Source organism: Trachypithecus francoisi, unplaced genomic scaffold (genome assembly GCF_009764315.1).
Source record: "Trachypithecus francoisi isolate TF-2019V2 unplaced genomic scaffold, Tfra_2.0 Contig01585, whole genome shotgun sequence".
In the NCBI taxonomy this organism is placed as follows: Eukaryota; Metazoa; Chordata; class Mammalia; order Primates; family Cercopithecidae; genus Trachypithecus; species Trachypithecus francoisi.
In genome coordinates, this window is record NW_022681444.1 from 5,223,200 (window position 1) to 5,345,095 (window position 121,896).

Consider the following 121,896-nt stretch of genomic DNA (forward strand, 5'->3'; position numbering starts at 1 on the left):
CGGTGAAACCCTGTCTCTACTTAAAAATACAAAAAACTAGCCGGGCGACGAGGCGGGTGCCTGTAGTCCCAGCTACTCGGGAGGCTGAGGCAGGAGAATGGCGTAAACCCGGGAGGCGGAGCTTGCAGTGAGCTGAGATCCGGCCACTGCACTCCAGCCTGGGTGGCAGAGCAAGACTCCGTCTCAAAAAAAAAAAAAAAAAAAAAAAATCAAAATTAATGCAAAAAAAATTCCATGATGGATAAAATGTCAAAATTTTAACCCAAACCAAGATTAGTAACAGTGCTGTGCTGAGCCATGTTGGAGCCTGATGCGGGAAAAAAAAAAAAAAACGATTCCATCACCCGAGTCCTGGCCCTCAGGCTCCTGCTGTTTCTCCTGACAATCTGCAGGTGGCGCCTGATTCTGGGAAATAGTCTCCCGCTGGGTTCGTTTTCCAGGTCTGTGGAATTAAAGTAGAGATTCTCTTCTGACGGGACGGTCGTTCTGTGACAGACGGTCATTCTGAGATCTCGGATAAGATTCTTTCCCTCTCTGGGTCTCCGTTTTTCTGTCTGCAAATTTCATTTCTAGCTGGAACATCCCAGCCCTGAATCCTCATTCATCCTTATTATTCATGCGACATCATTGGGCATGTGATGGTTCTTGTAGGGGTGAAAGTTAGCTGAAGTGAACTTGTGATAGAAAGATGAATGGGAGAGAAAAACATACAATTGTATTTAATGTGCAAAGCACAGGGGAATTGCAGAAGGCCCACCTAATAGCCCATGAGGTACAGACACTTAAATATCCTTCTTCATAGGGGAAGGGGGAGATGGGGGAATCTATGCAATCCTTTTTTTTTTTTTTCTGAGATGGAGTTTCACTCTGTCACCCAGGTTGGAGTGTAGTGGCACTATCTTGGCTCATTGCAACTTCCGTCTCCCGGATTCAAGTGATTCTCCTGCCTCAGCCTCCCTAGAAGCTTGATTACAGGCACCAGTCACCACACCCAATTAATTTTTGAATTTTTAGGAGAGTCAGAGGTTTCATCATGTTGGTCAGGCTGGTCTTGAACTCCTGACCTGGAGTGATCTGCCTGCCTTGGCCTCCCAAAGTTCTGGGATTACAGGCGTGAGCCACCACACCTGACCTTTTTCCTTTTTCTGAGACAGAGTCCCACTCTGTCACCCAGACTAGAGTGCAGTGGCACAATCATGGCTAACTGCAACCTCTGCCTCCCGGGTTCAAGTGATTCTCCTGCCTCAGCCTCCCGAGTAGCTGGGATTACAGGTGTAGGCATCATCATGCCTGGCTAATTTCGTATTTTTAGTAGAGATGGGGTTTTGCCATGTTGGCCAGGCTGGTCTTGAACTCTGACCTCAAGTGATCCACCCACCTCGGCCTCCCAAAATGCTGGGATTACAGGCATGAGCCACCACACCTGGCCCATTTATTTATTCTTTTAGTATCTTTTTTCTATTTCATTAATGTCAGGCTTCATTTTATTTTTTCCTCTTCTTTTATTTTATTGCTGTTTTTCTAATTTCATAGGCTGAATATTTGGTTCATTTATTTTTTATTTATTTATTTATTTATTTTTATTTATTTATTTTGAGACGGAGCCTCGCTCTGTCACCCAGGCTGGAGTGCAGTGGTGCGATCTTGGCTCACTGCAAGCTCCGCCTCCCGGGTTCATGCTGTTCTCTTGCTTCAGCCTCCCGAGCAGCTGGTACCATAGGCACATGCCATCACACCTGGCTAATTTTTTGTATTTTTAGTAGAGTCGGGGTTTCACCGTGGTCTCGATCTCCTGACCCCATAATCCGCCCGCCTTGGCCTCCCAAAGTGCTGGGATTATAGGCATGAGCCGCTGTGCCTGGCAGGTTCATTTATTTTTGGTCTTTTATTAAAAATGAAAGTATTTAAGGCTGTCAATTTTCATCTGAGTACTGCTTTAACTGTGTCCCACAAGTTTTAGTATGAAGAATTCTTTTCATTTCCTTTTTGAGATTTTTTTTTCTTTTTTTTTTTTGAGACAGAATCTTGCTTTTGTTGCCCAGGCTGGAGTGTAGTGGTGTAATCTCGGCTCACTGCAACCTCTACCTCCTGGGTTCAAGTGATTCTCCTGCCTCAGCCTCCTGAGTAGCTGGGACTACAGGCACGCATCACCACACCCGGCTAATTTTTGTATCTTTAGTACAAATGGGGTTTAACCATGTTGGTCAGGCTGGTCTTGAACACCTGACCTCATGATCCGCCCACCTCGGCCTCCCAAAGTGCTGGGATTACAGGCATGAGCCACCATGCCCAGCCTCCTTTTTGAGATTTTTTAAAACACAGGCATACTGTTATTACTTGTGTATTAAAATGTGAGGGAAAAAACTGCGTAGAACCCGACACCACTGTGGTCCAATTATATCATTGCAGGATTTCTCCTGCAGTCGGGCGGAAAACCCAGGAATTAGGAATGCTGATGGACATAGTACTATCAGAGAACTTGATCCTGTTTCTCAGAGAGGAAGACAGACACTCAGCATAATGACGGTCAAAAGTTGGGCGAGGCCGGGCTCGGTGGTTCACGCATGCAATCCCAGCACTTTGAGAGGCTGAGGCAGGCAGATCACTTGAGGTCAGGAGTTTGAGACCAGCCTGGCCAACATGGTGAAACCTCATCTCCACTAAAAATACAAAAATTAGCTGGGTGTGGTGGTGCATACCTGTAGTCCCAGCTACTCGGGAGGCTGAGGCAGGAGAATCGCTAGAACCCAGGAGGCAGAGGCCACAGTGAGCTGACATCATACCACTGCACTCTAGCCTGGCTGACAGAGTGAGATTCTGTCTCAAAAAAAAGAAATTGGGGCCAGCAGTACTGATAATAGGGGATCTCATACCAAGAGAGCAAATGGCCCAAGACTCATCTTCAGGGTAAAGAGGTTAAAAAAATAATAATATATGTAGTGTATATATATATATATACACATATATACATATACGTGTGTACATATATACATGTATACACACACACTACTGAAGAAAACGCCAGGGGAAAAAAATGTAAGCTATAACCCCAGAACACAAAACACAATGCCCTTCACCCCTCCTTCTCCATGGGACCTGCCAGCAGAAAGACTGGGGGTGTGTCAGGGCGGTGGGGGTGGGGGGTAGGGTATGTTTGTAGCCTTTCAGTGAAACAGGGCAGAGAGCTGCTTCTTTTTCTTTTCTCTCTCTTTTTTTCTTTTTGAGACCGGGTCTCACTGTGCCACGCAGGCTAGAGTGCAGTGGCTCCATCATAGCTCACTGCAGCTACGACATACCCAGGCTGAAATGACCCGCCCACCTCAGCCTCCTGAGTAGCTGGGACTCTAGCACTGCCATGCCTGGCTAGTTTTCATTTTGTCTTGTTTTTGTAGAGCCAGGGTTTCATCATGTTGCCCAGGCTGGTCTCAAACTCCTGGACTCAAGCAATCCGCCTGCCTTGGCCTCCCAGTGTAATCCCAGTGTGTTGAGATTACAGGCGTGAGCCACTGTGTCTGGCTGGAGAACTGCTTCTAAATATGCCAAAACAACTCTTAGGTTCCTGCACTTGTTGCCTTGGAAGGAAGCAGTGTCCTTAGGCTCCAGGGTGGGATGTTACAAACAGATGTCTTCATTTTTATTTTGTTTAGCTTAAGTTGTGTAATTGTGACTTAAAGCTGGTTTGTTTGTTTGTTTTAAGGTGGAGTTTTGCTTTTGTTGCCCAGGCTGAAGTGCAATGGCGCAATCTCGGCTCACTGCAACCTCCGCCTCCCAGGTTCAAGCGATTCTCCTACCTCAGCCTCCCAAGTAGCTGGGATTACAGGTTTGTGCCACCACGCCTGGATACTTTTTGTATTTTTAGTAGAGACGGGGTTTCACCATGTTGACCAGGCTGGATGGTCTTGAACTCCTGACCTCGGGTGATCCACCTGCCTCGACCTCCCAAAGTGCTGGGATTACAGGTGTGAGCCACTGTGCCTGGCCTTTTTTTTTTTTTTTTTAAAGATAGCATCTCACTCTGTACCTGGACTGGAGTGCAGTGGCATCATAGCTCACTGCAGCCTTGAGCCCCCAAACTCCCGGGCTCAAGCAACCCTCCTGCCTCAGCCTCCCAAGTAGCTGCGACTACAGGCTCACACCACTATGCCCCATCAATTTTTTATTTTTATTATGTAGAGACATGGTCTCTATATCATTATATTGTGCAGGCTGGTCTCCAACTCCTGGCCTCAAGTAATCCTCCTGCCTTGACCTCCCAAAGTGCTGGGACTACAGATGTGAACCAACATGCCCTGCCCAGATCTTTTCAGATGGTTGGGGATCCATTCAGCAAAATAGCTACTATTTTTGTTTGGTTTGGTTTTCCTTTTTTTTCCCCTGCCCTTATTTTTGTTTTGTGTATTAAACACCTGCCTAAACATCTCCTCCATGTACCTAGGGCTTGGCTAGGATGTATTCATAGGGGATGTATTAACAGGTGGGGGAAGGGTTATAGCCTGGAAGGAAATGAGGGAAGAATTTGAGGGTTAAGGAGATAGAGCATCGGCCCAGCATGGTGGCTCATGCCTGTAATCCCAGCACTTTGGGAGGTGGTGGCAGGTGGATCACTTGAGGTCAGGAGTTCAAAACCATCCAGCTTGATCAACATGGTGAAACCCCATCTCTACTAAAAATACAAAGTTAGCAGCTGGGCACCATGGCTCAAGCCTGTAATCCCAGCACTTTGGGAGGCCGAGACGGGCGGATCACGAGGTCAGGAGATCGAGACCATCCTGGCTAACCCGGTGAAACCCTGTCTCTACTAAAAAATACAAAAAATTAGCCGGGCGAGGTGGCGGGCGCCTGTAGTCCCAGCTACTCGGGAGGCTGAGGCAGGAGAATGGCGTAAACCCGGGAGGCGGAGCTTGCAGTGAGCTGAGATCCAGCCACTGCACTCCAGCCTGGGCGATAGAGCAAGACTCCGTCTCAAAAAAAAAAAAAAGAATGAAAAAAAAAAAAAAACAAAGTTAGCTGGGTGTGGTGGCGCATGCCTGTAACCCAGCTACTCAGGAGGCTGAGACAGGAGAATTGCTTAAACCTGGGAGGCGGAGGTTGCAGTAAGCTGGGATCACGCCATTGCACTCCAGCCTGGGCAACAAGAGAGAAACTCCATCTCAAAAAAAATTAAAAAATAAAAAAGGAGACAGAGCATCAGAGGGGGGAGTCCCTGTGAAGTGGGGAGGGAGGCCCACGCGAGACCCTGCATGGGAATGCCCCAAAGGTCTGGGCAGTAAGTCCCAAGCTTATGGAAAATCAGACCAGAGACCCCAAGCCTGCCTCCCCTGCTCACCCAATGACAGGCACCTGAGATACTGCCAGGGCTGCCGTGGATGGTGAGGAGGGGAGCCAGGGCCCCAGCATGAGCCCCCTTGTCTACCTTCTCCCTGACTTAGGCGAGAGCTAGAGACACCCGCTGTGCTTCAGGACAAGGAGCCCAGGGCCCAGGTTATGTGTGCACGGGAAATGGGGAAACTGAGGTCCAGAGAGAAGTGACTGCCCTGGTCACCAACAGGGCAGGGCCAGACTCGGAGCTCAAACTGCTGGCTCCCCTGAAACTAGGAGTCCTGCTCAGACTGTGGGGACGGCTCTGGGCCCTGATTCTGTAGGTGGAGGCGGGGAAGCACTGCTGTCGGGGAGAGGGGTGAGTGGGGAAAAGCGGGGGTGGGGAGACAAAAGGAGAGGGAGGGAGGGAGGAGGCTGGCAGGGCAGACAACCTGTGTTTAATGTTGAGTTAGCGGGAGGCACCTCTGCTTTTCACAGCAAAATATAGGCAGGTCGTAGCAGCTCAGTGATCCTCTCGCCTTGACCTTTCAAAGCTTTGGAATTACAGGTGTGAGCCATCCAAATTGTTGAAGCTTCAGGCCCCAGAAAACTGGGATCCTCCCTAGCTCCGTGGGTGGCTGGGAAGACGGGCGGCCCATCATTAGACACAGGAAGCATCATGGCAGGGTAAGATCCTGACTTAGGAGTACTTTGCCTTCTCCATTTCATGACAGGGCACCCTGAGTGTCCTCATCACCCGCCCCCAGCACCAGTGTCTTGTAAAGAAGACCTAGAAAAACTTTCAATAGCCCAAGGCTCTCTTTAAGAAAAACAAGGCCAGATATGGTAGCTCATGCCTGTAATCCCAGCACTTTGGGAGGCTGAGATGGATGGATCACTTGAGGTCAGGAGTTAGAGACCAGCCTGGGCAACATGGTAAAAACCCATCTCTACTAAGAATACAACAATTAGCGGGGCGTGGTGGTGCACCTGTAATCCTGGCTACTCAGGAGGCCAAGGCAGGAGGATCGTTTGAACCCAGGAGGCGGAGGTTGCAGTGAGCAGAGATTGCAGCACTGCACTCCAGTCTGGGTGACAGAGCGAGAGTCCATCTCAAACAAAACAAACAAAACTCCAAATACAGAATTAGGTACAGGGCCTTGGAAGGGGACACGCCCTTGGAAGGAGTACATCTGTCTCCACTCAGAGCCAGCTCTGGTTTCTACTTCCTCATCCTCTGTAACCCAAGTCCTACAGTTTCCTGATGGGAAGGTGGGAGCAGCAGTAGCAAGGGCATGGATGTAGGGTCAGATGAACCTCAGCTAGAAATCTGGCCAAGCCACCTCCTGTGTGACCCAGACAAGTCTCTGAATTATTTAAAAATTATCAGCTGGGCGTGGTGGCTCACGCCTGTAATCCAGCACTTTGGGAGGCTGAGGCGGGTGGATCACCTGAGGCTAGGAGTTCGAGACCAGCCTGGCCAACATGGTGAAACCTCATCTCTACTAAAAATACAAAAATTAGTTGGGCATGGTGGCGCGTGCCTGTAATCGTAGCTACTGGGGAGGCTGAGGTATTTATTTATTTATTTTTTGGAGACAGAGTCTCGCTCTGTCACCTAGGCTGGAGTGCAATGGCACGATCTCAACTCGCCACAACCTCTACCTCCCGGTTCAAGCGATTCTCCTGCCTCAGCCTCCCGAGTAACTAGGATTACAGGCATGCACCACCACACCTTGCCAATTTTTGTATTTTTCATAGAGACGGGGTTTCACCATGTTGGCAGGGCTGGTCTCGAACTCCTGACTTCAAGTGATCCACCCGCCTCGGCCTCCCAAAGTGTTGGGATTACAGGCGTGAGCCACCACACATGGCCATTATGATTATTTTAAATTTTATTTATTTATTTTTTTTTTTGAGACAGGGTCTCACTCTGCCACCCAGGTTGGAGTGCAGTGTCACAATCACAATCTATCGCACAGGCTGGAGTGCAGTGGCACGATCTCCGCTCATTGCAACTTCCACCTCCCAGGTTCAGGCGATTCTCCTGCCTCAGCCTCTGGCCAAGAGGTGTTATTCTTATGCGTCTCAATTACATTCAGCCCTTGCCATTCCTGCCCCCAGGGTAGGACTCCACAGTCTCTAGCCTGAACTCTTGCACCAGCCTCCCAGGGGCCTCCCACCCTCGTCCCTCCACCTCTGTTCCAGCCTTCACTCCGCTGCCAAGCGGGCTGTGCCAACGTGAACATGCCAGATCACAGGTCACTGGGCCTTCACTCATGCTGTTGCCTCTGCTCAGAATATTCTCTGCTTCCCACGCCCCTCCTCAACCTGCAAATACCAAGTCAGCCTTTAGGTTTCAACTTTGACTTTCCCCAAGAGTCCTTTCGAGGTCCCAGGCTGGGCTGCATGTCCCCATCTGTCCTCCTAGATCCCCTATTGCACCCCTGGCAGAGTGCTCAGCCCTGCCTTACTGGAAGTCCCCGAGGGCGCGATTATGTCTGTAAGTTCAACCTGGAGTGCTTGGCACAGGCAGAGTGCCTGACACACAGCGGGTGTAAGCAGGCAGCAGGACCCCAGGGATCCTAGGAATTTAATCAACTTGAGCAATCAGCCTGCTTTACAGCCTTCTGCCCTGCAGCCTGTTCCTCCCCAAACCCTGTAGAATTTGGCCACCTTGTTGGTTTTTATTTTTTATTTTTTATTTTATTTTTTTTTTTGAGACGGAGTCTCGCTCTGTCACCCACGCTGGAGTGCAGTGGCTGGATCTCAGCTCACTGCAAGCTCCGCCTCCCGGGTTCACGCCATTCTCCTGCCTCAGCCTCCCCAGTAGCTGGGACTACAGGCGCCCGCCACCTCACCCGGCTAGATTTTTTGTATTTTTTAGTAGAGACGGGGTTTCACCGTGTTAGCCAGGATGGTCTTGATCTCCTGACCTCGTGATCCGCCCGTCTAGGCCTCCCAAAGTGCTGGGATTACAGGCTTGAGCCACCGCGCCCGGCCACCTTGTTGGTTTAAACCAGTTCTTGACAGACCCTGGCAACTTATAGATGAACTCAAGTGAACTTTCCTCATTAGAACACTGAAGTCTCCACCCAGAGGAGCTATAGCTTCATTACCCTAATGCCAGCCTCATGTGCTGGCGTGATGACACACTGACTCTGCGCAACTGGGACCCCTCCTCTATCTGCCATAACGCACCCTCTCCTCTCTCTTGTCACCCCCTAAAACCCTCCTGTCACTTTCCTTCAGGGAGACACTGCTTTGGAGAATACTTCCAGCGCCCTCCTTACTTGCGCCAAGTAATAAAACTCCTATTAATCAAAACCTGAGTCCTTGTGGCTACTTGCCAGGTGAACAAACACAGGCATATGATAACTATTTATTGAATGTTAAACAGATGAATAAATGTCACTTTTTTTTTTTTTTTGAGACAGAGTCTCCCTCTGTCACCAGGCTAGATGGAGTGTAGTGGTGTGATCTCGGCTCACTGAAACCTCCGCCTCCCAGGTTCAAGTGATTCTCTTGCCTCAGCCTCCCAAGTGGCTGGGACTACAGGCACGTGCCACCACGTCCAACTAATTTTTGTATTTTTAGTTAGAGATGGGGGTTTCACTATGTTGGCCAGGATGGTCTCGATCTCTTGACCTTGTGATCCGCCTGCCTCGACCTCCTAATGTGCTGAGATTACAGGCGTGAACCACTGCACCAGAACTTTTTTTTTTTTTTTTGAGATGGAGTCTCGCTCTGTTACCCGGGCTGGAGTGCAGTGGCACAATCTCGGCTCACTGCAAGCTCCGCCTCCCAGGTTCACGTCATTCTCCTGCCTCAGCCTCCCGAGTAGCTGGGACTACAGGCGCCTGCCACCACGCCCGGCTAATTTTTTTTGTATTTTTTAGTAGAGACAGGGTTTCACCATGGTAGCCAGGATGGACTCGATCTCCTGACTTCATGATCCGCCCGCCTCAGCCTCCCAAAGTGCTGGGATTACAGGCGTGAGCCACCATGCCAGGCTTTTTTTTTTTTTCATGGAGTCTCGCTCTGTCACCCAGGCTGGAGTATAGTGGCACAATCTCGGCTCACTGCAACCTCTGCCTCCTGAGTTCAAGTAATTCTCCTGTCTCAGCATCCCAAGTAGTTGGGCACTTGACACCATGCCCAGCTACTTTTTGTATTTTTAGTAGAGATGGGGTTTCACCATGTTGGTCAAGCTGGTCTTGAACTCCTGGCTTCAGGTGATCTGCCCGTCTCAGCGGGCAGAGTGGGCCAAGTAAGCCGAGTTTGTGCCATTGCATTCTAGCCTGGCGACAGACTGAGACTCCATCTCAAAAACAAAACAAAACAAAACAAAAAAAGCAATAACACCTACCACTTCCAGAGCACTCTTATGTGCTGAGTGCTTCGTGCACAGTATCTAATTTTTTTTTTAGATCAGGGTCTCACTATGTTGCCCAGGCTGGAGTGCAGTAGCTATTCACAAGCATCCCAAAGTGCTGGGATTACAGGTATGAACCACCATGCCCAGGCTAAATGTCACTTCTATATTTGAAAGCCTTCCATGGTTTCTCATGGAGAGAGGAATGAAGTCCAAACCACAGAGTACTGCATTCCACTTCCATCCTTATCTCCCACACACCAGGGTCGAAATCCCTGCCCTATCATTTATTGGCTGTGTGACCCTGGACAAATGGCTGTTTCCTCATTCCTCAGGATATACATATATACCCATTTGAGTATATATATATATTGAGAGAGAGAGAGACAGTCTTGTTCTGTCACCCAGGCTGGAGTGCAATGGTACCATCATGGCTTACTGCAGCCTTGATCTAAGTGATCCTCCCACCTCAGCCTCCCAAGTAGCTGGGACTACAGGCATGTGCCACCATGCCTGGCTAATTTTTACATTTTTTGTTGAGACAGGGTTTTGCCATGTTGCCATGTTGCCCAGGCTGGTCTCTAACTCCTGGGCTCAAGCACTCTTCCCACCTTGGCATCCTGAAGTGCTGGGATTATAGGCGTGAGCCATCACACTCAGCCCATGCCCTGACTAATGAATAAGTCAGTTTATTATTGACTTTTTATTGTTTTTATTTTTACTCATTTTTTACATCCTAACCCATCACTGAGATATTTATTGTTTTTCCCTCTAGAACATCAGCTTCTTGTCCATAGGGATTTTTCTCTTTTGTTCCTTGCTGTATCACCAGTGCCTAGATTGATGACTGGCACACAGTAAGTGCTCAGTAAATATTGCTAAATGCCACCACACCACACTTTCTTTGCCTATGCCAGAGGTACCCAAACATAGCAGCTTTTATGTCTCAGTGATTTTTTTCATAGCAGTCCTAGGTCAAAAGAAATAGCTAATCAGGGCTGGGTATGATGGCTCATGCCTGTAATTCCAGCCCTTTGGGAGGCCAAAGTGGGAGGATTGCTTGAGGCCAGGAGTTTGAGACTAGCCTGGGCTACACAGCAAGACCCTTTCTCTACAAAGAAAAAAAAAAGACCTAACTTCTGTTTCCTCCCCCTCTCCTTCTCCTTTTCTCTCTCTCCCCTTTTCTTTGCCCTTTCTTTGCCCTTCTACATGGGACGATGCAGCAAGAAGGCCCTCACCAGATGCCAGTATCTTGATTTTGGACTTCCCAGCCTCCAGAACTATGAGAAATTTCTGTTCTTTATAAATTACCCAGTCTATGGGATTCTGTTTAGCAGCACAAAATGGAGTAAGACACCATGATTACTTACTTAATGGGATATGTGTACTTTCTTGGAATCTTGGAATCACATCAGATACCAGTTCTTTCTTTCCCTTTCTTCCCTCCCTCCCTTCCTTCTCTCTTTCTTTTTCTTTCTTTCTCTCCCTCCCTCCTTTCTTTCTTTGCTTCCTTTCTTCCTTCTTTCCTTCCTTCCTTCCTTCCTTTCTTTTTGAGACAAGGTCTTGCTCTGTCACCCAGGCTGGAGTGCAGTGGCGAGATCGTGACTGATTGCAGCCTGAAACTCCCAGCTCAAGTGATTCTCCCACCTCAGCCTTACTAGTAGCTGGGACCACAGGCACACACCACCACGCTCAGCTAGTTTTTATTATTATTTATTATTATTATTATTAGTTTTTCAAGATGGAGCCTTGTTCTGTCACCCAGGCTACAGTGCAGTGGCATGATCTCGGCTCACTGTAACCTCCGCCTCCCGGGTTCAAGCAATTCTCCTGCCTCAGCCTCCTGAGTAGCTGGGACTACAGGTGCACGTCACCACACCCGGCTAATTTTGTATTTTTAGTAGAGACGGGGTTTCACCATGTTGGCCAGGCTGGTCTTGAACTCCTGACTGAGCCCGGCCTATTATTATTATTTCTTTAATTATTATTATTTTTCTTTACGTCCAAGTGGTCAGTGAATAGCTAGTTTTTGTATTTTTACCAGAGACAGGATTTTGCCATGTTGCCCAGTCTGGTCTCAAACTCCTAGGCTCAAGTGATCCTCCTACCTTGGCCTCAGAAAGTGCTGGGATTACAAGTGTGAGCCACCACACCTGGCCAACACTCTCATTTTGTGTTCCACATTGATCTTCATGAGTAGTTTGTTGTTTTCTTGTTCTTGTTCTTCTTCCTTTTTTTCCTTTTTTTTTTTGAGACAGAGTCTCACTCTGTTGCTTAGGCTGGAGTATAGTGATGCGGTCTCAACTCACTGAAGCCGCAACCTCCCTGGCTCACGCTATCATCCCACCTTAGCAGACTCCCAAGTAGCTGGGACTACAGGCATGTGCCACCACACCTGGCTAATTTTGTATTTTTTTTTTGTATTTTTTTTTTTTTTTTTTTTTTTTTGAGGCGGAGTCTCGCTCTGTCGCCCGGACTGGAGTGCAGTGGCCAGATCTCAGCTCACTGCAAGCTCCGCCTCCCAGGTTTACGCCATTCTCCTGCCTCAGCCTCCTGAGTAGCTGGGACTACAGGCGCCTGCCACCTCGCCCGGCTAGTTTTTTGTATTTTTAGTAGAGACGGGGTTTCACCGTGTTAGCCAGGATGGTCTCGATCTCCTGACCTCGTGATCCGCCCGTCTCGGCCTCCCAAAGTGCTGGGATTACAGGCTTGAGCCACCGCGCCCGGCCAAATGTTTGTATTTTTTGTAAAGATGAGGTTTCGCCATTTTGCCCAGGCTGGTCTCGAACTCCTGAGCTCAAGTGATTCTCACACCTCGGCCTCTCAAAGTGCTGTGCTGGGATTACAGGTCTGAGCCAGTTGAGTTATTTGCTTCTCATTGTTAGGGAAGTGAAAGCCTAGGAGAGCCAGAGTGACGCCATTTTAAATTCAGCTCCATCCTGAAACTAACAAAGCACATTTCTTGCTGGTCATGACCCATAGTCATGGGATGTTTATAGTTTAGATGTACCAATACTCATAACAATATATGCTTTCAAGATAATTATAGTTATGCTTTGATGTACTCACACGCTAAAATGTTAAGGATAGTTTAAATCAATAGAGTAATAAATTTTGTCATGCTGTCTGCTCACCCGCACATAGACACAGACTTGGCTTAGCTTTTACATAGACAAGATCCCTTATGAGAAATAACTTAAACAAAGACAGGGCATTCTTCCTCCTACTTTCTCGGGACACCCTCCTGACTGTAACAGAGTAGCTTTCTTTTTTCTTTTTTCTTTTTTCTTTTTTTTTGAGATGGAGTCTCGCTCTTGCTGCCCAGGCTGGAGTACAATGGCGCTATCTTGACTCACTGCAACCTCTATCTCCTGGGTTCGAGCAATTCTCCTGCCTCAGCCTCTCAAGTACCTGGGATTACAGGCATGTGCCATCATGCCCAGCTAATTTTTGTATTTTTATTAGAGACAGGGTTTTACCATGTTGGCCAGGCTGGTCTCAAACTCCAGACGTTAAGTGATCCGCCCACCTTGGTCTCCCTAAGTGCTGGGATTACAGGTGTGAGCCACCACGCCCAGCCCAGAGTAGCTTTTAATAAACTATCTCTTCTCATTGCACTCTGCAACATGTCTTGGATTCCTTCCTTGGTGAGATGCAAGAACCCTCTCTTAGGGTCCAGGTTGAGACTCCTTTTCCAGTAACATTATCACATCAATTGCTGAAAACCCAGTATTGCAAAGATACAGTACCACAGAAGGCAAGGTTGTAGAACTTAAGGCTGAAATTGTGTACTGTTCCAGCTATTTGTTTTCACACTGTTCACCCAAAGATGAGTATAATTATGTTTCCCTCCAAAGTCTGAAATATTTGGCTGGGCTGGGCATGGTGGCTCACGCCTATAATCCTAGCACTTTGGGAGGCTGAAGCAGGTGGATCACCTGAGGTCAAGAGTTCGAGACCAGCCTGGCCAACATGGTGAAACCCTGTCTCTAGTTAAAATACAAAAATTAGCCAGGTGTGGTGGCACGCACCTGTAATCCCAGCTACGCAAGAGGCTGAGGCAGGAGAATTGCTTGAACCTCGGGGGCAGAGGTTGCAGTGAGCCGAGATCATACCACTTCACTCCAGCCTGGGCGAAAGAGAAAAACAATGGCTCACACCCATAAGCTCAACACTTTGGGAGGCTAAGACTGGAGGATTGCTTAAGGCCAGGAGTCCAAGACCAGCCTGGGCAACATAGCCAGACCCTGTCTGTATAACAAATACAAAAAAATGGCCGGGTGTGGTAGCTCATGCCTGTAATCCTAGCACTTTGGGAGGCCAAGGTGGGTGGATCACAAGGTCAGGAGTTCGAAACCAAAACCCCGTCTTTACTAAAAATATAAAAATTAGCTGGGCGTGGTGGTGTGCACCTATAATTCCAGCTACTCAGGAGGCTGAGGCAGGAGAATCGCTTGAACACAGGAGGTAGAGGTTGCAGTGAGCCGAGATCGTGCCATTGCACTCCAGCCTGTGTGACAGAGTGAGACTCCATCTCAAAAAAAAAAAAAAAAAATTAACTGGGTGTGATGGCATGCACCTGTAGTCCCAGTTACCCAGGAGGCTGAGGTAAGAGGATCACTTGACCCCAGGAGTTTGAGGTTGCAGTCAGCTATGATCATGTCATTGCACTCAAGCCTGAGTGACAGAGTGAGATCCTGTCTCAAAAAAAAAGATAAAGTAAAAATTTAAAATATTCTATAATGCTCCTGTAAATGTAGTGTGATATACAAGGGTGCGTCTATGCATAGTTTAGGAAGCATGGGTCTATTCTTTTTAAAAAATGTTTTATTTATTTATTTATTATTTTTAATTGATAAATAATATATATATATTTTAGACTGAGTCTCGCTTTGTTGCCCAGGCTGGAGTGCAGTGGCACAATCTCAGCTCACTGCAACCTCTGCTGTCCAGGTTCAAGTGATTCCTCAGCCTCAGTCTCCCAAGTAGCTGGGATTACACGCATGTGTCACCAAGCCAGGCTAATTGTTGTATTTTTTTTTTTTTTTTTTTTTGAGATGGAGTCTCACTCTGTTGCCTAGGCTGGAGTGCAGTGGCACAATCTCGGCTCACTGCAATGTTTGCCACCAGGGTTCAAGCGAGTCTCCTGCCTCAGCCTTCCAAGCAACTGGGACTACAGGCATGTACCACCACGCCCAGGAAATTTTTGTATTTTTAGTAGAGATGGGGTTTCACCATATTGGTCAAGCTGGTCTCGAACTCCTGATCTGGTGATCCACCCGCCTCGGCCTCCCAAAGTGCTGGGATTACAGGCGTGAGCCACCTCACCTGGCCTATTTATGCTGTTTTAAAAAAAAAAATTGGATTTGGGCCAGATGTGGTGGCTCACACCTTTAATTACAGCACTTTGGGAGGCCAAAGTGGGTGGATCACTTGAGGTCAGGAGTTCGAGACCAGCCTGGCCAACATAGTGAAACCCCCATCTCTACTAAAAATACAAAAATTAGCCAGGCGTCATGGCGCACGCCTATAATGCCAGCTACTCGGGTATCTGAGGCATGAGAATTGCTTGAGTCTAGAAGGCAGAGGTTGCAGTGAGCTGAGATCACACCACTGCTCTCCAACCTGGACTGCAGAGCAAGACTCCATTTCAAAAGATAAATAAATAAATAAATAAATAAATAAATAAAAATTGGATTTGAACCCCTCTCTCTTCTCGGCCTCCAGGCTCAGCTGAAATGCGAAAATGGCCAGAAACAAAACATATATGAACAAAACAGTTTCCCCAGTTGGAATGAAAACTCTTTGCTCTGGGATTTGACAATTATTTATTTATTTATTTTTTAGACAGGGTCTCATTCTGTCTCCCAGGCTGGAGTACCACGGTGCAACCTTGGCTCATTGGAGCCTCGATCTCCAGTGCTCAAGCAATCCTCACACCTTAGCCACCAATTAGCTGGGATTACATGCATGCACCACCATGCCCAGCTAATTTTTGTATTTTTAGTGAAGATGGGATTTCTTTTTTTTTTTTTTTTTGAGGCGGAGTCTCGCTCTGTCGCCCGGACTGGAGTGCAGTGGCCAGATCTCAGCTCACTGCAAGCTCCGCCTCCCGGGTTTACGCCATTCTCCTGCCTCAGCCTCCTGAGTAGCTGGACTACAGGCGCCCGCCACCTCACCCGGCTAGTTTTTGTATTTTTAGTAGAGACGGGGTTTCACCGTGTTAGCCAGGATGGTCTCTATCTCCTGACCTCGTGATCCGCCCGTCTCGGCCTCCCAAGTGCTGGGATTACAGGCTTGAGCCACCGCGCCCGGCCTTTTTTTTTTTTTTTTGAGACGGAGTCTCGCTCTGTTGCCCAGGCTGGAGTGCAGTGGCCGAATCTCAGCTCACTGCAAGCTCCGCCTCCCAGGTTTATGCCATTCTCCTGCCTCAGCCTCCCAAGTAGCTGGGACTACAGGCGCCCGCCACCTCGCCCGGCTAGTTTTTTGTATTTTTTTAGTAGAGACGGGGTTTCACCGTGTTAGCCAGGATGGTCTCGATCTCCTGACCTCGTGATCCGCCCGTCTTGGCCTCCCAAAGTGCTGGGATTACAGGCTTGAGCCACCGCGCCTGGCGAAGATGGGATTTCAACATATTGCCCAGGCTGATCTCGAACCGCCAGCTCAAGCAACTCATCTGCCTCAGCCTCCCAAAGTGCTGGGATTACAGGCATGAGCCACCATGCCCAGGCTTTATAATGATTTAATCTGTTAAAAGGTAGGAATTTTTCTCTGATACCCAAGATGTAAAAAATTCCGTATTTCTTTCTTTTTTAATTGGATAAAACCCGCTTTAAGCCCCCACTGGCTAAGGTCACTGAGACTTCTAAAGTCTGGCTTTTTTTTTTTTTTTTTTTTTCCCCCAGTGGCTCCTCTTTGTTCCTGGGTTTGTACCAGGACTCAAGGGCTTACACAGTCCGGGCAAAATTGAGCTGCCCATATCAGCTGCTCTCAGAAGCTTCAACTACAGAGCTTACCAGTCCAAGAAAAAGGGGCTGGCCCTACTGGCTATATGTGCTGCCCCAGAGCCTGGCTAAGCAGAAGGATCCCCTCTGTGGCCTAGAGACTGAAGTCCTAGTGCTTGATGCCCAGGCATTTACACCATCCCCACCCATAGTCCAAAGCCCTGCTCACCAGGGAACTTTATATGAGTGGGGGAGCAGCATTGCCTCTCTGGGCATCTGCTGCTCCTTCTTCTTGCCCTTGGGGGAATCCGACCTCTCACTTTGGGAGGAAGTATTCCAGTTCCTTTTTTTTTTTTTTTTTTGAGACGGAGTCTCGCTCTGTTGCCCAGGCTGGAGTGCAGTGGTGCCATCTTGGCTCACTGCAAGCTCCGCCTCCTGGGTTCACGCCATTCTCCTGCCTCAGCCTCCTGAGTAGCTGGGACTACAGGCACCCGCCACCATGCCCGGCTAGTTTTTTGTATTTTTAGTAGAGACGGGGTTTCACCGTGTTAGCCAGGATGGACTCGATCTCCTGACTTCATGATCCGCCCGCCTCAGCCTCCCAAAGTGCTGGGATTACAGGCGTGAGCCACTGCACCCAGCCTAGAAGTATTCCAGTTCCTTAGAGTTTGCATGCAGGTAGTGTGGGGATGAATGTGGTCCTCATATGTGCTTTGTTTGGGCAGTGTGGTGTTAACATCTTTTAAAATGCAGGGCATATGTCCTCAGGATTTCCTGGGGCTGAGTTACAGGTTTAAAAACAAAATCCATTGTTGGCCTGGTGCAGTGGCTCATGCCTGAAATCCCAGCACATTGGGAAGCTGAGGGGGGAGGATCACTTGAGGTCAGGAGTTTGAGACCAGCCTAGCCAACATGGTGAAACCCTGACTCTACTGAAAATACAAAAATTAGCCAGGTGGCACACACCTGTAATCCTAGCTACTCCGTAGGCTGAGGCAGGAGAATCACTTGAACCTGAGAGGCAGAGGTCAGGTTCAGTGAGCCGAGATCGCGCCACTGCACTCCAGCCTGGGCGACAGAGTAAGACTCTGACTCAAAAAAAAAAAAAAAAAATCCATTGCAACACCTAAGCATTGGGAGATGTTGCATAATTTCTACATTCTAGACCCTCAGTTGCTGCAGGGAAACCACTGACTGGAGCTGAGCAAGCACTATTCCTCTGGGCAAGTCATGTGCTCTGCAGCTGGCTACATCTGTGCTATTACATTACCCTGGCCTCTGCAGTCCCTTGAAGTTGAGGCCCTCGCCTGGGCTTTTGAAAACAAAGTCTTTTTGATACTGCAGTGTGGCCTCAAACTCAAAAACTGTTAGTTCACTCGAGGGCAAGGATGTCTCATACTTAAGTAGTCCAGGCCCAGCCACTCTTTGTAGGTGTATGCATGGTAGTGGGGGTGGAGGCGACGGTGACAGAAACAATTACTTTTCATTCTTGCCAATGAATCTAGCAGCAAATAAGCAGGACACAGACTGAACTCTCCATAACCCATACCTATCTATTTAGCAGTGATTTAATTCAGCCTAATGAGGTGTCATTTTTAAGAAGGATATTAATAACTAACATTCATTTGAGCCTTACCAGGTTCCCAGTCCTTGATAAAGTACCTTATAAATATTATCTTGTTGAATTCTTTAGAAACTGCTTCTAAAGGAATGTCGCGGAATCAAACGGCCCAGAGGCCAAGAGGAGGGGATGTCGGTGAACACAGAACACTGCAGCTGATGATGCAGCTTAAAAGCAGAAGGGAGGGAGGTGCAGCCCGAGGCTGTCAAGCTCCCAGACTGGCCCCAGGGCTCTGCAACAGGCTCCAGGTGTGTAGAGGGGGGCCACGCCTGTGATACCGCGTGAAGGACTCAGTAGGTCCGGTAGAGGGGTGGCCTCTCCCCCGCTGGTTGGCTCCATTGCTATTTCTGTCTCCTCGTTCTCCGTCCCTCCAGGCCGCTCCCTCTCCATCTGTCCTGATCGCCAGCCTCTCCCCCGCTCCTCTCTGCTGCGGTCGGCCCACCTGGGGCACTCCCCGCCGTCATGTGACCCATGCGTAAATCACAGGACTCTTACCACCCCAGCGCCGGGCCCGCACCAGGCTCTGCAGAGGCTGCAGGCCGCGCATGCGCAGCTGCGGGCGCACCTGCAAGCCCGCTGGCTGGTGCCGCCGACCATCCCTGTGCATCCTGCGGCTGCTACCCCAGCTGGCCCTGGCGCTGGGCCCGGGCCGCGGGGGCGGACCTGCCTGGGTCCAAACTCCCGAGGGTGCTGATTCTCTTTGCCGATACTCTCCAACGAGCTGTCCACACAGCCAAACCTCACCTTAGGTCTGGGCACTGGGGCTGCACCCTGAGCGCTGGACGTTCTCCCCTGGTCATTAGGAAGTCAGAGCGCGAGTCCTGGCTTAGCGATAAGAGCTGTGTGACCTTGGACAAGTGACTTGATCTCTCTGCGCCCCAGGAACGTGGAGATAATAATAGCACAGACCTCATAGGGCAGTAGTAAGAATCCAGTGAAAATTCATGAGAGCTTTTTGCACAATGCCTGGCATGTATCAAACTCCCAGTAAATGCAAATAAAGAATACAGAGCAAAGAGTAGTATTGTGTGATAGCTGAGGGAGTATTTTACTCTTTCTTTCTTTTTTTTGAGACGGAGTCTCACTCTGTCGCCCAGGTTGGAGTGCAGTGGCGCCATCTCGGCTCACTGCAAGCTCCGCCTCCCGGGTTCACGCCATTCTCCTGCCTCAGCCTCCCTAGTAGCTGGGACTATAGGCGCCCACCACCACGCCCGGCTAATTTTTTGTAGTTTTAGTAGAGACGGGGTTTCACTGTGTTAGCCAGGATGGTCTCAATCTCCTGACTTCGTGATCTGCCCGCCTCAGCCTCCCAAAGTGCTGGGATTACAGGCGTGAGCCACCGCGGCCAGCCGTATTTTGCCCTTTCAAGTGGATCATTTTGCTGGCTGGGAGTCACCCTGGGAGACAGGCCTGGAAGTTTTCTTTGTCCCCGTTTCACAGATGGGGAAACCAAGGCTCAAAGATGTCAAGAGGTCTCCAACCAGGTCTTGGGTGCCAAATCAGCGCTCCCAACCTGAATTCCTGGGTGAATTCACAGTCTGTCACCCCGCTCTGTCTTTCAATCATGCTACTTTAAAAAAACATCCGTTCTGATTTTTGTCATCCCCAGTGAACATCTCAGATACACATCTGCAGGAAAGGCTTTTTTTTTTTTTTTTTTTTTTTTTGGTCCTTCCTTCTACAGAAAATAAGAAGCTACTATATTGTATTTGCTGTGACCTTTGAGAAGGTCCCAGCACACGGATCCCAGGCCACTAAGAAGTCCTGGATCCCTGCATCCAGGCCTACCCCTGGGGGGTCTTCCTCCCACCCTACCCCTCAGGCTTTCTCCTCTCTAGTCCCGATGCCCCTTCTCTGTTCCTGGAAGAGCCAAACTCCTTTCTGCCACTGGGTCTTTGCATCTACTGTATATCTGCCTAGACACTCTCCCAGACCCCTTTTACCACCGTTTTCCCATCTCAAGAAGCCAGCTCTGATTTTACCCCAGCCAGTCCACTGGGCAAGGTGCCCTGCTATCCACTCTCACAGTCCCTTCTCCATCTGCTTCAGCACTTGTCAGAACAGTTACTCAATGCTGTAACACCTTGTTTCCTGTCTGTCACCTCAGCTAGAATACCAGCTTCTCGAGGGCAGAAGTTGTCTCCTTCTTACCCACACCACATGGCCCAGACCTTGGCCGCACTCAATAAATGCTGCTTGACCCACCAACTGGATGAGTGACAAGAGGAGCCCTTGGCCGTTCCTACTCCTTAGCTGCTAAGGAATTTTCCAGCTTCGAATTTATATTTTCATGGCAGATGCAGAAACCGTAGAGTCTCTGCTGATACATGCCAGCTGGTGAAGGAGGAAGCATGTGGCATTACCAGTGCATCCTAGGTCCCCCCACATTTACACACTGTCTCCTCCTCCAAATGTGCCCAGGGGCTATCAATATGTTTCCTGGGCAAAAGGCAAGGCCCAGACATAGAGAGTTGACACACTAACACCTTCTCTCTCTCTGAACCCATCAGAAGGTTCTGTTGGGGGTAGTTTGGGGTGGTAGTGAGAAGATGGTCAGATCTGCTTGTCCTGGGGCTGGTGACTGAAGTAGGACATGTGACCTCTTGTCCTGGTTCAGCTTCTGTGACTTTGGAAAATTCCTCCTTAGTCCTCAGCAGTTTTTTTTTTTTTTTCTCAGTTTAAAATAATGGTTCAGAATTCAGATTCTAGAATTGGATCTTTCCTTTGTCATTTACTAATAAAGCACTTATCCAGTCTGAATCTCAACTCCTCATCTGTAAAATATTATTACACGTCTTAATAATGTGAAGATTAAAAACCTAGCTCAAATGTATTCCAAATATTTAATGAATATTCACTGGTTTTTACTAGCTCTCTTTTTTAAAATTTTTTAATTGGCTCAATTTGTGTTACTTTGAAGCCAAAAGCAAGCCCTGCCTATATTTCAAAAGCAGTATCTGAGACCAGCCTGGCTAACATAGTGAAATCCCATCTCTACTAAAAATACAAAAAATTGGCCGGGCTGTGGCGGCGGGCGCCTGTAATCAATCGGAGGCTGAGGCAGGAGAATCGCTTGAACTTGGGAGGCGGAGGTTGCAGTAAGCCAAGATCACGCCACTGTACTCCAGCCTGGGCGATAGTGCGAGACTCTGTCTCAAAAAAAGAAAAAAGAAAAAGAAAAGAAAAGAAAAGTAGTATCTCCTATTAACAAAGAAAGTCGAGCAAAAACTGACCTGGGACCGCTTTAGTAAATACGGACTCCAGGAAGGAGATACTGAGACCAGAGTCGGTCCCACAGTATATTCGTATCAGATTTGGGGCTTAGAAACTTCTAAACTCTGAGCGCCCTATAAGCAGGATGAGATTCTGTCTTGTACTTGGTTGTGGCTCCAGGGAACAGAATAACGGCTTACACGTAAAGGAGACAGAATACTGAACATTAGCTATCGGATGCTATGCTGCCTGAAGGTAAGTCTAGCGCTATTTCCAGTATCTCGGCGCCTTGGTTTTTACATCGGAAAATAGAGATTAAAAATAATGCCCATAGGTATGAGCTAAGAGGAATGTAAACAAAACAAAATAAAAAGCAATGCCCAATGATTGGAGGATTTGATGAGATGATGCCTGTGAGGTGCTTGGCACGGAGTTTGACACAAGAACTCAGTGTTGGTGGATGCACGGATGCTGGTGCCCAGCAAGAAGGAGGTACTGTGGGTGGATTCACCCTGGCTTCGCTGCGGCTGGGAGTGGGCGCTGCTAGTAAGAGATCTCGCCTCCAAGCTCCTTTCGTGGGCAGGAAAAAAACGGAAGCTCCAAGAAAGAGGAAAGACAGTACCCGAGCGGGGTTTCAGGCAGATGGAGCGCGTCGGTAGCCTGTGGCCAGGGATCCCAGCCAGGAGGGGAAAGAGGCGGCCTGGGTACCCCGCGCCCCGGGCGCGCGCGGCGCGTGAGGTGAGGGGGAGGGCGCGGCTCCGCACCAGCCAGCTGCCGCCTCGCGCCCAGCCGCATCTCGGGGGGCGGGGCTGAGTCCCCGGGCAGCAGTGCGATTGGCGGAGGCGAGTGGGTGACGCCGGCGGCCGGAGCGAGGCCCCGCCCCCGGCTTGCCCCGCCCCCGCGCGCGCCGGGGGCCGGGCAGCCTCGCTCTGGCTCGCGCCGCGCCCCCGCGCCCAGTCCGCGCGTCAGTCGGTCCCTAGCGCGGCTGCGGGGTGGAGAGCTGCGACCGGCCCAGCGCGCCCACCTGAGGAGGCGGCGGGGTCCGCAGGCATCGAAGGAGGAGGACATCGGAGCCAGGAGACTCGCGCAGCGCCATGGCCCCCATTGGCCTCAAAGCTGTGGTTGGAGAGAGTAAGTGGAGCCGGGGTCCTTCCAGCAGGCGGGGACTGCGGCTCTCCAGGAGCCCCGCGCGGCCCCTGCCCGCAGCGCCAAGGCCTCCAAGCGGGCTGCCCGCCCTACGCCCCCGACCGGAGGCTCCTGGCCCGCGGGGTCCCGTTATTCAGGCGCCGCCCGCGCGAGAGGAAGGCTTCCCCCGCTCTCCCCTCCCTCACTTCACGTTTCACCCCAACCCTCCCCCTGCAGCCCGCCCTCCTCCCTCCCCATCCTCCTTCCTCGCTGTCCCTGTCTTCCCTTTTCCCTGCATCCTCCTTCCCCTCCATCCCTCCCTCCCGCTCTTCCCTTCACCCCCATTTCTCTACCCTTGCCCCATCCTTCCCCCTTCCCCCACCCCTACCCTACCTAACCCCACCTCTCTCCATCCCGCCTCTCCCCATCCTACCCCCTTCCCCTTCCCCCTCTTTCACCCCCAATACCCGTCCCTCTCCTTCATCTCGCCTCTACCCCCTGCAGCCCGTCATCCTCCCCCGCACCCCCATCCTCACCCCCTTACCTTCCCCTCAGTCCCCTCTCCCCTTCCTCGTCTTTATTCCCTGAGCGTCCAGACTCCGCTCCGGTTTCCTGCAGTCCCTCCTCCTCCCCACCCTCCTGGGTGAGTCGTGACGGGCGAGATCCCGGCCTGCGTCCTCCTCCCCCGCCCCGGGCCGCGCCGCGGTCCCTGGCTGCGGGACCCACCTGGGAGACTGGGCCGTCCCCGGCCTGGGGAGGAGACGCCTGTTTTCCGGAGGCTGAGCTCTGCTGGGCCGGGGCCACCTCACTCCTCCCTTTCCCGGGGCTTGGCTTCCAGGGCGGGGACTTATCAGGGTCCTGAACCCCTGAAATCACTCGGGAGATGAGGAGAGCTTCGGTGTCCGCCGCCCAGCGCCGCAGTCTGCAATCTCCCTGCTTGCGGGGCTCGGCCCTGCAGTAGCCGAACGTTTCAGGAGCTCAGACCACGGTGGCAGGGAGGAAATGGTTGTTTATGGGTTTGGATGAAAGGCACCACATGAATGGATTTTTAAAAATGGGTGGCGGCGAGTGGTGGCCGCAGCGGAGCGAGGGCTGATGGTGGGTGACATTTGCAAAACGGCGTCCTCAGTAGTAAATAAGATTGGTGATATGTGTGGAAAAACAGTCCCTTGTCAATAATTTGTCCATTTCTTTGTAGCAAAAACATGTGTAAGGATTGCTGTGGCTTTTGCTGTCTCTTTGGGGATTAAGTGAAGATTAAAACTGGGCTTTTCTCTGTAGGAGAGGATAAGAAAGGAAAAAGAATAAAATGGTGGAAATTTAGTTTCCTTTCCAATGATTCTCTCCCATCATAGCGCTCGCTGTCTGTGGAATGCTTTTGGCCATGTAGTGTTCTTGTTGAGCACCATAGCTGTTTTATCTCCCCTCCCCATTCTTTTCATTGATATATAGGAAATACTCCTACTGAGAAATCTTGTTGTAAAACCTTACCTCACCTATTACATCAGAAGAAAATTGTTATAAAAACTGAGCCCCAAATAAAACGAAATTTTTAAAGGTGCTCATCATAACACCTGCGTTGTACCCATGCAGTACAGGTTCTGATACTTGTTCTCAGGTGTTTAGGGCAAGGAGGACCCATAGGGATCCTCTAATGTCAACATCTCCCTTTACCCGTGAGTAAGAAATGGAGACTTGGAGCAGTTAAGTGACTTCACACAATCAGTGTTAATTTTGTAAAACTTGGTGGGCATTTCCTTGTAACATTAGTAAAAAATAACTTTCTTAATTATTCTGTATATATATTTTCTTTCCAATATCCTTTTAAAGGGTAGTGAAATATGGAATAGAATCTTACAGGTTGTATTCTTTAAAATGTTATATTTGTACTTTGGGAGGCTGAAATGAGAGGATTGCTTAAGCCCAGGAATTCAAGATCAGCCTGGGTAACATAGTGAGACCCCATCTCTGTAAATATAAAAGTAAAATAAAATGATATATTTGAATACTACACATTGAAGATAAAATCCCCAAGTGTTATAGAAATAAAGTTTTTGCATCATTTTGCTGGAACCCTTGTTTATGCAAGTGGCTCCATAATCCCCCTCCGCCACCTTTAATTAGAAGCAAGCATAAAAGTAAAAAAAAATCAATACGCAACATGGTCAGAATTTACTTTCCCAAATAAAGCAAACCCATTGTACACAAAGATAACAAAGCAATTTTACATAAAATTGGTGAATATGGCTAGGCGCAGTGGCTCATGCCTGAATCTCAGGACTTTGGGAGGCTGAGGCGGGCAGGTCACCTGAGGTCAGGAGTTCGAGACCAGCCTGACCAACACAGTGAAACTCTGTCTCTACTAAAAATAAAAAATTAGCTGGGTGTGGTGGCAGGTGCCCGTAATTCCAGCTACTCTGGAGGCTGAACCCTCACTTGAACCTGGGAGGCAGAGGTTGCAGTGAGCCGAGATCGTGCCATTGCATGCCAGCATGGCGACAGAGCAAGACTCCATCTCAAAAAAAAAAATAAAAATAAAAATAAAAATAAAAAATCGGTGATTATGTGAATAGAATTCTATTCCTATAACAGGTATAAATTTTGGGGAAAAAAAAGTTGAAATCCTTTGTCAGTGATGCAGGTTAATTCTGGCTTCTAATTTTGGATGGGGTTTCTAGATTTGCCCTTTTCTCTAAAAGAGGCTGAGGCAGGAGAATTGCTTGAACCAGGAGGCAGAGGTTGCAGTGAGCTGAGATTGCGCCACTGCACTCCAGTCTGGGCTACAAGAGCCAAACTCTGTGTCAAAAAAAAAGAACCTATTATACATTAAAAAAAAAAAATTGACGATCAAGTAGAGCTTGTTTCAGAAACACAATAGTTCAATATTAGAATGACATTAAGAAATGAAAATTTTAAAACTATATAATCTTTTCAGTAGCAACTGAAAAACAAGTTAATCTGCTTTTAAAAACAAAGCAAAAACGCTTAGTAATCCAGAAGTAAAAGTAGTAGTTTAAATGTCCCTATAGAGAAACCTCTAACCTCCCCAATCCCATCAGGCCTCCCTGTACTCACCGTTTTCTGGACCATTCATTTGTAATTCTTATCACAATTGAAATTAATAAATGATTTGTACTAATTGTAAGACCATAAGTTCGCTGGGGCAAGAACTAGTATCTGGCACAGTGCTGTCACAACAAACTCTAGCAATAAGTCTGATAGGAAATTAGTAAGACCTTCATAAATGGAGAAGAATGCTATGTTGCTTTATGGAAGAGTATTAAAAAAATCAGTTCTTGCTAAATTAACCTATACATTTAATAAAATTCCTATAGAAGTCCCAACATTCATCTGGAATGGTAAAAGCTAAGCTAAGAGGAGCTAAGAAATTTTTGAAAAAAAAGAAAATGGGAATTTTCACCCACCAGATTCAAAACATACTGTAAAGCTACGGTTACCAAAACATTGTAGCACTTCCAAATGAAGGGGGAAAATGAAAAGATCAATGACATAGAACAAGAAGTCTAGAGTAGGTCTGGACGAGAATCCCGTATGTGGCAAAGGTGGCATTTTAATTCAGTAAGCAAAGGAAAGAAAACTCAACACACGATATTCAGGCAGTTGGCTACATTTTGGTGGGGAAAATAAATTTACTTCTGTACTTCACATGTTCACAAAAATAAGTCCCATAGGGATTAAATAAATAAAATGATAAAGGTAGTAGACCATAACAGATGTACGTTTCCTTATATTATTGTGCAGTAGCTTTCTAAACATTATTAGAAAACATTAAGGAAAAGACTGACAGATATGACTACACTTCTATTGAGTAAAAACACCAAAAAGCAATTTGATTTTGTTTTCTTTTTCTTTTTTTTTTTTTTTTTGAGACGGAGTCTCGCTCTGTCACCCAGGCTGGAGTGCAGTGGCTGGATCTCAGCTCACTGCAAGCTTCGCCTCCCAGGTTTACGCCATTCTCCTGCCTCAGCCTCCCAAGTAGCTGGGACTACAGGCGCCCGCCACCTTGCCCGGCTAGTTTTTTGTATTTTTTTTTTAGTAGAGATGGGGTTTCACAGTGTTAGTCAGGGTGGTCTCGATCTCCTGACCTCCTGACCTCGTGATCCGCCCGTCTAGGCCTCCCAAAGTGCTGGGATTACAGGATTGAGCCACTGCGCCCAGCCAGCCAAAAAGCAATTTGAAAGACCAATAAGCTTGAAAAGTATCTACAGCATATAACAAAGGACCAATATCTATTTATCTATCTATCTGTAAAGAGCTTTCTTAAATGTTAAAAAACAAAAAACAACTAAATAAAAATAGACAAGACATCAGTTAGTTATCTATTGCTGCATAACAAATTAAACCAAAATTTAGCAGCTTAAAACAATGAACGTTTATTGTCTCAGACATCCTGAGGGTCAGGATCTGGGAGGGGAGCAGCCTGGCTGGGAGGTTGTGGCTTAGGGCCCTCAGGAGGTTACATCAATGGGCTGCAGCTATCTCAAGACCAGACCAGAACTGAAGAATCCACCTCCAATGGCACTCCTGTTGTTGGCAGGCCTCAGTTATCCAGCAGGCTGTTGGCCGGATACCTCAGTTCTTTGCCACAGGGGCTTCGCCTGGGGCAGCTCACAGCATGGCCAGCTGGCTTCTTCCAGAGCCAGCCACCCAAAAGAGGTGGAGACCTGGAGACCGCAGTCTCTATAACCTAATTTAGAAGGACTGTCATCACTTTTACCATATCCTATCCATCACACAGACCAACCCTGGCACAAGGTGGGAGGGGACTATACAAGCACATGAATACCAGGAACCAGGGACCACTGGAGGCCATCCTGGGGGCTCTCTTACCCCAGAATGAAAACTAGCTTCAGAACTGGGCTAGGACACAGTAGGAAAGTGGGAGGAGAGCAAGACCAGCAACCAGATGCCTTCACTTTACACACTTCTGTATTATTTGATTTTCTTCTCTAAAATTTATAGTGTGTTCTAGTTTTATAATGTAAAAAATAAAGGTTTTAAAAATATTTTTTATTAACAGGAAAGCAGAGAATGCATCTCTGGTTCTGGCTCAGTACCACCAAGTTCCCCAGGTTGTGCCAGGCTCTAGTCATAACAAGAATGACTACCTACTGAGAACCTATGATGTGCCAGGCACTGTCCTAGTCACTTAAGTATACTATTCCTCTTTTTTTTTTTTTTTGAGTCTCACTCTGTTGCCCAGGCTGGAGTGCAGTGGTGCGATCTTGGCTCATTGCAACCTCTGCCTACCGAGTTCAAGCAATTCTCCTGCCTCAGTCTTATGAGTAGCTGAGACTGTAGGCGTACACTGCCACGCTCGGCTAATTTTTTGTATTTTAGTAGAGGCGGGGTTTCACCTTGTTGCCCAGACTGGGCTCGAACTCCTGAGCTCAGTCAGTCCGCCCGCCTCAGCCTCCCAAAGTGCTGGGATTATAGGCGTGAGCCACCGCGCCCAGCCAAATGTACTATTCTTAATGCTAAATGTCCTAAGTAGATATAAACTATCCCCATTTTAGAGATGAGGAAATTGAGGTACAGATAAAGTCACTTAACAGTACACACAAGTGGTAAGGCTGGAATTCAAACTCAGGCTTCTCTGGCTCCAAAAGGCTGAGCTCTTCATTAGACCAGTCCACCTTGCCCCTTGATGCCCGGTGTAACCCACTAGAAGGGTGGGTAGGAAAGCCATCAATCCTGGAGCATCAGGGAGACACACAAAAGGCCCGAACTCTGGGACTGAAGAATTGCTTTGGACAAAAATAGCTATAAGTGTTCCTGTCCATTTGGGTTCATTATAGGTTAGTATTAGAACAAGCTGGACATCCTAATGTTCCAGGCAAGCTGAAACTCTCTGCTTCAGACCATATACTTTCTAATAATGTAACTAGCCAAAGCCAGTCATAAAAATTCTGAATCACTGGTCAAGAAACACATTTTCTCATCATCCCCTCTATAGCCACCCCTCCAACATTTTCCCCGATGATTGAATTCTAAGGTTCCCTCACCCCTGCTTTTCTCTGCCAGGGGATGAAGTGAGTAGAAGGGGCCTTTGACTAAGGACTGCGGCTCCTCCTACCCTCTCACTGCACTCAGCAGCCCGAAGGTGAGTTCAGGCATCATCCAATTTGCTCTTCTAGGGCCAAATTGTAAGTGGAAAGCAGGAGAGATCAGAGGTGTCAGACCCAGTCTATGAAAGACACATACTCCTCTTTTTCCTCCATCTCCCTCACTAATCCCCAGCCCTGCCAAATAAATACATGGGGAAAGAAAGCTTTGAAAGTTGCACTTTCCAAGTCAATTCAGTCTTTCTTATAAAGTGGCTTCAGTATTTATTTATCAGGTTATAGATTATGATCAATCGGTCTAAACTTTGAATCTAAACCTAAAAATTATTGCTTTGCTTAGAATAAAACTAATAATAAAAACTAAATCTATTGGTCACTTATTAGGTACCAGACACTGTCCTAGGCACGTCGTATATTGTCATTTAATCCTCACAACGATCCCATGAGTTACTCTCATTAGTTTTCTTTTACTTTGAGAAAACGGAGGCTGAGAGAGTTTAGGATAATTCCCCAAGGTTATCAGTTTGTTGTAATAATGTTTGTATGTATGTATTTATTTATTTTGAGACAGAGTCTCGCTCTGTCTCCCATACTGGAGTGCAGTGGCACAATCTCGGCTCACTGCAATCTCCGCCTCCTGGGTTCAAGTGATTCTTCTGCCTCTGCCTCCCAGGTAGCTGGGATTACAGGCATGTGCCACCACGCCTGGCTAATTTTTGTATATATATATATATTTTTTTAGACAGGGTTTCACCATGTTGGTTGAGGCTGGTCTTGAACTCCTGACCTCAAATGATCCACCCACCTTGGCCTCCCAAAGTGCTGGAATTACAGACGTGAGCCACATGAGCCATGGCCCTAGCCCTGTTGTTATAATGTTTTAATAAGTAACATTTATATCTCATCAACAAGTGCCAAACACTAAACTAAGTGCTTTGTGTATGCTAACTTGTTGAATGTCTATAGTTACCCTGCAAGAGAGGTGTATTCCTTGCGCTTTATGGATGAGAACATTGAAGTCAGAGGTGAAGAATGTGCTCTAGGTCCCACAGATGAGAAGAGGCAGATGCAGGATTTGGACCCTGGTGGTTTGGCTGGAGCATCAGTCTTAACCTCGACACCTGTCTTCTCACTTTTGGGTTCTGGCTCACAGGCTGCAGAGCCTGTACTTTTTTTTTTTTCCCCAGAGATATGTCTCTGTTTCCCAGGCTGGAGCACAGTGGCGCAGTCATAGCTCACAGCAACCTCAACCTTCTGGGCTCAAGCGATCCTCTTGTCTCAGCATCCCAAGTAGCTGGGACTACAGGCACGCACCACCATGCTCAGTTAATTAAAAAAAATATATATATTTTTTTAGACAGGGTTTCACCATGTTGGTTGAGGCTGGTCTTGAACTCCTGACCTCAAATGATCCACCCACCTTGGCCTCCCAAAGTGCTGGAATTACAGACGTGAGCCACATGAGCCATGGCCCTAGCCCTGTTGTTATAATGTTTTAATAAGTAACATTTATATCTCATCAACAAGTGCCAAACACTAAACTAAGTGCTTTGTGTATGCTAACTTGTTGAATGTCTATAGTTACCCTGCAAGAGAGGTGTATTCCTTGCGCTTTATGGATGAGAACATTGAAGTCAGAGGTGAAGAATGTGCTCTAGGTCCCACAGATGAGAAGAGGCAGATGCAGGATTTGGACCCTGGTGGTTTGGCTGGAGCATCAGTCTTAACCTCGACACCTGTCTTCTCACTTTTGGGTTCTGGCTCACAGGCTGCAGAGCCTGTACTTTTTTTTTTTTCCCCAGAGATATGTCTCTGTTTCCCAGGCTGGAGCACAGTGGCGCAGTCATAGCTCACAGCAACCTCAACCTTCTGGGCTCAAGCGATCCTCTTGTCTCAGCATCCCAAGTAGCTGGGACTACAGGCACGCACCACCATGCTCAGTTAATTAAAAAAAATATATATATATTTTTTAAGACGGAATCTTGCTCTGTCACCAGGCTAAAGTGCATGGTGCGATCTTGGCTCACTGCAACCTCCGCCTCCCGGGTTCAAGTGATTCCCCTGCCTCAGCCTCCTGAGTAGCTGAGACTACAGGCGTGTGCCACCATGCCCAGCTAATTTTTTGTGTTTTTAGTAGAGACAGGGTTTCACCATGTTGGCCAGGATGGTCTCAATCTCTTGACCTCGTGATCCGCCTGCCTTGGCCTCCAAAAGTGCTGGGATTACAGACGTGAGCCACCGCACCTGGCCAATTTTTAAAAGAATTTGTAGTAGGAATGAGGACTCACTATGTTGCCCAGGCTTGTCTTGAACTCCTGAGCTCAAGTGACCCTCCCACTTCAGCCTCCCAAAATGCTATATAACCTAATTTAGAAGGGCCTAATTTAGATTACATAGAGCCTGTATTCTTAACCTCTGTTCCTTGATTTTTGATACTTGAAAATATTTTTTCCCTAAATTTTCCCAAAAATGTACAGGATCCAAGTGTCACTGAGATCCTCCGGATTCTATTCCGGGTTCTGCCCCTGACTCATGGGTGACACTGGGTAAGTCACAGCTCTGCCAACAAGACACTGAAACTTGCACTTTCCCTCTACTAATGATTTAATGTACTGCAAATCCTGCTTGACCTTAAGTACAGGAGAAATTTGACTTGTAAAAAGAGATAACTTAGGCCAGTCACTGGCTCATGCCTATAATTCCAGCACTTTGGGGGGCCAAGGCAGGAGGTTCACTTGAGTCCAGGAGTTCAAAACCAACCTGGGCAAAATAGTGAGACCTCGTCTATACAAAAAATTTAGAAATTAGCCAGCCAGGCATGGTGGCTCACGCCTGTAATCCCAGCACTTTGGGAGGCCGAGGCGGGTGGATCACCTGAGGTCAGGAGTTTGAGACCAGCCTGGCTGACATGGTGAAACCCGTCTCAACTAATAATACAAAAATTAGCGGGGTGTGGTGGCACACATCTGTAATCCCAGCTACTTGGGAGGCTGAGGCAGGAGAATTGCTTGAACCCGGGAGGCAGAGATTGCAGTGAGCCGAGACAGTACCACTGCACTCCAGCCTGAGCAACAGAATGAGACTCTGTCTCAAAAAAAAAAAAAAAAAAATTAGCCAGGCGTAGTGTTCCCCATCTGTAGTCCCAGCTACTCAGGAGGATTGCTTGAGCCCAGGAAGTCAAGGCTGCAGTGAGCCAAGATCGTCCTACTGCACTCCAGCCTGGGAGACAGAGTGAGACCCTGTTTTTATTTATTTATTTATTTATTTATTTATTTTTATTTATTTATTTTTTTTTTGAGACGGAGTCTTGCTCTGTCGCCCGGGCTGGAGTGCAGTGGCTGGATCTCAGCTCACTGCAAGCTCCGCCTCCCCGGTTCACGCCATTCTCCTGCCTCAGCCTCCCGAGTAGCTGGGACTACAGGCGCCCGCCGCCTCGCTGGGCTAGTTTTTTGTATTTTTTAGTAGAGACAGGGTTTCACCATGTTAGCCAGGATGGTCTCGATCTCCTGACCTCGTGATCCGCCCGTCTCGGCCTCCCAAAGTGCTGGGATTACAGCTTGAGCCACCACGCCCGGCCCGTTTTTTTTTTTTTTTTTTTTTTTTATAAAAGAGGTAACTTTAGGCTCGGCGCGGTGGCTCATGCCTGTAATCCCAACACTTTGGGAGGCCAAGGCAGGTGGATCACCTGAGGTCAGGAGTTTGAGACCAACCTGGCCGACATGGTGAAACCCTGTCTCTACTAATAATACAAAAATTAGCTGGCCATGGTGGCACACACCTGTAATCCCAGCTACTTGGGAGGTTGAGGCAGGAGAATTGCTTCAACCCAGGAGGAGGAGATAGCAGTGAGCCGAGATCGTGCCATTGCACTCCAGCCTGGGTGACAAGAGAGAAACTCCATCTCAAAAAAAAAAAACCCCCCAAAAAGGTAACTATTTTGGCAGTGCCTCAAAAAGTTACACATAGAGGGCCAGGCATGGTGGCCCATGCCTGTAATCCCAGCACTTTGGGAGTCTGAGGCGGGCAAATCACCTGAGGTCACGAGTTCGAGACCAGCCTGACCAATGTGGAGAAACTCCGTCTCTACTAAAACTACAAAATATTAGCCAGGCGTGGTGGTGCATGCTTGTAATCCCAGTTACTTGGGAGGCTGAGGCAGGAGAATCACTTGAACCTGGGAGTTGGAGGTTGCAGTGAGTGGAGATTGTGCCATTGCACTTCAGCCTGGGCAACAAGAGCAAAACTCCATCCCCCACCAAAAAAGAAAAAATAGTTACACATAGAGTTACCATCTGACTCAGCAATGCCACTCCAGTGTATAGAATCAAAAGAAATGACAATATACATCCACACCAAACTCATATACAAATGTTGCAGCAGCCGGGCGCGGTGGCTCAAGCCTGTAATCCCAGCACTTTGGGAGGCCGAGACGGGCGGATCACGAGGTCAGGAGATCGAGACCATCCTGGCTAACACGGTGAAACCCCGTCTCTACTAAAAATACAAAAAACTAGCCGGGCGAGGTGGCGGCGCCTGTAGTCCCAGCTACTCGGGAGGCTGAGGCAGGAGAATGGCGTAAACCTGGGAGGCGGAGCTTACAGTGAGCTGAGATCTGGCCACTGCACTCCAGCCTGGGTGACAGAGCGAGACTCTGTCTCAAAAACAAAACAAAACAAAACAAAAAAAAACAAATGTTGCAGCAGCATTTATCAACCAAACAACCCCAATGCCTGTCAAGTGATTAGTAGATGAACAAAATGTGGCCTATTCATACGATGAAATATTACTCAGCTAAAAGAAGGAGTGAAGCACTGACGTAGGCTATAACACAGATGAACCTTGAAAACACGATGATGGCCGGCACAGTGGCTCATGCCTGTAATCCCAGCACTTTGGGAGGCCAAGGCAGGTGGATCACCTGAGGTCAGGAGTTCAAGACCAGCCTGGCCAACATGGCGAAACCCTGTCTCTACTAAAAATACAAACATTAGTTGGGCGCAGTTGTGGGTGCCTGTAATCCCAGTTACTCGGGAGGCTGAGGGAGGAGAATTGCTTGAACCCAGGAGGTGGAGGTTGCATTGAGCCAAGGTTGTGCGATTGCACTCTAGCCTGGGCGACAAGAGCAAGACTCAGTCTCAGAAAAAAAAAAAGAAAAAGAAAACATGACACTAAGTGAAAGAAGCCAGATACAAAGGCCACATACTGGATGCTCCCATTTATATGAAGTGTTCAGAGTTGGCAAACCCAGAGACAGAAGGTAGATTAGTGGTTGCCAGGGGCTGGGGGAGGGCAGAATGGGTCCCATTTATATGAAGTATTCAGAGTTGGCAAACCCAGAGACAGAAGGTAGATTAGTGGTTGCCAGGGGCTGGGGGAGGGCAGAATGGGTAGGGATCGCTAACAGGTACAGGGCTTCGTGTTGGGTGATGAAAGTATTCTGACCAGCTACAGGGAGCCAAGATCATGCCACTGCACTCCATCCTGAATGACAGAGCAAGACCCTGTCTCAAAAAAATAAATAACATAAAATGGCAAAGCTTATGTGAATTACATCTGAGTAGTAAGTTTTTAGATGTTTAAAAAAAAAGAGCAAGCTAACTTGAAAGGTAAGCTATTAGCCCAGTTGACACCTTTGTCCTGAACTTTCCCTGGAGTATCACTTAAATGCACATTATCAAGGAAGTCCTTTTAAAAGAGGGTCAGTTTAAAACGTTTACATTGAGAAAGAGAACTTCAATATTTAATTGCACAGCCTGGGTCTCCAGGGAGGAGGGTGCTTAAATATGAGCATTTGTTTTACTTCAAAGTTAAATACAATTCTGTGGGTGACCTGTCCATGTCACAGTTTCTCCATGCAACTGTGAGACAGTTTAGGGGGAAAAAAAATCATCACTATCTGTTAACAAATTTAGTAGGATTTTTTTTTTTTTTTTTTTTTTTTTTTTGATACAGAGTCTCACTCTTTCACCTAGACTGGAGTACAGTGGCACAATCATGGTTCACTGCAGCCTCGACCTTCCAGGCTCAGGTGATCCTCCCATTTCAGTCTCTCAAGCAACTGGGACTATAGGCACACACCATCACACCTAGCTAATTTTTGTATTTTTTTAAGAGATGGGGTCTCGCTGTGTTGCCCAGGCTAGTCTCAAACTCCTGGGCTCAAGGGATCCTCCTGCCTCAGCCTCCTGAAGTGCTGGGATTATAGGTATGAGACACCATGCCTGGCCTATTATCTTAAGAAAATATCCTAGATATGGTTTGGAAGAAAAAAAAAACAATTTTTCTAGGAACTATATAGGAAGATAGAATAGGTATAAAAGCAAAGGTGAGGCTGAGTGCCGTGGCTCATGCCTATAATCCTGGCACTTTGGGAGGCCGAGACAGGTGGATCATCTGAGGTCAGGAGATTGAGACCATCCTGGCCAGCATGGTGAAAGCCTGTCTCTACTAAAAATATAAAAATTAGCTGGGCGTGGTGGTGCGTGCCCATAGCCCTAGCTACTCAGGAGGCTTAGGTAGAGAATCACTTGAACCCGGGAAGTGGATGTTGCATGGAGTCAAGATTGCACCACTGCAGTGCAGCCTGGGTGACAGAGCAAGACTCTGTCTCAAAAAAAAAAAGCAAAAACAAAAACAAAAAAACAAAACTAAAAGCAAAAGTGATTTTAAAATACAAAATACTCATCCAAATAGATATTGCTATTACACAGGAGTAAAACCTTGGTGACTTGGGTTGTGCTAGCATTGCTTTCTTGGCTGCTGAGTTATGGGAATATCCAATGGGTCCCAGGAAAAAGAAGCCCGCAGCAGGGAGATGAGGGGCTTAAGGCAGCAGCTACGTACCAACAAGTATGGAAGACTTTCACTATTTTAGTATCAGCCAAACTGGTGTGTACCACCAGGATATCAGCTTTGGGTTCAAAAATACATAATGTTGAGAAATTTGGGAAAGACTTGCAACGGTCTGGGACCTGAGAAGATGCTATACGTATGCAATTTAATTCCACGGCTATTTGTTGCCTGCCTGCCATCTGTAATAAACTAGTCTAGGCACCATGAGGAATGGCAAAAGGAACCAGACATAATCCCTGCCTTCAAAGAACTTATGACTTATAATTTAACAAGGAAGCAAAACTTTTGACCAGGTATGGTAGCTCATGCCTGTAATCCCAGCACTTTGGGAGGCCAAGGTGGGCAGACTGTTTGAGTCCAGGAGTTTGAGACCAGCCTGGGCAACATGGCAAAACCCCGTCTTTGCAAAAGAAAAAAAAATTAGCCAGGCATGGTGGTGCACACTAGTGGTCCCAGCTACTCGGGAGGGTGAGGTAGGAGGATTGCTTGAGCCTGGGAGGTGGAGGTTGCAGTGAGCTTAGGTTGTGCCACTGTATAGCCTGGGTGACAGAGCAAGACTCTGTCACACACACACACACACACACACACACAAAACCAAAACCAAAACAAAACAAAAAAAAGCCTTTTAACAAATAACTATAACAGGCCAGGCACAGTGGCTCACGCTTGTAATCCCAGGACTTGGAAGGCCAAGGGGAGTGGATCACTTGAGGTCAGGAGTTCAAGACCAGCCTGGCCAACATGGTGAAGCCCCATCTCTACTAAAAATACAAAAATTAGCAGGGCATGGTGGCGCATGCCTGTAATCCCAGCTACTCCTGTGGCTGAGACACAGGAATTGCTTGAACCCGGGAGGCAGAGGTTGCAGTGAGCTGAGATGGCACCACTGCATTCCAGCCTGGGCAACAGAACGAGACTTCGTCTCAAAAAAATAAAAATAAAAATAAAAATAAAAATAAAAATAAAAACCCCTATAACCAAATGCAGAATGCAGAAAGCGCCTTAATAAATAACTGAATGGTGTCAAAAGAGTTAAAGGAGAAATTTATTTTATTTTTTTTTGAGACAAGAGTCTTGTTCTGTCGCCCAGGCTGGAGTGCAGTGGCATGATCTTGGCTCACTGCAACCTCTGCCTCCCACGTTCGAGCAATTCTTCTGCCTCAGCCTCCTGAGTAGCTGGGACTACAGGCATGTGCCACCACACCCAGCTAATTTTTTGTATTTTTAGTAGAGACGGGGTTTCACCATATTAGCCAGGATGGTCTCGATCTTCTGACCTCATGATCCGCCCTCCTTGGCCTCCCAGAGTGCTGGGATTACAGGCATTAGCCACCATGCCCCGTCAAAATCAGTTTCTTCTATATTGTGTGTAGTTATTCTAATTTCTTGAATAAAATGCTGGAATAATTTATTAATTTTGTTTTGTTTTCTACTAAAAGCATCTGAGGATATGAATTTTCATCTGAATACAGCTTTGGTTGAATCCCATAGGTTTTTTCCCCTGCTCCATAGTTTTTGTTTTTATTTTTGTTTATTTATTTTTCAGATGAAGTCTCTTTCTGTCACCCAGGCCGGAGTGCAGTGGCGTGATCTCAGCTCACTGCAACTGCACCTTCTGGGTTCAAGCGATTCTCCTGCCTCAGCTTCCTGAGTAGCTGGGGTTACAGGCATGCACCACCATGCCCGGCTAATTTTTGTATTTTTAGTAGAGACGGGGTTTCACCATGTTGGTCAGGCTAGTCTCGATCTCCTAACCTCAAGTGATCCACCTGCTTCCGCCTCCCAAAGTGCTGGGATTACAGGTGTGAGCCACTGTGCCCAGCCCTGCTTCATAATTTTTAATATCCAATATTCTTGCCATTTCTTTTTTTCCTAATTTATTATTTTATTATTTTAGAGACAAGGTCTCAGTCTGTCACCCAGGCTGGAGTACAGTGGCATGATCCATAGCTCACTGCAACCTTGGCCTTCTGGGCTCAATCCCCCTGAGTAGCTGGGACTATATTTGTGTGCCACTGTGCCTGGCTATTGCCATTTACTTTGTGGATGTCACTCTTATAACCAGTGATAAGTAGTTTAAATTGGGGCAAAATTTCCCTAAGAGGTGGTTTGGGACTCAGGTATCATCATCAAATGTAAGAGAGCATGTATCTGCCTCTAGTATCCAAAAAGGGCTTACTGAACGTGCAGTGAAAGGTTTTCCCACTGGCTTTTTTGGCACACAGCACCTCTGAGACAAACAGGTGCTTGACAGCCAATGAAATATCTTTAGTGGAGTGATCAGACCAAATTTTATAGTTATCACTGGCAATGTAACAGCCATAAATCTTGAGCCCTAGTCCAGTGCTCGCCTATGCAGGAAGTGCTTTGGGAATCCCCAGTATGATCCTCTTTAATTGCCTCAATTAGTTGCTTCTCTGTGAGGCTGTTGCAAGAGCTAAAGTTAGAGTGAGGTGACTGAGACTGTTTTCTTTTCAGCAGGTATGAGGTTTACTTACCTTTTTCCATGTCTTTTTTCTTTTCTTTTCTTTTTTTGGGGGGTGGGGGGTGTTGGTGGGAGATAGGGTCTGGCTCTTGTCTCCCAGGCTGGAGTGCAGTGGCAAAATCACAGCTCACTGCAGCTTTGATCTCCTGGGCTCAGGCGATTCTTGCTGGGACTACAGGTGTGTGCAGCCACACCTGGCTGATTTTTGTATTTCCTGTAGAGAAAATACATGTTGCCCAGGCTGATTTTGGACTCCTGGGCTCAAGCAATCCGCCCACCTCGGCCTCCCAAAGTGCTGAGATCACAGGCATGAGAGCCACCATGCCTGACCTTTTTTTTTTTTTTTTGATGTGGAGTCTCACTCTGTCACTCAGGCTGGAGTATAGTAGCATAACCTTGGCTCACTGCAGCCTCAACCTCCCAGGCTCAAGCCATCCTCCAACCTCAGCCTCCCAAGTAGTTGGGACTACAGGCATGCTGAATCACCATGCCTGGTTGATTTTTTTTTTTTTTTAATTTTTGTATTTTTTTGTAGAGTTGGGGTTTCACCATTTCACCCAGGATGGTCTTGAACTTCCAAGCTCAAGCAGCATGCCCGCCTCCGCCTCTCGAAGTGCTGGGATTATAGGCATGCACCACAGCACCTGCCCTGATCTTTAACTTTTTTCTTTTCAACATCCACCCATCTCTATCTTTCACTTTGTTTTATTTATTTATTTTGAGATAGAGTCTCGCTCTGTCACCCAGGCTGTAGTGCAGTGAAGCGATCTCAGCTCACTGTAACCTCCACCTCTGGGGTTCAGGTGATTTTCCTGCCTCAGCCTTGTGAGTAGCTGGGATTACAGGTGCCCGCCACCTAGTATCCAAAAAGAGCTTATTGAATGTGCAGCAAAACACCTTGCTAATTTTGTATTTTCAGTAGGGACGGTGTTTCACCATGTTGGCCAGACTGGTCTCAAACTCCTGATCTCAAATGATCCTCCTGCCTTGGTCTCCCAAAGTGCTGGGATTATAGGTGTTAGCCACCACACCCAGCCTCTACCTTTCGCTAATGTCTACTAATTATTTAGTAGACATTAAGAGCAACTTCCAATAAGAGCAAACTTATTGGAAGTGAATGAGATATTAAGTATTTATTACAGTAGGAAAACTTGTTTTATTCTTGGAAAGAAAAAAATTTAGAAGGAGATAAAGTACAGAAAAAAATTTAAAAAAAAATCTTTGGAGCTGGTCTGTGTGAATTCCAATTCATACAGATTTGAATCTGAGTCTCCAGTAGCCACCCCTTATTTGGTGCGCTTCTGAGATGTTCAAGAACTCCAGGACCGTAAATTATAGTCTGTTTTCATTTCAGCATGGCTCAGTAGGGTCTGGGATCAACTGTTTTCATTCATCCAACCAATATTTGTGCCATCTCTCTGTGTGCCAGAAGCTGTGCCACACAGGCGGCAGATATAGTTGTGTTTAAGTAGACCGGGTCCTTGTGGGATTTAGACAGGCAGTGGTGATGCAGCAGGAATATGCCCTGACAGGGCAATACAGGTGATGCTGGAGCATGTGGGAAGCACCCAGCAAGACCTGGGCATGAGCAGGGCAAAGTGAGACCTGCAGGATGATGAGTTAGCCAGGCAGGAGATGGAGTCCGTGGGGCCTTGGGGAGAGGAAGGTCTAAGCTTGGCAAGAAAATGAGACAGACTCTGGCTGGCTGGAGCTGTGGGGAGTGTGTGGAGAGCAGTCGGAGAGGTACCAGGGCCTGCTTAGCCTTAGTAAGGTTGTTTATCTTTATTCCAGCAGCTGTGGGAAGCTACTGAAGGTTTTTTTTTTTTTTTTTTTTTTTGAGGCGGAGTCTCGCTCTGTCGCCCAGACTGGAGTGCAGTGGCCGGATCTCAGCTCACTGCAAGCTCCGCCTCCCTGGTTCACGCCATTCTCCTGCCTCAGCCTCCCGAGTAGCTGGGACTACAGGCGCCCGCCGCCTCGCCCGGCTAGTTTTTGTATTTTTAGTAGAGACGGGGTTTCACCGTGTTCGCCAGGATGGTCTCGATCTCCTGACCTCGTGATCCGCCCGTCTCGGCCTCCCAAAGTGCTGGGATTACAGGCTTGAGCCACCGCGCCCGGCCTACTGAAGGTTTTGAGTCCAGGAGAGGCATGGTTAGAAGTGAGTTCAGAATGCTGTCTGGTTGCTGTGTACAGAGTGGGTGGGAGGCAGTGAGAGGGAGGAGGCTGTGGTGCCGGTCCTGGCTGGGGATGTGATGGCGAGGATGGTGATTTATGCCAGGGAGAGAGCAGCAGGGTGGGGAGGGGGACCCCGACTTGAAGCCATCTTAGGGTGCTGAAGGGTCAGGTCATGGTGATGGCTGTGCAGGAACAGGAGAGGAGGAGTCAGAAATGAGTCCCAGTTTTCTGGCTTGGGCGGCTGGTTGGAAGGTCACGCTGTGCACTGAGATGAGAGGCAGAGAAGAAACAGGTTTGTGGGGGAAGATAAGGTTTTGTAGGCACAGGCTTCAGGTCCTGTGGACCACCTAGGGGGGATGCTAACAGGCAGCAGGCAGACATGCTTGACGTTGGCAGTCACCCGGTGCCAGAGTGTGGGCAGGTCAGATGCACAGGAGAGTGAGAGAAGAGGGCAGAGGTCCCACCCTGCGGGACACTGGCATTTACAGAACAGGTACAGGAAAAGCAGCCAGCAGGCCTGAGAGTCTGAGGGGGAAGGTGAGGCTCACAGCAGTGTCTATGATTTTGTGACTCGTGAGACCCAACCTCAAATTGAGCAAGTGCAAGCTGAGCCAGCCACCAGGAGGCTCCAGTTTAGGAACAGCCCCCACTCTCTAGGCTGGGAGGCTTGGCCGCTGGAAACTTCTCAGGAGTTTTCCTGTCTGTGGTGTTGCCCCTGTGTTTTAGACAACACTTGCCTGTGTTAACTTCATTGCTCAGGATTGTTTTGAGGAGGAAATGAGGAAATGGTTATAGTTAGTCAACATGCAAAACTCTGAGCATTTGGACTTTATGCTGTGTTAAAATGGCATCAGATTGACTGAGTGTGGTAATCCCAGTACTTTGGGAGGCCGAGGTAGGTGGATCGCTTGAGCCCAGGAGTTCAAGACCAGCCTGAGCAATGTGGCGAGACCCTGTCTCTACCAAAAAATAAAAATAAATAAAAATTAAAAAGTACAAAAACTAGCCAGGCATGGTGGCACACGCCTGTAGTCCCAGCTACTCAGGAGGCTGAGGTGGGAGGATCTCCTGAGCCAAGGAGGTCAAGGTTGCAGTGAGCCATGACACACCACTGCACTCCTTCTTGGGGGACAGAGCAAGACCCTGTCTGCTATGGTTTTGTTCTGTGTCCCCACCCAAATCCCACCTTGAATTATAATTCCCCTAATCCCCACATGTCAAGGACAAGACCAGGTAGAGGTAATTGAATCATGGGGGCAGTTTCCCTCATACTATTCTCAGATAATGCGTGAGTCCAAAGGTTTTACAGGCGTCTTGCATTTTTCCTGCTGGCACTCATTCTGTCTCCTGCTGCCCTGTGAAGAGGTGCCTTCTGCCATGATTATACGTTTCCTGAGGCCTCACCAGCCATGCGGAACTGTGAGTCAATGAAACCTCTTTTCTTTATCAATTACCCAGTCTCAAGTATTTCTTAATAGTAGCGTGAGAATGGACTAATACACCATTTCAAAAATAATAATAATAATAATAAAAAGATGGCATCAAATTGTAGAATCTTGGCTCTGGAAAGGATCTTAGAAGCATCTAGTCCAGACCATGACCCAGAGTAGGAAGTCAGATTGCGCTAGTCTATTAGCTTGATCACATTGGCCAATTTTTTTCTTCTCTGTAGCTGTTGGGGATACAGTATTACCTTCATGTTCCACACCAGTGTAGAGTCACAATGGCAAGTATAAGCCATGAGGAGTGTGCGGAGGCAGAAAGGCTACTTACCCTATGCTTAGATGTGGCTCAGGACTCTAGTTGATTCTAATCCAGTCGCAGATGAGCCTCATGAGCCTCCTTTATGGCAGTAGAAGCCTTCATTCTGGCAGCCAAGGGAGGAAAAAGGAAGAACATTTAGGCTTAAATGGTTTTTGGAGCCCCCATACTGGGTATGACAAGGTGAAAGAAACTCCCTGATCTCTTCTGTCAGTTTCTTCTGAGCACTGGTGTGGCCAGGATAGCATTGGAGAGGAGGCCCCCTGCCCAGTCTCTGGACACATTGGTATTGATGGTTCCAGTTGCTAAGGACTTGAGGAAAACCAAACACTGGTGGTAAGCAAGAGTCACCCTCTGCTCTGGGAGGATTTCACACTATAGGCTTTAAACAATAGACTACAGTGAAGCAGAGCCCTTAAAAATCACTTAATCTGCAGACCTCCTTGTATTGTGGGTCAAAGTGCTGCTTCAGGATTTTAGGATGAGGCTATCGTGTGGCTACTGAGAATGTTTTCCAGTTTGCTTTCCCTTAGATAATCTTAGGGTGGATTACCTGGGGGGTGACTCTGGCTCATTCCTCTATAATCACTAATTGACTAGCAAGAAGATCCCTTTAAAAAAGTCATGAGGCCAAGTGCTCACACCTGTAATCCCAGTGCTTTGGGAGGCCAAAGTGGGCAGATCACCTGAGGCCAGGAGTTCAAGACCAGCCTGGCCAACGTGTTGAAATCCTGTCTCTAGTAAAAATACAAAAAATTAGACAGGTGTGATGGTGGGCACCTGTAATCCCAACTACTCGGGAGGCTGAGGCATGAGAATAGCTTGAACCCAGGAAGCGGAGGTTGCAGTGAGCTAAGACTGCAACACTACACTCCAGCCTGGGCGACAGAGTGAGACCCTGTCTCAATACAGAAACAAAAACAAACTGATTGGAAGCTCTCACCTTGTGAATAGGCCTGATCTGGATGGGCTGTTTGTTGGGGAACCCCCAGTGTCAGCATGTTTAGATTTTTCTTCTTGGTCTCTGATTTCCCAGAGAGGTCTCCTTTTGTCTGCTGTCTGGGAGATAAAGGTCTGGCTGCCAGAATTCTGGGAACTGACTGGATGAGGTGGGCTGACAGTGGCTTCTCAACAAGCTTTATGCCCCTCCCATTCTTTTAAGTTCCAGAGGCATCTGGTGCTGCCAGTTCCTGAAACTTCTGAGGATTCTGCTGTGTACATTTGGTTGGTTTTCACTGCTCCCTACTGCTGGATTAGGAGTCCTCTTTCATGGACCTGCTAAGTCAGTTACCACACATCTATTGTAGAAAATAAGACAACAGACTCAGAATGTAAAAGCACAACTTTCTCTTTTGTAAGAACTGCATTCCAGGAAGGAAGGAGGGGAGTAGCCACCAGCCAGAGACTGGGGACCACCACACCCGAGTTTCTTTCTTTCTTTTTTTGAGATGGAGTTTCGCTCTTATTGCCCAGGCTGGAGTGCAATGGCACGATCTTGGCTCACTGCAACCTCCACCTCCCAGGTTCAAGCGATTCTCCTGCCTCAGACTCGCAAGTAGCTGGAATTACAGGCATGCGTCACCACGCATGGCTAATATTTGTATTTTTAGTAGAGACGGGGCTTCTCCATGTTGGTCAGGCTAGTCTCGAACTCTCAGCCTCAGGTGATTTCCCTGCCTCGGCCTCCCAAAGTGCTGGGATTATAGGCATGAGCCACTGCACCCAGCCCCGAGTTTCTTAACATAGCAGAGCCTCTGGCTCTTTTGGCCACTTGTTTTTCTTTCTCACTGAGAGGAAATAGAGTCTCCTAAGAGAAAGAGTTTTGGAACACCACAAATCCAGGAATCTAATGCTGAACTAGCCCTCAGCTCACTTTGAAGCAGGAAATCAGATGAGGCCTAAGGTCATGCCTTCAGACTGGATACACCCTCCTGGACCCCAGGAGACATCCTCACCCTCCCGGACCCGACCCTCACGGACCCAGGAGACATCCTCACTGGAGCAATCTTTGGTACAGAACTTTTAACTAAACTACACAGTGTAGAGAGACAAGCTTCGGTCATTTCTCCACCACCCACTTAGTCCCTGGCAGAAGGCAGGCAGCACAGACCGTCATCCCAACACACAAGGGGAATATTCAAATCATGCCTTAGGGGCACAGGGAAGGGAGTCAGAGACTGCCCTGCCTGTGATTTGATACAAGTAGATAGATGATCTGAGAGAACAGCTGATTTCAGTGGAAAGGAAGAAGAAAGACCATGTGGAAACTTTGTAAATGTTCTATGAGGAGAAAAGACAAGTGTAGCATATCGGTAAAGAAGACCAGCACAGACAAAACCATTCATCATTCTAACATAAAATGATCAACCAAGAGCTCAAATGTGATGTAATGTGAGATAACAGAATGAGGTGGAAAATGGGCTAGCAGGGGAATTCAAAAACAGCAAATCATGGCATTGCAGAATGAATAAACCAATTTTATACCGTAAGAAGCAGAATCTTCACTATAAAATATGGAAATTGCTTGAGAAATCGCGCAGCCTGCATATTCATGAGCATTAGCGCGCCCTGTGTTTCTTTTGGTTTTTTCGCGGCTTCTCTTCCTGGAGCTCCACCTCCTTCCTGTGCTTGATCTTTGGCCCCAACCCCAAAAGGATGTTTTCTTTTCCTGGTATCTCACTGTAGCCAGTTCCACAGGTTGGGGAAAGGAAGCAGCCCTCCTAACACTGGCCCTTTGTGTGTGTGGATGGGTGGGTGGGGCATTTCCTGCCTTCTGGAAGCTTCCCTGGGGCTTTTGTCTTACATGGGCTTGACATCTATAGCATGGCTGAACTGAGGGTTCCAGAGGGAGTGTGAGCTTATGGCCTTGTCATGTTGCGTGGGACTAAACATTTCCTAATATCTCAGATCTGTAGACCTGAAGCAGGCTCAATCTTAGAGCAGAACAGATTGGGCTAGTCAGAGTCTTGGACTTGAAAATAAGACAGAGCTGAACATGGTGACACGTACCTGTAGTCCCAGCTACTCAGGAGGCTGAAGCAGGGGGATTGCTTGAGCAATTTGAATTTGAGGCCAGCCTGGGCAACATGGTGAGACTCATTTCAAAAAAGAAAAGAATAAGATGACTGCCACCACCATTGTCATGGATAAATCATGTGATCTCTCCTGGATTCGGTTTCTTTATAAGATAGGCTGCATCAGAATTTCTCAGTCTTGGCACTATTGACATTTTGGGCCAGATGAGCTTGTGCCTTGTGGGATGTTTAGCAACATTACTCACCTCTAGTTATAGATTCCCACAGCATCCCCTAGTTGTGACAATAAAAAATATATCCAGACAATGCTGACTTTCCCCCTGGGGGGCCAAAATCACTCCCTGTTGAGAACCACTGGACTAGGTGATCTTTTTTTTTCTTTTTTCTTTTGAGATGGAGTTCTGCTCTTGTTGCCCAGGCTGGCTGGAGTGCAATGGTGTGACCTTGGCTCATTGCAACCTCCACCTCCCTGGTTCAAGCGATTCTCCTGCCTTAGCCTCCTGAGTAGCTGGGATTACAGGCACATACCACCATGCCTGGCTAATTTTTTGTATTTTTAGTAGAGACAGGGTTTCGCCATGTTGGCCAGGCTGGTTTCGAACTCCTGACCTCCGGTGATCCACCCACCTCAGCCTCCCAAAGTGCTGGGATTACAGGTGTGAGCCACTGTACCGGGCCCCACTGGACTAGGTGATCTTATATCTCCTGTCTGCTGCTGGGTTTCTGGGATTGTATGAAACACTCCGTTCTTTTCCTCTCTCTAGTTTTAGACTCATCTTTAAGTCCTTAGGGAAACTCCCATTCAAGCCAGGAGATGTGATTTGGAGCCATTAAATGCTGCATCTACCAATTTAAGATGCTGGCCACATCTTGGGTTCCTGCCAAGATCAAGATACATATTCTGGGTTTCTGCAGTTGAAGGAGGAATTCCTGCGGCCATCGTAGAGCCTGTAGTAGGAGCATAAGCTTTTTTCGGAGACACAGATGTGGCGGGGCGCAGTGGCTCACGCCTGTAATCCCAGCACTTTGGGAGGCCGAGGCGGGTGGATCACCTGAGGTCAGGAGTTCAAGACCAGCATGACCAATATGGAGAAACCCCATCTCTACTAAAAATAGAAAAATTAGCTGGGCTTGGTGGCAGATGCCTGTAATCCCAGTTACTTGGGAGGCTGAGACAGGAGAATTGCTTGAACCTGGGAGGCGGAAGTTGCAGTGAGCTGAGATGGTGCCACTGCACTCCAGCCTGGGCAACAGAGTGAGACTCTGTCTCAAAACAAACAAACAAACAAAAAAACAGACACAGATGCAGGTTGACAGACCAAGTGGGCATTAAGAGATGGGGTCTGCTGCTGTTGGTAATGTACAAGGGCAATGTCTTTTCTTTCTTTTGTGTTTCTTTTTTTCCCCTGGTCAGCTGTAGTCATGTATCTTTTTTTTTTTTTTTTGAAATGAAGCCTCACTCTGTTGCCCAGGCTGGAGTGTAATGGCACGATCTCGGCTCGCTGCAACCTCTGCCTCCTGGGTTAAAGCGATTCTCCTGTCTCAGCCTCCCAAGTAGCTAGGACTACAGGCGTGCACCACCATACCCAGCTAATTTTTTGTATTTTTAGTAGAGATGGGGTTTCACCATGTTGGCCAGGCTGGTCTTGAACTCCTGACCTTAAGTGATCCGCCCGCCTTGGCTTCCCAAAGTCCTGGGATTACAGATGTGAGCCATAGTGCCTGGCCCAGGCTTCCCAAATAACTGAATGCTAGTATCACTGTGGTGTATAAAAATAGTCCTCATTTTCCAGTCCTTTCTTTTAAAGATGTCCTTATGGCCGGGCGCGGTGGCTCAAGCTTGTAATCCCAGCACTTTGGGAGGCCGAGACGGGCGGATCACGAGGTCAGGAGATCGAGACCATCCTGGCTAACACGGTGAAACCCTGTCTCTACTAAAAAATACAAAAAACTAGCCGGGCGAGGTGGTGGGCGCCTGTAGTCCCAGCTACTCAGAGGCTGAGGCAGGAGAATGGCGTAAACCCGGGAGGCGGAGCTTGCAGTGAGCTGAGATCCGGCCACTGCACTCTAGCCCGCGACAGAACGAGACTCCGTCTCAAAAAAAAAAAAAAAAAAAAAGATGTCCTTACATAGCAGAGCTTTATATGGTGACAGTAGTGTTTGCTCCCCTGGAAGGTTACTGTTTCACAATTTTTGTCTTTCTTTGGTCTTTTTGGTTCAAAATACCAACACAACTCAATAGTATTGATGACAATAAGCTGTTGATTTTAAGAAGATATGAATTATTTGGTTTCTGTTTTTGATTGATTTTTCCATTTGTGTGTATTTCGTAACTTCACAGCTCCTTTTATCCAAAGGAACATTGTGTCAGGCAACATAAGGAAGAAATAATTTCCCTTTAGAACTGAGGAGAGGTGACTGCTGCCTCTAACATATACCTCTAACGTACTCCTATTTCTCATCTCCACTAGCCCCTGTTTGAGATTCCTTTTTTTTTTTTTTTTTGGAGATGGAGTTTCACTCTTGTTGCCCAGGCAACGAGAGTGATCGTACAGTGGCACGATCTCAGCTCACCGCAACCTCCGCCTCCCCGGTTCAGGTGATTCTCCTGCCTCAGCCTTCCAAGTAGCTGGGATTACAGGCATGAGCTACCATGCCCGGCTAATTTTGTATTTTTTTTTAGTAGAAACGGGGTTTTACCATGCTGGTCAGGCTGGTCTCGAACTCCTGACCTCAGGTGATCGATCCACCTCGGCCTCCTAAAGTGCTGGGATTACAGGCTTGAGCCACTGCGCCCGGCTGAGATGATTTTTTTTTTTTTTTGAAACAGAGTTTCACTCTTGTTACCCAGGCTGGAGTGCAATGGTATGATCTCAGCTCACCACAACCTTCACCTCCCAGGTTCAAGTGATTCTCCTGCCTCAGCCTCCTGAGTAGCTGGGATTACAGGCATGTGCCACCACGCTCCGCTAATTTTTTGTATTTTTAGTAGAGACAGGGTTTCTCCATGTTGATGAGGCTAGTCTTGAACTCACGACCTTAGGTAATCCACCCGCCTCTGCCTCCCAAAGTGCTGGGATTACAGGCATGAACTACTGCTCCTGGCTGTGGCTGAGATTTTTTTTTTTTTTTTTACTAATCACTTCGAAGGTTCATGAGGCTTTGCTTAGAGATTTTCTAGTTCCTTCACTTTTTGGCTCCAAACCTTATGAAACAGGGATATAAGATAAAAAATGAGAATCTCCCTTAAAAGAGAAAGTAAATAGTCATTTATGTAACCCTACCCAGTATCTTTATGGGTCCGAGGTTAGGATTTGGTTTCTCGGATACTGGGCATTTATCATCAGGCACTCTCCCGGATATTGGCAGTAAACTAGGTTTTGTATGTTACAGCGTTGGACATTTGAGTCTTATGCAATCTTTGGGTGTGCTCAGTAGGCCGATGTAATCAAATCATTGTTAACCCATCTCTACACGTTTTAAAGCTTGTGACAACTCCAAACAATTAGCCCTCACCCTTTTTTCTCACTACCCATTATCCAAAAATCAAACCTAAATAGGAATGTTCTCAGATTATAACCAGGCTAATTAGTTGTCATTCAACAGTTACAGGGAGTGTGATACCCAGTGCTTGCCCTAAGGCTGACAATTTGAGATCTCTATTTTGGTCTCTCCCACTTCCCACAAATACAATTTAGATATAAAATTATAGTAAATTATTGTAGATAACAAACAGTTGATAGAGTTACTGTCTTCAAATGAAGGCACTATGGAACAGTTTTATATTAAGCATAACTGCATTTGTTTTGTTTTTGTTTTTAAAAATTTTTTTTTAGAGACAAGAGTCTTGCTTTGTTGCCCAGACTGGTCTCTAACTCCTGGCTTCAAGCGATCCTCCCACTTTGGCTTCCTAAAGTGTTAGGATTACAACCATTGTGCCCAGCCAGTTTTTTGAGTTTGAATTTTAAATTTTTATCTAAAACTCTCTAATGATTTTAGAAACAGCTTTATTGATATAATTCACATATCATTGATATGATTCATTGATATAATATAACCATTGATATAGTTCACATGCCATACCATCCACCCATTTAAAGTATACAATTCAATGGCTTTTAGTCTATTAATAGAACAATGTGTCCATCATCACAATCAATTTTAGAACATTTTCAATTACCCCAGAAGGAAACTCCATATTCCTTGTATGTCACCCCTAAACCCCCATTTCTCCTGCCTAGGCAACTACTAATCTCCTTTTTTTTTCTTTTTTTTTTGAGACGGAGTCTTGCTCTGTCGCCCAGGCTGGAGTGCAGTGGCGCAATCTCGGCTCACTGCAAGCTCCGCCTCCCGGGTTTACGCCATTCTTCTGCCTCAGCCTCCCGAGTAGCTGGGACTGCAGGCGCCCGCCATCTCGCCCGGCTAGTTTTTTGTATTTTTTAGTAGAGACGGGGTTTCACTGTGTAGGCCAGGATGGTCTCGATCTCCTGACCTCGTGATCCACCCGTCTCGGCCTCCCAAAGTGCTGGGATTACAGGCTTGAGCCACCGCGCCCGGCCTAATCTCCTTTCAATTTCTATGGCTGTGCCTGTTCTGGACATTGCATCTAAATGGCGTTACACAATATGTGGTCCTTTATGACTGCCTTCTTTTTTTTTTTTTTTTGAGTCAGAGTCTGTCTCTGTCACCCAGGCTGGAGTGCAGTGGTGCAGTCCCAATTCACTGCAAGCTCCGCCTTCCAGATTCACACCATTCTCCTGCCTCAGCCTCCTGAGTAGCTGGGACCCGCCACCATGCCTGGCTACTTTTTGTGTTTTTAGTAGAGACGGGGTTTCACTATGTTAGCCAGGATGGTCTCGATCTCCTGACCTCATGATCTGCCTGCCTCAGCCTCCCAAAGTGCTGGGATTACAGGCGTGAGCCATCGCGCCCGACCATAACTGCCTTCTTTTACTTAGTGTGTTTTAAAGGTTCTTTGGTCTGACGACATTTATTGTACTTCACTCCTTTTTATGACTGAATAATATTCCATTGTATCGGTATACTACACTTACCCATTCACCCGTCAGTGGGCGTTTGAGTTGTTTCCACTTTTTGGTTATTATGAATAATGCTGCTAGGAACATTCATATACAAGTCTTTGTGTAGACATACGTTATTTATTTATTTAGTTTTTTGAGACGGAGTCTCGCTCTGTCACCCAGGCTGGAGTGCAATGGTGCAATCTTGGCTAACTGCAAGCTCCGCCTCCCGGGTTCTCGCCATTCTCCTGCCTCAGCCTCCCGAGTAGCTGGGACTACAGACTCCTGCCATCACGCCTGGCTAATTTTTTTGTATTTTTAGTAGAGACGGGGTTTCACCGTGTTAGCCAGGATGGTCTCTATCTCCTGACCTCATGATCTGCCCGTCTCAGCCTCCCAAAGTTCTGGGAATACAGGCGTGAGCCACTCTGCCCGGCCTATTTATTTATTTTTAACATTTATTTATTATTATTTTTTGAGACAGGATCTCACTCTGTTGCCCAGGTTGGAGTGCAGTGGCACTATCTCGGCTCATTGCAAACTCTGCCCTCCGGGTTCAAGCAATTCTTTTGCCTCAGCCCCCCCGAGTAGCTTGGATTATAGGTGCATGCCACCACACCTACGTAATTTTTGTATTTTAAGTAGAGACAGGGTTTCACCGTGTTGGCCAGGCCGGTCTTGAACTCTTGATCTTAGGTGACCCACCTGCCTCAGCCTCTCAAAGTGATGGGATTACAAGCATGAGCCACCATACCCAGCCAACATATGTTTTAATGTCCTTAGGATATGTACCTAGGAATAGAATTGCTGGATCTCTATGTTTGGTTATTGAGGAACTGCCAGCCTGTTTTCCACAGGAGCTGTACCATTTTATATTCTCACCAGCAGTGCATGAGGGTCCAGTAACATTTTATCTTACTGCGCTTAAGGTGTAATGCCTTCTTTCTCAGACTGGACTGTAAATTCTTTAAGGTAAAAAAATTAATTTATATATTGTTTGTATCCTCTATAGGCTGCAAGTGGTTAGTGCATTTTATTGTGTAATTGCTAGATACTTTATTTCTCTGAGCCTCAGTGTTTTACTTTGTAAAATGAGGGTGATATAATTCTTTTTTTTTTTTTTTTTTTTTTTTTGAGGCGGAGTCTCGCTCTGTTGCCCGGACTGGAGTGCAGTGGCCGGATTTCAGCTCACTGCAAGCTCCGCCTCCCGGGTTTACGCCATTCTCCTGCCTCAGCCTCCCAAGTAGCTGGGACTACAGGCGCCCGCCACCTCGCCCGGCTAGTTTTTGTATTTTTAGTAGAGACGGGGTTTCACTGTGTTAGCCAGGATGGTCTCGATCTCCTGACCTCGTGATCCACCCGTCTCGGCCTCCCAAAGTGCTGGGATTACAGGCTTGAGCCACCGCGCCCGGCTGATATAATTCTTAACCTCTGAGGGCTGCTGGGAGCTTTAAATGAGATGATGTATGTAAAACACATAAGGAACTATCTCCCATATAGTCAACCTTCAATACATTTCAGATATTGCTATTATTATGGGCATTTTTTTTTTGGTTATTTAGAGTAAATTAATGATTGAGTTTTTTCTTTATTTTGAGAAGGAGTCTTGCTTTGTTGCCCAGATTGGAGTGCAGTGGTGCAATCTTGGCTTGCTGCAACCTCCGCCTCCCAGGTTCAAGCAATTTTCCTGCCTCAGCCTCCCTAGTAGCTGGGATTACAGGCACCTGCCACCAAACCTGGATAATTTTTGTATTTTTAGTAGATACAGGGTTTCACCATGTTGGCCAGGCTGGTCTCAAGCTCCTGGCCTCGAGTGACCTGCCCGCCTCAGCCTCCCAAAGTACTGGGACTACAGACGTGAGCCACTGTGCCCAGCTGAGTTTTTTCTTTTTCTTTTCATTTTCTTTTTTTAATTGAGACGGAGTCTCACTCTGTCATCCAGGCTGGAGTGCAATGGCATGATCTAGGCTTACTGCAACCTCCACCTCCCGGGTTCAAGTGATTCTCCTGCCTCAGCCTCCCTAGTAACTGGGACTACAGGCACGCACCACCATGCCTGGCTAATTTTTGTATTTTTAGTAGAGACAGGGTTTCACCATGCTGGCCAGGCTGGTCTCGAACTTCTGACCTTGTGATCCACCTGCCTCGGCCTCTCAAAGTGCTGGGATTACAGGTGTGAGCCACTGCGCCCGGCCAAGTTTTTTCTTTAATAAGAACTTTGAAAAATATTTTGGCTAAGGTTGTAATATCTCAATCAGACACTGGTTAAGAAATTAGCAATAGGGGAATTATCAGATGGTGGACCTTCTTCCAAGACCCCAGCAAGTTCGTTAAACTGTCAAATTTCCTTTGAGCACTCTCTGAGGCGATGGTGTTTATTTCTTCATGTTTATAGGCTGTCTCTCCCTTCCACACCAGAGTGTAGGCATTTTGTTTAGCTTGCTCATCATGGTCTTTCTGATGCCTAGAAGGATGTCTGCCACATAGCAGGTGTTCAATAAATATTGTGGAATAGATGTGAAAAAATGTATGCAGAGAAAAGATTAGAAGACAGGAAATATATTACAAACCCCATGGAGGAACAATAAATCACTAGATTCTTCCTTACTGGGAAGGTAAAAATATTATTTAAAATAGGTGATAATGAGACCAGTGATAACCAACAGGGTTAAGTACTGTTGTAAACACTGAGCTAAATGCTGTACTGGCAGTCACTTATTTAATCCTCATGATACTCCTATGAGACATTTGTGGTCCTTCCCATTTTACAGATGGAGAAACTGTGACACATGGAGATTTAATAACTTGCCCAATGGCACAGCTAATGAGTGGAGAAGCAGGGATTTGAACTTTAACCATCTGGCTCCAAAACCCATTTGAATCCCTTTGCTTTACTCTGTCAAGGTGATCTCATAGCAATATGGCACAGCAAAGGACAGCTGGGTTCAGTGTCAGAGTCTAGCCCATGCTAGTGCCAAAGAGACGACATGTGCGGTGGGAAGAACACGCGGATGGGGTCCAGAGAATAGTTTCTGCTCATGCTAGAGTGACCAATTAGTGGCTTACCCACTCCAGATGGCTGTCTTCTACAGGGAGTATCTCAATCCCCGAATTGGGACCTGGGACCTGGGACCTGGCCTTAGCTGATCTCTAAGGTTCTTTCCAACATTAAATTTTCAAGCCCCAAAGAAGAATCGTTGAAAATTACTTCGCCTCCCCAGGCCACAAGGTGACATAGATAAAAAAATTTTACTCGCCTCCTGTGTTAGTGTTTATGTTTACAATAAAGTCCTCACTAGTTTGATTGGAATAAGTCAGCAGACCTCCAAGTAGAGGCTGTCTTAGAAATACATTTAAGGAGATTTGTGCAAATTATTGTATGTTCATACTATGGAATGCTATGTAGTTTAAAAGCATGTGGTAGGTCTGTGTGAAATGATACAAGAGAAAGTCTATAATATATTCAGTAGAAAATATAATTGCAGAACAATGTATGTATGTGTAATATCCCAAAGAGCTGTGTACATGTGCATACCTCCCTACACCTGGGTGTATGTGCCTAGGAAAGGAGTTGTAAGGGCACACCTGAAACCGTTAGTGGTTGTTTTCCTTGCAAGAGTAGGGGTAGGGAGGGAAATTTCACCGTGTATTTATATATCATTTGATTTTTTTTTTTTTACAAGAATGTGCTACTTTTATATTATTAAGAACTACATAGGCTGGGGGCGGTGGCTCATACCTGTAATCCCAGCACTTTGGGAGGCTGAGGCAGGCGGATCACCTGAGGTCGGGAGTTTGAGACCAGCCTGACCATCATGGAGAAACCCCTTCTCTACTAAAAATACAAAATTAGCTGGGCGTGGTGGCACATGCCTGTAATCCCAGCTACTCAGGAGGCTGAGGCAGGAGAATCGCTTGAACCCGGGAGGTGGAGGTTGCAGTGAGCCAAGATTGTGCCATTGCACTCCAGCCTGGGCAGTGAAACTCCATCTCAAAAAAAAAAAAAAAGAACTACATAAAGGCAAAAGGTTAAAGTGGTTTATAATTCGGTTACCAATAGTGTTTGTATAAATGATATTTCCAAGAAAGGAATCTTGAGAGTACTTGGAAGGCTTGTTCTCAAGTATTTGCACCGTTTTCTGCAATCTTGTTGAACATTAACTTATTCCACCTGGGAAGATGCAGTTGTTTATGAAGGAGACCCTTCAGCCCCACACAAGACATTCAAAAAAACTTGGTTGCTGTCTTTGCTGTCAGGAAAGAGGAACAGACTACCCAGACGTGTTGCTCCAGGGCAGAATTTCCAGCAGCAGAGTGAACCTTTGGGGGCTGAGTCCCAGCCCAGTGTAAACTGGTGAAGAGTGAGCCCTCTTCCTACAATCTGGTTATTGCTGCTGTTTGAAAAGTCCTCTTGACTTTTATTTATTTATTTATTTATTTATTTATTTATTATTTATTTATTTATTTATTTATGATGGAGTTTCGCTCTTATTGCCCAGGCTGGAGTGCAATGGCGTGCTCTCCGCTCACCGCAACCTCCACCTCCCAGGTTCAAGCAATTCTCCTGCCTCAGCCTCCCGAGTAGCTGGGATTACAGGCATGCACCACCACGCCTGGCTAATTTTGTATTGTAGAGATGGGGTTTCTCCATTTTGAGGCTGGTTTCGAACTCCTGACCTCAGGTGATCCGCCCGCCTTGGCCTCCCAAAGTGCTGGGATTACAGACATGAGCTACCACGCCCAGCCATGTATTTATTTTTTATCTGCCGCCTTACTAAATGTTGTAATGTTGCTAATCGTTTTGATTTCTGCAGATATTTATCAATTTACCAATATTGTAACTCATTTTATTTGCTCATCTGACTGAATTTTTGGATACATGTTAAATAATAACAATTTTAAAACACAGACCTGTGTGCCCTGTTGTGACTAAAACGCCTTTGGCTTTCTTTGGGCCTCTGCTTGTGCTTGAGCATTAACTGACAGATAGCCAGGAGCCACTCTCTGCCCTCTCAGAAGGGAACAGGGGTCCTTATGTTCAACTTTATATTTTCTTTCTTTCTTTCTTTTTCCTTTCTTTCCTTTCTTTCCCTTCCTTCCTCCCTCCCTCCCTCCCTCCCTTCCTTCCTTCCTTCCTTCCTTCCTTCTTTCCTTCCTTCCTTCCTTCCTTCCTTCCTTCCTTCCTTCCTTCCTTCCTTCCTTCCTTCTTTCCTTCCTTCCTTCCTTCCTTCCTTCCTTCCTTCCTTCCTTCCTTCCTTCCTTCCTTCTTCCGTCCTTCCTATTTGAGACAGCGTCTCACTCTGTTGCCCAGGCTGGAGTGGTACAGCAGCATGATCTTGGCTTACTATAGTCTCTGCCTTTCAGGCTCAAAGGGATCCTCCCACCTCAGTCTCCTGAGTATCTGGAACTACAGGCGTGAGCTACCATACCCAGATAATTTTTGTATTTTTTCTAGATTTGGGGTTTTGCCATGTTGCCCGGGCCAAACTTTATATTTTCATTTAGGATTTGTATGCGTTGGTGCGATAGTGCCATTATTCCAAAAATGTTTTCACATGTTTATTGCAGATCAGAGAAGTTTTGAAAGTTTTGGTGAAATATCCATGTAGTTTGCTATCTGCAGTGCCTTGATCTCAGCTCACTGCAAACTCCGCCTCCCAGATTCAAGCGATTCTCCTGCCTCAGCCTCCTGAGTAGCTGGGATTACAGTCACCCACTACCACGCCTGGCTAATTTTTGTATTTTTAGTAAAGATGAGGTTTCACCATGTTGGCCAGGCTGGTCTCAAACTTCTGACCTCAAGTGATCCACCCATCTCAGCCTCCCAAAGTGCTGGGATTACAGGCATGAGCCACTGTGCCCAGCCACAGTTGTTTGCTTAAGGATTTTTACATTAGGTTAAAAATCTTGATTGGTGGAAGTTATATTTCATAATTTTCTTCTTTCTCTGTATGAATAATATGCTTTTATAGTGATGTCACAAGAGGTGCTTTTTGCAGAGTGCCTCATATGTGGCACTGGACTAAGTAAGCATTTTATCTCAATCTTCACAACAGGCTACTAGAGTATTATAATTTTAATTTTGCAGATGAGAAAACTGAAACTTAAAATGTTTTAAACTTGGCAAGGTGCGGTAGCTCAGTAACTCATGCCTGTAATCCCAGCATTTTGGGAGGCTGGGCAGGTGGATCACCTGAGGTCAGGAGTTCGAAGGCAGCCCTGCCAACATGGTGAAACCCCATCTCTACAAAAAACACAAAAATTAGTTGGGTGTGGTGGTGCATGCCTGTAGTCCCAGCTACTAGGGAGGCTGTGGCAGGAGAATCACTTGAACCCGGGAGGCAGAGGTTGCAGTGAGCCGAGATCTTGCCATTGCACTCCAGCCTGGATGATAGAGGGAGACTCCCCCAAAAAAAAGTGCCAAGGTCACACAGCCAGCAAATGCCTGAACCTGGATGTCAGCCCTGGTCTAACTTTAGCACTTCCTTGGGCATTTTTGGGGTGACTTCTGCTTGAGCAGCCAGCATTACCCCCTCAGACCCCTGGAGTTCAGTCAAGAAGATGCCTTTTAGAAGAACATCTACTGTTGAGTGAGAATAACTCTGGAAATTCCCTGTACTCTGGACTGGTAAAAAGAGGTGGGGAGTTGTGGGCTGAGGTTGGACTCTCTTAGTTGCCTTAGCAGCATGAAGGCAACTTCTCCCAACCTGGGGAAAGTGCATCCCAGTGTTTCTGTCCTGGGCAGTGTGGTGCTCTGGGGCTACCCTGTGGAATCTTGGAATCACCTGTGGTGTTGAGGACTTTGGCTTCTCTTCTCCTAAGCTTCTGGCTCATCTAATATTAGTCATGCTACTTCAGGTGTTTGCATGTGCCCTGGGCTCAGGGCATCGGGCATCTGGCATATGTCACTGTGGAGGGCAGTTGTGAGTCCCTCCTAGGCTATGAGGGTGTGGCTTCATAGGGAGCTGCAAGCCTTGCGCAGTCCCTGTAGTGATCCCTGGAGCCTGTATTTTGGAACTCCAATTGAAATATTGGGTGCCTTTGAAGATGTCCTAGATCATCTTAGACCACCGGTCATTTTTCTCAGGATATGGCAGAGATTTGTCAAGGTTGGGAGTCACCCAGGACCTAGAGGATGTGGTTGAGAAGGAACCTGCTTTCTTACTCATTTGGTCATGAGGGAAGCAGAGTCCACTAGGGTCTTTCAGTATTACAGAGAAATTGAAGCTGCCCTGGTCTTTTGAACACATCTCTGTAGACTAGATGGGTGGTGGAGCAGGCATTTGGCTGTAGATACACATGGTTTGGTATGCAGAAGTAAGACCTCCTGGCTGGACTCGCTTCAGAAGACTTCATTGTTTCTCTCCACATGAAGAGGACTTAGGAAGGAGATGAAATGCGATTGCCCGGGATTGTGAGGAGGTAGCCCAAGCTACTTGATTCTTAATGCTAAACCGAGCTCTAATCCTTGTTTCCTTTTCGGTATTGGATTAGAAAAATGTAGGGCAGGATTAGAATCAGCTGTTAACAATACCCAGGACAAATATATGCCCTGAGAACTTTGGAAAGGAAATAATTTCCTAGGAATGGTGGCAGCTGCAGCGGTAATTTATGTGTGTCTTTTTAACACTTGTAGTACTTGGTTTTAGTTTTTGATTATATCTCTGCCTTTCCCTATCAAAAGGTGACTTAATTTTTTTCAGTTAATTTATATTAATTTTTAGTGGCAAGAAAATACATTCATCCTCAATAATATAATACATTCAAATAAAGAGTGAAATATACTGTTTTCTGCTGTCATTGTGGCAAAGATTAATATAAGTAAACCACAAGATATTTTATCAGTTAGTATGTTAATTTGGAGAGCCACATAGTACTGGTGAGGATGGGAGACATACTTTTGGAAAGTAATTCAGCAGAATTTATCAGGAGGCCAGAACATGTAGACGTTTTACCAATTTATTCCATACTCAGAAAGCTACCCTAATGGAATAATTTGTGCTAAGAAAAGCCCTGGCCGCAAAGATGTTCACTGACAAATTTTTGGAGAGCATTTTTCTTATGCAGAAAGCTTGGGACAACATTGGAAGGCACAAATTGGCAAGTAAAGATTAATTATAACTTTATTGCACAAAAATAAGCTTTTGGTATGAGTTTTTCTAATTTTCCTATGCATATCTGCTTTAAAAATAGTTGTAGCATGCTTTTCCCCCCTTAGCCATATATTTTGAGCATTTTGTTCCTCTTTTGTACTCATATATGAAAACTCTAACCTTAATTGAAACTGGCCTTTCTTGCACCTGGACAGCCCAACATTATTGGGAAAAAACATTATTAAGCTGCCTGGTTTAACTTTAAATTCACGGTCATGACCGTCAAATTAGTCCTTAGTACTGTCTGTAAATGCTAAAACATTTCCATAGTAAATTGACTTTCCCAGTCTCTGGGAAGATATGTGATACCTTCTTTCTTCAAAGCTTCCATATATAACACCCCTTCCCCACTCTTAGCCAATGACTTCGTCTCCAACAGGGAAACCCCTCACCTCTGCCACCGTGTCTTCAAGCCCATCTGCGGCTTTCCTTTCCTTTACACAGGATGCCTCCTGTCCCAGGTCAGGCTTTCCTCTTGTATCTCAGCTCCAGCTCCTTACTCTTCTTCAGGGACCTCAGTCTTCCACTGCTCCATCCTCTCTCCTGCATCGTCAGTCTCCCCTTCCCTTTTGACTTATTGCCAGCATCACTAAAAATGCTCTAATCTTTCGCATCTTTAAAAACACAAATCTTACCCTTGCATCCATGTCTTTGTCTACCCTGTTAGTTTTCATGCCTTTTCTCTGCTACCTTTTAAAGCAAAATTTCTTTTTTTTTTTTTTTTTGTCGCCCAGGCTGGAGTGCAGTGGCATGATCTCAGCTCACTGCAACCTCCACCTCCCAGGTTCAGGCGATGCTCCTGCCTCAGCCTCCTGAGTAGCTGGGACTATAGGCACGCGGCACCACACCTGGCTAATTTTTTTTTTTTTTTGAGACGGAGTCTTACTCTGTCACCAGGCTGGAGTGCAATGGCAAGAATTGGCTCACTGCAACCTCTGCCTCCCAGGTTCAAGTGATTCTGCTGCCTCGGCCTCCTGAGTAGCTGGGACTACAGGCCTGCCACGTAATTTTTGTATTTTTGGTAGAGACAGGGTTTCACCATGTTGGTCAGGCTGGTCTCAAACTCCTGACCTCATGATCCACCTGCCTCAGCCTTCCCAAAGTGCTGGGATTATAGGTATGAGCCACCACGCCCGGCCAAAGCAAAACTTCTTAAGAGTTGTTGTCTGTCTTGTCTTCCTCCTCTCCCATTTTAGTCTGGCTTCATTCTTACCATTTCACTGAAATGCTTGTCAAGGTCCTCAAAGACCTTGTCTGTCCATCTCACTGCTCCTGTCAGTCATTTTCTGCAGCCTTCCCTCCTGCCTCTATTTGATGATAAGTCCCCAGTGTTTCACTCCAGCTGAGGCTGTGCTTCCAAGCCAAAGAGCTAACTCTAGCTAACTAGCATCTTCCCTTGAATGTGTCTTAGACATCTCAATCTTAAAACAACTAAAATAGAACTCCTGATGTTCTCCTACAGACCAGTTCTCCTCCCTCTAAAACTCTCTGAATGTCTCTACATCACTTTCTTGTCTTAAACCAAAAATCTGGGCGTTAGCTGCGTTTCTTTTCTTTTCTGCCACATCTAGTGTATCAGCTAACCTTGTTGGTTTTACCTCCACAGTGTATATCCAATCTACCCACTTCTCACCATCTCCTCTGCCACTGTCATGCCTGGACTGTTGGAAAGGCCTCCTGACTCCACTCCCTGCTTCCGTTCTTGCCTGCTCCTTCTTGTCTCTCTGTAGCACATTAGATCACATCCTTACCTTCCATGGCTTTCCAATGCCCTTCGGATAAAATCATACTCCTTATCAAAGACTGAGACTCTGTATGATCTGGCCTCCAACCTCAGCGTATATCATCTTCAGTTCCCAGAAAATGTCAATCTCATTTTCCTTTTTCCACAAGACTTTGTGCTGTTCCTTCTTCTTTTCCTAGTTCTTGACTGACTTCTTCCTCGTCAGGTCCAAATTGCTTAGAGTGGCCTTGCCTAAGCCCCTATTTAAGTAGGCTGCCCACACCCTTTTTAAAAATCATAGCACCTTATTGGCCGGGCGCGGTGGCTTTCGCCTGTAATCCCAGCACTTTGGGAGGCCGAGGCGGGCAGATCACGAGGTCAGGAGATCGAGACCATCCTGGCTAACATGGTGAAACCCCGTCTCTACTAAAAATACAAAAAATTGGCTGGGCATGGTGGCAGGTGCCTGTAGTCCCAACTACTCAGGAGGCTGGGGCAAGAGAATGGCATGAACCCAGGCGGCGTAGCTTGTGGTGAGCAGAGATCGCACCACTGCATTCCACCCTGGGCAACAGAGCTAGACTCCGTCTCAAAAAAAAAAAAAAAAAAAAAATCATAGCACCTTATTTATTTACTTCGGAGCACTTATGAGAAGATGCAATTGCTCTTTTCAGTTAGTGACTGCCGCCTTCCCTAGAGCAGCAGCTCCACAGGAGCTGAGCAGCATAGTATCTTGTTCATTCCCAGGGCTTAGCACAATGGCTGGCAAGTAGCGGTTACTCAACAAATGCTTATTGAGTGAAAGCCTGAATGAATGAGTAAGTATTTTTTTCCCATATTATTACTTCCAATGGGTTCATGGTATTCCATTGTACAAATGTAACCTAGTTAACTTAACCACTGCCCTATTATGGATATATTGCTTTCCAGTTTTTCATTACGCTGAAACATGTGAAGTAATCTAAATGGCTATTGGGAATATTGTTGACCATGGACAGATTATGCAGGCATTAAAATCCTAGTAAGCATTTTTATTAAAATGGGTGAAATGAGTACATTAAGTGAAAAAAGCATAATATAAAATTTTATATATATCTACAGCATTTTTTTTTTTTTTTGAGTCAGCATCTCTGTCACCTAGGCTGGAGTACAGTGAGGTGATCTTGGGTTACTGCAACTTTGCCTCTAGCTCAAGCAGTCCCACTACCTCAGCCTCCTGAGTAGCTAGGACTACAGGTGTACACCACCATGACTGGCTAATTTTTGTACTTTTTGTAGAGATGGGGTTTCACCATGTTGTCCAACCTGGTCTTGGACTCCTGGGCTCAAGTGATTTGCCTGCCTTGGCCTCCCAAAGTGCTGGGATTACAAGCATGAGCCACCACACCTGGCCAACATGATCTTAACTATGTAAAAGTGCATAGAAAAAACTAGTATGAAATAAACTAAAATGTTAATTATACATTTCAAGTTGACATGATTACAGATAATTCTTCTTTTCGGTTTTTTTTTTGGTTTTTTTTTTTTTTTTTGAGACAAAGTCTCACTCTGTCATCCATGCTGGAGTACAGTGGCTCGATCTTGGCTCACTGCAACCTCCGCCTCCTGGGTGCAAGCTATTCTCGTGCCTCAGCCTCCTGAGTATCTGGGATTACAGGTGCGCACCACCACAGCACGTCTGGCTAATTTTTTTGTATTTTTAGTTGAGACAGGGTTTCACCAAGTTGGCCAGGCTGGTCTTGAACTCCTGACTTTAGGTGATACTCCCCCGTCAGCCTCCCAAAGTGCTGGGATTACATGCGTGAGCCACTGCACCCGGCCTGATTTTTTTTTTTTTTTTCTAATCTTTTTTATTTTAAGATGGAATCTCGCTCTGTCACCAGGTTGGAGTGCAGTGGCATGATCTTGGCTCATTGCAACCTCTGACTCCCTGGTTCAAGTGACTCTCCTGCCTCAGCCTCCCAAGTAGCTGAGATTAGAGGCATGCACCACCAGGCACAGCTAATTTTTGTGTTTTTAGTAGAGATGGGGTTTCACCTGACCTCATGATTCGCCCACCTCAGCCTCCCAAAATGCTGGGATTACAGGCATGAGCCACCGCACCTAGTCTGATTGTTTTTAAGTATATCAGTAATACATGGGATTTTTTCCTTTCCTTCCTTCCTTCTGTCCTTCCTTCCTTTTTTTTTTTTTTTTTTTTTTGATAGAGTCTGACTCTGGGTCTGTTGCCCAGGCTGGAGTGCAGTGGTGCAATCTTGGCTCACTGCAACCTTCAGCTCCCGGGTTCGAGCAATTCTCCTGCCTCAGCCTCCTGAGTAGATGGGATTACAGGTGCACACCACCATGCCCAACTAATTTTTGTATTTTTAGTAGAGACAAGGTTTCACCATATTGGTCAAGCTGGTCTCGAACTCCTGACCTCAGGTGATCCACCCACCTCGGCCTCCCAACATGCTGGGGTTACAGGTGTGAGCCACTGTGCCTGGCTGGAATTTTTTCTTTATGCTTTTCTGTGTTTTCTAAGTTTACTGCTGTGGGTGTGTGTGTGTGTGTGTGTTTACTATGATTCAGTGATTACTAAAGATAGTCAAAAGCAGATTTAGGAACCATCAAGCCCTAGATAATTGTCTAACTGTTTGAAGCATACGTGCTGACAACAGCTCTTGCCCTTCAGGTTGCTCTGGGCATGTGTTACTTGGGTTTACAGAGTAGCAAGGGTAGACTTTCCTATGGAGCCTCCACAGCTGGTCAGGGGTGTGTGTGTGTGTGTGTGTGTGTGTGGTGTTCTAGGTAATGGGGCTCATCAAAATGGTGATTTGGGGATGAGAGTGCTCTGGAGATGTGCTCAGGGTTGGGAACACTTCACAACTGCTCCTCACATCTGTTTTTAGAGCTTGAAGAGGGCTCATGCGGCCTGAGGCATTGTCACCGCCTTTTACCCACTTAACTTTAGGTAGTGGTTCTCAAATCCGAGCCCTTTTGGGGATTCATGAGGTCAAAACTATCTTCATACTAAGACCAAGATGTGGTTTGCCTTTTCATTTTCATTCTCTCACGGGGCACGGCGAAGTTTCCCAGATGTTATACATTTTAGGACATACTGGCTGCAGAAGCAGATAGGAGAATCCAGAAGTAGACAGGAGAATGTCTGTGAGGCCAGACATTAAGAAGGGTTGCAGAAATATAAAACAATGCCAACCGTCTCCCTAAAAATGTTTTATTATGACAAATATATTTATTTTTCATTAAAATGCTATTTATGTTAACATACAAGTTTATTATCATTTTAAATGAATTAATATTGTTAAAAAATTTCTCAGTTTAATTTCCAATATGATAATTAAGAGTGTAAAGAAATTATGAGACCAAAAAGTTTGAAAACCACTGAATTAAGGAGACCGGAAGAGAACTTTTTTTTTTTTTTTTGAGACGGAGTCTGGCTCTGTCACCCAGGCTGCAGCGCAGTGGCCGGATCACAGCTCACTGCAAGCTCCGCCTCCCAGGTTCACGCCATTCTCCTGCCTCAGCCTCCTGAGTAGCTGGGACTACAGGCGCCCGCCACCTCGCCTGGCTAGTTTTTTGTATTTTTTAGTAGAGACGGGGTTTCATCGTGTTAGCCAGGATAGTCTCGATCTCCTGACCTCGTGATCCACCCGCCTCGGCCTCCCAAAGTGCTGGGATTACAGGCTTGAGCCACCGCACCCGGCCTTTTTTTTTTTTTTTTTTTTAATTTTTGAGACGGAGTCTTGCTTTGTCACCCAAGCTGGAGTGCCATGGTGCGATCTCGGCTCACTGCAACCTCTGCTTCCCAGGCTCAAGCCATTCTCCTGCCTCAGCCTCCCGAATAGCTGGGATTACAGGCATATGCCACCACGCCTGGCTAATTTTTGTATTTTTAGTAACGACAGAGTTTCCCCCATGTTGGCCAGGCTGGTCTCGAACTCCTGACCTCAGGTGATCCGCCCACCTCAGCCTCCCGAAGTACTGTCTTGTTCATCACTGAATCCCTAGCACCAGTTGCAGGTGTGAGCCACCGTGCCCAGCTGAGAACTATTTTTATGGTGGGTTGATTATGGCTCAGTACACCAGTTGGTGAATTGCATGATTCAGAAACACAAAGCCTAAGGTGTGTAGAAGTCTTTGATATTACATTAATTCCCTCTCTCTCTTTCTCTCTTTCTCTTTTTTTAGAGATTATGCACGATGTGATAAAGAAGGTTAAGAAGAAGGGGGAATGGAAGGTGAGTAGAAAGTACAGTTAATGGGCTTAAGGTGAGTTCACATAGAAAAATCAGAAGGGGATGGAGTTGGAGGAAAGTTGTAGGCAGGAATGAGAGCTTTTGCTGTCCAGAGAGTACAGAATGCTCCTGGATTGGAGAAAGATGATCTGCTCTGCCTCACATTTCATATGGTCTTGGTTAAGAGGTCTGTGTGTCATAAAGCTTATCTTAAAGACCACCTTGTCAGGCAGTTAGCAGTGCCTGACTCTTTTGTTCAAACAAAACATTACCTGGAACCCGTTAGATAAAGCAGAAGAAGGTATAATTCTGCTGGCTCTGGGAGAGGAAGAAGAGGCCTTCTTGCCCCTTTGTGGCCATAAAGCATCTCCATGGAGTCCATGCACAGTTTGGGCTCAAAGCCCTCATCTGGTCTATCCTCATTGAACTGTAACTACATAAGACAAGCCAGGCGCGGTGGCTCAAGCCTGTAATCCCAGCACTTTGGGAGGCCGAGACGGGCGGATCACGAGGTCAGGAGATCGAGACCATCCTGGCTAACACGGTGAAACCCCGTCTCTACTAAAAAATACAAAAAACTAGCCGGGCGAGGTGGCGGGCGCCTGTAGTCCCAGCTACTCGGGAGGCTGAGGCAGGAGAATGGCGTGAACCCGGGAGGCGGAGCTTGCAGTGAGCTGAGATCCGGCCACTGCACTCCAGCCTGGGTGACAGAGCAAGACTCCGTCTCAAAAAAAAAAAAAAAAAAAACTACATAAGACAAAAATAGTAAGCTCGTTTATTCATATAACATTAAGAGCAATGCTGGAAACTATAGTGTACTTGAAAGAAGTATTTAAGCCAATCAAACTGAGAGTGGGCCGGGTTCCTGGAGTGGGTGGTACAGGAGTGGCACCTGCTGCCCCCTATGCATGAAGTCAGCATTTTAAGGACTACTTGGTTGTCTGAGGTTGAGAATTATACTGGCCAGAAGAGTGTGCAGTTTTACTTGATTTTTTTGCATGTTGCTGAAGGATTTATACCAGCCAAGAAAGCCCTTAAGTTTTCCTGCAGTCAAAAGCCCATGCAGTTTCAAGTGCATTGGGCCTAGGAACAACGGAGCTGATTAGTATGGGAGGATTTTGAAGTCTCACCAGGGGCCTTTGTTTTAACCATCACATCTGTCCTCACCACCCACAAGGGGAGGCTGTCCGATGGGAACTCTTTTTTTTTTTTTTTGAGACGGAGTCTCGCTCTGTCGCCCGGGCTGGAGTGCAGTGGCGTGATCTCCACTCACTGCAAGCTCCGCCTCCCGGGTTCACGCCATTCTCCTGCCTCAGCCTCCCGTGTAGCTGGGACTACAGGCGCCCGCCACTGCGCCTGGCTAATTTTTGTATTTTTAGTAGAGATGGGGTTTCACCGTGTTAGCCAGGATGGTCTCGATCTCCTGACCTCGTGATCCGCCCGTCTCGGCCTCCCAAAGTGCTGGGATTACAGGCGTGAGCCACCGCGCCCAGCCCAATGGGAACTCTTTAGCATACCTTTCTCTCTTACCCTTCCCATCAGTGACAGGCTTGTAGACATGTGAATTTTAAACCAATCTTTTTTTTTTTTTTTTTTTTTTGAGGTGGAGTCTCACTCTGTCGCCCGGACTGGAGTGCAGTGGCCAGATCTCAGCTCACTGCAAGCTCCGCCTCCCGGGTTTACGCCATTCTCCTGCCTCAGCCTCCTGAGTAGCTGGGACTACAGGCGCCCGCCACCTCGCCCGGCTAGTTTTTTTTTTTTTTTTGTATTTTTAGTAGAGACGGGGTTTCACCGTGTTAGCCAGGATGGTCTCGATCTCCTGACCTCGTGATCCACCCGTCTCGGCCTCCCAAAGTGCTGGGATTACAGGCTTGAGCCACCGCGCCCGGCCAAACCAATCTTGAGGAAGCTGCCTTGTATAATAAAAACTAATTGGCCCTTGTACTGCAGCAGAAAGCTTTCTCATCCACACTATCTGCCCTGATGTGTCTTCCTCCTATTGCCTCCTTCTCAGTTTATAGCATTACAAAAAGGGAGGAGAAATAGCCTTGTTTTAACTGCCAGCTTCTTCTCCACTGTGGGCTGAATGAAGATAAGAAAGGTTAGCTGAAGAGTTGCAGGTCTGAAGCTTTTGGGCCAGGACTGGAGCATTCTTGTTCTTCCAGCCTAGACTGAGGTACACTATGTCCCAGCTGACATGTGTGTTAGTGGCACAGTTCTGATGATGCCTTTCATTAAGTCCCCACATACCAGACCCCATGTGCAGGCGGTAGTGTTCACTCTCCCCTTAAACACAAGTGTATGCCCTGAAAAAGTACTCACTAATATGATTATCTCTGAATGTTGGAGCTGTAGATGATATTTTCCTTTATTTGTTTATTTATTTTTGAGACAGAGTCTTGCTGTTGCCCAGGCTGGAGTGCAATGGCGTGATCTCAGCTCACTGCAACCTCCGCTTCCTGGGTTCAAACGATTCTCCTGTCTCAGCCTCTCGAGTAGCTGGGATTACAGGTGTGAGCCACCACACCTGGCTAATGTTTGTATTTTTGTAGAGACAGGGTTTCACCATCCTGGCCAGGCTGGTCTCGAACTCCTGACCTCAAGTGATCCACCCACCTCGGCCTCCCAAAATGTTGGGATTACAGACATGAGCCACCATGCCCAACTGATTTTTTATCTTTTTTAAATGGGTATTTACTTTATTATGGGAAATAAAAACTTTTTTTTTAAGTTTATAAAATTAGGTCAGTGAGAGGAAACTCTAACTCCTAGAAGGTTAGGTTAGGGTGTGGGAGGTACAAGCGAGCATGTAGCCCCTGGGGCTTCTGGTCCATAGGAAATATGGCTTCTTCTGTACTCTGCACTTCTGGAGCTCCTTTTGGTGTCTTAATGGGGTAAGCTGAGCGAGAACCACAGCAGATGCCATGCAGCCAATATGCTGTTTTCTTTCCTTGCAGGTGCTGGTGGTGGATCAGTTAAGCATGAGGATGCTGTCCTCCTGCTGCAAGATGACAGACATCATGACCGAGGGCATAACAAGTGAGCATGCTCTCTGTGCTTGAGCAGTACTGGAGCCTTCTCTCTGTGGCGGGCTTAGCTCTTTCCTATTCGTTATTATCTCCTTTGATTTTAGATTCTTCCAGCAACCTGTGTGCTAAGACCAGAAGCTCCTGAGAGTCCCAAGGCTGTCTTGTTCATTACTGAATCCCTAGCACCAAATCCAGGGCTAGATGCTCATTCAATGTGTGTTAAAGGAATGCCAAAAGAAAGGTTAAATCAAGAAAGAAAAGGCAGCCCACCCAAAAGAAAAAAAGTTCTGAGCAGGCACTTAACAAAAGACGAAATCCAAATGGCCAATCAATCTATGAAAATTGTCCACTGTCACTAGTGGTCAGGGAAATGCAATTCAAACCAGAGTGTGAGATGCCAATATAGATTCAAAATATTAGAATATTTAATCTCTGAGAGTGCCAAGTGACGGTGGGAAGGTAGAAAAATGGAAACTCCTATGTGATGGAATGTCTGCCCCTTTGAAAAGCACTTGGCAGTGTCTAGTAAAGTTGAAGGTATGCATGTCCCGTGAGCCAGCAAGTCTGTGGTCAGGTGTATGTCCTAGACAACCTCAGGTATGTGTGCCTAGGATACATGTGCAGGAATACATGTGCAGTGTTGCTCATAGGTGCCCCAAGTGGAAAACAACCAAAACATACATCAAGTGTAGAATGGTTAAGTCAGTTTCGGTGCAATTACACAACAGAACACTCTACAGGGATGAAAATGGGCGAGCCCTGAGCGCTCACAGTAACATGAATGCATCTGATAAACAACGGTGAGCAAAGACAGCAACACACGCAAGACCACTGAGAGTGAGCCTTCATTCCACAGAGTTCAGACCGCAGAGCTCAGCTGTGTTGTTTTAAAATGCAGATGTAGGGGGTAAAACCTCAAGAGAAGAGCTCACCATTCAAAGGAGGATAATGGTTCTGTTTGCAGGGAAGAGAGGAAATGGCGTTGACAGAGGGGAATGTGAGCTGGAGCCAGGGCGCTTACGTGGTGCTGATTGGGTTTTTGTTTCTTAACTGGGGTGGTGCTTATTTAGACATTTGCCTTATAGTTATTTGTATGTTTATGTTTTGTTCACGCTTTGGAATGTGTGCTATAACTTTTGGTAAATAACAAGGAGTATGATTGCTGGATCACATGATGAGTGTGTTTAGATTTGTAAGATACTGCCAAACCAGTGTTCAAAGGGGCTCACCATTTTGCATTCCCAGCAGTAGTGAATGAGAGTTCCTGTTGCTCCACATCCTTACCAGCATTTGGAGTTGTCAGTGTTCTGGATTTTGAGCATTCTACTAGCTGTGTAGTGGTACGGTATCGTTGTTTTAATTTGCATTTCCTTGATGACCTAGGATGTGGAGCGTCTTTTCACATGCTTATTTGCCATCTGTAGATTGTTTTTTGGTGCAGTGTCTGTAAGGTCTTTGGCCCATTTTTTAATTGGGTTCTTTGTTTTCTTATTGTTGAATTTTAAAGGATCTTCATATATTTTGGATAACAGTTCTTTATCAGATGTGTCTTTTGGAAATATTTGCCCTCAGTCTGTGACTTGTCTTTTCATTCTCTTGATGGCATCTTTCACAGAGCAGTAATTTTTAATTTTAATGAAGTCCAGCTTATCAATTCTTTTTTTCATGGATTGTCACTTTGGTGTCATATCTAAAAAGTCATTGCAAAATCCAAGGCTGCCTAGCTTTTCTTTTATGTAATCCTCTAGGAGTTTTATAATTTTGCATTTTACATTTAGGTCTGTGATCCATTTTGAGTCAACATTTCTAAAGGGTATAAGACATGTGTCTGTATTCATTTTGGTTGCACATGGATGTGATTCCTTCATTTTTAAAAAACAGATCCAGTGTATCTATCAGCAGAAGCCTAGTCCTGTAAATGGCATACACAGTTTTTTGTTTTGTTTTGTTTTGTTTTTTTGAGACCTAGTCTTGCTGTCTCCCAGGCTGGAGGGCAGTGGCGCAGTCTTATCTCATCACAACCTCTGCCTCCTGGGTTCAAGCGATTATCCTGCCTCAGCCTCCCAAGTAGCTGGGATTATAGGCACCTGCCACTGTGCCCAGCTAATTTTTGTATTTTTAGTAGAGACAGGGTTTTACCATTTTGGCAGGCTTGTCTCAAACTTCTGACCTTAGGTGATCCACCTGCTTTGGCCTCCCAAAGTGGTCGGATTACAGGTGTGAGCCACCGCACCTGGCACACATACACAATTTTTGATGTGACTTTTATGTCATTTAGTGATCTAAGTCAGTGTGTGTGTTTTGTTTTTTTTTTTTTTTTGAGACGCAGTCTCGCTCTGTCGCCCGGGCTGGAGTGCAGTGGCCGGATCTCAGCTCACTGCCCGCTCCGCCTTCCGGGTTTACGCCATTCTCCTGCCTCAGCCTCCCGAGTAGCTGGGACTACAGACGCCCGCCACCTCGCCCGGCTAGTTTTTTGTATTTTTTTTTTTAGTAGGGACGGGGTTTCACCGTGTTAGCCAGGATGGTCTCGATCTCCTGACCTCGTGATCCGCCCGTCTCGGCCTCCCAAAGTGCTGGGATTACAGGCTTGAGCCACCGCGCCCGGCCGTCAGTGTGTTTTTTGTTTGTTTTTGAGACAGAATCTCGCTCTGTTGCCCAGGATGGAGTATAGTGGTGCAATCTTGGCTCACTGCAGACTCCGCCTCTGGGATCAGGCAATTCTCATGCCTCAGCCTCCTGAGTAGCTGGGATTACAAGCAGGCACCAGCACACCTGGAGATATATATATATATATATATATATATATATATATTTTTTTTTTTTTTAGTAGAGACAGGGTTTCACCATGTTGGCCAAGCTGGTCTTCAACTCCTGGCCTCAAGTTTTCTGCTCACTTTGGCCTCCCAAAGTGCTGGGATTACAGATGTGAGCTACCGTGCCCTGCCCCAAGTCAGTTTTAAGACTAGGCTTGCCCCTATTTTGAGCTTACGATGTTATTTTCTTCATTGAATTTTTGAAACTATTTTTTTCGTCTATCAAAGCAAAAACAAACAAAACAACCCACAAAAGTAAAGGGGAAAAACACCAAATGGAGCTAACAAGGATCTAAGAAAAGAACAGTAACCCCCTGTCCTCCCATCTCCCATCCTCGGGGTCCATTACCCCAGAGACAGCCGCGTCGCTCTTCATTCTGGTCATCTTTTTGATTTTTCTACATAAATGCTTGTTCTATTATCTCTTGAATCATTAATTGACTTCCTGTGGGAGACGGGGATTCAGAGCGCTCCACTATACACAGACTCTCTCCTACCCCTAAAAGTGGTTTTTAAAAAATGTCCTGCGGCCAGGCACGGTGGTTCAAGCCTGTAATCCCAGCACTTTGGGAGGCCAAGACAGGCGGATCACGAGGTCAGGAGATCGAGACCATCCTGGCGAACACGGTGAAACCCCGTCTCTACTAAAAAATACAAAAAACTAGCCGGGCGAGGTGGTGGGCGCCTGTAGTCCCAGCTACTCGGGGGGCTGAGGCAAGAGAATGGCGTGAACCCAGGAGGCGGAGCTTGCAGTGAGCTGAGATCTGGCCACTGCACTTTGGGAGGTGGAGGCAGGCGGCTCACAAGGTCAGGAATTTGAGACCAGCCTGTCCAACATAGTGAAACCCCATCTCTACTAAAAATACAAAAATTAGCCAAGCGTGGTGGCATGTGCCTGTAGTCCCAGCTACTCAGGAAGCTGAGGCAGGAGAATCGCTTGAACCTGGGAGGTGGAGGTTGCAGTGAGCTGAGATCGTGCCCCTGCACTCCAGCGTGGACGACAGAGCAAGACTATCTCAAAAAGAAAAAAAGAAAAAAGTGTTCTTACTTAGCAAAATTTAAAAGTTAGCAACCCTATGTTGAAGCTCTGAAATATTTTGGGGGCAAGTATTAGTGGCCTAGTAAATTAAAAAATCTATAACCACTGGTAAAGTAGATGTTTGGGGATTTTGGTATTAATTTGAACATTATTTGGGGTGAAAGTCTTTATAAATGTTCCAAGTCTTTATCAATGTTACAGTCTTTTAAAGTGATGCTTTTATCTACTTAAATCATCTGCACAGGAAGAATGGCACCTGTATAATTGCCTTGCTCCCTCCATGCCAGAAGACAGTAGATAACACATTTTAAGCATTACCAGGTGATTGGTAAGATTCTCCCAAACGCTGTTCTTTCCAGGTGAAGTCACTGACATAACTGTAGAGGAAACAAGCAAACCAAAGCCCATGGTTTGTTTTAACCAAATAGAATGTTTAATCTTTGCGCTGTTGAAGGAAGCAATATTGTATAGAGGATGTGGTTGGAATGCCTTCATTTGATATGCAGAGGAGAGCAATGAAACTATCCAGCTGTTGATAAATAAACCCAACATGGAAATTCTAAAGGAATTGGGATTGTCTAGGGCAGATGAGACAAAGCGGAAGAAGAGGCAGAGGACCCATTCTTGACAGAATTAGATAGCATTTTCCATTTTGTCTCAGAACAGATCAGTGAATTTACTTAAACTGAAATGGGAAGTGAGAAATATCTAGTGTGATAAGATTTCAGATTTTCCTTTGTTGTTATTTTTGTTTTTGAGATGGAGTCTCTGTCACTCAGGCTGGAGTCCAGTGGTACGATCTTGGCTCACTGCAACCTCCACCTCCTATGTTCAAGCAATTCTCCCACCTCAGCCTCCTGAGTGACTAGAATTATAGGCACATTCCAACATGCCTGGCTAATTTTTGTAGTTTTTTAGTAGAGATGAGGTTTCACCCTGTTGGCCAGGCTGGTCTTGAACTCCAGACCTCAAGTGATGTGCCCACCCCTCAGCCTTCCAGAGTGCTGGGATTACAGGCATGAGCCACCATACCCAGCCTGGATTTCAGATTCTAACATCTTGGGCATGTTGAGACCATGGAATTCACTCCCAAGGAACGTGGTAACCTTAAGGAATGGGTGAATGATTGTTTCCCCCCCACTGTAGATATTTATCTGCAACAGTCTGAAGGTAGCCTGTCTATATTGCTTCTGGTTTTATGGTCACCCATCATGTTTTCTTATTCACTGTGGGTTGTTTTGTTGTCTAGTTGTGGAAGATATCAACAAGCGCAGAGAGCCACTCCCTAGCCTGGAGGCTGTGTATCTCATCACTCCATCCGAGAAGGTAAACCTTCCACCAGAGGAGGACTCTGGCTAAGGTTAGATGAACTGGCTTGGGATTTATGTGTCACAGACTGTCTGACATTTCTAGGTTAAGCACGCATTTAACACACTGCTCTGTTTAAGCATGCAATCCACAATGGGGTGGGGCGGAGGGTGGTGTTTATGCAGTGAGAAGTGATGTATTAAACGTTCTTAAACACAGCAGCTGTACAGAAAACCAGAGCCTGTGTTCCATGGCCCTGCATCATTCTAGTTTTCCCCCTTGCACTCCCTCTTCAGGTAGGACCCACTCTGTCTCATTAGCAGTCCACCTCCAGACTTTGGTATTTTATGCTTGCTTTCTTTTTTTTTTTTTTTTTTTTTTGAGGTGGAGTCTCGCTCTGTCGCCCGGACTGGAGTGCAGTGGCCAGATCTCAGCTCACTGCAAGCTCCGCCTCCCGGGTTTACGCCATTCTCCTGCCTCAGCCTCCCGAGTAGCTGGGACTACAGGCGCCCGCCACCTCGCCCAGCTAGTTTTTGTATTTTTAGTAGAGAAGGGGTTTCACTGTGTTAGCCAGGATGGTCTCGATCTCCTGACCTCGTGATCCGCCTGTCTCGGCCTCCCAAAGTGCTGGGATTACAGGCTTGAGCCACCGCGCCCGGCCTTATGCTTTCATTTTATTTTATCAATATCCAGTTACTGTTCAGATTTACCTGTCTTATAATTTTGGAGGTTACTTCAAATCACCTTCCAAACAAGGTCCAACTCCTTGCTTTTGGGTAATAGTTGTCTTAGGCAGGTTTTGTTTTGTTTTGTCATTTTTGTTTTGTTTTTTTTGAGACAGAGTCTAACTCTGTTGCCCAGGCTGGAGTGCAGTGGCACAATCTCAGCTCACTGCAACCTCCACCTCCCGGGTTCAAGATTCTCCTGCCTCACCCTGCCGAGTAGCTGGGATTACAAGCACCCCCCTGCCACACCCAGCTAATTTTTGTATTTTTATTAGAGACGGGGTTTCACCATGTTGGCCAGGCTGGTCTCAAACTCCTGACCTCAAGTGATCCACCTGTCTCAGTCTCCCAAAGTGCTGGGATTACAAGCGTGAGCCACTAGGCTCAGCCTTTTTTTTTGAGCCAGGTCTCATCCATCACCCAGGCTGGAGTGCAGTGGTGTGGTCACAGCTCACTACAGCCCCGACCTCTGGAGCTTAAGTGATCCTCCCACCTCAGCCTCCCAAATAGCTGGGACTGCAGGCACACGCCACCATGCCCAGCTAATTTTTGGTAGAGATGGGGGTCTTGCTATGTTGCCCAGGCTAGTGGCAAACTCCTGAGCTCAAGCAATCCACCTGCCTTGGCCTCCCAAAGTGTTGGGATTACAGGCGTGAGCCACCACACCAGCCTTAGGTGTCTTAGGCTATATAAATTTCCTCCAATTTTCACACTTTCTTTCCACTTTGAAAACTGGCCTACATATGAGTTTCTACAGATACAAGTAAATTGCCAAAAGGTCATCAATGTGAATCTCCTGGAAGGTTTCTGCCCAATTTCCTTTTTTTGTGGGTGTCTTCCTAACAACTAATTACATGGCTCCAGAGAACTGATACTGTCATTCCAGAATGAGCTAAGAAGGCCTTTGTTCATCTAAACTCTGAAATAATACTAATTTTAAGTCCTCAGGACTTGGTTGTGGCCAAACATGAGTGTTAGAATTATGCATCAAAAATCCCCTGATTTTGTGCAAGTGTCTTGAAGCCATTGGATTTAACTCAGTTCAGATACAGGTCCCATTTGGCTCTAGAATTGGATTCAGGTCTCTCTTTTTTCCCCCTGTCCACAGTCCGTCCACTCTCTCATCAGTGACTTTAAGGACCCGCCGACTGCTAAATACCGGGCCGCACACGTCTTCTTCACTGACTGTGAGTACAACCGAGAGCTGTCCCCAGTCCCGTCAGGCAGGTTAGCATTTCTGCACAGCTGGGCTGAGCCAAAACTAAGGCAGGTCAAGAGGGAAGAAATGGGTTGTTACCATGCTTGTCCCAATCTGCTAGTTTCTCTTCAGAAGACACATTGCATAAGAGACAAAAATAAGTGCACCAAATACAAACCCACTAGATCATGCAGTCCTTCCTGCTGAAAAATAGCACACAAGCACTTCTTCTCAGGACTGACAGGCTTGGTGCTGAGAATGACCTTCCTGAGGCTTGGCATTTCATTATGTAGACTTCCAGTCAGCACTGTATGCTGTAGTATGTTTCCATCAATTTTTCAACTACAAAGATATTCCAATCCAGTAGTCTTTGAATTAAATAGAACCTGCGTCATTACCATGGAATTAGTTTTCTTATGTTGTGGGGATTTTATGCTCAGATTCTGGCGGAGAAGCAGAGGGAGATGAATTGACCTGGATAGCTACAGAGTATAAAACAGTAAGAATTCACCCAGAGATCTTCTCTCTAGGGATAAACTCCCACGGCACTCACCGCTGAGAAAATGGAAAGGATATAGAAGAAGAATGATTTTGGCCAGGTGTGGTGGCTCACACCTGTAATCCCAGCACTTTGGGAGGCTGAGGTGGGTGGATCACCTGAGGTCAGGAGTTCAAGATCAGCCTGGCCAACATGGTGAAACCCTGTCTCTACAAAAATACAAAAATTAGCTGGACATGACGGCAGGTGCCTATAATCCCAACTACTCAGGAGGCTGAGGTGGGAGAATTGCTTGAACCCGGGAGGTAGAGGTTGCAGTGAGCAAGATCACGCCATTGCACTCCAGCCTGGGTGACAGAGTGAGACTCCATCTCAAAAAAAAAAAATCCTGATAAAATGAAGAGCCCACTGTACGTGTACAGCTATTAAATGAACCAGCAAATGGACAGGAAAGCCAACTGTCTTTTGTCATGCTTGCAGCTTGTCCAGATGCCCTGTTTAATGAACTGGTAAAATCTCGAGCAGCCAAAGTCATCAAAACTCTGACGGAAATCAATATTGCATTTCTCCCATATGAATCCCAGGTGAGCCTGAGTAGGGGGTGCGAAGGAAATCTGTATTCTCTCCTATTCTGAGAGGGTGGGGTGGGACCTACTAAAGAATGGGGGAGGGAAGGTACCATGCTGTGAATTGCCAAATAACAGGTTATAAGTGAATGTTTACTGAATGGAAATAGTATTCCATAGGGCCTGCCCCCTGCCCTCATCTTACTCTCCAGTTGTTTCTGACTTTGCATCAGCCTTGTGCCTTTCTTTGTGTGCATTTCATCCTTGCTCTCAGTGCTCACTCTTGTCGGCTGACTCCTTGAATAACCACAGAATAGCCAATCAGAAACGAGCTTGGAAGGAGAGCGAGGGAGGGGAGCAGAAGCATCCCATCTGCTGTGAAGGAGACTGTTTTTTAGGTAGAGATAACCTCAGCTTGTCATGTGCTGAAAGAGCAGATGGCAGCCTTCGTCATTAGCCGTTAACACTTCAAGTGCCAAATGCCAGGCTCATAAATTGCTCCGTTGGAAACAAACAAAATTATTAAACAAATAAAGGTGAAGCTGATTGTGAGAGAACAGACACAACTTGTCTTGGTATTTTAAGAGTTGTTAAAATGTCTTTTCTTACCAAACAAGGAAACAAAAACCACAGGACTTCAATGCATTTTATGGAGCTAAAAGATGATTGTGGCATATTGGATCTTTACAGATCAGCTTCGAGACACCGGAGAGTGACCTATTCTCAGAGAAAGAGAGACGCATAAGATGTAGTGTGAACATTTAAAAACAGGCTTCCAGGCCGGGCGCGGTGGCTCAAGCCTGTAATCCCAGCACTTTGGGAGGCCGAGACGGGTGGATCACGAGGTCAGGAGATCGAGACCATCCTGGCTAACACGGTGAAACCCCGTCTCTACTAAAAAATACAAAAAACTAGCCGGGCGAGGTGGCGGGCGCCTGTAGTCCCAGCTACTCGGAGGCTGAGGCAGGAGAATGGCGTGAACCCGGGAGGCAGAGCTTGCAGTGAGCTGAGAACCGGCCACTGCACTCCAGCCTGGGTGGCAGAGCAAGACTCCGTCTCAAAAAAAAAAAAAAAACAGGCTTCCTTCTCACTTGGCCTAAAGCCTGTCACCTGCTTGGGGAAAGGAATTTTTTTTTTCTTCTGTATGTTCCGTCCCTACGAGGACAGAACAAAATCCAGCTTTAGCATATTCAACAATATTATATTTCAGAAATTTTGAGAAAGTAATAAACTCTTTTTATATACCATTTTTTAAGGTTAAGGTAGTTTATATAAATGAGAATTTAAGAGAATACTGATAACTGGAAGACTCAGTCATTTAAGAGAGAATCTTCAACTTCTAGCACACTCCAAAAAAAAAGAAGTGGAAAAAGAAAAGACAAATATGGCCGGGTATGGTGGCTCACGCCTATAATCCCAGCACTTTGGGAGGCCGAGATGGGTGGATCATGAGGTCAGGAGATCGAGACCATCCTGTCTAACACGGTGAAACTCCATCTCTACTAAAAATACAAAAAAGTTAGCCGGGCGTGGTGGCGGATGCCTGTAGTCCCAGCTACTTGGGAGGCTGAGGCAGGAGAATGGTGTGAACCTGGGAAGCAGAGCTTGCAGTGAGCTGAGACCATGCCACTGCACTCTAGCCTGGGCAACAGAGCGAGACTCCATCTCAGAAAAAAAAAAAAGACAGAAAGAAAAGACAAATACTTAGAACATACTACTGAAAATAAGGTATTATTAAATCCATAAATAGCTCCTTTATTTGCCCGCAGTCACACACAGTATCTGGCTTGTCTCTTATTTATTGAAACTAAGCTTACAATTTCCAGTGTAGTCTCACATTAACCCCTTCTGCTGTCCTCCTGGCCTTGTCACTGTTCTCCAGGCACCCGAGACACACACCTGCCCAAGGTCCTTGGCACTACCTGTTCCCTGCATGTGGAAGTCCCCTGTTGGTGATAAACATCCCACCTTCAAGCCCTTGCTCAGATGTCACCTTCTCAGCGAGTCCTGGTGTCGTCCCTGTCCAGCCCTCCTAGACATCCTCCCCTGCTCTGATATTTTCTCATATACTTGCCAGTTTCTCAGGACCACGCAATTCGCTTTTCATTATGTTTATTGCCTGCTTTCTCCTGCTAGATTGCAAACTCCTTGAGGACAGGGATGTTTTGGTCACTAATAGTTCCCAAGTGTTTAGCACATGGGCACGTGGTAGGCACCCAGCACATATTGGTGGAAGAAACAGGAACATATTCTATAGACTCACTGCCAGGGTCAGAGAATATTCCGATAGTTCGCAATATGTATTAATACTTTTTCTGCTCCCCAGGTCTATTCCTTGGACTCTGCAGACTCTTTCCAAAGCTTCTACAGTCCCCACAAGGCTCAGATGAAGAATCCTATACTGGAGCGCCTGGCAGAGCAGATTGCGACCCTGTGTGCCACCCTGAAGGAGTACCCGGCTGTGCGGTATCGGGGGTAAGGCAGTGCACCTTTCTGCCCGTGGCATCCTGTGTGTCCCCCAAGCGAGGAGCTGGCCTGGACTCCTCCTCTGGCCTTAAGGTTCCTCTGACAGTTGTCTCAAGAAGATCAGGATTTGAGCATCTCTCACTTAAAATTATTCTTCCAATGGTTTTGTTATCTTCTAAATGTTATAGCAAAATATAATAATACATGCAGAAAAAAGCACAAATCAACTATTGAATAACAAAAATGTGAACCTCTATGTCATTGCAACTCAGGCTGCCTACCATTTTTCATGTCTTTCTGATCTTTAAAGACAAATACTATCTTTACTAAAGATGTTTCAGAGTAAGACAAAACACAAAGAGTAATTCTCCAAAGGACATGTTCCTCAGATTTTGTAAAGCCACACATTCGTCACTTGCTTGCTGTGTGCTGAGTGCTGGGGGCACCTGAAGCTGAAGACCCGGCCCATGATCAGGCAGGATGGGTGGGATTGCCTTCCAGTGTGTGTGTGCATGAGAGATGCACCCCTGCAGGCTCGGCCCTGCGAGACAGGACAGGCCAAGTGCTGGGGGCAACCACAGTAGGGAGAGGGCCCTTTGAGCCAAGGGTGAAGCCTGTCTGCAGACCACAGGTGACAATAGGCTCATGAGGAAAGAGGGGCCATCATTTTGTGTGTACAGTTGGCTCTTGCATTTGGTATAAACAAAAACTTGGAGTTGGGAAAATGTGGGGCACATTTGGGGAAGACGGGTAGCCTAGCACAGTGTATGTGTAGGGCAGCGGCATGGGATGAAGCCAATTCTGGAGGTCTCAGATGTCAGGTTTGGGATTATGTCCTTCAGTGGTTATCACTGGAAACCTCTGGGGCATTTGGACAGGGGGTTGACCACAGCACTCTGGGAAAGTGAAGGCTGGAATATGAGCAGGAGTCAGGGCAAGGAAAAACCACAAGGAGTGGCTAAACAGGAGGCCACTGCAGAAGGAACAAAGGGCCTGGTCTTGGAGTGATGGGAATGGGGTGGACAGGTAAGGACAGAATCTGAGAGGGTGCAGAGGTAGACTCGTAACTGCCAGCAGGTTGGGAGTAGGGCAGGAAGGGCTTAGGCTACCAAGGCATTGTGCTGAGTTAACCAAGAGCTTGGTGTTGCCACAGATCATGGGTTCACCCCTCCTGTGACCTCATCGTCTGCTGGAAGTTGTGGCCATAGAAAAACACCTCCTGGTTGCTGTCCCAGTGCCTGGCTTCCCTCCACTGTTGGTACTCATGACAAAGCCGGCTGGCAGTTAAGAAATGGGACCTAGGTGGCGTCTCCTGACTGACCAGCAGGAGCTCAGGCAGGTAGCGGGGCTGCTGCAGTGCTGACGCTGGCCAGGAGGCAGGCAGCCACCGCCCCAGCATCAGGTCAGGTGGGGGCCAGGGAGTGCCGTCAGACCCAACCATGGGGAAAGGTTCAAAGGTTCTCACATTGTTCTGGCCATGCCAGCTGAAATGTCACTCTCCAACAAACAAAACAATACAAGACCCAAGAGAATGTGAACTGAGGGAAGTGAGAATCATGGGAGTCAGGCTGGGGGCCTGATCGTGGCAAAAGGTTGACTGACTGGTCAGGGCCCCCAGTGGAAGTGTGATGGTTTATCTGAAGCTGCTTGGAAAGATGTACGTTTCCACTTAGATCATTCTGGAAAAAAGCAATAAGAAAATCACTTACTTATGGTCCAGGCACTGAGCTAAGTGTTTTATTTTGCTTTTCTTTTCTAATTATACTCTCATTGTAAAAATACCAGTACAGACGATGCTCACATCTCCCCTAACCCCCTGCACTGCTTGGCTTCCTTTCCCGGGGGCAGCTAGCACCATCATGATGCTGGGTGGTTCATGCTCTGTCACTCCTCCTTTGTCAGGGAATACAAGGACAATGCCCTGCTGGCTCAGCTAATCCAGGACAAGCTTGATGCCTATAAAGCTGATGACCCAACAATGGGGGAGGTAAGTCTGGCTTGGACCACATTGTTTTCTTACCAAGGACCGCAGTGTTTATGTGACAGTCCCAGAGACAGCTTGGTTCTGTTGCCACAGAGTGTATGTCAGTGCTGCTCTTCCTGGGGACTGGCCTCCAGCGAAATGCCCGAAGCCCCTGGGGCAGGGCGATCTACGTGTGTTCAGCGTGGCCAGGGTGACCAACTTGTTCTGTTTGCCAGGGCTTTCCTGGTTGCAGCACTGAATGGCCAACGTCCTGGAAAACCCACAGAAGCACAATAGCAAACCAGAAAATCGACACTGACACGCTCTTCAGAGCTCATTCAGCATTCACTGGTTTTTACACATGCTCTGTGTACAGTCCTGTGCAGTTTTACACATGGATAGGTTCATGTAACCATCTTACAATCAAGATACAGAGCTGTTTCCTCACCACCTTGATTTTAAAACTGAAAGTCCCAGGTCCTGGGAACCCGCTCAGTCCCAGGCACACTGGAGGGTGGTTGCCCCATTTGTAGTTGAACTTGGGCAGCATGCTCCTACAGAAACTCACTTCAGCTCCTAGCATTTCATATCTGCCTCTAAATGCGCTTGCTATGAAATGGAAACACTGGAGTCTTTTAGGGTATTTTTGGTGATCTTGTCCAGTGGTAGACTTCTGTGCTGCGTTAATAGCTTTGCACCTCAGAGTTCGCTTCCTGCTGCCCTCCTTTGCAAGAGGGATTTGCTAGGTGGAGAAGCCGGAGTTGGCTGAGTGGCTTGTGAAGCATCTCCCTGTTTTCCCCCAGGGCCCAGACAAGGCACGCTCCCAGCTTTTGATCCTGGATCGAGGCTTTGACCCCAGCTCCCCTGTGCTCCACGAATTGACTTTTCAGGCTATGAGTTATGATCTGCTGCCTATCGAAAATGATGTATACAAGTAAGTATAGTGTTACAAACCCCAGAGTGCATGCGGCTCTGCACATGAACCAAAAATACATCTAGAAAAAGGACGGGTTTTTTTGTTTGTTTTGAGACGGAGTCTCGCTCTGTTGCCCAGGCGGGAGTGCAGTGGTGTGATCTCGGCTCACTGCAACCTCTGCCTCCTGGGTTCAAGCAATTCTCCTGCCTCAGCCTCCCAAGTAGCTGGGGTTACAGGTGTGTGCCACCATGCCTAGCTAATTTTTTGTATTTTTTTTAGTAGGGATGGGATTTCACTGTGCTGGTCAGGCTGGTCTCGAACTCCTGACCTCGTGATCAGGCTGCCTCAGCCTCCCAAAGTGCTGAGATTACAGGCATGAGCTACCACGCCTGGCAGAAAAAGAGCGTTTTTTGTTTTGTTTTTTTTTAAGATGAAGTTTTGCCCTATCACCTAGGCTGGAGTACATTGGCGCAATCTCAGCTCACTGCAACCTCTGCCTCCCAGGTTCAAGCAATTCTCCTGACTCAGCCTCCCAAGTAGTTGGGATTACAGGTGTGCGCCACCACGTCCGGCTAATTTTTTGTATCTTTAGTAGAGATGGGGTTTCACCATGTTGGCCAGCCTGGTCTCAAACTCCTGACTGCCTGCCTCAGCCTCCCAAAGTGCTGGGATTACAGGTGTGAGCCACCGTGCCCAGCAAAAGAGTGTTTTTAACCCTAGGAAAAATGGTTCATTGATTCAACCTTGCAAATTAGCCTGTAAGTTCTTCTGTGAGTTCCACAGATCCACGTGGCATTTCTAGGCAGGAACTCATGACCTGTCCTCTTTTGGGGGAGGACAAGCACTTTAGGTCTTTGTTTCCCAGCTCACATTACCTCAGGTCATAGCCTACTTGGCTATGTTAATATGTTGATTTTGTGTTTATGTGTGTATCTCATTCAGAGTTGAAATTTTTATTTTCTGTTTTATTGGTTCTGCCTCTCTGGAGGCAGAGTTGAAACTTCTTGTTTATAGATCCTGAAATATGATGATGATGAAATATATCAACAGAAGTTTCGTACTGAACTTTCCTTACAGAGAAGCTGTTTTCTTCATTTATAAAAAACATTTTTCTTGGTAACAATCATCAGAAATTTAGTTTCTAAAAACCAGTTTTTCCTTTTATGGAACCACACTGCATGAGAAACAGACTGTATGAGAACAGATATTGTTCTCATGGCGTTTAATAGCACCCATCATAAAGATAGTGGTTTCAAAATGAAGATTCCAAAAATATGAGTGAATCTCGGTTCTCCCTGTTGGTAGCTATAATTTGTGCTTCCTCCAGCTGTTCGCGATTTCCCATGTGATGGGTGCCGAGGGCCCATTGCAGGCAGCTGCTGGAAGCTATTTAGGCACCACACATTAAGGATGACATCCCAGTGCCTTTCCAGAGGGACAGATATGATCTTTACCTTTCCCCTATAAATAACTAAACTCATGTATGACCTGACTTCATGCCCTGGACAGGCAGCTCAGGTGGAGCTTGTATCAGCTGACCCAGAAGATTTTAAGACAGAATTTCAAGTTGGTTGACTTTGAATAGAGCTTTGAGTCTCTCCTACCCAAGGAATTGCAGCCCGGGTCAGTGCTGCCACAGCAGGCCTGATTGACATGTCCAATGTTCGGGACTTGCTGTGACGGCACTTGTGGACATCTGACAGCTGAGGGTGGTGAGCTGCTGCTGCTGTAAGCTGAAGAGGGTTCGATGACTGTTGTGGAGACAGTGCGCTCCAGCTGAGTCCCATCTCCATTCTAGGTACGAGACAAGCGGCATCGGGGAGGCACGGGTGAAGGAGGTGCTCCTGGACGAGGACGACGACCTGTGGATAGCACTGCGCCACAAGCACATCGCAGAGGTGTCCCAGTAAGAGCCCCCTACCCCCTTCTCCAGCGAGGCGCCTCTCCCCAGCTGCTGTTGATGATGTGCTCACTCTGGGCACCTCGTGGGGGCTCATCCTTGTGTGAATTCGTTTCCTTGGCAGAGTCATCAACATGCTAACCCATAATGATAAATCCCTTCTGTTCTCTGAGCTTGAGCTACTCCGACTTCGTGAAGTTAGAAAATCAATTTTGTATTAGGGCTGCTTTTAGGATTCTTGGAAAACATATGTAGCTCTCTCAGCAAAATGCATTACAAACATTAGACCTAAACACCACAGTATACAATTGGATTTTCTTTTTTATAGCTGCTATATTCAACCTTCCCTGTTTTACCTACAGTTCCTGAGCAATAGCTGATGTCTCCTTACTAAACTGTATCCAGCTCTGAAAATGTTTCAGAATCTTTCTAATATTTAAACATTGTTGTAAGAACTTTAAACTGTAGATAATGATTCTGCTTTTTCAGAAAGACACATTCTGCTACCCTGAGTTAGTGATATATTCAGGAAATTTCCAAGGAAGAGTGAGAAAATAATACAGCCTTGGATAGTTCTGTTGTTTAGAGAAGAGGTCTCTAAACTTTTTTGATCGCTCAGCTTAAAAAGATATTAACCCATGGCCCGGCATGGTGGCTCACACCTGTAATCCCAGCACTTTGGGAGGCCGAGGCAGGTGGATCACCTGAGGTCAGGAATTTGAGACCAGCCTGGCCAACATGGTGAAACCCTATCTCTACTAAAAATACAAAAATTAGCTGAGCGTGGTGGTGTGTGCCTATAGTCCCAGCTACTTGGGAGGCTGAGGCAGGAGAATCACTTGAACCTGGGACGCGGAGGTTGCAATGAGCCAAGATTCCGCCGTTGCATCCCAGCCTGGACGACAGAGCAAAACTCCGACTCAAAAAATAAAAAAGATATTAATCCACATTTCAGTAAATTAAAGGTATTTATGAATTTAAAACATGCTTTATTGTACTAATGTGTGTATTTACAACATATATATATGTTTGTATATTTTTCAAACATGAATTATGTTTCACTATATTCCAACATAAATTTGAAAAGAATGAGGTAAAATAAACACAGATATTCTAATATTTTCTTCTCTTTTCTCCTTGAATAATCTGGTACACCCCACTCTGGAGATCACTGGTTTCAAATATTAATTAGAAAAGCTACATGTCTCTCTTTTCTCTTAGAAAATAACTTCTTTTCTTTCTTTCTTTTTTTTTTTTTTTTGAGACTGAGCCTTGCTTTGTCACCCAGGCTGGAGTGCAGTGGCACAGTCTCAGCTCACTGCCACCTCTGCCTTCTGGGTTCAAGCAATTCTCATGCCTTAGCCTTCCAAGTAGCTGGGATTACAGAAGTGTGCCACATGGCCGGGCGCGGTGGGTCATGCTTGTAATCCCAGCACTTTGGGAGGCCGAGACGGGTGGATCACGAGGTCAGGAGATTGAGACCACCCTGGCTAACATGGTGAAACCCTGTGTCTACTAAAAATACAAAAATTAGCCAGGCGAGGTGGCGGGTGCCTGTAGTCCCAGCTACACGGGAGGCTGAGGCAGAAGAATGGCGTAAACCTGGGAGGTGGAGCTTGCAGTGAGTGGAGATCGCGCCACTGCACTCCTGCCTGGGTGACAGAGCTGGACTCCGTCTCAAAAAAAAAAAAAAGGGTGCCACATGCCCAGCTAATTTCTGTATTTTTAGTAGAGACGGAGTTTCACCATGTTGACCAGGCTGGTCTCGAACTCCCAACTTCAGGTAATCTGCCCGCCTTGGCCTCCCAAAGTGCTGGGATTACAGGCGTGAGCCACCACGCCTGGCAAAAAGTAACTTTAAATGCATACCTTACTGGCAGGAAAACCAGTTTAGAGTACCACATACTCCTAAAGGAAAAATTGCATGACTCCTCTAGCATCCATAGCAAGGCCTATGGTGTTGCTGTGAAACTTAGCTGCCTCCTTTTATTTTTCAGGGAAGTCACCCGGTCCCTGAAAGATTTTTCTTCTAGCAAGAGAATGAATACTGGAGAGAAGGTAAACCCATGCCAGCACTCAAATGCCAGTAAATTAGTCCCTGCTTTCTCTCTAAGAGCAGGGAAGTTGCTTCCTCCGAATAGGACTAGTGGGTTAGAAAGGTCATATCCCTTTCTTAGTTTACATCATTTTGCCTTATTTTTCTTTTGTTTTTATTATTACTATTTATTATTATTGACAGAGTCTTGCTCTGTTTCCCAGGCTGAGGTGCAGTGGCAGGATCTTGGCTCACTGCAACCTCCACATTTTGGGTTTAAGCAATTCTCCTGCCTCAGCCTCTCGAGTAGCTGGGATTACAGGCACGCAACACCACGCCTGGTTAATTTTTTTGTATTTTTAGTAGAGATGGGGTTTCACCATCTTGGCCAGGCTGGTTTTGTACTCTTGACCTCAAGCAATCCACCCACCTCAGCCTCCCAAAGTGCTAGGATTACAGGTGTGAGCCACTGCGCCCAGCCATTTTTACACTTAAGATACAGATCCAGGCTGGGCGTGGTGGATCATGCCTGTAATCCCAGCACTTTGGGAGGCCAAGGCAGGTGGATCACAAGGTCAGGAGTTCGAGGTCAGCCTGGCCAACATGGTGAAACCCCGTCTCTACTAAGAATACAAAAAATTATCTGGGTATGGTGACGGGCACCTGTAATCCCAGCTACTTGGGAGGCTGAGGTAGGAGAATTGCTTCAACCCGGGAGGTGGAGGTTGCAGTGAGCCAAGATCACATCATTGCACTCCAGCCTGAGTGACAGAGTGAGACTCTGTCAAAAAAAAAAAAAAAAAAAATCCTAGATTTTGATATTTACAGAGAACTGCTTTTTGTTACTCTGAGGGTTAATATTTACTGTTTTGGATCATGATTCATTTTAAGCCAGAAGAACAAACTGTGAGACCTTTTTTTTTTTTTTTGAGATGGAGTCTCGCTCTGTCGCCCAGGCTGGAGTCCAGTGGCCGGATCTCAGCTCACTGCAAGCTCCGCCTCCCGGGTTTACGCCATTCTCCTGCCTCAGCCTCCGAGTAGCTGGGACTACAGGCGCCCGCCACCTCGCCCGGCTAGTTTTTGTATTTTTAGTAGAGACGGGGTTTCACTGTATTAGCCAGGAGGGTCTCGATCTCCTGACCTCGTGATCCGCCCGTCTCGGCCTCCCAAAGTGCTGGGATTACAGGCTTGAGCCACCGCGCCCGGCCAAGACCTTTTTTTAACTTGTAGTGAAATTAGAATTTATGGCCGGGTGTGGTGGCTCACGCCTGTAATCCCAGCACTTTGGGAGGCAAAGGTGGGTGGATCACAAGATCAGGAGATTGAGACCATCCTAGCTAACATGGTGAAACCCTGTCTCTACTAAAAATACAAAAATTAGCCGGGTGTGGTGGCGGGCACCTTGTAGTCCCAGCTGCTCGGGAGGCTGAGGCAGGAGAATGGCATGAAGCCAGGAGGCAGAGCTTGCAGTGAGTCAAGATTGCGCCACTGCACTCCAGCCTGGGTGACAGAGCAAGACTCCATCTCAAAAAAGAAAAGAAAAATTAGAATTTATAAACTACCTTACCTAAGCCTCTCCATATCCTGCCTGTTTATCAGAGGTGGTGCACCTGTCTTAGTCAAGGGAAGTGAAATTACCCAACTGCAACTCTGGTTGTATTACTCCCTTGCTTAAAACCATTTAAGGGGACTTCTGTTCCCCTTAGAATAACTCCCATCTGCAACACACACACACACACACACACACACACACACCCCTACACCCCTTCCAAAGCCCAGATCATGAGCCCCACAGGCCTCTCTCTGGTCTCATCTCTGCCCCTGTCCTTCTTGCCCTGCCTTCCTGCTCCAGCCATGCCAGGGTCCTCTTACCTCAGACCTGGCCAGGTTCTTTGGCTCAAACATCATTTCCTCAGGGAAACCCTCCCCGGTCCCCTACCTAGACTAGGCAGATGTCTGTGCCATGTGCACTGCACCCACACTACCTGGTGAGTCCTCTCGAAGGGCCCTGATCTCTGCAGTGCTTTATCTGACTCCTCTCCTGGATGCTCTGATTCTCCGTGAATCAGAGATTCTTTTTTTTACTTTTGTCCTTGTATCTCCAGCACCTAATCGTTCCTGGTATATAGTAGTAATTCAGTAAATTTTTGTGGGATAAATGGATGGGATTAGATGGCCTACACAGTTAGAAAGCACACAGACCCATCTTGCCCCTCGGGTGCAGATTCCCACCCTCTCTGACCTCCCTGTTCTCCTGTCCACGCACCCACAGTCTTTCTGCCAGGAGAAAGTGCAAACTTGATGCTAAGGCTGCTTGAGCTGAGGATGAAGAAAAGCAATGAATAGAAAGATTTTTTTCCTCACCAAGAATTAGCTCTCAACAGCTTTCTAGTTCAGTAAGCATAGAATAAAATGTAACTTCTAGAGACTTCATAGTTCAGTTCCCAACCTGTAAGACAATCATATTTGGATCAAAAAAATTTTTGAGGCCGGGCGCGGTGGCTCAAGCCTGTAATCCCAGCACTTTGGGAGGCCGAGACGGGCGGATCACGAGGTCAGGAGATCGAGACCATCCTGGCTAACACGGTGAAACCCCGTCTCTACTAAAAATACAAAAACTAGCCGGGCGAGGTGGCGGGCGCCTGTAGTCCCAGCTACTCGGGAGGCTGAGGCAGGAGAATGGCGTAAACCCGGGAGGCGGAGCTTGCAGTGAGCTGAGATCCGGCCACTGCACTCCAGCCTGGGCGACAGAGCAAGACTCCGTCTCAAAAAAAAAAAAAAAAAAAAAAAAAAATTTTTTGAGCCAGAGGCCTGGAAATCTAAACACACATGATCTTGTGTTTCACAGATTCATTTTGAGGGTTACGGAGAGTGCACTTGGGAACCCTATTGAGGGCAGCTGTCCTGTGCCCGCCAGCCTTGCAAAGCCTCCTGACACCAGGGCCATTAGAGTGACACCATATGCTTTCCTTTCCCTTACAGACCACCATGCGAGACCTGTCCCAGATGCTGAAAAAGATGCCTCAGTACCAGAAAGAGCTCAGCAAGGTATGGCAGCCCCAAATCATCTGTTTGAATCATTGAGTAGAAGCAACCGCAAAAAGACTTCTCAAAGCCCCACTACTCTGTGGAATAGATAGTCTATGGAATAATCTATGGAAAATCGCAGATTTTTAGTCATCTTCAATTTTTATTAGAAAAGAAAATGAAAGGCTGGGATAGGCACCTTATTTCCTGTCACTTTCTTTTCCCCTCTTTATGTTTTCCTTCCTATTCCCCTGCTGTTGGCAGGAGGCCTCAGTTCACCACATGGGCCTCTCCACAGGGCTGCTTGAGCATCCTCCCAACAGGGCCACTGGCTTTCCCCAGAGTGAGCCGTCTGAGAGAGAGAGTGCTAGGAGGAAGTCACAATACCTTTTATGTCCTGATCCTGGATGCCATGCATTATCACTTCCTCCACATTGCTTGTTAGAAGCAAGCTACTAAATCCAGCCTACAGTTAAGGAGGGAATGAAGCTCTGCCTCCTAAAAGGAGGAGTATCAAAGAATTTGTGGATGCATTGTAGTAATAAAACCATCATTGGCTGGGCACGGTGGCTCACACCTATAATCCCAGCACTTTGGGAGACTGAAGTGGGCAGATCACCTGAGGTCAGGAGTTTGAGATCAGCCTGGTCAACATGGTGAAACCCCATATCTGCTATAAGGACAAAAACGGGCCGGGCGCGGTGGCTCAAGCCTGTAATCCCAGCACTTTGGGAGGCCGAGACGGGCGGATCACGAGGTCAGTTGATTGAGACCATCCTGGCTAACATGGTGAAACCCCGTCTCTACTAAAAAAAAAATACAAAAAGCTAGCCAGGTGAGGTGGCGGGCGCCTGTAGTCCCAGCTACTTGGGAGGCTGAGGCAGGAGAATGACGTAAAACCGGGAGGCGGAGCTTGCAGTGAGCTGAGATCCAGCCACTGCACTCCAGCCTGGGCGACAGAGCAAGACTCTGTCTCAAAAAAAAAAAAAAAAAAAAAATGACAAAAATTAGGCGGGTTTGGTGGCACATGCCTGTAATCCTAGCTACTCAGGAGGCTGAGGCAGAAGAATCACTTGAACCCAGGAGGCAAAGGTTGCAGTGAGCCGAGATTGCACCACTGCACTCCAGCCTGGGCAACAGATGAGACTCTTTCAAAAAAAAAAAAAAAAAAAAACCATGGTGCCACCTACCCTCATAAAGGAGTTCTCCTTCCTCTTAACTCTTTTAGAATGTGGTTTGTCCCTCTCTTTTGACATGTAACATTTTCTACTTTGTAGTGATTGTGTACCCACTTGTACACACGTTTTATCTCCTTTCTGAGGCTAGAGACTCCTTGGTGCCCAGTGGTGTTTTATACGTAGTAGGTGCTCAGTAGATGTTGCATGCATCCATGATTAGTCCCTTGGTCACAAACTGTTGTGCTTTTTCCTAGTACTCCACCCACCTGCACCTTGCTGAGGACTGTATGAAGCATTACCAAGGCACCGTAGACAAACTCTGCCGAGTGGAGCAGGTAGGACTCTCCTCCTTCTGCCATGGCAAGTTTTTGCCAGGTCCATTTACCCAGCAGAATTTTAACATCTAACCTTGAACATCCTGCAGAATCATAGGAAATAGAGACGGGAAGGCCTGCTAGATCGTGCTGTCTCAACTCTGGAGCCAGTGTGGTTCCACTGTCCATGGTAGGGACTAGATTGGTCTGGAATGCTGTGCCGTTTGGATTTTGCATGCCTATTTTGAAAGGCTCTATTTTCCCTGGAATGACTGAAGAAAGATGTGTGGGGTTCTGAGCCCTACGTTGACAGGGCTGGCAGAATTTTATATTCTGAATGTATTCTACTCTTGCCATGGCCAGGCCAGCTTTGGAGATCTTGAGCCTGACAGAGGGTAGAGCAGTAGCAGTCAGAAATTTGCTCAAAGCATCCCTGATCACAATTAGGATTGTAAATTGAGAATTTGGGGTTTGAGTTCTGTCTCTGTCACTGATTATTTCATGTGTCTGTTTCTTTGTGTTTCATTTTTTTCATCTGCAAAAGGGAAATCAGTGCTGACATTTTTTAAGGTTGTCTTGTGGAGTCACTAATCCTGGCTTAGATTCATCCTAATTCTTTAAGTGTTGCAACATTATAAAACCATCGTTCAACTTCTAAGCGAAGAAAGTTAAAAGATTCTGAAGCCGGCTGGGCGCGGTGGCTCACGCCTGTAATTCCAGCACTTTGGGAAGCTGAGATGGGCGGATCACAAGGTCAGGAGTTCAAGACCAGCTTGGGCAACACAGTGAAACCCCATCTCTACTAAAAATACAAAAATTAGTTGGGCGTGGTAGTGAGTGCCTGTAATCCCAGCGACTTGGGGGGCTGAGGCAGGAGAATTGCTTAAACCGGGAGGTGGAGGTTGCAGTGAGCAGAAATTGCGCCACTGCACTCTAGCCTGGGTGACAGAACAAGACTCCATCTCAAAAATAATAATAAAATTCCAAAGCCTCAGCTTGGCCTCTTTTCATAGAAGAAAAAAATTCAGGATCTCAGTGTGAAGCTAAGATTTCAATCCTCTGGTTTGATGCGACAGGCTCAGCTTAGGATTGTAAGCCCTGTCCTGTATCATTGAATATTTTATAAGGGGAAGCAGCCCTGCTAAAATCCATCAATTTTCCAGGGGATTATAGCAAACACAAGGTGTCCTCTCAAAAAGAACTTGACCATCTAGAAAACAGGTCATACCTAAATCAGTAAAAATGCAACTTGGGATTAATTTTGGAAGTTTACAGATTTTCAGAAGTGATCAAAAGTATGGTTGAAGTAGTTGCATTATTAAAATCATGTCCTGCTAGTCAAATGTCTGTTGAGGCTGGTGGTAGGACTGAAAGGTGAAGGGGCCTGTGAGAGGTGTCCTGCCTTCCTGGGACACAGACTGGAGAGAGACTATGAACTCGAGATCAGAATTTGTATGGACTCTTGGGGTCTTGAGAGAAAAAAGGAGAGCCTTCAGGCAACCTCCTGAGAGCCACAAAGGAAGCTCCAGCTGAGTCCTGGTTGGCTGAGACCAGCGTGCTGCCTTCTCTGGATCTGAGTCTCACCTGCATCATGAAGTGGGGTCAGAAGCTTGTGTTCACTTCACTGTTTCATTTCTAGTTTTTTCAGCTCTTATCTTCCCCCTCATCTCCTGGGGTTTGGATTTGCTGGTTTGGGGGCTCTTTTTTTTCCCTTTCTCACACATGAAACATGGTAGAAAGATTAAAAACAGGTTAAAACCCTGGAGCAGTTCAAACTCAAAAAGCATGTGCTTCAATGAGAGGGGAAGCAGAGTGGAAAGAATCTGCCCATGCGGAGGCATCCTAAAATCCCAGCACTTTTCATGGGAGGGAAGCACATCCCTTTAAGCCCTGGTCTCTCACAGGGCCTTGTACCTCTAGAGAGCCTACCAAGATTTAGTCTTTTTTTTTCTTTTTTTTTTTTTATGAGCCAGGGTCTTGCTCTGTCACCCAGGCTAGAGTACAGTGGTGCAATCATAGCTCACTGCAGCCTTGAACTCCTGGGCTCAAGCAATCCTCCTGCCTCAGCCTCCTGAGTAGCTGGGACTACAGGCATATGCCACCATGCCCGGCTAATTTTTTTATTTTTGGTAGAGACGAGGTCTCCACTGTTTTGCCCAGGCTGGGCTCAAAAGATCCTCCCACCTCAGCCTTCCAAAGTGCTGGGATTACAGGCATGAGCCGCCACCCCCAGCCAGGATTGAGTCTTTATCTGGGAAGCTGACACAAGCACACTGGCACTCACCTACAGTGAGCAGCCTACTTTAAAACAAGATGGGAGATCATTGTACACTGGCACTCACCTACAGTGCACAGCCTACTTTAAAACAAGATGGGGAATCATTGTACACTGGCACTCACCTACAGTGAGCAGCCTACTTTAAAACAAGATGGGAAATCATTGTACACTGGCACTCACCTACAGTGAGCAGCCTACTTTAAAACAAGATGGGGAATCATTGTACACTGGCACTCACCTACAGTGCGCAGCCTACTTTAAAACAAGATGGGGAATCATTGTACACTGGCACTCACCTACAGTGAGCAGCCTACTTTAAAACAAGATGGGAAATCATTGTACACTGGCACTCACCTACAGTGCGCAGCCTACTTTAAAACAAGATGGGGAATCATTGTACACTGGCACTCACCTACAGTGAGCAGCCTACTTTAAAACAAGATGGGAAATCATTGTACACTGGCACTCACCTACAGTGCGCAGCCTACTTTAAAACAAGATGGAAATCATTGTACACTGGCACTCACCTACAGTGCGCAGCCTACTTTAAAACAAGATGGGGAATCATTGTACACTGGCACTCACCTACAGTGAGCAGCCTACTTTAAAACAAGATGGGAAATCATTGTACACTGGCACTCACCTACAGTGCGCAGCCTACTTTAAAACAAGATGGGAAATCATTGTACACTGGCACTCACCTACAGTGAGCAGCCTACTTTAAAACAAGATGGGAGATCATTGTACACTGGCACTCACCTACAGTGCACAGCCTACTTTAAAACAAGATGGGGAATCATTGTACACTGGCACTCACCTACAGTGCACAGCCTACTTTAAAACAAGATGGGAAATCATTGTACACTGGCACTCACCTACAGTGCACAGCCTACTTTAAAACAAGATGGGGAATCATTGTACACTGGCACTCACCTACAGCGCGCAGCCTACTTTAAAACAAGATGGGGAATCATTGTACACTGGCACTCACCTACAGTGAGCACCTACTTTAAAACAAGATGGGGAATCATTGTACACTGGCACTCACCTACAGTGCGCAGCCTACTTTAAAACAAGATGGGGAATCATTGTACACTGGCACTCACCTACAGTGAGCAGCCTACTTTAAAACAAGATGGGAAATCATTGTACACTGGCACTCACCTACAGTGCGCAGCTACTTTAAAACAAGATGGGGAATCATTGTACACTGGCACTCACCTACAGTGCGCAGCCTACTTTAAAACAAGATGGGGAATCATTGTACACTGGCACTCACCTACAGTGCACAGCCTACTTTAAAACAAGATGGGAAATCATTGTACACTGGCACTCACCTACAGTGCGCAGCCTACTTTAAAACAAGATGGGAAATCATTGTACACTGGCACTCACCTACAGTGAGCAGCCTACTTTAAAACAAGATGGGAGATCATTGTACACTGGCACTCACCTACAGTGAGCAGCCTACTTTAAAACAAGATGGGAAATCATTGTACACTGGCACTCACCTATAGTGCGCAGCCTACTTTAAAACAAGGTGGGAGATCATTGTGGTTTCTGTTGGGCAAGTGGCACTCAGGGCTTTTATCCACCCTCACTGATGCCATGGGAGACAGTGCTGATCACACTCCTGCTAGCTACAGTGCATTATGAGAATAGAAGCACCTGTTTCAAGACCTTCCCCAACCAAGCTGGCAGTTCTAGACATTTGTGGATCCTGAATTTCCTAAGAGCTACCATCCCTCCACACTGTCACCAGAGAGATGGAGCCAACGAGATATATTTTCCATAGGACCTGGCCATGGGCACAGATGCTGAGGGAGAGAAGATCAAGGACCCTATGCGAGCCATCGTCCCCATTCTGCTGGACGCCAATGTCAGCACTTACGACAAAATCCGCATCATCCTTCTCTACATCTTTTTGAAGAATGGTAGGGCTGTGGGACCTAGAGAAAGGCACAGGCCCTGTCTTGGGGAAACTGAGACAGCTGAGAAAGAGGAAACAAAGTAGAGAAGTCATTTAAAAGATACGGACTGGGGAAGGGAAAGAAGATCCCAGGGGCCCTTTTTGTTTGGGGAAATACAGTGTAGTCAGATCATTGCAGCTAGAGGCTGAATGTCCCCCGGTCATTGTAGAGTTAATAAATGGTATGGAGTAGATGGAAGAGGACAGGGCTGGGGAGGGAGGGAAAGCTGCTTGGCCTTGTGGCCAGTTTACCAGAGCTCTGCCCACCAGGTATTTTTGACTTGTATCACATTGGTAATCTCTGCCATTAAAGAACTGACTTTTGGCCGGGCGCGGTGGCTCAAGCCTGTAATCCCAGCACTTTGGGAGGCCGAGACGGGCGGATCATGAGGTCAGGAGATCGAGACCATCCTGGCTAACACGGTGAAACCCCGTCTCTACTAAAAAATACAAAAAAAACTAGCCGGGCGAGGTGGCGGGCGCCTGTAGTCCCAGCTACTCGGGAGGCTGAGGCAGGAGAATGGCATAAACCTGGGAGGCAGAGCTTGCAGTGAGCTGAGATCCGGCCACTGCACTCCAGCCCGGGAGACAGAGCGAGACTCCGTCTCAAAAATAAATAAATAAATAAATAAATAAAAAAGAACTGACTTTTACCCAGTTCAATCACAGTTGCCCAGGAATGTCCAAAAGATAGATAATAAAACTCTCATCCAATTTGACTTGACTCAGGGTGCGGGTGGGCAGGGGTTACTGAGAAGCCTGGGGGCAGATGGAAACACAGACTGTGAGGAGCAGCTGCTGATGGTCCTCACTCAGGCAGAGTGACTGGAGGGGAATCGGGATCCTCATGTTGTCCTCACCGACAGTGAAGCTGATGAGTTAGAGGAGCAATGTCCACTAACCCTGAGGGGAGAAGGGCCACCATCCGGCCTGTCCCATTGGGTGCATGGGGGCTGTGTGTGGTGATCGGGTGTCTTGTGCCCTCAGGCATCACAGAGGAAAACCTGAACAAACTGATCCAGCACGCCCAGATTCCCCCAGAGGACAGTGAGATCATCACCAACATGGCTCACCTCGGTGTGCCCATCGTCACCGATGTAAGAGGCCAGCTCAGGTTCTGGGGGGAGGCGGGAGGGGAGCTGGCAGATCTGTCTGCTTCTGCTCTCTGACTGACGTACAGCATCCTCTGATACACACTCGTACGTCGAGAGAGAGAGACACGGAATCAGAAGGATAAAGGTGTAAAGCTATACATAAACTAGAGGCACAAAGCCAAGAACTAGACCTGAACAGCAGTGAGTCATTCACAGTCGTGAAAGCTGAGCTGTCTTGGAACCAAACCATCATGGGGTCCCCGCCGTTTTATCTGTCTTGTCTCAGGGTCCGTCTGGCCTCATCTTTGGACAGCTTAGCCTCAGCGGCCCTGTGAAGATGAGAATATGATGCTTAGAGCTAGCAGTTTGGCCACCTTTGAGTCGACTGCACTGGGTTGGTTCAGAGCCAAGTCAGGGCAGGTTATCTGGGAGGCCTGGACCGTGTGATGTGCTCTAGAAGAGGTGGGGTGAAGCCTCCAGGACCCTTGCAGAGGACTCTGCCATGAGCCTTGTATGTCGCAGCCCCACTGTGTGCTTGTCTTCTATAGGCACAGCACTAACAAAGCTAGGGTTGCAAATATTCTCCCTCTGGAATCTTATAAACAAAACTGTTCCAGTGCCACCAGACCATAGCCCTGTAACCAGCAGGAGTTTGGCATTTTTAAACCCTTGTTCACAAGAGGGATCAAAATGAGAATGGCGATGTGCATTCATCCAGTACAGCCGTGCTGCCGAAATCCAATACGGCATGCTCCAAGTAGTATGCCCTCCTCTAACAGGCAGCAAACTACTTTTTCAACTGCCTGGATTTTTTTTTTTTTTTTTTTTTGAGACGGAGTCTGGCTCTGTCGCCCAGGCTGGAGTGCGGTGGCCGGATCTCAGCTCACTGCAAGCTCCGCCTCCCAGGTTCATGCCATTCTCCTGCCTCAGCCTCCCAAGTAGCTGGGACTACAGGCGCCCACCTCGTCGCCCGGCTAGTTTTTTGTATTCTTTAGTAGAGACAGGGTTTCACCGTATTAGCCAGGATGGTCTCGATCTCCTGACCCTGTGATCCGCCCGTCTCGGCCTCCCAAAGTGCTGGGATTACAGGCTTGAGCCACCGCGCCCGGCTTTTTTTTTTTTTTTTTTTTTTGAGAGAGAGTCTCACTCTGTTGCCCAGGCTAGAGTACAGTGGTGAGATCTTGGCTCACTGCAACTTCTGCCTCCCAGGTTCAAGCAGTTCTCTTGCTTTGGCCTCCTGAGTAGCTGGGATTACAGGTGCACGCCACCATGCCTGGCTAATTTTTGTATTTTTAGTAGAGACAGGGTTTCGCTCTGTTGGCCAGGCTGGTCTTGAACTCCTGACCTCAGGTGATCCGCCCACCTCAGCCTCCCAAAGTACTGGGATTACATGTGTGAGCCACCACACCCGGCCTTTTTATGACTTTAAAGAACAAGTTTGCTCCAGATTCCCAAAAGGGCACATTTTGGGCTATTCCAAGGAAAACCATGACCCCCATTACTCTTTGCCATTGCTGCCTCTGGGGTCCTTCAGAGAATTTTTAGAGAGTAGCAGAGGTCACCTAGGGCCCAAGTGGCCCTGACTCAGGTTCTCACCTGGTGTGTGTGTGCATGCAGTCCACACTGCGTCGCCGGAGCAAGCCGGAGCGGAAGGAGCGCATCAGCGAGCAGACCTACCAGCTCTCACGGTGGACTCCTATTATCAAGGACATCATGGAGGTCAGTGCGGGGGCGTGGGGAGGAAGAACCAGGCCCAGGGCCCTCGGATTGTCGGCCTGGATGCTTCCAGCTTCACTTGCTGCGAGGTGCCACTGACTTCACGGGTGCTGCCTCCACTTGAGGATTCCCATCCAGGCCTCCTTTAGCCCTCATAGCGCCCCTTACCCTGCGGGTTTATGAAGAGCTGACAGACTATGAAGCACAGCCCCAGATCTATTTGTCGTTATGTCTTGGAGGACTCAGCTCCTATAACAGAGACCCCTCTAGGTTGCCGCATCCAGTGGGGCCCAGGTGCATCTCAAAGGTCAGATGAGTGACATCGTATCTCCACACAAGTGGCTCAGCACACCTCCCCAGGGCAGCCCTGCCTGCCCTGCCCTGCCCTGCCCTGCCCTCCTCCTATTGCTCCCTACCTGAGCCTCCACACACAGCAAATCAGACTCTGCTCCTCTGGTCAAAGCAGCCCCTTGCCTGGCATGTTCTCACCCTTCCACTTCCCTCCCTAGATCCTGCTTTCCATCAAAGCCCCTCTTGAATCTCACCGTTTCCATCTGCTGCCCCACCTGTCTGAGCACTCAGCACATGGAGGCCTCCCCTGGACTCCTTAGTGCACATGTGCCACTCGGTGCCTCGGGTCGCCTTTTTGTTGGTCCTGTCCCCTCAGCTGCTGTGTCGTCTGCACAGAGCCTCTAGTGCAGCAGGTGTTTTTGCAGCTGTTGGCTGGAAGGTGTATCAGGTGGTGGCCACCACCGTAGCCCTGTGGGGTCACTCCCTTCTCTCCTTGTAGCGGGAAGAGACCCTGCATAGAATCCCGCACCACTGGATCTTTCCAACTTGATTGGTGAACAAAACTAGGGTCTGGAGAATGAAGGGGTTTTTCTCGGGATCCCTTAGTTAATTCCTGGCAGCCCAAGTATTCCTATTGAATTGTACATTAATATAAATGTATTTTAAATATATAGAGTGAGTCAGCTCCCATTTTTAAAATCCACAAACTAAAAGGATGGGTGAACATGAAACATCTAGAAACCAATTATATCTCTTTGCTTGTTGGGATAGCCAACCCCTCTGTCTCATTCCCCCTTTGTTCTCTGCTCCCTTTTGCTCCCCCTCCTCTCCAGTCCCCTAAAGAGACGTGTAGGCTTCATGTGGGAGCTGTAAGGAATAGTGTGGATTTCTAGGCAGCAGGAGGTAGATGGTGAGAGTCCACCCACCAGATAATTAGACACTTAAAAAACGGAGTGGGTAAGACTCCTTTGTGCAGGAGAGACTGCTTGTGCCTGGTATTCTACAAGGCTGATGGCAAGTATCAGGAATTTATTGGACAGAATGCATCATTTATAAAACCTCACATAGATTATGAAAGTGAATAAACTGGAAGAGAAGCAAGAAAAAACTTCTCTTAAAAAGCAGGCTATTGGCTGGGCGTGGTGACTCAAGCCTGTAATCCCAGAACTTTGGGAGGCCGAGACGGGCGGATCACGAGGTCAGGAGATCGAGACCATCCTGGCTAACACGGTGAAACCCCGTCTCTACTAAAAAATACAAAAAACTAGCCGGGCGAGGTGGCAGCACCTGTAGTCCCACCTACTCGGGAGGCTGAGGCAGGAGAATGGCGTGAACCCGGGAGGCGGAGCTTGCAGTGAGCCGAGATAGCGCCACTGCACTCCAGCCTGGGCGACAGAGCGAGACTCCGTCTCAAAAAAAAAAAAAAAAAAAAAGCAGGCTATCTCAGTGTAGCAGACAGTTACAAAGCATCTGCTATAACTGAGCCCTGTGCTAGGTACCTCTGGCCGCAGGGAAGGGAGCTCTGGTTGCTGTAAACCTGGCCATGGCTTTGCCAAGTGACATGTTCTCCAGATCATCTGGCCTTGGTTCCCGTCAGCATTTTTCAGACAGATGGCAAGCTAATATCTGTCTCTTTTCCTTCTAGGACACTATTGAGGACAAACTTGACACCAAGCACTACCCTTATATCTCTACCCGATCCTCTGCCTCCTTCAGTACAACCGCCGTCAGGTAGGTAAAAATCCCTGAGCAAGGACAGCGGGGCCAGCTCTGGTTGGATGTCAGCTCTGCGGCAGTCCCACTGTGTGGCTATGTGATCTGCCAGAACCCTCTCGCTGCTGCTCCCCACAGCTGCAGCGTGGGCCAGGTCTGCACAGTGGCCCCATGGCCCTTCCCCCTCCAGCATCCTGTTCCTCTCTGATTCATCCCTCACACCTCCCTCCCTTACTCCGCAGCAGCCATGCCAGCTTCCTCACACTTCTCGAACAGTCAGGCCCACGTCTGCCTCAGGACCACTGCACTTGTTTTTCCCTCTGCCTGAAATTATCTGTCCCCAGATATATCTGCATGGGTTGGGCACGGTAGCTCACACCTGTAATCCCAGAACTTTGGGAGGCCAAGGCGGTTGAATCACTTGAGGTCAGGCATTTGAGACCAGCCTGGCCAACATGGTGAAACCCCATCTCTACTAAAAATACAAAAATTAGCTGGGCATGGTGACTCACGCCTGTAGTCCCAGCTACTCAGGAGGCTGAGGTAGGAGAATTGCTTAAACTCGGGAGGCAGAGGTTGCAGTGAGCCAAGATTGCATCACTGCACTCCAGTCTGGGTGACAGAACAAGCCTCCGTCTCAAACAGACAAACAAAAGATATGTCTGCATGGTTTGCCGCTTATCTCTTTTGGTCTTTAACCAAGTGTTACCTTCTCCAGTCTTGCCTCACCACCTTGTTTAAAATTGCAGTGCATCAGTGTTCATAGCTTTACTCCTGCAGTCCAAGTGTGGAGCAGCTCACATGTCCCCCAGCTGACGAGTGGGTAACACACGTGGTCTCTCCACACAGTGGCTCCTCAGAACAGTGAGGGCTGAGCACGCACTCGGGATGGTAGAGTTATCAGCTCGAGAGGGCAACCCTGGCACTGCAGCTGTGCCACTCCTGGCACCCCAGGATGTGCACGTCTCTGTCCCTCCTCTCCTGCTTTCCCCGCCTGTCTTCTCTCTTGCACCTCCTCTCTCTCTGTTCACTTTTGGCCTCAGCTGGGCCAGAGGCCTGTGGCGGCCTCTGTGTCATTGTGTAGCCCTTCTCATGGCAAAACGAAAATTGCCAAACATGGCATAAAATGCAAAATCCCCAGTAGCGCCACAGTCAGGCTGGGTGATGAGAACGGGATGTCAAATGATTGCACAAGGAACGAAAGTGACCGTGAGATTCTCTGTTGGCCCAAATGGTGCCCCAGGCTTCTTCCTGGTTTGGAAAGTGACTGTAAGGCTGTCATGAGTCAGGAAGAAAGGTGATGCATTGCAGTGGCCAGAAAGGACTTGCTCCTTTCATATCATTTTTCTCATTTTCTTAACCTGGGAACAACCCATTTGTTCCTGTTTCTCAGTCAAAGGTAAAGGCTATTGAAGGAAACCTGGGGACAGAGGGAGGCCCCTCTGGGAGCAGCCCCATACTGAAGTACTCTTTTTTTTTTTTTTTTTTTTGAGACGGAGTCTTGCTCTGCCACCCAGGCAGGAGTGCAGTGGCCAGATCTCAGCTCACTGCAAGCTCCGCCTCCCGGGTTTACGCCATTCTCCTGCCTCAGCCTCCCGAGTAGCTGGGACTACAGGCGCCCGCCTCGTCGCCCGGCTAGTTTTTTGTATTTTTAAGTAGAGACAGGGTTTCACCGTGTTCGCCAGGATGGTCTCGATCTCCTGACCTCGTGATCCGCCCGTCTCGGCCTCCCAAAGTGCTGGGATGACAGGCTTGAGCCACCGCGCCCGGCCTGAAGTACTCTTCTTGCCTGGCTTCGCCGCGATTTCCAGAAGGCAGCTCAGGGATGGAGAAGCCTCCCCAGTGGTGCCTGGACAGGGTTCCAGGGCTTCCCTGTGCTTGGCCCTATAGCACAGAGCTCTTCATCAGACCAGGATTTGGGTTCACTTCCTTCTCCCTACCTCCCCATTCAACGACGACCTTTTGGTCAAGGCCTGTGTCTCCTTGGGATGTGGTACTGGGGAGGCCCTGGCCTCCAAGAGGCACTCACTCAGTACATGTTTTCAGGGGATCTGTGTGCCAGCCTGAAGGCAGATCTTAGACTGTCATCACTGCGCACTGACAGCAGAGTGTCCCATGAAAGCTCAGAGGCATGCATGACTTGGGGTAGACGTCTGCATAAGCCTGTAGCAGGGGGATGCTACTGAACTTGACCCAGCAAAACGTCAGAGCTGAACTGATCCTGTCTGTCGCCTGCATGTTTCTTTTTTTTTTTTTTTTTTTTGAGATGGAGTCTCGCTCTGTCGCCCAAGCTGGAGTGCAGTGGCCGGATCTCAGCTCACTGCAATCTCCGCCTCCCGGGTTCACGCCATTCTCCTGCCTCAGCCTCCCGAGTAGCTGGGACTACAGGCGCCCGCCACCTCACCTGGCTAGTTTTTTTGTACTTTTTAGTAGAGACGGGGTTTCACCGTGTTAGCCAGGATGGTCTCGATCTCCTGACCTTGTGATCCACCCACCTCGGCCTCCCAAAGTGCTGGGGTTACAGGCTTGAGCCACCGCGCCCGGCCGCCTGCATGTTTCTAAGAGTGACAAGGTCACAGCAGCACAGGCGTTCATAGTGACTCTTCTCCTGGGAACCAGACCACTTGAAAATTGCATTGCAGTGAAATTCAGCCAACACTCACTAAGCATCTACTCTGTTTGGGGCACAAGTGTACAGACCTAATATGTAAACAAACCACTGGGGTATGAAGCACTAGATGCTGTGAGTGCAGATAAACTGACTGACATATGCACTCTCTCTCTCTCTCTCTCGCTCTCTCTCTCAGCGCCCGCTATGGGCACTGGCATAAGAACAAGGCCCCAGGCGAGTACCGCAGTGGCCCCCGCCTCATCATTTTCATCCTTGGGGGCGTGAGCCTGAATGAGATGCGTTGCGCCTATGAGGTGACCCAGGCCAACGGAAAGTGGGAGGTGCTGATAGGTGAGTGGCCATGCTTCCAGCGGAAGGCGCCGCCGCATCGCACCTCAACTCCATTCCACGCTTTGGTGTCGCATTCTGTCATAGACTCCCTTGACCCACAAAACGTAGTCTCTGTGGACAGCAGAAGCTAGGGGCCAAGGGTTTCCTCCTTGGTCTGCCCTGCTGCGTCTCTCAGTGGAAGGCAGCCTCATGAGGTAGGAAGTGCCTGATCGCAGGGTCTGGCAGACTCAGGCTCAGATTCCTGCTCTGCAAACTGCAAGTGGGGGACCTTGAGCAAGTGCCTTGAGCTCTCCAACCATTTCCTTACTCAACAAAACGGGATCAGTAATACAGCATTGAACTAGGCCCAAGATGAGGTCTGTCAGTTTCCTGGCATTGGCCTCATGCCCAGGCAGAAATGGGCAGTGAATGGCAGTCAATCACTGCCTTCTTCACTTGTCAGGTGGAGATGGACGGACAGCTGTGAGCAGGTGCTGCCTGAAACTACTGCCTGACCGCTGGACTCTGCTCAGGGCTCCCCCAGCCACCTCCAACCACTTTCTAGCTCTGCCATGCCCTTTCTCGTATTTCCTGTTCATTTTCCAAAAGAGAGGAAGCGACTCGTAGGAGCTGACTTAACGCAGCGGAGCTTTTTCTCCTTTTTCTTGCCTTTGGGGGCTTCTATGATGTTTAGGGCTGGAAGAAGATGAACGAGCTAAGAAAAGTCTTGCTTTCTCCAGATGCCTCCCTTTTTGTCCTGTTTTGCACTTAACAAAATGGAGGGAACCCACCAGCCTGGGGGGCCTCTCAACACTGTCTGGCAAGAAGCTGTCATGTTCACTACCCTGGCTGGGCTCTGTTCTCAGTGGAAACAGGCTCACACTGAGCAGGAAGAGGCCAAGGCTCTTGGCCTCCATTTGGAAAGGGGTATGCTCCTCATTATACTCTCCAGGACCAAGGATGGCTTCTCAGGCCACTTACACATGAACTGCTGCAGGGAGAGGCCCTGAGCTGCCCCGGCTGGGAGGCATTGCTGACCTGCCATAGGTGCCCACCACTGGTCTTAATCCCAGGCACAGTCATTATCTCAATAACAAGTGGCGGTTTTATACCTCCAATTTGGGGTAACTCACAGCACCCCCCCAAGGTATCCAAGTGAGCAGACTCCATGGACCAGTCCACATGGCTGTTCCTGGGTTTTTCAAGATGGGTCTGGGGCTGTCAGCCACCTCTCTGAGAGCACAATCCAGTGGGGAGACTGTACCTCCCCGCCGCAGCCCTCCAGCTTCCCATGTCAGGTCACCAGCTCTCCACATAACTGTTTTTCCTCCTGTTGTGTAGCCCCGGTGAGAAAGCCCTCTGCTCCCTGCTTGCATATGTGTTGCATGAATGTAGGGAGTAATTCTGGAGCTCAAACACGGCTTTTCTGGACAGAAGCTGTCACAGCCAGGCTTTGGGTGTAAATCTTCCCCTTCATCTTTAGACCTGACTTGAGGTTCCATATATTGGGAGGTGGGAACCTGGGGGTATGAAGTTGCCCATGAAGATTCATGGAGGGGCCTCGCACAGACAGCTGACGTCCGCTGTGTTGCCTCCCCTGCTTTGTGCATGCCAGCCGCCTTGCTGCCATGTGTGTGCGTGCACGCTTGTGTGTGTGCGCTTGTGTGTGTGTATGCATGCACGCATGTGTGTGTCTTGCTTTCTCATACCTCATTGACTGCATAAAATGTAGGCCTAAGTTGGCATGTTCCTGTGACGTACCTTTGTTCAAGCAGTCAGCTGGCCTCTGTTCTCCCACAGGTTCTACTCACATTCTTACTCCCACCAAATTTCTCATGGACCTGAGACACCCCGACTTCAGGGAGTCCTCTAGGGTATCTTTTGAGGATCAGGCTCCAACAATGGAGTGAGAGCCAAAGAAACAAAGTAAAAGCAGCTTATTACAGAAAAGAAACTCTTCCACTCTGAAGGGCTTTCTTTGATTATTCCGTCACTCTTTTTCTTTATTTCTTCCTTTTTAGTTTATTATTTATTTGATTTTGTTTCAACAAGAAAATGCTTGCAGTTCTCAACACCGATTGAAAATGTGTCCAGTGCTGCCCTCACAGCCCTGCCATGAACCCTCCGGGCTCCGACCTGCTGGCTCACTCATGCCTTGGGTTCCACACTGCTCAGACGCCTGCAGGCCGCTGGGTGGAAACCAAAAATGATAATGACTGCTGTGAACAGTTGTCAGAGAGGGAGCTGGAATTCTGGGGGATGCCTGAGGCACAGTGCCCAAGCCTGCTGGTCTGGGATGAATTTGTGGCCCCCACAAGGAATTTAAAGTGTCCTGATTTTGCTGGGTGTGGGGGTCTGAGAGTGAGGCCAGTGGACATTCGGGGAACACCTTGTCCAGGAAGGCAGGCGGTGGTGGAGATGGCTGGTCGTGAGGGAAGCTTGGCAGGGAACACAGAATAGACCCCAGGTCAGTGGCAGCTGGACAGATGGTGTGAATACCTTTTTCCTAGGACAGGCACTTCTCAAGGAATAAGTGATAAGGGGTAATTGGGTCACAAGCCGCCATCTCCTTGGGGAGCTCCAGTCTTTAGTGGGAAGAGCTTTTGTTTCATGTGCCACTGTAGGAAACAGCACTTAACAGTCATTTGCTCTTTTAGTAATTACTTTTAATTCTGTGGATCCTTTCAAGACTTGAGTAGTCATACCCCTCTCTCTCCCACTGAAGTCCCTTGGTAAGGTCTGAGAGCCTTTCAGTAGAAATGTATTCTTTTTTTTTTTTTTTTTAAAGATGGGGTCTTGCTGTGTTGCCCATGCTGGAGTGCAGTGGCTCTTCACAGGTGTGATCACAACACACTGCAGCCTCAAATTCCTGGCCTCAAGAGATCCTCCTGTCTCCACCTCCCGAGTAGCTAGGACCATAGGCCCACACCGCTTTGCCCAGCATAAACCTATTATTAATGCTCTGTGTGGTTTTAGAGAGCGTCTTCTGTCTCCCACCAAGCTTGTTACCCAGAACCTGTTGTCTGCTTAGTAGACTATCCAAATTTTATTTTATTTATTATTATTATTATTTTGAGATGGAGTTTCACTCTCGTTGCACAGGCTGGAGTGCAACGGTGCGATCTCGGCTCACCACAACCTCCGCTTCCTGGTTTCAACCGATTCTCCTGCCTTAGCCTCCCGAGTAGCTGGGATTACAGGCATGTGCCACCACGCCCGGCTAATTTTTTTTTGTATTTTTAGTAGAGACGGGGTTTCTCCACGTTGGTCAGGCTGGTCTCAAATTCCCAACCTCGGGTGATCCACGTGCCTCAGCCTCCCAAAGTGCTGGGATTATAGGCATGAGCCACCGCGCACAGCCGACTATCCAAATTTTGATCTTCAAAATTGTCCTCATTCCCTCCTCTGTCTTTCCATCCTTCAGATATGATGGGAACCTCCTATGTGTTTAAATGGCAGACTTCCATCATCACATCGGTGACTCCTTAGCTTGTTATACATTCTGTCATGAGGCCATATTTTGTGTACCTGACTTTGTGTATATTATTGACAATGGACCCTTGAAAAGCCCCTTCACCTGAGCTGAGATGTGGCCCAGTGAGTCACAGAGCTTGAGTCCCCCGTGAGCAGTGGAGAGAGACCTGGACTCAGAGCCCGGAGGACTGGCCTCTACCCCAGCTCCTCCATGGGCACCTGTATGGCTGTAGGAAGATACCCTCGCTCTCTCGGCCATAGCATAGGAGCACAGGGAAGCTGGATCGCAGTGCCCCCAGGCATGCAGGACCTCTGACATTCTGTACATTCAGTGATTATGATTTGTGCCTCAAACCATGCAGTCCTGCCCACTCTATCACTCTCTGGTGAGCCTCACGGGAATGGCCCATCAGAACCTTGGCTAGGTGGCATCAGCAGCTGCTTGTGTATGTAAGGAAAATGATGCTTCCTCCTAAAGGTAGGAACAGAAGGCTACGCTCCTTATCTCCTCCTCTCTCCCTTCCTTGACATAAACATCAGGGCAGCAGTGTGCTAAGGAACTGAAAGTAGTTGGGAAAGCAGAAAGTGGACCTGGTTATAGCCCTGGGCTATAGCTCCCATCCTGCCTGGGCTGGCCGTCCCTATAAAGCAAGGCCAGTATGTGGTGAATAAAAGCCATTCTTAAAAAAAAAAAAAAAATCATTCCTTAGAAGCACCTGGATAGGTTGTAAATCAGAGACATCTGGTTCTGTGTGCAGACTGCAGGTAGGTGGATGGATTTGCTGCAGTATGTATTTTAAGACTTCTAGAAAGACAAATGTTCAGTCGAGTCTGCAGCAATACCAGACCACTTGCAGCATCTGAAAGAATCACAGGCTCAAACTGCAAAAGCTCCTGCTAGGATGAGTTCTGGGCTTCCCTGCTTCAGAACAAGCTGCTTCTTTGCAGAGTGTTTTCCTTTGCGTTATATTTGATCCGCACAGTAGGTCTCAGCTGCCATCAAAACAGAGAAAAAGTAAACAGACTCCGTATATTCCTGGCTTCTGAAATCATTTGCTGAGTGGTGTTGGGTTTTAGAGCATTCAGTTAAGCAAGGCACAGAACCCTAATACCAGTGAGGTCAGAAAGCAGATTAAGGTCTGACTTGCCCTCTTCTGTTGTGTGTGATCGGCCAGGTGACCAAAGTGCAGGACAGTGCAAACCGTCAGAAAACCTGAGTGTCCTAAAGACCAGCATTGTGACAGCATATCTTTTGTGTCTTTTTTCTTTCTTTTGAGTCAGGGTTTCACTCTGTTACCCAGGCTGGAGTGCAGTGGCATGATTTCAGCTCACTGCAGCCTGGACCTCCTGGATTCAAGCGATCCTTCCACCTCAGCCTACCTAGTAGCTGGGACCACAGGCATGCGCCACCACGCCCGGCTAATTTTTTTTTTTTTTTTTTTTTTTTTGAGACGGAGTCTTGCTCTGCCACCCAGGCTGGAGTGCAGTGGCCGGATCTCAGCTCACTGCAAGCTCCGCCTCCCGGGTTTACGCCATTCTCCTGCCTCAGCCTCCCGAGTAGCTGGGACTACAGGCACCCGCCTCGCCGCCCGGCTAGTTTTTTGTATTTTTAAGTAGAGACAGGGTTTCCGGCTAATTTTTTTGTGTTTTTGGTAAAGACTGGGTTTCACCATGTTGCCCCAGGCTGGTCTTGAACTCCTGAGCTCAAGTTATCCTCTAGCCTTGGCCTACCAAGTGCTGGGATTACAGGTATGAGCCACTGTGCCTGGCCCAACATGTCTTTTAAGAGAGGATGAGTTTTCCTGCAGCAAATGAGAGGGTTCCTAGCAGACACCGTGCATGGGTGATGGTGCCACACCCTCTCTTCCCAGCTCCTCTCCCTCCTGTAGCTGAGGCTGGCTCCCCTGAGGTCAGGGTTCACCAACAACTCTCACTAAATCCTCACCAATCTCTCCACATTGTCTAAGAAATGAAATCTTTTGATTAGATTTTCACCTCTCTGCTCTGGTTGGTTTATGATAAAAGTACTCTTCACTGGGGAGTACCCAAGAGATTGTCAGAAGCAAATGAGAGAGAGCTGAAGACTGGATCAGATCTTTGTAGTACATGGGGGCCACTTGGGAGAAAGTTTGAGGGTTTTTATATTGATTATGTTGCTTCATTCCAGATTGGGATCAGGTACGTTTCATTTTTCTTTGGGACTCAGATTTGAATCTGAATTCAGGCCCACCTATTTCCTGGCTGCTATTTAAGCATCCACTTGCCCATCCCCTCCCCTTCCCTCCCAGGGGCCACAGGGTCCCGAGAATCAAGAGCCTGGAGGCACTGCTTCTCCTGTCTATGCCACCCACCCTGAGCAAGCACCTGACTACTCTGGCCTTCATGTGTCCCATGTGTAGGATGAGAGGGGAGGGCCGGATCCCAGTTTTCCAAACCTGGCTGATGATCATACTCACCTGGGCTGCTCTTAAACGTACACGTTTTCTGGCGCCACCCTGCATATTCTGAGTCAGTAGGTCTGCTTCAGCCAAACTCAAGAATGATTGGACCAGCTAGCCTGCAAGAACACTTTCGGTTTTCAGATTCTGTCCGCATAGAAAGAAGGATTTTGTCCCATCAGAGCTTGCTGTGTCTGGCCCACAGCTTTGAAAACATGTACACAGTCATGTGGATGCGCCTCAACTAGTTTTTAGAGACCACTGTTTACATTTCATAATCTTCCAGTTATAGGGACTAAATAGGACCCTCAGAGCAATAGAGCTCACTTGCTGCTCTATTCTGGAAAACCAATATGGTCAGTCATCTGTGGATTCAAAATAAGAACATGTGCAAAATGTGGATTATGGACTCACTCAGCTTAATTTGCAATGTTTATAGTGGTGAGAAGCTTGACCAATTTATTAAAACAACACGGATGATTGAGTGTGAAGAATTGGCTTTCTGATGGTCAGCATTTACACCAGCTAGTCTGGTTCCCTTAAAGAAACGACACAGGTGAAGTTCTAGGCCCATGCCTGTTGCCGAGGCGTCACTGATTGTCTCCAGTACTCAGTCCTAGAATTGTTCTTCAGTCAAGACTGGGAGCAATGAATGGTCAGTGATTAGATAATATCAGAGACTTCTAATGCATGAATTCCCTAACCTCTGTCTGACCTCCCCCAGATCCTAGATTTACATATCAGCAAAGACAGGGAGGACTTTGGAATCAGCATCTGATCAGAGGAACTCCTTCAGATGCATCCTCTAAGATGAGTCTGCCCTGTTATTTCCTGGAGTCATTTGGATGGCTAAGGAGGGCCTCGGGGATGTTTTCTCTGGCACATGCGCTCCTTGCTGTTGCCTTTAACGAGGAAGCTCCCAAGCGAATCCCCACACTCTGCAGGACAGGCCGTCTTTCAGCATTTGGACATGTGGGCTACATGGAGTTGCAATTTGGAGGCCCCCCATCCTGGCAATGGTTCACTCTTCAGAGTCTGGGGCAAGCCTTGTAATGTGCGTCCTTGCTCCTCATTTGTACATCAGCCTTTGGCCTCTTTTAGGACAAGCAGGAGGAGTGGTAAGGTCACAGAAATGAGTGGACTTCAGGGGAAAGGAGTGCTATAAAGAAGCCCAGGGACACACTCCTGAAACCTGCATTGCATTTGCTGAAGGAGCCTCGGGTCTGCAGAATAATGAGTCAGCTTTCCAGCACAGGGCCCCTGCAGGCCGCATGCACAGGGCATCCATCTGAGGACAAGTTCCTTGCTCAGCCAGGAGTGGGCAGCTGGGGCCTGAACTGCAGAGAAAGGGATGTTGGAAGAACAGAGAGGGCTTTCCAAGTTTCTGCTAGTCTGGAGTGACCAGGAAGGGCTGCAGTTCCAGCAGTCTTGGGTCAGCTGAGCGAGTAGTCAGCGGTCAAATGCATAGGGACCCTGGTATTAGAGTCTTCTTTTGCCTGCCCTTGAGGTGGAAATCTGGCATCCAGTGGTTTCTGCTCCCATGAAGGCCCATTCCTTTGCCACGTCTCCAGGGAGGCACATTTTCAAGTACGGGTCTCTTTTGTTCCGTTCTTCTCTCCCACCAGGACCTTTCTTTGAAGCGCACTGCTGCATGTGTGCAGGCCTCATGCTCACCCACACACCACCCCAGTCACCTCTGTTCTGTTTAAGTCCATGTCCAAACCACACGACCCATGCATCTTTTTTTACTGCACTTACTAGATCTCTCTCTCTCCTTATGAAAAAGACTTTCATTTATTTTTATTTTATTTTTATTTTTGCAGTAGAAGTATATCTAATTCCATTAGCTTAAATTTTTGCAAGCATTTCTAATCTCTTACAATACGCGGTCTCTGCAAGGTAAGGCCTCAGGTCCCCTGGCCCTTTCCCTCTCACACCTGAGGTCCCACCCACCAGGGCAGTACCAACTGGCTGGCTCCCAGAGGTCAGTGGATTCTCCCAGGGGGCTTTGCCTGTCAGCATCCTCTCCCAGGCACCGTGCTTTCCACACATGGTCCCCCTACCAACTCTGGCTCCATTTTCAACCTTTCCCCCTTGCCATGTTTGGAATTTCTCTCCCCGGCTTCACTTGGAGTTTAAGAGTGAATTAGAAATGCAACTGCCCATCACCTGTAGATGGCTCTGCACCCTGATGGCCAGGCGGCTCGTTCCTTGGTGCAGCCTGGGAGCCTGCCTGAGCCAGAGGATGTGTTTTGTTTATCCACAGCCCCCGAATATCTCCCAGGCCTATTGCAACGGGACCCCAATCCCAACCCCCGCTCCCCTCCCTGCTTCCACTAGACCCAGACCAGGGTTGGGGAGGGGGGTGGGTGCAGATCTGGCAGTCAAGCACAGGAAAGGAAAAGTGTTAGAAACCAGAACTGGCAAGCTCACTGTCTTCTCTGCCTCCTCCAGGATCCACGCACATCCTCACCCCACAGAAACTGCTGGACACGCTGAAGAAACTGAATAAAACAGATGAAGAAATAAGCAGTTAAAAAAATAAGTCGCCCCTCCAAACACGCCCCATCCCACAGCGGTCCACAGCTTCCCACCACCGCCCGCCTCAGTTCCTTTGCGTCCTTTGCCTCCCCAGCCCTGCACGCCCTGGCCGGCACTGTTGCCGCTGCGTTCTCGTGTTCAGTGATGCCCTCTTCTTGTTTGAAACAAAAGAAAATAATGCATTGTGTTTTTTTAAAAGAGTATCTTACATATGTATCCTGAAAGGAGAAGTTCATGTGCAGTTGGTGTGCAGCAGGAGAAGTTTCTGGACTGTTAGGATGAATGGACGCCTCCTCCCCGTTATTTAAGATTTGTGACCTTGTACATAACCCTGGGTGACATGTGCACATTGCTTGGGTATGGAACGGTAGAAATTTGGGTATTTTTAAAACCTTGTTTGGGGTTGTTCCTGTCCTTGTTGAGAATCATAGAGATGTCTGTGTTCTTGGAGTATTTCACACTGAGGACTAATCTGTTATCTTCATTCCAGTCTCTACCCCTCAGTGCCTGCTCTCATCCAAATAACCTGGGAGGTGACAATCGGGACATCTCAGGAGGTCCGAGGTGGAACAGACCTCTTTGCCTTTCCCAGTGTCTCATGCCCCCAGTGGTGTGGCTGTGGGTGGAGGCTGGGGTGTCCGCACGAAGCCAGGCCAGCATCCTCCTCCACAGCCCGTAACTGCCTCCTCCCCGGCCTGTGTCCACAGTGCTGTGATCCTGAGGGAAGTCCTCCAGTCTAAGTCACAGTGCCCCGACAGGTGAGAAGCAAACTCCTGCTGGGAGCCTCCATCTCTTTGGAAAAACAGTCCGGAGCCTGTGGCCCAGGCCCTTCTGTCCCCAGGCATCACCCCAACAGCTCATTTTCCCTCGTCAGCCTTCGTTCAAGGGTCAGGAATGAACCAGAACAGATGGGTTCTGGAGGTACCTGAACAGAGGGTTATGGCTGTGGAGAAGGTTCTTGGCCCATTGGATTCACACAGACCCTGTACCCTCTCGGCAAACATCTTCAGTCAGATTATCCTCAGTTTCAGATACTTCATAATACCTTATTTTGTGTCGTGTGGGGTCATACGTCATCGTGTTTGTAAGAGAAGATGGTCATTTTATTCTCCGTATAAAACTTAGCTCTAAAGCAGAAACTAAAGCAGCAAATGCAGGAAAGGCTGTCTCGCCATCCTCAAGACTCAGCAGCTCTCATTCTCCAGTGGTGAGCACACCATTTGTCCTGCTGCTGTTGTCGTGAAATATAACAGTGGAAGTCACAAAAATGTCCCCTGCCCAGCCCCCTCGCCGCCCTTGACCTCCCGCAAGCCATGTGTGTATTACTCGTCTAGTGATGTCCTCGCAAAGTGCTGTACACGAGCTCGGCGCCACCTCCACCTCCCTTTCAGAGCCTGCTCCCCGCCCTCTCCGCTCGCTGCATTGTGGTGTTCTCTTCTCAAGACTTTGAAATCTCCCCTTGCACTGAAATTAGTCGTCAGATCTCTCCCCGTCTCCCTCCCAACTTATACGACCTGATTTCCTTAGGACAGAACCGCAGGCACCTGCTCCGGGTGTCTTACTCCCGCTGCTTGTTCTGTCCCCTTCCTCGGACCAAACAGTGCTCATGCTTCAGGACCTTGTTTGTTGAAGATGTTGGTTTCCCTCTCTCTGTTATTTATATGAAAATAATTTATCAAAAGGATATTTTAAAAAAGCTAGTCTGTCTTGAAACTTGTTTACCCTAAAATTATCAGAATCTCAGTGTTTGAAAGTATTGAAGCACAAACATATATCATCTCTGTACCATTCTGTACTAAAGCACTTGAGTCTAATAAATAAAGAAATCAGCACCCCTTCCTGGTGTCCAGGGGCCTGTAGTCTGGCTTTCCTTTGGGCAACAGAAGGAGAAAGCTTTTGTAGTAGTTCATCACAGAGGAGGCGGCCACCCCGAGCTGTGGCATGGAGTCAGGTCCCCATGGCTTGCATTAAATCTGTAGCTGCCTCGCATTGGGGACTAGCCATGGAACTTGTCTTGGGCCTCTAGCTGCAACAGGACGCTGCCTAGAGATGAGGCCATTCTTCCACCGCGTTTCTCCTTATCTAGAATGCCTGCCTCCCTCCTTCCCTCCCTCCCTCCCTCCCTTCCTTCCTTCCTTCCTTGTTGGAATTATAGGCACCCACCACCATGTCCAGCTAATTTTTGTATTTTTAGTAGACACGGGGTTTTGCCATGTTGGTCAGGCTGGTCTTGAACTCCTGACCTCAGGTGATCTGCCCGCCTCAGCCTTAGAATGCTTTTCTAACGCAGACACTGCGGGGCTCCATCTTTGCAGATGCTCCCTCTCCAATCATGTGGTGCCTGTGTATTTAGGGCACGCGGTGAGGTCACTTCACCAGCATTACTCCTCTCCTCTGCTCCTGCTGCTGCACCATCCACCCTACGTGTATAATGAACTTCTCTCCAGGATGGAAGCTGGTGTGTGTCCTGCTTGTCTTGGAACCTGCTCATGACCTGAGAAGACTGCGGTGAGGTGGGCCCAGCTCTCAGAGTGGACCCTAGGTGAGGGTTGAGGCCACACAGGAAACTCGCTAGAATGCTGGGCCCAGGGGAGTGAGACCCTTTGTAGGGACTTCTGTCTCTACTTCTTTTTCCCATCATTCTCATTCTGGTCCTGATCTCCTTTGCGGCACTGAGAAAGCTACCAACTCGACAGCAGTGGGTGGAATTTGCACCACCATAGCCTACTATAGTTTGGTGAGACATGTCTCATGAGGAGGTAACAACCATTGACTGACCATGCCAGGCCCGTCAGTTACTTGCCTGTTAGGCAGATCCTCTCCCATTCTACAGATGAGGAAGCTGAGGCTCAGAGAGATGCAGAAATTCAGAAAGCTCACTCCCGACACCCATTGTCTTGTTGTTGTTGTTGTTGTTTTGAGACTGGGTCTCACTCCCTTGCCCAGGCCGGAGTGGAGTGGCCCAATCACGGCTCATTGCAGCCTTGACCTCCCGAGCTCAGGTGATCCTCCCACCTCAGCCTCTCGAGTAACTGAAACCACAGAACCACAGGCACGTGCCACCATGCTCAGCTAATTTTTGTATTTTTCTGGAGAGACGGAGTCTTACTGTGTTGCCCAGGCTGGTCTTGAACTCCTAGGCTCAAGCGACTGGCCTGCCTCAGCCTCCCAAACTGCTGGGATTACAGGTGTGAGCCACTGTGGCCCCCATTATCTATCATTAGTTAGTTCACCAGCAAACAGAAGGTTTTGGAACGAGATCTAAGATTGGAATTTTAAAAATTCTACATTGTCCTAAGCCAAATTTACATGAAAGCAAAAGCAGCACTGTTTGCTGCTTCCTGGGATCATCTGTCCCTCCAAGCTCATGGGAGTGGCTTTCTAGTATCTCCCTGGTGGTTGCTGAAGTCTTCTGTCCCAGCTTTCGTCACCTCTCTCCGTTCCACCCGTTCACTGCCACCCAAGAGCAAATGAGTGTGGCCCTTTAGGTTCTGGGCCAAAGCCCTGGTCCTTCTGTGTTACCAGCAGAGATGGAACCCACAGGCTAAAAAGTCTTCAATGGTGTTAAATATCCTTGGAGGAGCAGGGAGTTCCAAAACAACCCAAAGCACCAACTGAGCCATTCTAAAGCCACGTCTGTGAGCTGCAGCCAGGCACTGTGCCTCTCCAGAGGCCCTGGTCCAGGCTGTGGGGCTCAGCAGAGACTGCCAGGGGCCTGTATACCCCCCACCAAGCATTTGTTCCTGAGGAAGCAGAAGGCCAGAGTGGTTAGGAGCAGATTTGAGCATCAGCACACCTGGGTTAAATCCACCCTTGGCCTCTTTCCACATGATCCTGACAGGTGACTCTGTTCCCTCCTGTACTGCCCATGGAGGCGGGAAGCTGAGTCCAGCTCCCAGGAAGCAGAGTGAGGGCTCAGTCATTGATGATGATGATGATGGTGATGATGAGTCCAAGCCAAGCCTGGGGAGAAAATAAATAAGTCTCATAAATTTAAAAAAGCCCAATGCTCATCAACAAGAGAACAGATAAACTGCACATTCACCCAATGGTGAGTTTAAGGCAGTTAAAAATGCATGACACACAGTTGCATATAGCCACATGAATAGATCTCAGACACTTGACAGTGAGTGAAAAGAGCACAGTATGGGAGGATACAGACAGGATGGTGCATTTATATAAAGCTTCAATGTTGCAGGCTGAAAGAGTGAGGGTCACGATGAACTCCGTATCCTGGAGCCTATATGAGTAAACAGCAAACTGTTCTCATAAATGCAGAATGTTGGCAAACTGACAAACTGCATCTGCTGCCCAGAAAGAATGCAGAGGGCAGTCATGCCCTAAGCGCCGTTTTCTTGTGATTAGGTACATCTGAAACCTGTTAGCAATAATGTGAACCTGTGATCAATTAAGTAGCTGACCAGTCATTACCTCCTCCTCCCTGCTCTTTCTACCCCGTAAATACGAAGGGCTGTAGAAATTCAGAGCTGCTGCTTTTGCTCACTAGAAGCAGGGAGCCTTCTTCTTCCCCCGACCACTTCTTTAAAATAGTTTCTTTTAAGTTTTCATTTCTGTGTTCATCCTTCATTCAGTCCCATAGTAACCTTGGCAAACCACGGCACTTCAGAACCTCATAAAAAGCACCATATATTGCTTGTGGATACATATGTTGTAAATGTGTGAAAACACGTGTGGAAATAAATACCAAAGTCAGGATAGTGACTGGCCATGGGGAAGGGATGGTTATTCTTGTTGTCTTATATCTTCAATTTCAAATGAGCCATGGGCTTAAAAGTGCTTCATTGAATAAAAAAAAAAAGTATTAATACAATCATTCTGATTGTGGTTATACATTAAGGCCAGGCACAGTGGCTCATGCCTGTAATCCCAACACTTTGGGAGGTTGAGGAGGGCGAATCACTTGAGCCCAGGAGTTTGAGACCAGCCTGGACAACATGGTGAAATCCTGTCTCTAAAAAAAATTAAAAAATGACCCTGACATGGTGGCATGTGCCTGTAGTCCCAGCTACTCAGGAGGCTGAGGTGGGAGGATCACCTGAGCCCCGGAGTTCAAGGCTGCAGTAAGCTGTGATTGTGCCACTGCACTCCAGCTGGGACAACAGCAAGACCCTGTCTCTAAATAAATAAATAATACATGGCACTTATTATGTGCCAGGCACTGAGTGCTTTATATGTGACTTGCTGAATCTTCTCAACAACTGTATGAGTTAGGTGCCATTATTAGCCCTACTTACATATGGGGAAGCAAAACCACACAGAGACAAAGCAACTTGGCTAGGGCCCTCCAGTTAGTACATGGCAGAGACTAGATTTAAACACAGCCATCTGACTCCAGAGCCCTCCACTATCAGAAAAACATTATCAGCTGGGTGCGGTGGCTCACGCCTGTTAATCCCAGCACTTAGGGAGGCCGAGGAGGGTGGATCACACGAGGTCAGGAGTTCAAAACCAGCCTGGCCAACATGGTGAAACCCCATCTCTACTAAAAATACAAAAAAAAATTAGCTGGGCATGGTGGTGGACACCTGTAATCCCAGCTACTTGGGAGGCTGAAGTAGGAGAATCACTTGACCCCGGGAGGCAGAGGTTGCAGTGAACCAAGACCGTGCCATTGCACTCCAGCCTGGGGAACAGAGCAAGACTCCATCTCAAAAAAGAAAGAAAACATTCTCGGCATAAGCAGACAGTGGGATTCCAGTGTGAATACAGAGTGTGAATACAGAGTGTGAGTTTGTATAGGCTGGAACAAATGACTCGTGAAGGATGATGATTTTACACAAGCAACAAAAAAGAAGAAAAAGAATGGAAATAAAGTGGTACAATAAAAACTGGATTTTCCTGGGCCAGTGAGTTATACCTGCCTGGTCCCCTGTGCATTACCTGTTATAAAAGAACGTTGTCAAAGAGTGGATGAACACACTGAAATATTTTAGTTATTTCAATTAAATATTTCAATCAATTTCAAATGAAGCACAGTAACCTAGTCCATAAGCCAAGCACATTTTTCCAGACCAAGCACTAAAGAATACATTCTAGAATGAAACTGATGAATTCCATTGCTAAAAGTTGGGAAGAAACCCAAACTACAGAGACAGTGATCTGAGTTATACTCCTTGGAGTACAAAGTGGCACCAACTGTTGCCAAGAAGCTTGTAAAACCAGCTACTGCTGGTCGGGTGTAGTGGCTCACTCCTGTAATTCCAGCACTCTGGGAGGCTGAGGTGGGTGGATCACCTGAGGTCAGGAGTTCAGGACCAGCCTGGCCAACATGGTGAAACCCCATCTCTACAAAAAATATGACCTCCAGCATCCTTTGAGCAGATGACACTGTTGGCTGGTGGCAAGTGTCTGTGGCAGACTATGTAGAAGGATGCTGTCAACACTTGTGGTCCCTCTTACAACTGGGTTGAATGGTGTGGAGCAGGATTTGAGTCTCCTCCTGGTGGGAGCACTGCCTCTTTATGAAGGGGAAGTGCTCAGATAGTGCTTGCTCTGTTTATCATTAAAATCGCGTGCTCACATGACACCAAAAGCACAGACAAAACAAGAATAGGTAAATTGTTCTACTTCAAAATTTAAAACTACAATCAAAGGACACAATCTGCAGGGTGAAAAAGGCAGTCTCAGAGTAGGAAAAACTGTTTGCAAATCACATATCTGATAGGGGGCTAATACCCAGATCCAAGAACTCCTATACTCAACAACAAAAAACAATCTGACTTAAAAATGGGCAGAAGTGGCCGGGCGCGGTGGCTCAAGCCTGTAATCCCAGCACTTTGGGAGGCCGAAGCGGGTGGATCACGAGGTCGGGAGATCGAGACCCTCCTGGCTAACACGGTGAAACCCCGTCTCTACTAAAAATACAAAAAAACTAGCCGGGCGCGGTGGCGGGCGCCTGTAGTCCCAGCTACTCCGAGGCTGAGGCGGGAGAATGGCAGGAACCTGGGAGGCGGAGCTTGCAGTGAGCCGAGATCGCGCCACTGCACTCCAGCCTGGGCGACACAGAGAGACTCCGTCTCAAAAAAAAAAAAAAAAAGGGCGGGCATGGTGGCATGCACCTGTAGTCCTAACTACTTGGGAGGCTGGGGGGAGCAGGATGGTTTGAGCCCAGGAGTTTGAGACCAGCCCAAGCAACACAGCAGGACCTCGAATCTATTTTAAAATAAATGAAATCAAAACCAGGAAAAAATGGGCAAAGGATTTGAATATCCATTTCTCTAAATAAATTATACAAATAGCAAATAAGCACACAAAAAGATGCTCAACTTCACTAATCGTTACGGAAACGCAAGTCAAAACCACAATGAAATACTACCTCGTACCTATTAGAATGGCTACCAGAAAAACAAAAAACAGGCTGGGCATGGTGGCTCATGCCTGTAATCCCACACTTTGAGAGGCCAAGGAGAGCAGAATACATGAGCCCAGGAGTTCACGGCCAGCCTGGACAACAGAGTGAGACCTCATCTCTACAAAAAAAGTAAAAGAGCCGGGCGCGGTGGCTCACGCCTGTAATCCCAGCACTTTGGGAGGCCGAGGCGGGAGGATCATGAGGTCAGGAGATCGAGACCATCCTGGCTAACACGGTGAAACTCCATCTCTACTAAAAATACAGAAAATTAGCTGGGCAAAGTGGCGGGTGCCTGTAGTCCCAGCTACTTGGGAGGCTGAGGCAGAATGGCGTGAACCTAGGAGGAGGAGCTTGTAGTGAGCCGAGATCGCGCCACTGAACTCCAGCCTGGGCGACAGAGCGAGACTGTTTCAAAAAAAAAAAAAAAAAAAAAGGTAAAAGAAAAATTAGCCAGTCATGGTGGCACATGCCTGTAACCCCAACTACTTGGGAGGCTCACCTGAACCCAGGAGATCAAGGCCGCAGTGAGCCATGATTGCACCACAGCACTCCAGCCAGCGCAACAGAGACCCTGTCTCAAAAAATAAAAACGGGTGGGGCAAATTCCTACCTATTCTCTCTGAAGCACGTGTGCCCCTCCCTATGGATATAGAATCCCTGGATCTAGTGGGTAATGGTATGGGGATCCACTACCTTCTCTGTTTCTAAGAAAAAACAACAACAAAAGAAGAGGTGGGTTAAAGGTCCTGAATTAGCCGCCCCTGGAGCTGTCCCTGTCCCAGCAGCGGCTTCCCACAAGACCAACTTTTTTTTTTTTCTTTTCTTTTTTTTTGAGACGGAGTCTCACCCAGGCTGTAGTGCAGTGGTGTGATCTCGGCTCACTGCAACCTCTACCTCCCGGGTTCAAGCAATCCTCCTTCCTTAGCCTCCGGAGTAGCTGGGACTACAGGCTAATTTCTGTATTTTTAGTAGAGATGCGGTTTCACCATGTTTGCCAAGCTGGTCTCGAACTCATGACCTCAAGTCATCCGCCCGCCTCGGCCTCCCAAAGTGCTGGCACTACAGGTGTGAACCACCGCGCCCGGCCAAGGACAACTTCTCGGTGTTCCACAGTGTCCCGACCAGCGGGATCATTAACACAGACCTTGAAGGAGGGGGTGGGAATTATGAGAGACAAGAGACACAAGAAATGGAGACAAGACAGTATTGATCAAGTCTCATTTAATGGCGGTGGGTGTAAGGCCTTATATATGCTGCCAGGTAAGAGGAAGGGCTCAGAGCAGGAGGGGAGGGGAATAATGAGAGACGTCACCGGACGCATGCTCGGTAGACTTAGTCAGATCCGGACGCGGAGGTAATCTACCCACGGGCGGGAAAAGTTCGCGCGAGCGCGGGAAGGGTTGATGATGAAGAACCAGGAAGTGCGCCATCTTGTCTTACAATGTGGAGTTTAAGCAACAGAGGCTGCAGCAATTTCCAAACCTCACAGCTCCGGAAGGTCCTCCTTTTTTTTATATTATTAGTAACTAGAAGATAACCCCTCGGGAACTGCGCCTGTCTTAGGTTGGAGTGACAATCTCTTCACTGGTACCCGTCATGGGATTAGGCAGTAGCTATGATGGCCCTCCTGTCTTAGGTTAGTGAGAGATGACACCTCTTACCCGTCATTGGCCGTCCAGTTCAGCGCACAGGGAAGGTGGTTTATAGCAAGCGAAAGTGTGGACCACCGTAATCTTCCTGTTCTAGGCGATGATAATGGACCTGGATGGGTTTGGCTTGGATAGCCTCGATCTGTTGCTTAATAAATGTCATGAGCTTATTGAAGATCATAGGTCCCAAAGAAAGTAAGAGTAACAAACAAATCAGGGGGCCCAATAAGGTAGATATAAGGGGAGAGTCCATGGAAACCAGTCCAGAGTGGGTTATCAATCATCTCTTTTCGTCGTTTTTCTAAGTCTTCTTGTAGTCGTTTGATTTTGTCTCTGACGATCCCGGACTTGTTGGCGTAAAAACAGCACTTTTCCTGTAAAGCTAAACAGCTACCTCCCTGTTCTGCGGTTAACAAATCTAGGCCTCTCCTATTTTGGAGTACTACTTCGGCCAGGGAGTCTACTTGATCTTGTAGATCCTGTATAGTGCTTGAGACGGCCTGTATATCTGAGGTTAATTGGCGAGATAATTTGGTGTATTGAGTAACAGAAACCCCTAGACTAGTAGCCCCCATTGTTACAGCAGTGGTTATGCCCAATCCTACAAGTAGGGGGATAAATTGTATTGCCCTCTTGTTTCTTCCTAAAAAATGATCTATGGCCGGAATAGGTACAGGCTCATCTCCAGGAATAATGTCTATATCTGGCAGAAGGGCGGCTAGGATACAAAGTCCTGTCCAATTTGTGGGCAATATGTATATGCTCTATTGTTGCCACATATGAAAACTGAACTGTTTGGGGCACACAGCGAGTGGAAAACATTAGTGATAATAGAGCAATTAGTGAACTCAGCTATGCCTACGTCAATGTCGTAGGAATTATTGAGAAACGGAGAGTAGATGCACGAGGAGTTAGAGAATTCGAGGGGCTGTACTCTAAGGGGGGGAATGATTGTACAGGAAGTATTGGATATATATCTTGAGTCATTACTGGGTATGGCAAGAGGAACAGGATCCCCTAATGGTAAGCATAGCCAGCAATCACTGGCTAGACTAGAGTTGGAATTATTGAGTAGATTATGTGTAACAGTGAGGAGGTCAAAGGTCTGGGCATCGATTTTTTCTTTCCACGAGTTTTGGGCAGGGCCAAGGGGTGGTAGTGAATTTCCGGGTACAGATACCTTTGTAACTCCTCAAGTTTTTGTGTACCGTAATTTCTCGGGCCTTGTCTTGTGGTCCTCCTCCATCAGAGATATGAAGAGGGGGGTGAACATTCCAACAGACAGGCTGTCCTATAGTTCCAGTACAGCCAGCCGATATAAGGTTATTGGTATTTCCTAAAACTGCAGGGACATTGCTGGCCCCTATAGCAGGGGTTCTAGTTCTGGTTAAGATAGCCGTATAGTATGTTTTACCGCCAGAGGTACATTTTTGATAAGCGGTGAAGCAGGAGCTGTGTATAGAATCTATAAATGTAGTGCAAGGGCAGGTTATGTTGTCCCCTCCACTAGATATTCTTGGGGTAGATACACACCTCCACTTAAGGGAGTTAAGCGGTAGGTATGCTGTGTAAGAGGAGCAAGATACAGTTGTTATATAAGAATTAGGTGGGCTGGCGAAATATCCCCCAGCGCAATCACAGGGCTTACCATGCCGTTGTTGTATTATTGTGAGGGCTTCACGTGGATCGCCGAAGCCGGCATGAACCTGGAATGCCTTGTAGGTCAGCACTAGGGTCCAGAGGAATCTGTAGTTGGAGTTCATCTCTGTAATAAAGGAAAAGAGTATTCTCAGGGAGAAAATTACTCCCTGGATTGACTATTGTTAGGTACCTGTCTTACCAGTCGTTCCGGCAGCCATCTGGCTGCATCATGAGCTTGGGAAAAAACACAAACTGAGCCTCTGCCCCAGATTAACACTGGGTCAGGACCATGCCATGTGTTGTCTAATGGGTCTCTCCATTTGACCATGGCAAATTGTTTTTTGGAGTCAGAATGCCAAAATCGATCAGCTGCTGATTTGTTTAAATCGTCTAGATTTAAAAAATTCAAAATAGTGAGTGAGTGATTAAGAATAAAGAATATTTCTAGGGGTGCCCTTAGTAGGGTACCATTCCCCCTTTTTTATCTTATCAATGGTAGTTTTTAAGGATAGGTGAGCTCTTTCAACTATTTCTTGTCCTTGAGGATTATATGGGATACCAGTAGTGTGTTTTATCAGTAATTTAAGACAAAAGTCTTGGAAGGCTTTGGATGTACAGCCAGGATCATTGTCTGTTTTTAGTTGTTTAGGCTTTCCAATTATAGAGAAACAGTGTAGTAGATGAGCTATGACATGTTTGGTAGCTTCACCTGTCTGTAGGGTGGCTAGTATAAATCCACTAAACGTATCTATACATACATGAATATATTTTAAATTGCCAATTCTGACTAATGGGTGACATCCATTTGCCAGATCATATTAGGAACTAGTCCTCTGGGGTTTACTCCTAAGTGAGGACTGGTAGGTAGGTTATACATGTCTGGCATTGCTTAACTATTTGTCTAGCTTGTTCTCTAGTTATTTTAAACATTAATCTTAGAGTTCGAGCATTAAGATGGTGTAGGGCGTGAGCAGTCAGTGCCTGATCTAGGTTTGTATTTGTAGTTACGCTACTGTTTTGGTTGCCAAGTCAGCCATTTGGGTGCCTTGCGATAGGGGTCCTGGCAGTCCAGAGTGAGCTCTAATATGTCCAAGAAAGAAAGGGGTTGATCTGCTACATATTAATTGTTGGCATTGTAAAAATAAGTTGGCTGTGTCTGACACATGTTTGATTTGTGCTGTGGTCTCAAGCAAAGGTATTGAGTGAGCTAAGTAGGCACTGTCAGTGTAAATATTAAGAGCCTGATTAGGGAAGTTTGACAGTACTGCAATTAGAGCTTATAATTCTACTAGTTGAGCTGAAGTATGGTTGGTATTGAATTTAACGGTGGTATCGGCAAAGGTATATGCAGCTGTTCCTGTGGATGACCCATCAGTGAATATTAATAAGGCATTATCTAAAGGTGTTTTACTAATAACACGAGGAAAGATAAAAGCATGTAGTTTACAAAATTGAATAAGCTTATTTGGCGGGTAATGGTTATCTAAACTACCAGCATAAGAGGCACAAGCAATCGGCCATGTTCCGTATTTTGCATTAACAATGGATTGTGGCTTAGAATAAGGTTGTATGATTGTGAAAGTTCAATTCCAAAATATTTTTTGCTATTGTCTTACCCAAGATAATTAGATCGGCTATGGCACATAATAGGGTAGCAATACCTTTTTGGGAGATGAAGGCAAGTGGACCCACATAATAGGG

The 121,896-nt window shown here is 47.3% G+C and overlaps 1 protein-coding gene across 3 annotated transcripts; it reads left to right on the forward strand.

Annotated features, from left to right (window-relative positions):
* Nucleotides 1–22,353: 22,353 nt before the first annotated feature.
* STXBP1 (syntaxin binding protein 1) lies at nucleotides 22,354–111,378 on the forward strand. 3 transcript variants are annotated; one of them, XM_033191716.1, is made up of 20 exons: nucleotides 22,354–22,582; nucleotides 64,056–64,105; nucleotides 67,060–67,141; nucleotides 72,233–72,309; nucleotides 74,125–74,203; nucleotides 75,194–75,297; nucleotides 77,606–77,754; nucleotides 79,648–79,732; nucleotides 80,512–80,642; nucleotides 82,423–82,530; nucleotides 84,522–84,582; nucleotides 87,542–87,607; nucleotides 89,019–89,099; nucleotides 93,152–93,290; nucleotides 94,313–94,422; nucleotides 96,037–96,138; nucleotides 98,072–98,157; nucleotides 100,947–101,101; nucleotides 102,881–103,006; nucleotides 109,447–111,378. In XM_033191716.1, the coding sequence occupies exons 1-19, from the start codon at nucleotides 22,546–22,548 to the stop codon at nucleotides 102,988–102,990; spliced, it is 1,812 nt and encodes a 603-aa protein (XP_033047607.1). In that variant the 5' UTR covers nucleotides 22,354–22,545; the 3' UTR covers nucleotides 102,991–103,006; nucleotides 109,447–111,378. The 3 variants fall into 3 exon arrangements, with proteins under 3 accessions (XP_033047607.1, XP_033047608.1, XP_033047609.1); XM_033191717.1 differs by lacking the exon at nucleotides 102,881–103,006 and having other exon boundaries at nucleotides 109,447–111,371; XM_033191718.1 differs by lacking the exons at nucleotides 100,947–101,101; nucleotides 102,881–103,006 and having other exon boundaries at nucleotides 109,447–111,371.
* Nucleotides 111,379–121,896: the final 10,518 nt, after the last annotated feature.

Excerpts from the sequence above, each read along its gene's own strand:
- STXBP1 (XM_033191716.1), top strand. The coding sequence starts at position 22,546 with ATGGCCCCCATTGGCCTCAAAGCTGTGGTTGGAGAGA. Across the intron at positions 87,608-89,018 it reads ACCAGAAAGAGCTCAGCAAG|TACTCCACCCACCTGCACCT; the intron begins GTATGGCAGCCC and ends GCTTTTTCCTAG. Across the intron at positions 93,291-94,312 it reads CTACATCTTTTTGAAGAATG|GCATCACAGAGGAAAACCTG; the intron begins GTAGGGCTGTGG and ends TTGTGCCCTCAG.